The 144179-nt window shown below is 45.1% G+C and overlaps 1 protein-coding gene across 1 annotated transcript; it reads right to left on the bottom strand.

The window, feature by feature from the left end:
* Positions 1–19136: 19136 nt before the first annotated feature.
* Positions 19137–121099, bottom strand: trpm2 (transient receptor potential cation channel, subfamily M, member 2). The gene is made up of 33 exons (XM_031806118.1): positions 120838–121099; positions 105599–105767; positions 105206–105386; positions 85846–86012; positions 84280–84460; positions 83908–83969; positions 83162–83362; positions 82938–83040; positions 81099–81220; positions 62078–62449; positions 57740–57907; positions 57206–57338; positions 47739–47884; positions 47049–47161; positions 46419–46523; positions 46094–46175; positions 45759–45908; positions 45512–45630; positions 44782–44914; positions 40449–40620; positions 37029–37209; positions 36242–36423; positions 35028–35160; positions 29782–29869; positions 29601–29688; positions 29324–29475; positions 28652–28713; positions 28188–28217; positions 28011–28097; positions 27222–27300; positions 26920–27021; positions 25591–25707; positions 19137–20973 (listed from the first exon to the last, which is right to left on the bottom strand). The coding sequence occupies exons 1-33, from the start codon at positions 121002–121004 to the stop codon at positions 20848–20850; spliced, it is 4473 nt and encodes a 1490-aa protein (XP_031661978.1). The 5' UTR covers positions 121005–121099; the 3' UTR covers positions 19137–20847.
* Between the last annotated feature and the right edge of the window lie 23080 nt (positions 121100–144179).

Raw genomic sequence — 144179 nt, forward strand, 5'->3', positions numbered from 1 at the left:
CAGAACTGGGACACCACAGGACATTCCCAAAACATGTGACCATAACTGGGACACCACAGGACATTCCTAAAATATGTGACCATAACTGGGACACCAAAGGACATTCCCAAAACATGTGACCAGAACTGGGACACCACAGGACATTCCCAAAACATGACCGGAACTGGGACCCCACAGGACATTCCCACAATATGACCATAACTGGGACACCACAGGACATTCCCAAAATGTGACCAGAACTGGGACACCACAGGACATTCCCAAAACATGTTACCAGAACTGGGACCCCACAGGACATTCCCAAAACATGTGGCCAGAACTGGGACACCACAGGACATTCCCAAAACATGTTACCGGAACTGGGACACCTCAGGACATTCCTAAAATATGTGACCAGAACTGGGACACCACAGGACATTCCTAAAATATGTGACCATAACTGGGACACCAAAGGATATTCCCAAACCATGTGACCATAACTGGGACACCAAAGGATATTCCCAAACCATGTGACCATAACTGGGACACCAAAGGATATTCCCAAAACATGTGACCAGAACTGGGACTGCACATGACATTCCTAAAATATGTGATCAGAACTGGGACACCACAGGACATTCCCAAAACATGTGACCAGAACTGGGACACCACTTGACATTCCTAAAATATGTGATCAGAACTTGGAAACCACAGGACATTCCCAAAACATGTGGCCAGAACTGGGACACCACAGGACATTCCCAAAACATGTGACCAGAACTGGGACCCCACAGGACATTCCAAAAACATGTGACCAGAACTGGGACACCACAGGACATTCCAAAAACATGTGGCCAGAACTGGGACACCAAAGGACATTCCCAAAACATGTGACCAGAACTGGGACACCACAGGACATTCCCAAAACATGTGACCATAACTGGGACACCACAGGACATTCCTAAAATATGTGACCATAACTGGGACACCAAAGGACATTCCCAAAACATGTGACCAGAACTGGGACACCACAGGACATTCCCAAAACATGACCGGAACTGGGACCCCACAGGACATTCCCACAATATGACCATAACTGGGACACCACAGGACATTCCCAAAATGTGACCAGAACTGGGACACCACAGGACATTCCCAAAACATGTTACCAGAACTGGGACCCCACAGGACATTCCCAAAACATGTGGCCAGAACTGGGACACCACAGGACATTCCCAAAACATGTTACCGGAACTGGGACACCTCAGGACATTCCTAAAATATGTGACCAGAACTGGGACACCACAGGACATTCCTAAAATATGTGACCATAACTGGGACACCAAAGGATATTCCCAAACCATGTGACCATAACTGGGACACCAAAGGATATTCCCAAACCATGTGACCATAACTGGGACACCAAAGGATATTCCCAAAACATGTGACCAGAACTGGGACTGCACATGACATTCCTAAAATATGTGATCAGAACTGGGACACCACAGGACATTCCCAAAACATGTGACCAGAACTGGGACACCACTTGACATTCCTAAAATATGTGATCAGAACTTGGAAACCACAGGACATTCCCAAAACATGTGGCCAGAACTGGGACACCACAGGACATTCCCAAAACATGTGACCAGAACTGGGACCCCACAGGACATTCCAAAAACATGTGACCAGAACTGGGACACCACAGGACATTCCTAAAATATGTGACCATAACTGGGACACCAAAGGATATTCCCAAACCATGTGACCATAACTGGGACACCACAGGACATTCCCAAAACATGACCAGAACTGGGAACATTCGGGACATTCCCAAACCATGTGACCATAACTGGGACACCACAGGCATTCCCAAAACATGACCAGAACTGGGACCCAACAGGACATTCCCAAAACATGACCTGAACTGGGACACCACAGGACATTCCCAAAACATGTTACCAGAACTGGGACCCCACAGGACATTCCCAAAACATGTTACCAGAACTGGGACACCTCAGGACATTACCAAAACATGTGACCAGACTGGGACATCACAGGACATTCCCAACACATGTGACCAGAACACAACAGGACATGCCCAAAACATGTGACCAGAACTGGGACACCACATGACATTCCTAAAATATGTGATCAGAACTTGGAAACCACAGGACATTCCCAAAACATGTGGCCAGAACTGGGACACCACAGGACATTCCCAAAACATGTTACCAGAACTGGGACACCTCAGGACATTCCCAAAACATGTGACCAGAACTGGGACCCCACAGGACATTCCAAAAACATGTGACCAGAACTGGGATACCGCAGGACATTCCCAAAACATGTGACCAGAACTGCGACACCACAGGACATTCCCAAAACATGTGACCAGAACTGGGACACCACAGGACATTCCCTAAACATGTGACCAGAACTGTGACACCACAGGACATTCACAAACCATGTGACCAGAACTGGGACACCACAGGACATTCCTAAAACATGTGACCAGAACTGGGACACCACAGGACATTCCCAAAACATGTGACCATAACTGGGACCCCACAGGACATTCCCAAAACGTGTGACCAGAACTGGGACACCACAGGCATTCCCAAAACATGACCAGAACTGGGAACATACGGGACATTCCCAAACCATGTGACCATAACTGGGACACCACAGGCATTCCCAAAACATGACCAGAACTGGGACCCAACAGGACATTCCCAAAACATGACCTGAACTGGGACACCACAGGACATTCCCAAAACATGTTACCAGAACTGGGACCCCACAGGACATTCCCAAAACATGTTACCAGAACTGGGTCACCTCAGGACATTACCAAAACATGTGACCAGACTGGGACATCACAGGACATTCCCAACACATGTGACCAGAACACAACAGGACATGCCCAAAACATGTGACCAGAACTGGGACACCACATGACATTCCTAAAATATGTGATCAGAACTTGGAAACCACAGGACATTCCCAAAACATGTGGCCAGAACTGGGACACCACAGGACATTCCCAAAACATGTTACCAGAACTGGGACACCTCAGGACATTCCCAAAACATGTGACCAGAACTGGGACCCCACAGGACATTCCCAAAACATGTGACCAGAACACCTCAGGACATTCCCAAAACATGTCACCAGAACTGGGACACCACAGGACATTCCCAAAACATGTGACCAGAACTGGGACACCAGAGGACATTCCCAAAACACGCCCATTAGTGTTCCAACTGCATATCACATATTGGAGTAGGAATCAGCTTTAGCTTAAAACATCTAAATGGAGTTGCATAACTTCTATGTATCAGCTTATAATGTATAAGCCACAGGACATATAATGTATAAGCTGACCTGCTGGGTTTCTAGATGAAACAAATACATTTTCCTAGATGGTATCCCGGTTCAGCTCGTGCCCCAATCCCTGCATATCACGGTTCCATATTAGAGACATTTAACAGACAGCAGCCAATCATAAGCGGCAGAGACCATTTTAGAAGTTAATGAAGGGTCTATCCATGTAAGCATTATTTGGGATGTTAACGGGGCATCCCATGGTACACCACAAGCTTTTAACAAAGATCTTAACTGTAGGTAAAGGAACCAGGAAGTGAATAAATTTGTTTGAGATCCTAGAAAGGTATTAGCCCCTTATCATTATACAGTTGAAGTCGGAAGTTTACATGCACTAAGGTTGGAGTCATTAAAACTACTTTTTCAACAACTCCACAAATTTTGGCAAGTCGGTTAGGACATCTACTTTGTGCATGACACAAGTCATTTTTTCAACAGTTGTTTACAGACAGAGTATTTCACTTATAATTCACTGCATCACAATTCCAGTGGGTCAGAGGTTTACATACACTAAGTTGACTGTGCCTTTAAACAGCTTGGAAAATTCCAGAAAATGATGTCATGGCTTTAGAAGCTTCTGATAGGCTAATTGACATAATTTGAGTCAATTGGAGGTGTACCTGTGGATGTACTTCAAGGCCTACCTTCTAACTCAGTGACTCTTTGCTTGACATCATGAGAAAATCAAAATAAATCAGCCAAAAATGTAGACTTCCACAAGCTGGTTCTACCTTGGGAGCAATTTCCAAACGCCTGAAGGTACCATGTTCAAATCAAATCAAATGTATTTATATAGCCCTTCATACATCAGCTGATATCTCAAAGTGCTGTACAGAAACCCAGCCTAAAACCCCAAACAGCAAGCAATGCAGGTGTAGAAGCACGGTGGCTAGGAAAAACTCCCTAGAAAGGCCAATACCTAGGAAGAAACCTAGAGAGGAACCAGGCTATGTGGGGTGGCCAGTCCTCTTCTGGCTGTGCCGGGTGGAGATTATAACAGAACATGGCCAAGATGTTCAAATGTTCATAAATGACCAGCATGGTCGAATAATAATAAGGCAGAACAGTTGAAACTGGAGCAGCAGCACAGTCAGGTGTAAGTTGAAACTGGAGCAGCAGCATGGCCAGGTGGACTGGGGACAGCAAGGAGTCATCATGTCAGGTAGTCCTGGGGCATGGTCCTAGGGCTCAGGTCAGTTGAAACTGGAACAGCAGCATGGCCAGGTGGACTGGGGACAGCAAGGAGTCATCATGTCAGGTAGTCCTGGGGCATGGTCCTAGGGCTCAGGTCCTCCGAGAGAGAGAAAGAAAGAGAGAAGGAGAGAATTAGAGAACGCACACTTAGATTCACACAGGACACCGAATAGGACAGGAGAAGTACTCCAGATATAACAAACTGACCCCAGCCCCCCGACACATAAACTACTGCAGCATAAATACTGGAGGCTGAGACAGGAGGGGTCAGGAGACACTGTGGCCCCATCCGAGGACACCCCCGGACAGGGCCAAACAGGAAGGATATAACCCCACCCACTTTGCCGAAGCACAGCCCCCACACCACTAGAGGGATATCTTCAACCACCAACTTACCATCCTGAGACAAGGCTGAGTATAGCCCACAAAGATCTCCGCCACGGCACAACCCAAGGGGGGGGGGGCGCCAACCCAGACAGGATGACCACAACAGTGAATCAACCCACTCAGGTGACGCACCCCCTCCAGGGACGGCATGAGAGAGCCCCAGCAAGCCAGTGACTCAGCCCCTGTAATAGGGTTAGAGGCAGAGAATCCCAGTGGAAAGAGGGGAACCGGCCAGGCAGAGACAGCAAGGGCGGTTCGTTGCTCCAGAGCCTTTCCGTTCACCTTCCCACTCCTGGACCAGACTACACTCAATCATATGACCCACTGAAGAGATGAGTCTTCAGTAAAGACTTAAAGGTTGAGACCGAGTTTGCGTCTCTGACATGGGTAGGCAGACCGTTCCATAAAAATGGAGCTCTATAGGAGAAAGCCCTGCCTCCAGCTGTTTGCTAAGAAATTCTAGGGACAATTAGGAGGCCTGCGTCTTGTGACCGTAGCGTACGTGTAGGTATGTACGGCAGGACCAAATCAGAGAGATAGGTAGGAGCAAGCCCATGTAATGCTTTGTAGGTTAGCAGTAAAACCTTGAAATCAGCCCTTGCTTTGACAGGAAGCCAGTGTAGAGAGGCTAGCACTGGAGTAATATGATCAAACTTTTTGGTTCTAGTCAGGATTCTAGCAGCCGTATTTAGCACTAACTGAAGTTTATTTAGTGCTTTATCCGGGTAGCCGGAAAATAGAGCATTGCAGTAGTCTAACCTAGAAGTGACAAAAGCATGGATTAATTTTTCTGCATCATTTTTGGACAGAAAGTTTCTGATTTTTGCAATGTTACGTAGATGGAAAAAAGCTGTCCTCGAAATGGTCTTGATATGTTCTTCAAAAGAGAGATCAGGGTCCAGAGTAACGCCGAGGTCCTTCACAGTTTTATTTGAGACGACTGTACAACCATTAAGATTAATTGTCAGATTCAACAGAAGATCTCTTTGTTTCTTGGGACCTAGAACAAGCATCTCTGTTTTGTCCGAGTTTAATAGTAGAAAGTTTGCAGCCATCCACTTCCTTATGTCTGAAACACATGCTTCTAGCGAGGGCAATTTTGGGGCTTCACCATGTTTCATTGAAATGTACAGCTATGTGTCATCCGCATAGCAGTGAAAGTTTACATTATGTTTTCGAATAACATCCCCAAGAGGTGAAAACAATAGTGGTCCTAAAACGGAACCTTGAGGAACACCGAAATTTACAGTTGATTTGTCAGAGGACAAACCATTCACAGAGACAAACTGATATCTTTCCGGCTGCGCAACAGTCTTCTCAAAAATGTTTGAGAGGAATGGAAGATTCGATATAGGCCGATAGTTTTTTATATTTTCTGGGTCAAGGTTTGGCTTTTTCAAGAGAGGCTTTATTACTGCCACTTTTAGTGAGTTTGGATAGAGAGCCGTTTATTATGTTCAACATAGGAGGGCCAAGCACAGGAAGCAGCTCTTTCAGTAGTTTAGTTGGAATAGGGTCCAGTATGCAGCTTGAAGGTTTAGAGGCCATGATTATTTTCATCATTGTGTCAAGAGATATAGTACTAAAACACTTGAGCGTCTCTCTTGATCCTAGGTCCTGGCAGAGTTGTGCAGACTCAGGACAACTGAGGTTTGGAGGAATACGCAGGTTTAAAGAGGAGTCCGTAATTTGCTTTCTAATAATCATAATCTTTTCCTCAAAGAAGTTCATGAATTTATCACTGCTAAAGTGAAAGTCATCCTCTCTTGGGGAATGCTGCTTTTTAGTTAGCTTTGCGACAGTATTAAAAAGGAATTTCGGATTGTTCTTATTTTCCTCAATTAAGTTAGAAAAATAGGATGATCGAGCAGCAGTAAGGGCTCTACGGTACTGCACGGTACCGTCCTTCCAAGCTAGTCGGAAGACTTCCAGTTTGATGTGGCGCCATTTCCGTTCCAATTTTCTGGAAGCTTGCTTCAGAGCTCGGGTATTTTCTGTGTTTTTTATTTTATTTTATTTTATTTCACCTTTATTTAACCAGGTAGGCTAGTTGAGAACAAGTTCTCATTTGCAACTGCGACCTGGCCAAGATAAAGCATAGCAGTGTGAGCATACAACAAAGAGTTACACATGGAGTAAACAATTAACAAGTCAATAACACAGTAGAAAACGAAGGGGGGGTCTATATACAATGTGTGCAAAAGGCATGAGGAGGTAGGCAAATAATTACAATTTTGCAGATTAACACTGGAGTGATAAAAGATCAGATGGTCATGTACAGGTAGAGATATTGGTGTGCAGAAGAGCAGAAAAGTAAATAAATAGAAACAGTACGGGGATGAGGTAGGTGAAAAGGGTGGGCTATTTACCAATAGACTATGTACAGCTGCAGCGATCGGTTAGCTGCTCAGATAGCTGATGTTTGAAGTTGGTGAGGGAGATAAAAGTCTCCAACTTCAGCGATTTTTGCAATTCGTTCCAGTCACAGGCAGCAGAGTACTGGAACGAAAGGCGGCCAAATGAGGTGTTGGCTTTAGGGATGATCAGTGAGATACACCTGCTGGAGCGCGTGCTACGGATGGGTGTTGCCATCGTGACCAGTGAGCTGAGATAAGGCGGAGCTTTACCTAGCATAGACTTGTAGATTCTATGTACCAGGGAGCTAGTTTCTTATGAGACATTTTTTTAGTTTTTAGGGGTGCAACTGCATCTAGGGTATTGCGCAAGGTTAAATTGAGATCCTCAGTTAGGTGGTTAACTGATTTTTGTCCTCTGGCGTCCTTGGGTAGGCAGAGGGAGTCTGGAAGGGCATCAAGGAATCTTTGTGTTGTCTGTGAATTTATAACACGACTTTTGATGTTCCTTGGTTGGGGTCTAAGCAGATTATTTGTTGCAATTGCAAACGTAATAAAATGGTGGTCCGATAGTCCAGGATTATGAGGAATTAACATTAAGATCCACCACATTTATTCCATGGGACAAAACTAGGTCCAGCGTATGACTGTGACAGTGAGTGGGTCCAGAGACATGTTGGACAAAACCCACTGAGTCGATGATGGCTCCGAAAGCCTTTTGGAGTGGGTCTGTGGACTTTTCCATGTGAATATTAAAGTCACCAAAGATTAGAATATTATCTGCTATGACTACAAGGTCCGATAGGAATTCAGGGAACTCAGTGAGAAACGCTGTATATGGCCCAGGAGGCCTGTAAACAGTAGCTATAAAAAGTGATTGAGTAGGCTGCATAGATTTCATGACTAGAAGCTCAAAAGACGAAAATGTCATTTTTTTTGGGTAAATTGAAATTTGCTATCGTAAATGTTAGCAACACCTCCGCCTTTGCGGGATGCACGGGGGATATGGTCACTAGTGTAGCCAGGAGGTGAGGCCTCATTTAAAACAGTAAATTCATCAGGCTTAAGCCATGTTTCAGTCAGGCCAATTACATCAAGATTATGATCAGTGATTAGTTCATTGACTATAATTGCCTTTGAAGTAAGGGATCTAACATTAAGTAGCCCTATTTTGAGATGTGAGGTATCATGATCTCTTTCAGTAATAACAGGAATGGAGGAGGTCTTTATCTGTTCATCTGTACAAACAATAGTACACAAGTATAAACACCATGGGACCACGCAGCCGTCAAACCGCTCAGGAAGAAGACAGGTTCTGTCTCCTAGAGATGAACGTACTTTGGTGCGAAAGTGCAAATCAATCCCAGAACAACAAGAAAGGACCTTGTGAATATGCTGGAGGAAACAGGTACAAAAGTATCTATATCCACAGTAAAACAAGTTCTATATCGACATAACCTGAAAGGCCACTCAGCAAGGAAGAAGCCACTGCTCCAAAACCGCCATAAAAAAGCCAGACTATGGTTTGCAACTGCACAAGGGGACAAAGATCGTACTTTTTGGAGCAATGTCCTCTGGTCTGATGAAACAAAAATAGAACTGTTTGGCCAAAGTGACCATCGTTATGTTTGGAAGAAAAATGGGGAGGCTTGCAAGCCGAAGAACACCATCCCAACCGTGAAGCACGGGCAAGGCAGCATCATATTGTGGGGGTGCTTTGCTGCAGGAGGGACTGGTGCACTTCACAAAATAGATGGCATCATGAGGTAGGAAAATTATTTGGATATATTGAAGCAACATCTCAAGACATCAGTCAGGAAGTTAAAGCTTGGTCGCAAATGGGTCTTCCAAATGGACAATGACGCCAAGCATATACTTCCAAAGTTGTGGCAAAATGGCTTAAGGACAACAAAGTCAAGGTATTGGAGTGGCCATCACAAAGCCCTGACCTCAATCCTATAGAAAATGTGTGGACAGAACTGAAAAAGCGTCTGCTGGCAAGGAGGCCTACAAACCTGACTCAGTTACACCAGCTCTGTCAGGAGGAATGGGCCAAAATTCATCCAACTTATTGTGGGACGCTTGTGGAAGGCTACCTGAAACATTTGACCCAAGTTAAACAATTTAAAGTTAATGCTACCAAATACTAATTGAGTGCATGTAAACTTCTGACCCACTGGGAATGTGATGAAAGAAATAAAAGCTGAAATAAATCATTCTCTCTACTATTATTCTGACATTTCACATTCTTAAAATAAAGTGGTGATCCTAACTGACCTAAAACAGGGTATTTCTCCTGGGATTAAATGTCAGGAATTGTGAAAAACTGAGTTTAAATGTATTTGGCTAAGGTGTATGTAAACTTCCGACTTCAACTGTACAGTACATATCTCGCACACCCTCCACACCCTTATCCGCCCACAGTGGGTACACAAAAGGATTCTTGTTTATCAGCACCGGTTATCCGCATCCAGAATGAACTCAGCTTGTGTGCTGTGCTATCTTTATTTGGCATGTGAAAACCAGTTTGACTGGTAATGGCTCGCTTGACGAGTGTGCATGTAGCTTCACAGACAGTGATGAACGCCACCTGATTTCCTTGGCTTTCACCATTTCCCATGTGCTATCATCTATACTGAACAAAAATATAAACGCAACATGTAAAGTGTTGTTCCCATGTTCCATGAGCTGAAATAAAATATCCCAGAAATGTTCCAAATGCACAAATAGCCTATTTCTCTCAAATTTGTTTAAAATCCCTGTTAGTGAGCATTTCTCCTTTGCCAATATAATCCATCTACCTGACAGGTGTGGCATATCAAGAAGCTGATTAAACAGCATGATCATTATACAGGTGTACTTTGTGCCGGGGACAATAAAAGGCCATTCTAAAATGTGCAGTTTTGTCACACAACACAATGCCACAGATGTCTCAAGTTTTAAGGGACCGTGAAATTGGCATGCTGACTGCAGGAATGTCCACCAGAGCTGTTGCCAGAGAAGTTAATGTTAATTTCTCTACCATAAGTCGCCTCCAACTTTGATTTAGAGAATTTGGCAGTATGCCCAACCGGCCTCACAACCGTAGACCATGTGTAACCACGCCACTCCAAGACCGCCACATCCGGCTTCTTCACCTGCGGGATCGTCTGAAGGGAGAGGGGGTGCTGAAGACTATTACTGTCTGTAATATAGCCCTTTCGTGGGGGAAAACTCATTCTGATTGGCTGGGCGCCGGTTTATGCTCTCCTAGGCCCACCCATGGCTGAACCCCAGCCAAGTCTGCAAATTCATAGATTAGGGCCTAATTCATTTATTTTCCTTGTGTACAGTAACTCAGTCAAATCTTTAAAATTGTTACGTGTTATGTTTATACATTTGTTCAGTGTACTATTTTGCCCCAAAATCAATGAACATTAATAATTTGACCCCTCCCACTGAGAATGTGATCCTGAGTTACAGTTCTCATTTACCACAAATGCATAGTCTCGGCTTTGTTCCTCTGAATCAAACATATGTCACAGTCTGTTTCGAGTAACCTTTAGTCTTTATCTCTCCTAGGCCCCCCCATGGCTGAACCTTTAGTCTTTATCTCTCCTAGGCCCCCCCATGGCTGAATCTTCAGTCTTTATCTCTCCTAGGCCCACCCATGGCTGAACCTTTAGTCTTTATCTCTCCTAGGCCCACCCATGGCTGAACCTTTAGTCTTTATCTCTCCTAGGCCCCCCCATGGCTGAACCTTCAGTCTTTATCTCTCCTAGGCCCACCCATGGCTGAACCTTTAGTCTTTATCTCTCCTAGGCCCACCCATGGCTGAACCTTTAGTCTTTATCTCTCCTAGGCCCACCCATGGCTGAACCTTTAGTCTTTAGCTCTCCTAGGCCCCCCCATGGCTGAACCTTTAGTCTTTATCTCTCCTCGGCCCACCCATGGCTGAACCTTTAGTCTTTATCTCTCCTTGGCCCACCCATGTCTGAACCTTTCGTCTTTATCTCTCCTAGGCCCACCCATGGCTGAACCTTTAGTCTTTAGCTCTCCTAGGCCCCCCCATGGCTGAACCTTTAGTCTTGTAGAGTTTTGCAAAATGGTCCCATTACATTCCTTGCAGGTCTTCCCATGTGCTGGACAAGCAGGGTCTTTTTGCAAAATGGTCTGCATGTCCACAACAATAGCACACCTCTTATTTGTCCTTCTCCATTCTGTCTCTTCCCCTTTTTGTAATGTTTCCCCTCTTTTTTGAAAACAGGAGGTCTCATTATCCTCAGTATCTGTACTCACTGCATGGTGGCCATTTGCACTTCAGTTCTTTCACATTGTGCGGCAAAGCTAGAGGGATATATATCACCCTGCATACCACTGCTGGCTTGCTTCTGAAGCTAAGCAGGGTTGGTCCTGGTCAGTCCTTGGATGGGAGACCAGATGCTGCTGGAAGTGGTGTTGGAGGGCCAGTAGGAGGCACTCTTTCCACTGGTCTAAAAAAGTATCCTAATGCCCCAGGGCAGCGATTGGGGGTGTTAAACAGGTGTCCTGACTCTCTGAGGTCATTAAAGATCCCATGGCACTTATTGTAAGAGTAGGGGTGTTAACCTTGGTGTCCTGGCTAAATTCCCAATCTGACCCTCAAACCATCATGGTCACCTAATAATCCCCAGTTTACATTTGGCTCATTCATCCCCCTCCTCTCCCCTGTAACTACACCCCAGGTTGTTACCTGGTAAAATAACGGATAAAATAAAAAATCTCTAGTATGGCATCTCTAATCTGATTGTCCTTATCTCCAGTATGGCATCTCTAATCTGATTGTTTTTATCTCCAGTATGGCATCTCTAATCTGATTGTTTTTATCTCCAGTATGGCATCTCTAATCTGATTGTCCTCATCTCCAGTATGGCATCTCTAATCTGATTGCCCTTATCTCCAGTATGGCATCTCTAATCTGATTGTTTTTATCTCCAGTATGGCATCTCTAATCTGATTGTCCTCATCTCCAGTATGGCATCTCTAATCTGACTGCCATTTTAACTTGTGCTAAATTAGGATATTATATTGAATTGAATCAACCAGACTCGGAGGTAAACTTCAAGTTGTGCTAAGTTAGGATATTATATTGAATTGAATCAAATCAAAATCAAATCAAATGTATTTATATAGCCCTTCGTACATCAGCTGATATCTCAAAGTGCTGTACAGAAACCCAGCCTAAAACCCCAAACAGCAAGCAATGCAGGTGTAGATGGAATCATCCAGACTCGGAGGTAAATGTCAACTTGTCTTTATTCCATCACTGTCCGTGTAATAAGCTCCACATTCCTTTACAGGCGTTGTGACGTTATACGTCAGTACATCACATCAATCCACGACATCCCCCTTTCCTTGGATATAAACTTTAACATCAACCAGACATACACAACTACACTCATTCTTTACCTGTATAGCAACCTTTGTATTACCAATAAACAACTGAAATCTGTTCAATGCCGTGGAATTGTCGTGGGCACCGTAGAACAGGTGTGGCCAAACTAGGGCCTGTAGGCAGTGGTAGTTCTAGCTTGAAAGGCTCCCTGGGCGAAACCCCCTTTAGTGTTGAGCAGGTGATTTGTCCCAAAAATTATGCTTTTAGTGAATTTTTTTATATTTAGCATCAGTCTATTTCTAGTTACCCATTCTAAAACTGACTGAAGCTCTATGTTAAGGCTGTTGGTTATTTTACTGTCGTAGTCGAGGTGAATACTGTTGAGTCATCTTGAATGAGATCCAGCATGTATTTTTACTTAACCTTTATTTAACTAGGCAAGTTAGTTAAAGAACAAATTCTTATTTACAATGATGGCCTACCCCCCCGTCCAAACCCTCCCCTAACCAGGACAACGCTGGGCCAATTGTGAGCCGCCCTATTGGACTCCCAGCCGGTTGTGACACAGCCTGGGTACCAACCACGGTCTGTAGACCGCTGCGCCACTCGGGAGGTCGTATACTTGTGCCATTTGATGAATGGAAATGGGCGTGTTACAAAACAACCCCAAAAATGCCTGATCAGCGATTGCCATTGATTGGCCTACATTAATTTATGCGTCTTGCTGACAAATTGACCTTTTTGTAGCCTGAAAAGTGGGACATCTGAAATGGAGCTGAAACTGTCCCGTTACAAACGTGATGGTCAACCTAACACACAGTCAACCTACTAGACTAGACTACAATGTGTTTTATAACATGTGGTCAACCTAACACACAGTCAACCTACTAGACTAGACTACAATGTGTTTTATAACATGTGGTCAACCTAACACACAGTCAACCTACTAGACTAGACTACAATGTGTTTTATAACATGAACTTCCTACAGGTCTACCGGTAGCCAGTGATGTAGAGGTAAAGAAAAGGAACAATCCCTTTACTTTCAATCTACTTTCAATTAATTTTTCTGAAAAAATTGGGCCAACTGCATTTAGTTGAGTTGACCCTCCACTATGCCTACACTCAGGGTTGGCTAGGTTACTTTATACATGTAATCAGTTACTAGTTACCAGTCCAAAATGTTAATCAGTAACGTAACCTTTGGATTACCCCAACTCAGTAACGCAATCTGATTACATTCAGTTACTTTTAGATTACTTTCCCCATAAGCGGCGTTAGAAGAAGACATGTATGTTACCAATTGAACGACATATATTGCAGGATAAATTAATGTTAAGGATTACATAGCTGGCCATATATGGATGTTAAATGGTACTTTATGGTTTGGTTATGTCGGCGTCTTCTAACCCATCGCTTTCTACTACATATAATAACATGATTAAATTATATCTTTACATTAAAAACCAAAGTCTATCAGAATTCCACTCATTCCAATAAATGTTATACTCCTTGATCTTCAAGAATAGGACTTGGAAATATGGAAGTATAGATTAGCCAAATTGTTTGACCTGAGCATGACCCCAAAACTAAGGACGTATTAGCCAGCCCTACTGTTGTTTATGATTTTATTGTCATGGAGGACTGATTGGGCTCATGGAATGGCATGCTTTACCAAGAGTGTGCAAAGCTGTCATCAAGGCAAAGGATGGCTACTTTGAAGAATCCCCAAAATATTTTAATGTATAAAATAGTCCAAATTAAGAAAAACCCTTGAATGAGTAGGTGTGTCCAAACTTTTGACTGGTACTGTTTATATCATTTAAGTCGAAAAATTGATGTATAAACTACAGCCTATAGAATAACAGCTGCATAGTGTGGATCCCAGCCTATGGAATAAAAGTGGGAGTTTTATTGCTCAATCTAATTCATGCTGATAAAAATAAAAACCCATAGGCCTAAAGGACACTCAAACTCACACACTTTTGATATACTTAAAGGGGCAAGAATATCAAAAGTGTATGAGTGGGATCCACACTATGCAGCTGTTATTCCATAGGCTGGGATCCACACTATGCAGCTGTTATTCTATAGGCTGGGATCCACACTATGCAGCTGTTATTCCATAGGCTGGGATCCTCACTATGCAGCTGTTATTCTGTAGGCTGGAATCCACACTATACAGCTGTTATTCTATAGGCTGGGATCCACACTATGCAGCTGTTATTCCATAGACTGGGATCTGCAGCTGTTATTCTGTAGGCTGGGATCCACACTATGCAGCTGTTATTCTATAGGCTGGGATCCACACTATGCAGCTGTTATTCTATAGGCTGGAATCCACACTATACAGCTGTTATTCTATAGGCAAGGATCCACACTATGCAGCTGTTATTCCATAGGCTGGGATCCACACTATGCAGCTGTTATTCCATAGGCTGGGATCCACACTATACAGCTGTTATTCTATAGGCTGGAATCCACACTATGCAGCTGTTATTCTATAGGCTGGAATCCACACTATACAGCTGTTATTCTATAGGCTGGGATCCACACTATGCAGCTGTTATTCTATAGGCTGGGATCCACACTGTCATTCTATAGGCTGGGATCCACACTGTTATTCTATAGGCTGCAGAATAACAGCTGCATAGTGTGGATCCCAGCCTATAGAATAACAGCTGCATAGTGTGGATCCCAGCCTATAGAATAACAGCTGCAGATCCCAGTCTATGGAATAACAGTGGTTTAGTGTGGATCCCAGCTGCATAGTGTGGATCCCAGCCTATGGATCCCAGCCTATAGAATAACAGCTGCATAGTGTGGATCCCAGCCTATAGAATAACAGCTGCAGATCCCAGTCTATGGAATAACAGTGGTTTAGTATGGATCCCAGCCTATTATTATTGGATTCAAATTCACATTTAGATTTGTGTTCAGCCATCCACAACAACCACAATCCGTAAGGCACATATAGCTATATGAGAGAGCAGCAGTGTGATTCACATCAATGCGCTATGTAGATATCAATAATAAGTGATATCCATATCACCGTAGACTACACCACTACTGGTTGGATAATCTTTGGATGCCGACTGCAGTCGCACCATTGAAAGAAATAGATTGGACTGTAACCTACAAAAGCCAATTCCTGCTCTTTTCCCACGAGCCATCAAGCACATTTGGTGTGTCACCATAGTGGTCAGTGTCACTCAGGTGGAACAAACTTGAACATGGCACCTTTTCTCAATCCTGATTTGAATGTCATTGAGAAAACAGAAATGTCAAAGATTTTTCTCGCAAACATCCTATCTGAATTTAAAAGTAATCCTCAAAGTAGTCACCTAGTTTTTCAAAAGTATTGGTCATCTGATTACAATATTTTAGCTGGTAACGTAACTGATTACAGTTACCGTTTTATGTAATCCCTTATATGTAATCTATTACTCCCCAACCCTGCCTACACCACTGCTGGTAGTCTACCCTCCACTAGGACTACAGTACTGCTGGTAGTCTACCCTCCACTAGGACTACAGTACTGCTGGTAGTCTACCCTCCACTAGGACTACAGTACTGCTGGTAGTCTACCCTCCACTAGGACTACAGTACTGCTGGTAGTCTACCCTCCACTAGGACTACAGTACTGCTGGTAGTCTACCCTCCACTACAGTACTGCTGGTAGTCTACCCTCCACTACAGTACTGCTGGTAGTCTACCCTCCACTAGGACTACAGTACTGCTGGTAGTCTACCCTCCACTAGGACTACAGTACTGCTGGTAGTCTACCCTCCACTACAGCACTGCTGGTAGTCTACCCTCCACTAGGACTAGGGTACTGCTGGTAGTCTACCCTCCACTAGGACTACAGTACTGCTGGTAGTCTAGCCTCCACTAGGACTACAGTACTGCTGGTAGTCTACCCTCCACTAGGACTACACCACTGCTGGTAGTCTACCCTCCACTAGGACTACAGTACCGCTGGTGGTCTACCCTCCACTAGGACTACAGTACTGCTGGTAGTCTACCCTCCACTAGGACTACAGTACTGCTGGTGGTCTACCCTCCACTAGGACTACAGTACTGCTGGTAGTCTAGCCTCCACTAGGACTACAGTACTGCTGGTAGTCTACCCTCCACTAGGACTACACCACTGCTGGTAGTCTACCCTCCACTAGGACTACAGTACTGCTGGTAGTCTACCCTCCACTACAGTACTGCTGGTAGTCTACCCTCCACTAGGACTACAGTACTGCTGGTAGTCTACCCTCCACTAGGACTACAGTACTGCTGGTAGTCTACCCTCCAATAGGACTACAGTACTGCTGGTAGTCTACCCTCCATTAGGACTACAGTACTACTGGTAGTCTACCCTCCACTACAGTGCTGCTGGTGGTCTACCCTCCACTAGGACTACAGTACTGCTGGTAGTCTACCCTCCACTAGGACTACAGTACTGCTGGTAGTCTACCCTCCACTAGGACTACAGTACTGCTGGTAGTCTACCCTCCACTACAGTACTGCTGGTAGTCTACCCTCCACTACAGCACTGCTGGTAGTCTACCCTCCACTAGGACTACAGTCCTGCTGGTAGTCTACCCTTCACTAGGACTACAGTACTGCTGGTAGTCTACCCTCCACTAGGACTACAATACTGCTGGTAGTCTACCCTCCACTAGGACTACAGTACTGCTGGTAGTCTACCCTCCACTAGGACTACACCACTGCTGGTAGTCTACCCTCCACTAGGACTACAGTACTGCTGGTGGTCTACCCTTCACTAGGACTACAGTACTGCTGGTAGTCTACCCTCCACTAGGACTACAGTACTGCTGGTAGTCTACCCTCCACTAGGACTACAGTACTGCTGGTAGTCTACCCTCCACTACAGTACTGCTGGTAGTCTACCCTGCACTAGGACTACAGTACTGCTGGTAGTCTACCCTCCACTACAGTACTGCTGGTAGTCTACCCTCCATTTCAACTACAGTACTGCTGGTAGTCTACCCTTCACTAGGACAACAGTACTGCTGGTAGTCTCCACTTCACTAGGACTACAGTACTGCTGGTAGTCTACCCTCCACTAGGACTACCCTTCTGTAGACTAGCTGTCTAGTGATATTGGTGTCTAGTGAAATCGGTGTCTAGTGATATTGGTGTCTAGTGATATTGGTGTCTAGCTGTCTAGTTATATTGCTGTCTAGCTGTAGGCTAGTGATATTGGTGTCTAGCTGTGGGCTAGTTGTCTAGTGATATTGGTGTCTAGCTGTGGGTAGTTGTCTAGTGATATTGGTTTCTAACTGTAGGCTAGTTGTCTAGTGATGTTGATGTTTAGCTGTATGCTAGTTGTCTAGTGATATTGGTGTCTCGCTGTTGGCTAGTTGCCAGGTGATTTTGGTGTCTAGCTGTAGGCTGGTTGTCTAGTGATCTTGGTTTCTAGTGATATTGGTGTCTAGCTGTAGACTAGTTGTCTAGTGATATTGGTGTCTCGCTGTTGGCTAGTTGCCAGGTGATTTTGGTGTCTAGCTGTAGGCTGGTTGTCTAGTGATCTTGGTTTCTAGTGATATTGGTGTCTAGCTGTAGACTAGTTGTCTTGTGATGTTGGTGTCTAGCTGTCGACTAGTTGTCTAGTGATATCGGTATCTAGCTGTGGGCTAGTTGACTAGTGATATTGGTGTCTAGCTGTGGGCTAGTTGTCTTGTGATATTGGTGTCTAGTTGTCTAGCGATTTTGGTGTCTAGTGATATTGGTGTCTAGCTGCAGGCGAGTTGTCTAGTGATACTGGTGTCTAGTTGTCTAGTGATATTGGTGTCTAGCTGTCTGCTAGTTGTGTAGTGATGTTGGTGTCTATCTGTATGCTAGTTGTCTAGTGATATTGGTGTCTAGCTGTAGGCTAGTTGTCTCGTGATATTGGTGTCTCGTGATGTTGGTGTCTATCTTTAGGCTAGTTGTCTAGTGATATTGGTGTCTAGTGATATTGGTGTCAAGCTGCCGGCTAGTTGTCTAGTGATATTGGTGTCAAGCTGTAGGCTAGTTGTCTAGTGATATTGGTGTCTAGCTGTCGGCTAGATGTCTAGTGATATTGTTGTCTAGCTGTGGGCTAGTTCTCTAGTGATATTGGTGTCTAGTTGTGGGCTAGTTGTCTAGTGATATTGGTGTCTAGCTGTAGGCTAGTTGGCTAGTGATATTGGCATCTAGCTGTAGGCTAGTTGGCTAGTGATTTTGGTTTCTAGCTGCAGGCTAGTTGTCTAGCGATTTTGGTTTCTATCTGCAGGCTGGTTGTCTAGTGATATTGGTGTCTAGTTGTCTAGTGATTTTGGTGTCTAGCTGTAGGCTAGTCGTCTAGTGATATTGGTGTCTAGCTGTTGGCTTGTTGTCTAGAGATATTGGTGTCTAGCTGTGGGCTAGTTGTCTAGAGATATTGGTGTCTAGCTGTTGGCTTGTTGTATAGTGATATTGGTGTCTAGCTGTGGGCTAGTTGCCTAGAGATATTGGTGTCTAGCTGTTGACTTGTTGTCTAGAGATATTGGTGTCTAGCTGTAGGCTAGTTGTCTAGAGATATTGGTGTCTAGCTGCAGACTAGTTGTATAGTGATATTGGTGTCAAGCTTAAATTATTCAATACTACTGAGTGGATAGTGCTGCCACAGAAATAGGGGGTGTTTGTGTCATTTGGAAGCTTTTATTTTCATATTTACCACTACATTTGAAAGAAATAGGAGAATATTGAATTAGCATTATTTAGAGACTCCCCCAAGTTTGACATTTGCTGAATTTAGGGGAGCTAACATCTCTGAGCCCCCCATAATTCCCACCTTGACTATGTGCATATGTTTTCATTATGGGCTAACTGGTCTAATCCAGTTTGCTTGCTTATATCTGATACGTCAGTACATTGTGGTGGATGAATCAGAATTAGTTGGGTAACATAAATAAGATGCTTTATTTACATAATATGCTTATGAGAGATACTTGTCATTAGAATGTTTCCCTTTGGACAATAGGGTTGGCAGTTGCACTTCTCAGCTAGGGCTCAGTCACTTGGGGCCCAGAGAGGGGAGAGATCAGGCTTGTCTTCATATGTGAATGTATCTGTTAAACCATCTGGTGCTATGCAGAATATCAGAAGGGGAGGAGGACAGAATGGAACATTGTCTTCTTCTTCTTCTTAAATCATGTGAAGGGATGGCGTGATTAATGGGGAACCAATCAATTGTCTCCACAATGTCTGTGCGCCAGTCGCTCCCTCCTTTTCCCATTGGGGGGAGGAGTATGGCAGTGTCTGGAACCATTGTATGTCCCCTCTGATGTTGCCCTTATCTTGACCTAGTATATGACCTAGAGGCTCACTCCCCTCAGTGAGCTTGTCCAGGAGTGGGGGATTCTTGAGATGGGAGTATCTAGAGTTGACAATTGATATATGCCACAGGATGAGTTGGTGTTTTTGTACTATGAAGTAGCAGGAACGAGATTAGAACCTCGTCTTAGAGAACAAACTGAACAATAATTTATAGCTAATGCTATCTGGCTATGGGATACTCCTTTCTAAAGTAAAAAGCCCTTTGTGAAGAGTGGTTTGTCATGTAAATTGAGAGGGGTGGATCTTTCCTATAAAAGATCTCAGTTGCCATTATGTTGACACTCTCAACTTTTCATTAGAGAATCGTTGAAAGTCAAATGCTATTGCAAAAGCTTAATAAGTATTATTAAAGGTGAAATTGAAGTATAACTCTGACTGGTGTGTGGTTTGTAACTCTCCTCATTTGGTAATACAGGAAATTAATCTACCGCAACATTCTGTCCTCTTTTAATCTGAACTTCCATTAAACAGTATACACTACATTACGGTATATGTACTATTAAGGCCTATCAAATATATACACATATTATCTCACAGTGAAGGAAGACATATTTACAAACAGTTCGCTACATCCGCAGTAACATCTGCTAAACACGTGTATGTGACCAATAAAATGTGATTTATATATAGTCCTCCTACATGTCTCATACATTATTATAACTCAACACTACTCTAAACAGTGCAGTGTATCTCAACAGTACCCTAAACAGTACATTGTGGATCCTCTTTCTATCTGAAAGGTCCTCTGGTGCAGCTAGAAGGTCCTCTGGTGCAGCTAGAAGGTCCTCTGGTGCAGCTAGAAGGTCCTCTGATACAGCTGGAAGGTCCTCTTGTGAAGTTAGAAGGTCCTCTGGTGCAGCTCGGCCACCCGTCTCAGAGCATCTCTCTGGTAAGAACACATCCTGGTCCTGCAGCTCACCTCCGTCCACCGGACCAGCTCCACACAGCCCACGGTATTCTCAGCCTGGAGGGGAGAAAACATATAGTATTCATACTACACTTTATAGCACTAACCCACTGGACCGGCTCCACAAACCCCAGACTACTATCTTTAACCCACTGGACCAGCACCACAGCCCAGACCACTAACTCTAACCCACTGGACCGGCTCCACAAACCCCAGACTACTAACTCTAACCCACTGGACCGGCTCCACAAACCCCAGACTACTAACTCTAACCCACTGGACCGGCTCCACAAACCCCAGACTACTAACTCTAACCCACTGGACCAGCACCACAGCCCAGACCACTAACTCTAACCCACTGGACCGGCTCCACAAACCCCAGACTACTAACTCTAACCCACTGGACCGGCTCCACAAACCCCAGACTACTAACTCTAACCCACTGGACCGGCTCCACAAACCCCAGACTACTAACTCTAACCCACTGGACCAGCACCACAGCCCAGACCACTAACTCTAACCCACTGGACCGGCTCCACAAAACCCAGACTACTAACTCTAACCCACTGGACCAGCACCACAGCCCAGACCACTAACTCTAACCCACTGGACCGGCTCCACAAACCCCAGACTACTAACTCTAACCCACTGGACCAGCACCACAGCCCAGACCACTAACTCTAACCCACTGGACCGGCTCCACAAACCCCAGACTACTAACTCTAACCCACTGGACCGGCTCCACAAACCCCAGACTACTAACTCCAACCCACTGGACCGGCTCCACAAACCCCAGACTACTAACTCTAACCCACTGGACCAGCACCACAGCCCAGACCACTAACTCTAACCCACTGGACCGGCTCCACAAACCCCAGACTACTAACTCTAACCCACTGGACCGGCTCCACAAACCCCAGACTACTAACTCTAACCCACTGGACCGGCTCCACAAACCCCAGACTACTAACTCTAACCCACTGGACCGGCTCCACAAACCCCAGACTACTAACTCTAACCCACTGGACCAGCACCACAGCCCAGACCACTAACTCTAACCCACTGGAACAGCACCACACAGCCCAGACTACTAACTCTAACCCACTGGACCGGCTCCACAAACCCCAGACTACTAACTCTAACCCACTGGACCAGCACCACAGCCCAGACCACTAACTCTAACCCACTGGACCAGCACCACAGCCCAGACCACTAACTCTAACCCACTGGACCAGCACCACAGCCCAGACTACTAACTCTAACCCACTGGACCAGCACCACACAGCCCAGACTACTAACTCTAAATCACTGAACCAGCTCCACAGCCCAGATTACTAACTCTAACCCACTGGATCAGCACCACACAGCCCAGACTACTAACTCTAACCCACTGGACCAGCACCACAGCCCAGACCACTAACTCTAACCCACTGGACCAGCACCACACAGCCCAGACTACTAACTCTAACCCACTGGACCAGCACCACAGCCCAGACCACTAACTCTAACCCACTGGACCGGCTCCACAAACCCCAGACTACTAACTCTAACCCACTGGACCGGCTCCACAAACCCCAGACTACTAACTCTAACCCACTGGACCGGCTCCACAAACCCCAGACTACTAACTCCAACCCACTGGACCGGCTCCACAAACCCCAGACTACTAACTCTAACCCACTGGACCAGCACCACAGCCCAGACCACTAACTCTAACCCACTGGACCGGCTCCACAAACCCCAGACTACTAACTCTAACCCACTGGACCGGCTCCACAAACCCCAGACTACTAACTCTAACCCACTGGACCGGCTCCACAAACCCCAGACTACTAACTCTAACCCACTGGACCGGCTCCACAAACCCCAGACTACTAACTCTAACCCACTGGACCAGCACCACAGCCCAGACCACTAACTCTAACCCACTGGACCGGCTCCACAAACACCAGACTACTAACTCTAACCCACTGGACCAGCACCACAGCCCAGACCACTAACTCTAACCCACTGGACCAGCACCACACAGCCCAGACTACTAACTCTAACCCACTGGACCGGCTCCACAAACCCCAGACTACTAACTCTAACCCACTGGACCAGCACCACAGCCCAGACCACTAACTCTAACCCACTGGACCAGCACCACAGCCCAGACCACTAACTCTAACCCACTGGACCAGCACCACAGCCCAGACTACTAACTCTAACCCACTGGACCAGCACCACACAGCCCAGACTACTAACTCTAAATCACTGAACCAGCTCCACAGCCCAGATTACTAACTCTAACCCACTGGATCAGCACCACACAGCCCAGACTACTAACTCTAACCCACTGGACCAGCACCACAGCCCAGACCACTAACTCTAACCCACTGGACCGGCTCCACAAACCCCAGACTACTAACTCTAACCCACTGGACCGGCTCCACAAACCCCAGACTACTAACTCTAACCCACTGGACCGGCTCCACAAACCCCAGACTACTAACTCCAACCCACTGGACCGGCTCCACAAACCCCAGACTACTAACTCTAACCCACTGGACCAGCACCACAGCCCAGACCACTAACTCTAACCCACTGGACCGGCTCCACAAACCCCAGACTACTAACTCTAACCCACTGGACCGGCTCCACAAACCCCAGACTACTAACTCTAACCCACTGGACCGGCTCCACAAACCCCAGACTACTAACTCTAACCCACTGGACCGGCTCCACAAACCCCAGACTACTAACTCTAACCCACTGGACCAGCACCACAGCCCAGACCACTAACTCTAACCCACTGGACCGGCTCCACAAACACCAGACTACTAACTCTAACCCACTGGACCAGCACCACAGCCCAGACCACTAACTCTAACCCACTGGACCAGCACCACACAGCCCAGACTACTAACTCTAACCCACTGGACCGGCTCCACAAACCCCAGACTACTAACTCTAACCCACTGGACCAGCACCACAGCCCAGACTACTAACTCTAACCCACTGGACCAGCACCACAGCCCAGACCACTAACTCTAACCCACTGGACCAGCACCACACAGCCCAGACTACTAACACTAACCCACTGGACCAGCACCACAGCCCAGACTACTAACTCTAACCCACTGGACCAGCACCACAGCCCAGAACACTAACTCTAACCCACTGGACCAGCACCACAGCCCAGACCACTAACTCTAACCCACTGGACCAGCACCACACAGCCCAGACTACTAACTCTAACCCACTGGACCAGCACTACACAGCCCAGACTACTAACTCTAACCCACTGGACCGGCTCCACAAACCCCAGACTACTAACTCTAACCCACTGGACCAGCACCACAGCCCAGACTACTAACTCTAACCCACTGGACCAGCACCACAGCCCAGACTACTAACTCTAACCCACTGGACCGGCTCCACAAACCCCAGACTACTAACTCTAACCCACTGGACCAGCACCACAGCCCAGACCACTAACTCTAACCCACTGGACCAGCACCACACAGCCCAGACTACTAACTCTAACCCACTGGACCAGCACCACAGCCCAGACTACTAACTCTAACCCACTGGACCAGCACCACAGCCCAGACCACTAACTCTAACCCACTGGACCAGCACCACACAGCCCAGACTACTAACCCTAAATCACTGAACCAGCTCCACAGCCCAGATTACTAACTCTAACCCACTGGATCAGCACCACACAGCCCAGACTACTAACTCTAAACCACTGGACCAGCACCACAGCCCAGACTACTAACTCTAACCCACTGGACCAGCACCACAGCCCAGACTACTAACTCTAACCCACTGGACCAGCACTACACAGCCCAGACTGCTAACTCTAACCAACTGGTCCAGCACCACAGCCCAAACTACTAACTCTAACCCACTACACAAGCACCGCAGCCCAGACTACTAACTCTAACCCACTGGACCAACACCACACAGCCCAGACTACTAACTCTAACCCACTGGACCAGCACCACAGCCCAGACTACTAACTCTAACCCACTGGAACAGCACCACAGCCCAGACTACTAACTCTAAACCACTGGACCAGCACCACAGCCCAGACTACTAACTCTAACCCACTGGACCAGCACCACACAGCCCAGACTACTAACTCTAAACCACTGGACCAGCACCACAGCCCAAACTACTAACTCTAACCCACTGCACCAGCACCACAGCCCAGACTACTAACTCTAACCCACTGGACCAGCACCACAGCCCAGACTACTAACTCTAAACCACTGGACCAGCTCAACAGCACTGACCACTAACTCTAACCCACTGGACCAGCACCACACAGCCCAGACTACTAACTCTAACCCACTGGACCAGCACCACAGCCCAGACTACTAACTCTAACCCACTGGACCAGCACCACAGCCCAGACTACTAACTCTAAACCACTGGACCAGCACCACACAGCCCAGACTACTAACTCTAAACCACTGGACAAGCACCACAGCCCAGACTACTAACTCTAAATCACTGGACCTGTTCTGTCAGGATAGGATATAGCATGTTATAGGGGAAGTGGTGCCGTGTGTGTATTCTGTAAGGATAGGATATAGCATGTTATTGGGAAAGTGTTGTGGAGTATGGTGTTCTGGAAGGATAGGATATATAGGGGAAGTGGTGCTGTGTGTGTGTTCTCACCATGCGGTTGATATCAGCCATCAGTAGACTTCTCCTGTCTAGATGGATGTTCAGGACTGTAGTTTCTACCCAGGCATCGTCTGTGTTCCTGACGTCGTCTACGTAGCCCTCATGGACCTGCAGGACACATGTACAGCAACTGACCTCAGCTATCACCAGTATCCCTGCACTGGTATTGACCAGTATATAGTGTTTTCGCTGTTTTCTGACTTAGGCCAGGATTCAAACAGATCGCTGGTTATAGTCATTACAGCTTTTAAAGGCATTATTCCCACGTTAGCGGAGACTGCATTCACGGTGAATGCTGTATTAGTCAGCTCATTCTGAAATGACCTTTTCATTTCTAAGGCGGAATCTGTAACGCTTCAGCAATACAGATTGAATAGAGCCCTTAGTGTTAGATTGATTGAATAGAGCCCTTAGTGTTAGTGCTGTAATAGATTGACTGAATAGAGCCCTCAGTGTTAGTGCTGTAATAGGTTGACTGAATAGAGCCCTTAGTGTTAGTGCTGTAATAGATTGATTGAATAGAGCCCTTAGTGCTGTAATAGATCGATTGAATAGAGCCCTTAGTGTTAGTGCTGTAATAGATTGATTGAATAGAGCCCTTAGTGTTAGTGTTGTAATAGATTGACTGAATAGAGCCCTCAGTGTTAGTGCTGTAATAGATCGATTGAATAGAGCCCTTAGTGTTAGTGCTGTAATAGATTGACTGAATAGAGCCCTCAGTGTTAGTGCTGTAATAGATTGATTGAATAGAGCCCTTAGTGCTGTAATAGATTGACTGAATAGAGCCCTTAGTGTTAGTGCTGTAATAGATTGACTGAATAGAGCCCTTAGTGCTGTAATAGATTGACTGAATAGAGCCCTTAGTGTTAGTGCTGTAATAGATTGATTGAATAGAGCCCTCAGTGTTAGTGCTGTAATAGATTGACTGAATAGAGCCCTCAGTGTTAGTGCTGTAATAGATTGATTGAATAGAGCCCTCAGTGTTAGTGCTGTAATAGATTGACTGAATAGAGCCCTCAGTGTTAGTGCTGTAATAGATTGATTGAATAGAGCCCTCAGTGTTAGTGCTGTAATAGATTGACTGAATAGAGCCCTTAGTGTTAGTGCATTCCACCGTGCTGTGTCCACCTGCTGTATCCTGTGCACGTGACAAATACACTTGGACTTGTTTGATTTGACTAGCACAGCTACTAACTAGAACAGTAACATGACAGACTGTCATTGTAAAGTAATATATTTATTACATTAACAGTTTGGTGCTACTACCACTGACAGTAGCTATAGGGCTTTTATTAAGCTTGAAGAGCAGGTCAGGTGTACCTTGGTTACCTCTACCACCTTAGTTTTTATCCTGTCATAGATCTTCTGTCCCATAATCCTCAGTAATCTGTCTGGCAGGGGCTCGTCTGATTGGACAGGACCCTTGAAGGAAACAGAAGAGTTTGTCAGTAGGAATCAACACTCTCGGATTTAATAAGTTCATGTCATAGAACCTCGATCTCCAAGCTTCCTCAAATGGAGCGTAAAGATGATTATTTCATTATTTGTCGACTATGTAAAAGGATATTTATCAAAGCACACAAGAGTCCACATACTGTACATTCTGTCCATTCTGTACTCACCCCAGGTAGTGTCCAGAGCCCATCCTCCTGGTCCCAGACCGCCAGGAACTCCAGAGCAGATCTCTCACTGTCTCTCCACCTGTAGATCAACAACAACAGGTTATTATAATATTATAAACTATTAAAGCAGATCTCTCAGTAGATCAACAACAACAGAGTACACTGAAACAACACACTATCCATTATGGTTTATTCTCCTCAGAGAGTTTTATCCTCTAGCTAACTAAACTACGACTGTTTCCCAAATGGCACCCTATTCCCTATACAGTGCACAACTATTGACCAGGGCCCAAAGGGATCTAGTTAAATGTAGTGCACTACTATTGACCAGGACCCATACGGATCTAGTTAAATGTAGTGCACTACTATTGACCAGGGCCCATAGGGCTCTAGTTAAATGTAGTGCACTACTATTGACCAGGGCCCATAGGGCTCTAGTTAAATGTAGTGCACTACTATTGACCAGGGCCCATAGGGCTCTAGTTAAATGTAGTGCACTACTATTGACCAGGGCCCAAAGGGATCTAGTTAAAAGTAGTGCACTACTATTGACCAGGACCCATACGGCTCTAGTTAAATGTAGTGCACTACTATTGACCAGGGCCCATAGGGCTCTAGTTAAATGTAGTGCACTACTATTGACCAGGGCCCATAGGGCTCTAGTTAAATGTAGTGCACTACTATTGACCAGGGCCCATAGGGCTCTAGTTAAATGTAGTGCACCATATAGGGAAAAGGGTGCCATTTGGAATGCATGAGAAGCTGTTATCTATCTGTGGAGCCTCGTACCTTGTGAGGACAGGGTCCAGGATCAGGTTTGGACCCAGACAGGTCAGTGCTCCTCTTCCTTTCATACCTGTCCTGCCTCCTGGGTTTCTACACACGTTAGAGATGACTGATATTAGGCAACAAAACACATTGATTAAAAGATGGCTATAAGCTGTTTCTACTGTTATGTTTTCATACCTGTAACGCTTTAAGGAATCAGGTTCTGATCTGAGGGCGGAAAGCAGAGTGGGATACAACAGACACAAGTAATGTAATGTGGTCCCAGAGGAAGAATTACACTGTGGATTCCTCATCTATCTGCTCCTGACCCAAACAACTCACCCATCTGTCTGATCCTGGCCCAACCAACTCACCCATCTGTCTGATCCTGACCCAAACAACTCACCCATCTGTCTGATCTTGACCCAAACAACTCACCCATCTGTCCGATCCTGGCACAAACAACTCACCCATCTGTCTGATCCTGGCACAAACAACTCACCCATCTGTCTGATCCTGGCCCAAACAACTCACCCATCTGTCTGATCCTGGCCCAAACAACACACCAATCTGTCTGATCCTGGCCCAAACAACTCACCCATCTGTCTGATCCTGGCCCAAACAACTCACCCATCTGTCTGATCTTGACCCAAACAACTCACCCATCTGTCTGATCCTGGCTGTCTCCATTCAGAACAGGAGGATTGTAAAGGATGAAGTCAACCTGGAACAGAGGGGATGTATTTACTGAAACCATTGTAAACACATAACAATATCATTAGAATGAGATGTTCAACTGCAGTAACTCAGCTGTGTCTGAAATAGCTAATATTCCTGTACAGTGCCATATGTGCTCTGGTCAAAAGAAGTGAACTATAGGAACAGGGTGCGATTTCAAACACAGCCTTAGTAACTCTACTGTGAGGTAACATAATAAGTATGAGGTAATATTAGTCAGGCACCTCCCAGGGTACCTTCTCCTCTAGGAGTTGTAATATTAGTCAGGCACCTCCCAGGGTACCTTCTCCTCTAGGAGTTATAATATTAGTCAGGCACCTCCCAGGGTACCTTCTCCTCTAGGAGTTATAATATTAGTCAGGCACCTCCCAGGGTACCTTCTCCTCTAGGAGTTATAATATTAGTCAGGCACCTCCCAGGGCACCTTCTCCTCTAGGAGTTGTAATATTAGTCAGGCACCTCCCAGGGTACCTTCTCCTCTAGGAGTTATAATATTAGTCAGGCACCTCCCAGGGCACCTTCTCCTATTAGGTCATTTAAGTCAGGCACCTCCCAGGGCACCTTCTGCTCTAGGAGCTATAATATTAGTCAGGCACCTCCCAGGGCACCTTCTCCTCAAGAACAGGGAAGCGAGGGATGGTACTGTCAGGGTAGTCCAGACGCCGGGCGTTGACATGGTAAAACGTCTTCTCCTGTCTATGGGGTTCATTGGGTTCACTTTCAGACCTCTTCAGCTTACCAGGTGAGGCTAGAGAGATTACACATAGGACAACATGTAAATAAAGCTATCTATCTACAGTATTTACTGTATCTACGGAAACAGAGTCCAGTGAGAGGGGGAATAATGTTCTACTCCAGAAATCAGGAACTCACCCAGCTGTGGAGCCTCCTCTTTAGAGTGTAGACCCTGAGCTTTGAGGGTGTCCATGATCCACTGGAGAGCTATGGCTGACTGGGAGACCTGGAGAAGTGATAACAATAATCCTGAATGTGTTTAAAACGTTATAAACACAGTAAGTCAGAGTGATGGGTAAAGTGATGTGGGGGTCAATACCTGCTCCTCCAGTCTGGTCAATCTCTTCACTAAAGCAACCGACCCTGTGGCCTCCTCCCTCTGTAGCAGCTCTGTTATGGTGCAAACTCTGGGGAGGAAGACACTGAATCACACAGATCCTAACCCTGGGGACGAAGACACTGAATCACACAGATCCTAACCCTGGGGAGGAAGACACTGAATCACACAGATCCTAACCCTGGGGAGGAAGACACTGAATCACACAGATCCTAACCCTGGGGACGAAGACACTGAATCACACAGATCCTAACCTGAGGGGTGATAATGAATCACACAGATCCTAACCCTGGGGACGAAGACACTGAATCACACAGATCCTAACCCTGGGGACGAAGACACTGAATCACACAGATCCTAACCCCGGGGACGAAGACACTGAATCACACAGATCCTAACCCTGGGGACGAAGACACTGAATCACACAGATCCTAACCCCGGGGACGAAGACACTGTATCACACAGATCCTAACCCCGGGGACGAAGACACTGAATCACACAGATCCTAACCCTGGGGACGAAGACACTGTATCACACAGATCCTAACCTGAGGGGTGATAATGAATCACACAGATCCTAACCCTGGGGACGAAGACACTGATTCACACATATCCTAACCTGAGGGGTGATAATGAATCACACAGATCCTAACCCTGGGGACGAAGACACTGTATCACACAGATCCTAACCTGAGGGGTGATAATGAATCACACAGATCCTAACCCTGGGGACGAAGACACTGAATCACACAGATCCTAACCCTGGGGACGAAGACACTGAATCACACAGATCCTAACCCTGGGGACGAAGACACTGAATCACACAGATCCTAACCCTGAGGGGTGACAATGAATCACACAGATCCTAACCCTGGGGACGAAGACACTGAATCACACAGATCCTGACCCTGAGGGGTGACAATGAATCACACAGATCCTAACCCCAGGGACGAAGACACTGTATCACACAGATCCTAACCCCGAGGGGTGATAATGAATCACACAGATCCTAACCCTGGGGACGAAGACACTGCTTCACACAGATCCTAACCCTGGGGACGAAGACACTGAATCACACAGATCCTAACCCCATGGACGAAGACACTGATTCACACAGATCCTAACCCTGACGGGTGACAATGAATCACACAGATCCTAACCCTGGGGACAAAGACACTGAATCACACAGATCCTAACCCTGGGGACGAAGACACTGAGTCACACAGATCCTAACCCTGAGGGGTGACAATGAATCACGCAGATCCTAACCCCGGGGACGAAGACACTGAATCACACAGATCCTAACCCTGGGGGTGACAATGAATCACACAGATCCTAACCCTGGGGACGAAGACACTGAATCACACAGATCCTAACCCTGAGGGGTGACAATGAATCACACAGATCCTAACCCCAGGGACGAAGACACTGTATCACACAGATCCTAACCCCGAGGGGTGATAATGAATCACACAGATCCTAACCCTGGGGACGAAGACACTGATTCACACAGATCCTAACCCTGGGGACGAAGACACTGAATCACACAGATCCTAACCCCATGGACGAAGACACTGATTCACACAGATCCTAACCCTGACGGGTGACAATGAATCACACAGATCCTAACCCTGGGGACAAAGACACTGAATCACACAGATCCTAACCCTGGGGACGAAGACACTGAATCGCACAGATCCTAACCCTGAGGGGTGACAATGAATCACGCAGATCCTAACCCCGGGGACGAAGACACTGAATCACACAGATCCTAACCTTGAGGACGTAGACACTGAATCACACAGATCCTAACCCTGGGGACGAAGACACTGAATCACACAGATCCTAACCCTGAGGGGTGACAATTAATCACACAGATCCTAACCCCGGGGACGAAGACACTGTATCAAACAGATCCTAACCCCGAGGGGTGATAATGAATCACACAGATCCTAACCCTGGGGACGAAGACACTGATTCACACAGATCCTAACCCTGGGGACGAAGACAATGAATCACACAGATCATAACCCTGGGGACGAAGACACTGAATCACACAGATCCTAACCCTGAGGGGTGACAATGAATCACACAGATCCTAACCCCGGGGACGAAGACACTGTATCACACAGATCCTAACCCTGGGGACGAAGACGCTGAATCACACAGATCCTAACCCTGGGGACGAAGACACTGAATCACACAGATCCTAACCCTGGGGACGAAGACACTGAATCACACAGAACCTAACCCTGGGGACGAAGACACTGAATCACACAGATCCTAACCCTGAGGGGTAACAACGAATCGCACAGATCCTAACCCCGGGGACGAAGACACTGAATCACACAGATCCTAACCCTGAGGGGACACAGATTTTTTAAATTGATTTATTTCACCTTTATTTAACCAGGTTGGCCAGTTGAGAACAAGTTCTCATTTACAACTGTGACCTGGCCAAGATAAAGCAAAGCAGTGTGACAAAAACAACAACATAGAGTTACACATGGAATAAACAATAAACAAGTCAATGACACAGTAGAAAGAAAGAAAGTCTATATACAGTGTGTGCAAAAGGCATGAGGAGGTAGGCAATAAATAGGCCATAGGAGTGAATAATTACAATTTAGCAGATTAACACTGGAGTGATAAATGATCAGATGAACATGTGCAGGTAGAGATACTGGTGTGCAAAAGAGCAGAAAAATAAATCAAATTAAAACAGTATGGGGATGAGGTAGATTGGGTGGGCTATATACCGATGGACTATGTACAGCTGCAGCGATCGGTTAGCTGCTTAGATAGCTGATGTTTAAAGTTGGTGAGGGAAATAAAAGTCTCTAACATTATTGATTTTTGCAATTCGTTCCAGTCACTGGCAGCAGAGAACTGGAAGGAAAGGCGGCCAAATGAGGTGTTGGTTTTGGGGATGATCAGTGAGATATACCTGCTGGAACGTGTGCTACGGGTGGGTGTTGCCATCGTGACCAGTGAACTGAGATAAGGCGGAGCTTTACCTAGCATCGACTTATAGATGACCTGGAACCAGTGGGTCTGGCGACGAATATGAAAGCGAGGGCCAGCCGACTAGAGCATACAGGTCGCAGTGGTGGGTGGTATAAGGGGCTTTGGTAACAAAACGGATGGCATTGTGATAGACTGGATCCAGTTTGCTGAGTGGAGTATTGGAAGCTATTTTGTAGATGACATCGCCAAAGTTGAGGATCGGTAAGATAGTCAGTTTTACTAGGGTAAGTTTGGCGGCGTGAGTGAAGGAGGCTTTGTTACGAAATAGAAAGACGATTCTAGATTTGATTTTGGATTGGAGATGTTTAATATGAGTCCGGAAGGAGATTTTACAGTCTAACCAGATATCTAGGTATTTATAGTTGTCCACATATTCTAAGTCAGAACCGTCCAGTGTAGTGATGCTAGTCCGGCGTGCGGGTGCGGGCAGCGAACGGTTGAAAAGGATGCATTTGGTTTTACTAGCGTTTAAGAGCAGTTGGAGGCCACGGAAGGAGTCTTGTAATGGCATTGAGGCTCGTTTGGAGGTTTGTTAGCACAGTGTCCAAGGAAGGGCCAGAAGTATATAGAATGGTGTCGTCTGCGTAGAGGTGGATCAGGGAATCGCCTGCAGCAAGAGCGACATCATTGATATATACAATGAAAATAGACGGCCCGAGAATTGAACCCTGTGGTACCCCCATAGAGACTGCCAGAGGTCCGGACAACATGCCCTACGATTTGACACACCGTACTCTCTCTGCAAAGTATTTGGTGAACCAGGCGAGGCAGTCATTAGAAAAACCAAGGCTATTGAGTCTGCTGATAAGAATACGATGATTGACAGACTGCATCTGTCAACCACGCAGGCCAGGGACTGCGGTTGAAAATTTGCCGGCTGGCTAAAACCGGCACTTTTACTGAAACGTTGATTAATGTGCACAGTCCCTGTAAAAATAAAATAAACTCATAAACTCATAAACAGAGTCGAAAGCCTTGGCCAGGTCGATGACGACGGCTACACAGTACTGTCTTTTATCGATGGCGGTTATATCGTTTAGTACCTTGAGCGTGGCTGAGGTGCACCCGTGACCGGCTCGGAAACCGGATTGCACAGCAGAGAAGGTACGGTGGGATTCGAAATGGTCAGTGATCTGTTTATTAACTTGGCTTTCAAAGACCTTAGAAGGATAGATATAGGTCTGTAAAAGTTTGGGTCTAGAGTGTCTCCCCCTTTGAAGAGGGGGATGACTGCGGAAGCTTTCCAATCTTTAGGGATCTCGGACGATACGAAAGAGAGGTTGAACAGTTGAACAGAATAACACAGACCCTAACCCTGGGGGGGCCACTGAATCACACACACCCTAACCCTGGGGGAGACACTGAATCACACAGATTCTAACCATGGGGGGGACACTGAATCCCACAGATCCTAACGCTGGGGGGGAAACTAAATCACATAGATCCTAACCTTGGGGGGTGGGGGACACACAGAATCACACAGACCCTAACCCTGGGGGAGACACTGAATCACACAGATCCTAACCCTGGGGGGGACACTGAATCCCACAGATCCTAACCCTGCGTGGGACACTGAATCACACAGACCCTAACCCTGGGGGAGACACTGAATCACACAGATTCTAACCATGGGGGGGACACTGAATCCCACAGATCCTAACGCTGGGGGGGAAACTAAATCACATAGATCCTAACCCTGGGGGGTGGGGGGGAACACAGAATCACACAGACCCTAACCCTGGGGGAGACACTAAATCACATAGATCCTAACCCTGGGGGAGACACTGAATCACACAGATCCTAACCCTGGGGGGACACTGAATCACACAGATCCTAACCCTGGGGGGACACTGAATCACACAGATCCTAACCCTGGGGGGGACACTGAATCACACAGATCCTAACCCTGCGTGGGACACTGAATCACACAGATCCTAACCCTGGGGGGACACTGAATCACACAGATCCTAACCCAGGGGGGTGGGGGGACGACGACACTGAATCACATAGATCCTAACCCTGGGGGGTGGGGGGGGACACAGAATCACTGGAGAAGTACTCATTTTCAACCCTACGTGTCAGGCTGTTTGCGCATTCAACATGCCAGACAAGACCAGTTGGGCTGCAGTTGGAACAGAGTAGTACCCAGGTTGGTCATGTATTGCAGAAAAGACACTTCATAAAAACAGAGTAATAAGTTACTTGTCAGCTGTGTCTGTGGTACGTTGCTCCATGCTCTGGCTCTGCTGCTGTCTGCAGGAGAGAAGGTAGTTATCCTTCATAAAGGATTCCCACGATAATAACTCTTCCTCCTCCAACTCAGGCAGCCTCTCCTCTGGAAAAGAGAGGAGGAGAGTGGAGAGGAGAGAAGAAAGGAAAGGAAGAGAGTGGAGAGGAGGAGAGTGGAGAAGGTTAGAGGAGAGGAAGAGTGTGGCGAGGAGGAGAGTGGAGAAGACAGGAGAAGAGTGGAGATGAGGAGAGAGGAGAGTCAAGAGGAGAGGAGAGAAGGTGTGTGGAGAGGAGAGTCGCGAGGAGAGTGGAGAGGAGTGAGGAGAGGAGGAGAGTGGAGAGGATAGGAGGAGAGTGGAGAGAAGTAGAAAAGAGAGGAGAGGAGGAGAGTGGAGAAGATAGTGGAGAGGAGTGAGAAGAGGAGGAGAGTGGATAGGAGAGGAAAGGAGAATGGTGGAGAGGATAGGAGGAGAGTGGAGAGGAGAGGAGGTGTGTGGAGAGGAGAGAAGAGAGGAGGAGAGTGATGATGAGAGTGGAGAGTGGAGAGGAGTGAGGAGAGGAGGAGAGTGGTGATGAGAGAGGAGAGTGGGAAGAACAGAGGAGAGGAGGAGAGAAGGAGAGTGGAGAGGAGAGAGTGGAGAGGAGAGGAGAAGAGAGGAGAGATGAGAGGAGGAGAGAAGGAGAGGAGAGAGTGGAGAGGAGGAGAGTGGAGAGGAGGAGAGTGGAGAGGAGAGTAGAGGGGAGATGAGAGTGGAGGAGAGGAGGAGATGAGAGAGGAGAGGAGGAGAGTGGAGAGGGGGAGACAAGGAGAGGAGAGTGGAAAGAACAGTGGAGAGGAGGAGAGACGAGAGGAGATGAGTATAGTGGAGAGGAGGTGAGTGAATAGGAGAGTGGAGAGGAGAGGGTGGAGAAGAGAGTGGAGAGGAGAGGAGGTGTGTGGAGAGGAGAGGAGAGAGGAGGAGAGGGATAATGAGAGGAGGAGAGGAGAGTGAAGAGGAGAGAGCAGGAGAGTGGAGAGGAGAGACACCATATGAAATAGAATAGACTGTATAATATATTTAGGACAGAAGAAAGAGCTAACCAGGTTAACAGTTTGAAGGCAGGTTTCCTGGACACAGACAAAGCCTTGTGTTGAAAGTGACTTTTAGTCCAGGACTAGGCTTCATTTGATATATTTCAGGACTCACTGAAGGCTCTGTAACTATTGGGGGGTCTCTGCAGCACTATGCGTCTGATGAAGAGGAAGATGTGGGAGAGGAGGATGAGTGGAGGGGGGGCAGCGGGTCGGCTGTGGTACTCCTTGATCAGTTCATACCGCTGGAATTTCCAGATGGTGTCTGTGTTATCCTGAACCTCCTGGAAAGTATAGCTGGAGGGTGGAGAGGAAGGGGAAGAGGAAGAAGGGAAGAAGAGTGAAACACGGACAATATGATAGAAAGATGATACTGTAGAAAGTGCAGAGATTGATGAATGAAAGGATGGATGGATGGAGGAAGGGATGCAGGGATGGATGGGATGGATGGAGGAATGGAGGAATGGATGGATGGAGAAAAGGATGGGTGGGTGGCTGGGTGGATGGATGGGAGAATGGGTGGATGGAGGAATGGATACATGGATGGATGGCTGGATGGATTGATGGCTGGATGGATGGATGGCTGGCTGGCTGGCTGGATGGATACATGGATGGATGGATGGCTGGCTGGATGGATACATGGATGGATGGATGGATGGATGGATGGATGGATGGATGGATGGATGGATGGATGGATGGATGGATGGATGGATGGATGGATGGATGGATGGATGGATGGATGGATTGATGGATGGATGGATGGATACATGGATGGATACATGGATGGATACATGGATGGATGGATGGATGGCTGGCTGGCTGGCTGGGTGGGTGGATGAGTAGCTGGATGGATGGATTGATTGATCGTTTGATTGATTGATTGATTGATGATTGAAACCTACTTGAAGATTGCTATGAGCAGGTTGAGCAGCAGTATGTTGGCAAACAGCAGGTAGACACACAGTAGGATTATAGTCAGCCACTCAGGGAAGGCAGGCATCTTGTCCTCGTTAAGAATAGGACATTTAGGCTTTTGAGACTCTGTACCATTTACACTGCAGGCCTTGATGTCAAACAGGGCATCTGAAGCAGATAGAGGACATGGATCAATTACATCAATCAACATCCAGTCTGTTTCGTCTCTCCTCAAATCAAATCAACTTTTATTTGTCACCAGAAAGTTACAGGCGTACAAATATCATACCCCGAAGGCATGCTAAACTCTCACCATTACAATAACAGGGGAAGTTAGCATTTTATATCATACCCTCAAGACACGCTAACCTCTCATCATTACAATAAGAGGGGAGGTTAGCATTTATATCATAACCCCAAGACATGCTAACCTCTCACCATTACAATAACAGGGGAGGTTAGCATTTAATATCATACCCCCAAGACATGCTAACCTCTCACCATTACAATAACAGGGGAGGTTAGCATTTTATATCATACCCCCAAGACATGCTAAACTCTCACCATTTCTGCCCATATCAGATACGTCTATGTCCTAGGAAATGTTCTTGTTACTTGAGTAGCCTGGTCCACATTAGCCTATATTAGCTCAACCGTCCCACGGGGGGAACACCTATCCCGTAAAGGATAATCATGGTAGCATCCACATTAACGTAGAAGTGTTATTTACCATTGATTTCTATTGGGCACAAAATAATCTGAGACCAAAACAAACAGCAAGTTAGTAGAGTCTAAACATTTTGAGATGGAGATCATTTTAACATTTATTTTATCTTTATTTAACCAAGCAAGTCAGTTAAGAACAAATTCTTATTTTCAATGACAGCCTAGGAACAGTGGGTTAACTGCCTGTTCAGGGGCAGAACGACAGATTTGTACCTTGTCAGCTCGGGGATATGAACTTGCAACTGTCCGGTTACTAGTCCAACGCTCTAACCAGTAGGCTACCCTGCCGCCCCATCATACAGCCCTAAGAAAAAAACAGGGGCTTTCACACAAGGCACAGTGTTATATTCCATGAAGCGAGCATAAAAGGCACTTGGCTCGTTTGGGAGTTCTGCATCGCTGGGCAACTCACAGCTGGGTTTCCCTTCGTAATCCAATATCATCTACAAGCGTCGGAGCCGGTGTAATTGGATTCCACCTTCCTCCTGTATTATCCTTCCGCATGTTTGATGTCTCAGCTTTCTTGCATGCGTCCATGTCCATGTTTCCGTCCTTGTAAGCGGTAGCCTTTGGTCCAGTGTGATATTGCCTGTAATCTATGGTTTTTGGTATGGATGCGTTGTTATAGTCACTATGGGGACAACATCATCTATGCACTTATTGATGAAGCCTTTGACTGATGTTGTAAACACCTCAATGCTATCAGACCAATCCCAGAACATATTCCAGTCTGTACTAGCAAAACAGTCTTGTAGACTCGCGTCTGCTTCATCGGATTGAGCTGATTCCTCCTGTTTGAGCTTGGTAAACAGGAAGCAGGAGAATGGAATCATGGTCAGATTTGCCGAAGGGAGGAGGGAAGGCCTTGTATGCAATTCTGTGGGTAGAATAAAAGTGGTCTAGTGTTGCAGGAGACGTTAGTAAAAATGAGGTAGAATGGTTTTAAGTCTCCGCCCACCAGAAATGCTGCCTCTGGGTGAGAGGTTTCTTGTTTGTTTATGGCCCCACACAGTTTTTTGAAGCCAAAGTGGTGTTGGCTTGTGGAGAGATGTAGACAGCCGTGATGATTACGGATGAGAACATTCTTGGTAGATAAAAGAGTCTACTGGCAAAAGCTTCTGGATTTCTTTCACACTGGAAGCAGGGCACCAGATGTTGTTTATGAAGAGACACACCCCTCCCCCTTTGGACTTGCCCGAGGCCTCCTTTGTCCAATCGCGCCGCTGCATGGAGAAACCACTGAGTTCTATGTCCATAGAGTCATCCAGTCACGCCACGCCTGCCAACTTCTTATGGAATTGTCATGTTTGGCAATGGAGTTGTCAAGAGCACAAACATCTGGACCAGGCTACTCAAACAGGAGCACACACACCTGGACCAGGCTACTCAAACAGGAGCACACACACACCTGGACCAGGCTACTCAAACAGGAGCAGAAACACACCTGGACCAGGCTACTCAAACAGGAGCACACACACATCTGGACCAGGCTACTCAAGCAGGAGCAGAAATACACCTGGACCAGGCTACTCAAACAGGAGCACACACACACCTGGACCAGGCTACTCAAACAGGAGCACACACACACCTGGACCAGGCTACTCAAACAGGAGCACAAACACCTGGACCAGGCTACTCAAGCAGGAGCAGACACACACCTGGACCAGGCTACTCAAACAGGAGCACACACACACCTGGACCAGGCTACTCAAGCAGGAGCAGAAATACACCTGGACCAGGCTACTCAAACAGGAGCACAAATACACCTGGACCAGGCTACTCAAACAGGAGCACAAATAGAAAGACGTAAAAAATAGAAAGACATAAAAAATAGAAAGACATAGCTGCATAGACAATAGGACGGTTCCTATTCATCTGCACATAATTTGATCATGCATCTACATTTGCATTGCTTGCTGTTTGGTTTTAGGCTGGGGGTGTCCTCGGATGGGGCCACAGTGTCTCCTGACCCCTCCTGTCTCAGCCTCCAGTATTTATGCTGCAGTAGTTTATGTGTCGGGGGGCTGGGGTCAGTTTGTTATATCTGGAGTACTTCTCCTGTCCTATTCGGTGTCCTGTGTGAATCTAAGTGTGCGTTCTCTAATTCTCTCCTTCTCTCTTTCTTTCTGTCTCTCGGAGGACCTGAGCCCTAGGACCATGCCCCAGGACTACCTGACATGATGACTCCTTGCTGTCCCCAGTCCACCTGGCCATGCTGCTGTTCCAGTTTCAACTGACCTGAGCCCTAGGACCATGCCCCAGGACTACCTGACATGATGACTCCTTGCTGTCCCCAGTCCACCTGGCCATGCTGCTGCTCCAGTTTCAACTTCTACCTGACTGTGCTGCTGCTCCAGTTTCAACTGTTCTGCCTTATTATTATTCGACCATGCTGGTCATTTATGAACATTTGAACATCTTGGCCATGTTCTGTTATAATCTCCACCCGGCACAGCCAGAAGAGGACTGGCCACCCCACATAGCCTGGTTCCTCTCTAGGTTTCTTCCTAGGTATTGGCCTTTCTAGGGAGTTTTTCCTAGCCACCGTGCTTCTACACCTGCATTGCTTGCTGTTTGGGGTTTTAGGCTGGGTTTCTGTACAGCACTTTGAGATATCAGCTGATGTACTAAGGGCTATATAAATATATTTGATTGATTAATTGATTGATCAGTTGATTTACTGTCGATGTTAGAGGGCATATTCCCGAAGATGATAAGGTATGGTTCGTAGATGACGCCCCGGACGATCCAGTCCAGTCTGTCCTCGTTGTGGATGAGGATGCCCTGCTTAGCAACGCCGTATGCTACCACCCAGATACTCAGCAGGAACATGAAGAAGAACATGTCCAACATCTGGAGGAGAGGAGAGAGATAACAAGTAGTTTAATACTACATGATGGTCCATAGCAAATGAGCCATAAATGTTGTTTTTAAGGGACGCATTCAGTATGTTTTTACATACTGGAATGTTCAATTGAACGCAAACGTACATGAGAAGCTTTTGTGTTTAGTGATTCTGCCAGTGGAGATAACCAGGAATGTTCAATTGATAAGTGTGTGAATTTGACCAGTTTCCTTTCCTGCTAAGCATTCAAAATGTAATGAGAACTTTTGGTGTCAGTGAAAATTTATGTCGTAAAAAGTACATTATTTTCTTTAGGAATGTAGTTAAGTAAAAGTTGTAAAAAATATAAATAGTAAAGTAAAGTACAGATATCCCAAAATACGACTTAAGTAGTATTTTAAAGTACTTTTACACCACTGGACATATATATCTCAAAGGTTTATCCATGTTTATCTGTCCAGGCTGAAATCAAGAACTTTGAACATTTCTTCCGCAAAAACAATCAAGCGCTATGTTGAAACTAGCTCTCATGAGGACCGCTACAGGAAAGGAAGACCCAGAGTTACCTCTGCTGCAGAGGATAAATTCATTAGAGTTACCAGCCTCAGAAATAGAAGCCCAAATAAATGCTTCACAGTGTTCAAGAAACAGACACATCTCAACATCAGCTGTTGAGGAGTGAGTGAATCAGGCCGTCATGGTCACATTGATGCAAAGAAACCACAACTAAAGGACATCAATAAGAAGAAGAGTCTTGCTTGGGCCAAGAAACCTGAGCAATGGACATTAGACAGGTGGAAATCTGCCCTTTGGTCTGATGAGTCCAAATGTGAGATTTTTGGTTCCAAGCGCTGTGTCTTTGTAAGACGCAGAATAGGTGAATGGATGATCTCCGCATGTGTGGTTCCCACAGTGAAGCATGGAGGAGGAGATGTGATGGTGTGGGGGTGCTTTGCTGGAGACACTGTCTGTGATTTATTTAGAATTCAAGGCATACTTAACCAGCATGGCTACCACAGCATTCTGCAGCGATGCGCCATCCCACCTGGTTTGCGCTTAGTGGGACTATCATTTGTTTTTCAACAGGACAATGACCCAACACACCTCCAGGCTGTGTAAGGGATATTTTACCAAGAAGGAGAGTGATGTAAGTGGCCTCCCCAATCACCTGACCTCAACCCAATTGAAATGGTTTGGGATGAGTTGGACCGCAGAGTGAAGGGAAAGCAGCCAATAAGTGCTCAGCACATGTCGGAAATCCTTCAAGACTGTTGGAAATTCATTCCAGGTGAAGCTGGTTGAGAGAATGCGAAGAGTGTGCAAAGATGTCATCAGGGCAAAGGGAAGAATCTCAAATATAAAATATATTTGATTTGTGTGGGGTGTCCTCGGATGGGGCCACAGTGTCTCCTGACCCCTCCTGTCTCAGCCTCCAGTATTTATGCTGCAGTAGTTTATGTGTCGGGGGGCTGGGGTCAGTTTGTTATATCTGGAGTACTTCTCCTGTCCTATTCGGTGTCCTGTGTGAATCTAAGTGTGCGTTCTCTAATTCTCTCCTTCTCTCTTTCTTTCTCTCTCTCGGAGGACCTGAGCCCTAGGACCATGCCCCAGGACTACCTGACATGATGACTCCTTGCTGTCCCCAGTCCACCTGGCCATGCTGCTGCTCCAGTTTCAACTTCCACCTGACTGTGCTGCTGCTCTAGTTTCAACTGTTCTGCCTTATTATTATTCTACCATGCTGGTCATTTATGAACATTTGAACATCTTGGCCATGTTCTGTTATAATCTCCACCCGGCACAGCCAGAAGAGGACTGGCCACCCCAAGAGGACTGGTTCCTCTCTAGGTTTCTTCCTAGGTATTGGCCTTTCTAGGGAGTTTTTCCTAGCCACCGTGCTTCTACACCTGCATTGCTTGCTGTTTGGGGTTTTAGGCTGGGTTTCTGTACAGCACTTTGAGATATCAGCTGATGTACGAAGGGCTATATAAATAAATTTGATTTGATTTGATCTGATTTGATTTGATTTGTTTAACACTCTTTTGGGAACTAGTTAAACAAGCAAAATCTGATTATTATGTTAATACAGTATCTGAATGTACAGGGAACCCAGCTAAATTCTGGAAGGCTGTTAAATCACAGAAGTGTTGTGTCTCCTCTTCTCTCCCATAATAAATTAATTTAGATTCTGGCCCAATTACTGACAAAATGTATATCATTAATGCATTTAATCATCATTTTATCTCTACAGGCGTTATATTTGAATGTATTTCAAAGCTCTTGAAAAGAGTAGTTTGGATGTAGATGGTGAAAATTCACTGATAAAGAAGTCCTGGATGCTTTGTTAACATTAGACATGGGCTGATCATTTGGAGCATCCCTTATTACTGGATCAGTAGCCAACATGTTTTATTTAACATTGTTATCAGGAAGGCATTTGACACTGTTGATCATTATCAAGAGTAGGCCTGGGATATACAGCCTATTTATGGTTTCAGAATTACCTTAGTGACAGAACTCAGGCCATCTTGATAGATGGGGTTTAATCTGAATTATCTTTGCGATAGAACTCAGGCCATCTTGATAGATGGGGTTCAATCGGAATTATTTTAGCAACAGAACTCAGGCCATCTTGATAGATGGGGTTCAATCGGAATTATCTTCGCGATAGAACTCAGGCCATCTTGATAGATGGGGTTCAATCGGAATTATCTTCGCGACAGAACTCAGGCCATCTTGATAGATGGGGTTAAATCTGAATTTCTTGAGATTCAAAAGGTGTTCCTCAGGGTTCGATAATGGGTCCATTATTGTTCACATTGTATATTAATGACAGGAAACACTGTTAAAACTTGTAACATTCATCTCTATGCAGATCACAGAGTTATGTATTCCTGTGCCACCTCGGTGCAGCAGGCCATTTGTGAACTTCAGCATGACTTTGATTCAATTCAGAAATCACTTACAGATCTTAAATTAGTGTTAAATATAAGTAAAACCAAGCTCATGCTGTTCTCTAGGTCACGGAATGTTGACCCTGAGGACCTGCATATCTGTTCTATAAATGGAGCCCACATTGAGCTTGTTTCTCAATATAAGTACCTGGGTGTCTGGATTGATGACAAGTTGTCCTTTGTAATGCATATAAAACACCTGACTAAGAAGCTATGATAGTTTTTTTATATCGAAATAAATCATGCCTTATACCCTGACTACACCGCTTGCACGAGAGTTGCAAAATAAATTTAGAAATCTATGTTACTCAATTATTGCACCCACACTGCTCACACGCGTCAACGAGTGTCTGCGTTGCCAAAGGATAAAATAGAAGTCCTTTCTATTTCTGACGCAGATCGCGCTGCAAGTCCTGCCTCTCCCATCTCCTCATTGGTTTATAGAAGCACGTACCCACGTGTCATCTCCTCATTGGTTATACCCACGTGGGTGATTGAAAGACGAACTGTGTTGCCGGTCGTCGTAGTAATACTATGAAAGTTTAGATGCCGATCACCATGTAAGTACAAAGATGAAAAAGCCTGGAAGGAGGAGAGATGACTATAAAGAATTCGGTTGACCATTTTATGTGTGGATTAATTGCCGGAGTAGAGGACCTTGTGTATTTCAGGCAAAATAACAACAACAAATTAGCTTGCAACAGCAAGCTAGCTAAATAGGACAAATTAGCTAGCAAGTGCAAGCTAGCTAGCTAAATTGCCATAAATGTTTAATGCTTTTAGACCTGTCCCCAAATTTAATGTAATTGGTTCAGATATTTTAACCTGCGTGTCGTGGTCGTGTTTGGTGTAGGGGGACAAAATAATTGTATGCACGATGGCGCACGCGTGCAGCCGGTTTGGTTCCGTGTTAGTATGAAATATAGGAGAAAGATTGTTCAAACCGCGCAGCCGGTTTGGGTTCCGTGTTAGTATTAAATATAGGAGAAAGATTGTTCAAACCATGCTTCTCCCTGTATTGGATTTTGGATTGTTTACATTCTGCACAACCTAAAACCCTTGGTTGCAATCTACCATTCAGTATTATATTTTATAACAGGGGTATATTTTAGGACTCATCATTTTAGTCTGTATAAAATGTAGGATGTAAACTCTCTGTCTGTAAGAAGAGAACACAATAACATGAAGTTAATGTGTATCAATCCATCCTCTCACCATTCTCCTGACGATGATGATCTTGGGGCCCAGAGTTTTACTGATGATGAATATGGCCATGAGACGAAGACAGAAGATGATGAAGTCGATACACAGGATGACCTTCCCTGCATAGAACAACCTGGTGGTCAGTCTGCAAGTGAAATATACAGTAGATCAGTAGTATGAGATCATCTCTTGATAGACATTAACGCTGGAATCATTAATGGTGAAACTGCCACTGCCATTTGCTGTATTACATTGCTACTGCACATGGAGCTGTTTCCCCACAGCGGAGTCCATCTTTAACGCTAGCTAGCGTTTCCTACAGTTTCCTACATCAGCTGATGTACGAAGGGCTATATAAATAAATTTGATTTGATTTGATACAGCGGAGTCTATCTTTAACGCTAGCTAGCGTTCCCTACAGCGGAGTCCATCTTTAACGCTAGCTACAGTTTCCTACAATGGAGTCCAACTTTAACGCTAGCCAGCGTTCCCTACAGCGGAGTCCATCTTTAATGCTAGCTACCATTCCCTACAGTGGAGTCTAACTAGCGTTCCCCACAGCGGAGTTCTCCTTTAACGCTAGCTAGCGTTTCCTACAGTGGAGTCCATATGTAACGCGAGCCAGTGTTCCCTACAGCGGGGTCCATCTTAAATGTTAGCTACCATTCCCTACAGTGGAGTTCATCTTTAACGCTAGCGAGCGTTAGAGGAAGAAGAACATGAGGAAGAGGAGACAGCTCACCTGAATGCCAGGCCGATGATGAAGAGCAGTATGGACAGAAAGTCTAGAATGTTCCACATGTCATTAATGTACATATCAGCCTTCTTACGGAACCCAAACCCATCTGGGTCATGGAACAGCTGAGGGCACAAACAACACATAGTTAATACTGTAGACACATCCATCTTCTAACGTCATACTCGTTTGGCCAATTTATTTAGACTAGGATGTGTGTGTGTGTGTGCGTGCACAGGACAATGTGTCTCACCTGTCGGACCTCCTCACAGACCAATGAGATGAGCCAGACATAGAGAAGCCCCTCCCTCCAGGAGGGCGTGGTCTGGAAGTCGATCATCAGCACCACAGAAAACAGCAGCAGGAAGCTGAAGTAGGACAAGATGTTCCAGTAGAACTTCACCTGTATGGGGAGAGGTCAACAGAGGTCAGGGGCCAGGTAAGGTTTAACAACAACAGTAGAACTTCACCTGTATGGGGAGAAGTCAACAGAGGTCAGGGGTCAGGTAAGGGTTAACAGCAACAGTTGAACTTCACCTGGAGAGAGATGAACAGAGGTTAGTGGTGAGGGGTTGGGTAAGGGTTTACCTGAGGAGAGGTGAAGAGGCTGACCAGCCGGGTGGAGACTGTCAACGGCTTCAGACCCAGAGGGTTCCTGGCAGGGAGGTCACTGAGGGGGTAGACGGCAAAGGTGAGAGGTCAGGAGGGAGAGGTCAGGGGTGAGGTGTCAGGTAAGTGTTTATAGCTGCAGAATGTAACTCAATATGCAACAGAAATGTCAATGTCACCCTTTGTCCTTCTAGTGCACTACTTTAATAGGGAATAGGGGGCCATCTTGTTAAGACCCCCAGTCTACTTTTATAGGGAAGAGGGGGCCATCTGGGACAGACTCTCAGTGTATAATCAGACTCACTGTACAGGATACTTCCTCCTGGTGCAGGCCTGGCTTCCTGTTAATGACTCCATGGTGAGCAGCTCAGCACTCCTCTCTGCCTCTCTCTGGATGGACTCATCACGCCTGGGGGATTAGAGAGGATTTTACTCATCCAGACCCAGAACATGTTCAGCGTTTAGTCATTTATACATCCAGTTAGATTCACTTCCCTGAGTGAGCAAGATGGCAGTTCAGTCTTCTACCATTGGTGTTGCTGCAGCCATGTGGTGTGCCTGAGGTTTTACGACATTCTCTCTCCTCACCCAGACTCTGTCCTCCTATCTCTGGTAAACCACTACATTGTTACAGAGCTGTGGCCAGCAGTACCTACCTGAATCCCAGGAAGCCAGTGTAGATGAGCAGGAAGAACAGCACAGAGTAGCACCCTCCACAGAGGGGTTAGTGGACAGAGGTTAGTTACCTGAATCCCAGGAAGCCAGTGTAGATGAGCAGGAAGAACAGCACAGAGTAGCACCCTTCACAGAAGGGTTAGGGGACAGGGTTAGGGGTTAGGGGCCTGGGTTAGGGGACAGGGTTAGGGGCCACGGTTAGGGGCCAGTGATAGAGGTTAGGGCTTAGGGGCAAGGTTAGGGATCAGAGATTAGTTACCTGAATCCCAGGAAGCCAGTGTAAATGAGAGGGAAGAACAGCATACATAGCAGCACCCTCCACAGAGGATTGTCAGCCGCCAGCTCCCCACACCAGATCTGGGTCAGGAGAGCCTGGGGGAAACAGAACAGAAGACTCAGGATCAGATCTGGGTCAGGAGTTCCTGGGGGAGACAGAACAGATGACTCGGGACCAGTTCTGGATCAGGAGAGCCTGATTATGGATCAGTTCTGGATCAGGAGAGCCTGAGGTTTTGGGGGAGGCAGAACAGACGACTCAGGACCAGTTCTGGATCAGGAGAGCCTGGGGGAGACAGAACAGATGACTCAGAACCAGTTCTGGATCAGGAGAGCCTGGGGGAGACAGCATAGACAACTCGGGACGAGTTCTGGATCAGGAGAGCCTGGGGGAGACAGAACAGACGACTCAGGACCAGTTCTGGATCAGGAGAGCCTGGAGGAGACAGAACAGACGACTCAGGACCAATCACAGAAACAGTGCTACACAACACACATAAGGGAACACCTGCTTTAGAAACCGTTTAATCCACTACTACTCCACTAGATCTCACAAGACCAAAGGAAGTGTAAGGAAAATATTTGCGAGAAGTGTGATTAATTAAATACAATTCAAAAGGCTAGTGATAATATAACTGGAGTTACCTGAACCCCACAATGACCTTTGACCTACCTGAACCCCAGAGTGAGCAACAAAGCTCTTGTCATCAGCCTCCAGAGCCAGCCTCAGACAAGTGGTTTGACCCCAGGATGAAGAGATCCGGATTAGCAGCCTCTGGGCACGCTCCTCATCACAGCAGTGGCACTCATTGAACACACCTGAGACAACACACACGCACACAGGACATACACTGAACACACCTGACAGACAGGACAAGACCACTCACGGAACACACCTAAGAGAGACAGGACTTGGTCACTCAGTCTCACCACAAGATAACAGGATTGACAGATGGGAGAATAATTTGTAAAATAACTAAGTCTGCTCATTAATTTCCAGTGCTTGACTTGGACTGAAATAGATGTCAGTACTCATTTTTGGTGTCGGTACAATTTATATTTAGGTGCAGGGCCCAGTTGCATAAAACCCTTCAGAGTTTACCTTAAGGAATTACCTTAATAACTACATGAGTGGAACAATTCAAATCAAAATCAAATCAAATCAAATGTATTTGTCACATACACTTGGTTAGCAGATGTTAATGCGAGTGTAGCGAAATGCTTGTGCTTCTAGTTCCGACAATGCAGTAATAACGAACAAGTAATCTAACAATTCAAAAAAAAACTACTGTCTTATACACAGTGTAAGGGGATAAAGCATATGTACATAAGGATATATGAATGAGTGATGGTACAGAGCAGCATAGGCAAGATACAGTAGATGATATCGAGTACAGTATATACATATGAGATGAGTATGTAAACCAAGTGGCATAGTTAAAGTGGCTAGTGATACATGTATTACATAAGGATGCAGTCGATGATATAGAGTACAGTATCTACGTATGCATATGAGATGAATAATGTAGGGTAAGTAACATTATATAAGGTAGCATTGTTTAAAGTGGCTAGTGATATATTTACATCATTTCCCATCAATTCCCATGATTAAAGTGGCTGGAGTAGAGTCAGTGTCATTGTCAGTGTGTTGGCAGTAGCCATTCAATGTTAGTGGTGGCTGTTTAACAGTCTGATGGCCTTGAGATAGAAGCTGTTTTTCAGTCTCTCGGTCCCAGCTTTGATGCACCTGTACTGACCTCGCCTTCTGGATGACAGCGGGGTGAACAGGCAGTGGCTCGGGTGGTTGATGTCCTTGATGATCTTTATGGCCTTCCTGTAGCATCGGGTGGTGTAGGTGTCCTGGAGGGCAGGTAGTTTACCCCCGGTGATGCGTTGTGCAGACCTCACTACCCTCTGGAGAGCCTTACGGTTGAGGGCGGTGCAGTTGCCATACCAGGCGGTGATACAGCCCGCCAGGATGCTCTCGATTGTGCATCTGTAGAAGTTTGTGAGTGCTTTTGGTGACAAGCCGAATTTCTTCAGCCTCCTGAGGTTGAAGAGGCGCTGCTGCGCCTTCCTCACGATGCTGTCTGTGTGAGTGGACCAATTCAGTTTGTCTGTGATGTGTATGCCGAGGAACTTAAAACTTGCTACCCTCTCCACTACTGTTCCATCGATGTGGATGGGGGGGTGTTCCCTCTGCTGTTTCCTGAAGTCCACAATCATCTCCTTAGTTTTGTTGACGTTGAGTGTGAGGTTATTTTCCTGACACCACACTCCGAGGGCCCTCACCTCCTCCCTGTAGGCCGTCTCGTCGTTGTTGGTAATCAAGCCTACCACTGTTGTGTCGTCCGCAAACTTGATGATTGAGTTGGAGGCGTGCGTGGCCACGCAGTCGTGGGTGAACAGGGAGTACAGGAGAGGGCTCAGAACGCACCCTTGTGGGGCCCCAGTGTTGAGGATCAGCGGGGAGGAGATGTTGTTGCCTACCCTCACCACCTGGGGGCGGCCCGTCAGGAAGTCCAGTACCCAGTTGCACAGGGCGGGGTCGAGACCCAGGGTCTCGAGCTTGATGACGAGCTTGGAGGGTACTATGGTGTTGAATGCCGAGCTGTAGTCGATGAACAGCATTCTCACATAGGTATTCCTCTTGTCCAGATGGGTTAGGGCAGTGTGCAGTGTGGTTGAGATTGCATCGTCTGTGGACCTATTTGGGCGGTAAGCAAATTGGAGTGGGTCAAGGGTGTCGGGTAGGGTGGAGGTGATATGGTCCTTGACTAGTCTCTCAAAGCACTTCATGATGACGGATGTGAGTGCTACGGGGCGGTAGTCGTTTAGCTCAGTTACCTTAGCTTTCTTGGGAACAGGAACAATGGTGGCCCTCTTGAAGCATGTGGGAACAGCAGACTGGTATAGGGATTGGTTGAATATGTCCGTAAACACACCGGCCAGCTGGTCTGCGCATGCTCTGAGGGCGCGGCTGGGGATGCCGTCTGGGCCTGCAGCCTTGCGAGGGTTAACACGTTTAAATGTCTTACTCACTTCGGCTGCAGTGAAGGAGAGACCGCATGTTTTCGTTGCAGGCCGTGTCAGTGGCACTGTATTGTCCTCAAAGTGGGCAAAAAAGTTGTTTAGTCTGCCTGGGAGCAAGACATCCTGGTCCGTGACTGGGCTGGGTTTCTTCCTGTAGTCCGTGATTGACTGTAGACCCTGCCACATGCCTCTTGTGTCTGAGCCGTTGAATTGAGATTCTACTTTGTCTCTGTACTGGCGCATAGCTTGTTTGATAGCCTTGCGGAGGGAATAGCTGCACTGTTTGTATTCAGTCATGTTACCAGACACCTTGCCCTGATTAAAAGCAGTGGTTCGCGCCTTCAGTTCCACACGAATGCTGCCATCAATCCACGGTTTCTGGTTGGGGAATGTTTTAATCGTTGCTATGGGAACGACATCTTCAACGCACGTTCTAATGAACTCGCACACCGAATCAGCGTATTCGTCAATGTTGTTGGCTGACGCAATATGAAACATCTCCCAGTCCGCGTGATGGAAGCAGTCTTGGAGTGTGGAGTCAGCTTGGTTGGACCAGCGTTGGACAGACCTCAGCGTGGGAGCTTCTTGTTTTAGTTTCTGTCTGTAGGCAGGGATCAACAAAATGGAGTCGTGGTCAGCTTTTCCGAAAGGGGGGCGGGGCAGGGCCTTATATGCGTCGCGGAAGTTAGAGTAACAATGATCCAGGGTCTTTCCACCCCTGGTTGCGCAATCGATATGCTGATAAAATTTAGGGAGTCTTGTTTTCAGATTAGCCTTGTTAAAATCCCCAGCTACAATGAATGCAGCCTCCGGATAAATCGTTTCCAGTTTGCAGAGAGTTAAATAAAGTTCGTTCAGAGCCATCGATGTGTCTGCTTGGGGGGGGATATATACGGCTGTGATTATAATCGAAGAGAATTCTCTTGGTAGATAATGCGGTCTACATTTGATTGTGAGGAATTCTAAATCAGGTGAACAGAAGGATTTGAGTTCCTGTATGTTTCTTTCATCACACCATGTCACGTTGGCCATAAGGCATACGCCCCCGCCCCTCTTCTTACCAGAAAGATGTTCGTTTCTGTCGGCACGATGCGTGGAGAAACCCGCTGGCTGCACCGCTTCGGATTGCGTCTCTCCAGTTAGCCATGTTTCTGTGAAGCAGAGAACGTTACAGTCTCTGATGTCCCTCTGGAATGCTACCCTTGCTCGGATTTCATCAACCTTGTTGTCAAGAGACTGGACATTGGCAAGAAGAATGCTAGGGAGTGGTGCACGATGTGCCCGTCTCCGGAGTCTGACCAGAAGACCGCTTCGTTTCCCTCTTTTTCTGAGTCGTTTTTTTGGGTCGCTGCATGGGAACCATCCCGTGGCACTGGTTGTAAGGCAGAACACAGGATCCGCATCGCGAAAAACATATTCTTGGTCGTACTGATGGTGAGTTGACGCTGATCTTATATTCAGTAGTTCTTCTCGACTGTATGTAATGAAACCTAAGATGACCTGGGGTACTAGTGTAAGAAATAACACGTAAAAAAAACAAAAAACTGCATGGTTTCCTAGGAACGCGAAGCGAGGCGGCCATCTCTGTCGGCGCCGGAAGTATTATAAGTATTATGTATTATGTATGTATTATGTATGTATTATGGATTGTTGTAATGCTAATGGTGACATGGGTAAAGAATTTATGTACCAAAGACATTGACACTTTTCTCAGCATGTCCAGGTGAATGAAGAGGGCGAACTCTGATCCTGAGAGTGAAACTGACCTATATCCAAATTGCAATTCTTGATGATAATGATAATACTCAGGAACTGTAGCAAGTTTATGCTAATGGAACATAGAGTCCATGGGCATTGCCTTATAAATAGTGAGATCATGATGCTTGTCCTGGGTCATGTTCATTAGGCACTAAACGGAATAAATCTTATTAAACCTGGAGTCACTACCTGGATTTATCCAACAAGATATGCTAATATTAGTTTAGACAGATGGTGCTATAGGGATGGAAATGGCTGTGTCCACCATGCTAATCAATGGGAGTATGCTCAGTTTCAACATGATTTGTTTCGTACTGATGAAAAATGTACTCTGACTTAGAGTGCTGAGAATTTCTTAACAATATTTTAATGTCTTATTAAAGCTTGTAATTTTCTTTTAAGTTGAGAGAAGTCTCAAAATGGGGGATTGTGATAGAAAAATTACAACATTGTTTAAAACTGTTTATGCATAGAATAGGTATGATGAGTACTCTCTCATCTGTGTCTACGGGACTGAGTTGGGCCTCTGGGGTTTGAACTGACAGTTTACTTGGTGATAAAGCCTAAAGACTGCCTTCCATAGAAAACATGTGGTGGGTCTAACTGAGATAGAGAGAGCGTGGAGGAGTAGAACAAAACTCTCATTGTTCCTAATCATCCTGGCCGGGTTGGGGGTTAAAACAACACTAGGTGCAGATAACCAAGAGATGAACCCAAAGTGACTTGTGATGCCCCCTGATCTGCATGGGAGGGGTGGAACCAGCCATGACCAAACATTTTTAATGCTATATAAGAACCAGGATTCCTCTGGGAGGTTAAGCTATGTTCCAATCCCAATACCACAACACACACTACAGACGGTCGACCAGCTTCATTATTAGCAGGTTTCAGGTAAGACCCAAGTGCAGACTGTTTTGAAGTGCAGACTGTTTTGAAGTAACAATGTTTATTGCAACAACAGAGGAAGGCAAACGACAGGTCAAGGCAGGGCTTTCTCCTATAGAGCTCCATTTTTATGGAATGGTCTGCCTACCCATGTGAGAGAAGCAGACTCGGTCTCAACCTTTAAGTCTTTATTGAAGATTCATCTCTTCAGTAGGTCCTATGATTGAGTGTAGTCTGGCCCAGGAGTGTGAAGGTGAACGGAAAGGTACTGGAGCAAAGAAAACACCCTTGCTGTCTCTGCCTGGCCGGTTCCCCTCTCTCCACTGGGATTCTCTGCCTCTAACCCTATTACAGGGGCTGAGTCACTGGCTTACTGGTGCTCTTCTATGCCGTGCCGAGGAGGGGTGCATCACTTGAGTGGGTTGAGTCACTGACGTGGTCTTTCTGTCTTGGATGTGCCGTGGTTATATCCAGCCTGTTTGGCCTTGTACGGGCGTATCATCGAATGGGGCCACAGTGTCTTCTGAACCCTCTTGTCTTAGCCTCTTGTATTTATGCTGCAGTAGTTTATGTTTCGGGGGGCTAGGGTCAGTCTGTTATATCTGGAGTATTTATTCTGTCTTATTCGGTATCCTGTGTGAATTTAAGTATGCTCTCTCTAATTCTCTTTCTCTCTATCGGAGGAACTGAGCCCTAGGATCATGCCTCAGGACTACCTGGCATGATGACTCCTTGTCCACCTGGCCGTGCTGCTGCTCCAGTTTCAACTGTTCTGCCTGCGGCTATGGAACCCTGACCTGTTCACTGTGATTACTATTATTTGACCATGCAGGTCATTTATGAACATTTGAACATCTTGACCATGTTCTGTTATAATCTCCACCCGGCACAGCCAGAAGAGAACTGGCCACCCCTCATTGCCTGGTTCCTCTCTAGGTTTCATCCTAGGTTTTGGCCTTTCTAGGGAGTTTTTCCTAGCCACCGTGCTTCTACACCTGCATTGCTTGCTGTTTTAGGTTTTAGGCTGGGTTTCTGTACAGCACTTTGAATAATCGCTGATGTAAGAAGGGCTATATAACTAAATACATTTGAATTTGAATTGGATCGTCTCGCTGTGGTTCCCCGACGGGGGTGGTCTGGTGGTTGACTAAGCCTATAGAGCCCCTGTCCAGTGCTCTAAAGACCCATGGGAATGGAGAGGGGTTGAGTGTGGATTCCCAGCTCGGACGCCAGGGTAACGTCCATGAGACTCGCGTCGGCCCCTGAGTCAATGAGTATCTGGAGAGACTTGGACTGGTCGTCCCACCACAGGTTGGCACGGAGAGGGCAGCGAGCAAGGGGGATGATTTTTTTTTTAAGACCCACCAGAGTACTCACTCCAACGAAAGAGCTGGGTCTCTTGAAGGGACAGGTAGACACATAATGACCAACAGTAGCGCAATACAGACAACTCTGGGTCTCAAGTCTGCTTATGTGTTCGGCTGAAGACAGCCTAGCCCTGTCGAGCTGCATCGGCTCGGGAAGAGGGAAATCGGCAGTCTCCGGAGTCTCTTGGAGGGACTCGGGTAAGGTCGGATCATCTTGGGGACGTAGACCACAAGGACTTCATCAGATGCCAGGTGGGATCCGTGATTGAGGGATTGGAACCGCAATCTGATCTCTTCTCCTACGTTCCCGTAGCCGGCCATCGATCTGGATGGTTAAAGCGATGAGTGAGTTGAGATCTGTCGGTAGTTCTCGGGCTGCCAGCTCATCCTTTACCTCATCCGATAATCAAAACAACGCTTCTGGGTCGAACAGGTTCCATGTTCCTCCTCTGCTACCGTGCGGAACTCCACCGCATAGTCTGCCTGAGGGAGTCCTGCCGAAGCTGGAGTAACTTCCGGGCAGCCTCTCTCCCGGACACTGGAGTCTCAAACTTAACTCACCTCCGCCACGAATACCTCCAGACAGAGGCAGACGGCGGATTGTTGCTCCCACACCACCAGGCGAGTGCCCTCCCGGACATCAGCGTAATAATGTACACTATCTTCGAGCAGTCCAAGGGGAATGAAGAAGGCTGCAGCTTGAAACCAAGTGGGCACTGGGAGAGAAAGGCCCAGCAGGTTTTGGAATCTCCATCGTAGTGCTCCGGGGGAAGTAAGAGGCGGCAGGGTAGCCTAGTGGTTAGAGCATTGGACTAGTAACCGAAATGTTGCAAGTTCAAATCCTCGAGCTGACAAGGTACAAAATCTGTCGTTATGCCCCTGAACAGGCAGTTAACCCACTGTTCCTAGGCCGTCATTGAAAATAAGAATTTGTTCTTAACTGACTTGCCTAGTAAAAAAAAAAAAAAGAGGGTCCCGGGAAACCGGGATGACGGCGTTGCTACCAGCCGGGTTACTGAGAGGCTGGGAGGCTGCCTGGTAGGCAACCCATGGAATTGGTTCCGCAATGTTTCCGATGTAAGGTCATGACGTTCGGCCTGAACCCTTCCATTAACAGCGAAGCAACTCCTTGTGTCTATTATTGATGGCTCCTTAGGAAGAGATGGCAATGCGGAGCTGGTCCAAGTCTGCTGTGTCAGTCATGGCCAGTTCGTACTATCAGGTTTCAGGTGAGACCCAAGTGCAGACTGTGTTGAAGTAACAATGTTTATTGCAACAACAAGGGCATGCAAACGACAGGTCAAGACAGGCAGGGGTCGATAATCCAGAGTCCGGCAAAGGTACAGGACGGCAGGGTCAGGAGCAGAGTGGTCAGGCAGGCGGGCTCAGAGTCAGGACAGGCAAGGGTCAAAACCAGGAGGACAAGAAAAAGAGAGACTCGGGGAAAACAGGAGCTGAGAAAACACTGGTTGACTTGAACAAGCAAGACGAATTGGCACAGACAGACAGAAAACACATAAATACCCAGAGGATAAGTGGGGAAGATGGGCGACACCTGGAGGGGGTGGAGACAAGCACAAGGACAGGTGAAACAGATCACCGTAAGTAGCTACAGGAGGGTAGTGTGTACATCACTGGGGCTTCCTGCCATCCAGGACCTCTATACCAGGCGGTGTCAAAATTGTCAAAGACTCCAGCCACCCAAGTCATAGACTGTTCATTATGCTATCGCACGGAAAGCAATACCGGAACGCCAAGACCAAAAGGCTCCTTAATTAATAACAGCTTCTACCCCCAAGCCATAAGACTGCTGAACAGTTATGGAATGGCTACTTGCATTGGCCCCCTTATTTTGTTCAGATTTATTCTTTGCACTGACTACTTGTTATTGTTATTTTATTGTGTTACTATTTTTCCTTTAGTTTATTTTGCAAATGTTTCTTATTTAAAAAAACTGCATTGTTGGTTAAGGGCTCATACAGTTAATTCAGAAACTATTCAGACCCCTTGACTTTTTCCACATTTTGTTACATTACAGCCTTATTCTAAAATTGATTCAATCAAAAATTATCCTAAAAATCTACTCACAATACTCCATAATGACAAAGCGAAAACAGGTTTTTCAAAATGTTGCACATTTTTAAAACATTAAATATTATTTACATAAGTATTTAGACCCTTTGCTATGAGACTCAAAATTGAGCTCAGGTGCATCCTCTTTCCATTGATCATCTGTGAGATGTTTCTACAACTTGATTGGAGTCCACTTGTGGTAATTCAATTGATTGGACATGATTTAGAAAGGCACACACCTGTCTATGTAAGGTCCCACAGTTGACAGTGCATGTCAGAGCAAAAACCAAGCCATGAGGTCGAAGAAATTGTCCGTAGAACTTAGAGACAGGATTGTGTCGAGGCACAGATCTGGGGAAGGGTACCAAAAAAAAACATGCAGCATTGAAGGACCCAAGAACACAGTTGCCTCCATCATTCTTAAATGGATGAAGTTCCAAACCACCAAGACTCTTCCTAGAGCTGGTCACTCGGCCAAACTGAGCAATCAGGGGAGAATGGCCTTAGTCAGGGGGGTGACCAAGAACCTGTTGGTCACTCTGTCAGAGCTCCAGAGTTCATCTGTGGAGATGGGAGAACATTCCAGAAGAAAAACCATCTCTGCAGCACTCCGACAATCAGGCATTCATGGTAGAGGGGCCAAACGGAAGCCACTCCTCAGTAGAAGGCACATGACAGACCATGAGAAACAAGATTCTCTGATCTGATGAAACCAAGATTGAATTCTTTGGCTTGAATGCCACATCCGGAGGAAACCAGGCACCATCCCTACGGTGAAGCGAAGCATGATGGTGGCAGCATCATGCTGTGGGGATTTTTTCAGCATCAGGGACTGGGAGACTAGCAGGATCAAGGGAAAGATGAACGTAGCGAAGTACAGAGATATCCATGATGAAAACTTGCTCCAGAGCGCTCAGGACCTCAGACTGGGGCAAATGTTAATATGGACAGTATGTCTTAGTGTGTCGGCTACTGTAGCGATGGTTAATAAGGACAGTATATATTATTGTGTCGGCTACTGTACCGATGGCGTGTGTCTCATAGTGTTTGGCCAGTTCTCTCATCTCCTCCGCCTCATCCTCCTCTTCCGCTCCTTCCTCAGCCAGCTTCTTCAGGATCTTACTAGCGGCCAGAGCTGCTGACGTACAGTCCCGGGACTGCAGAAAACGAACAAACATGTTAAGAGTAATAATATTTTTTCTCTAATCATATATTCTTATTTAGTCTGTTTCCAGCATTTTGCTTTAACTGCAGAATAAATACTTTGGGACAACTGGATAACTGGATAACTAGATAACTAGATAACTGGATAACTAGATAACTGGATAACTAGATAACTGGATAACTGGACAACTAGATAACTGGATAACTAGATAACTGGATAACTGGACAACTAGATAACTGGATAACTAGATAACTGGATAACTAGATAACTAGATAACTGAATAACTAGATAACTAGATAACTGGATAACTAGATAACTATATAACTGGATAACTACACTAGACAGTCAGTTCCATATTTAGAATGCCCTGCACTGGTTCCTAACCTACTCTACCTGCTCCCAGGCGATCTCAGCCAGCTCTTTCTGGTTCTGCAGGATGGCCCAGAGGAAAAGGTCTCCGCCTGGGTCTCTGAAAGTCTCCTCTCCCCTTTCTGAATCTCTGCCTGGTCCTCTGTCTGGGTCTGGCGAGGCCTGGAGCTCCAGCTGCTCTTTAGGTGGCAGCTAGCACAGAACAGATAGGTGGGTCAGTAGACTGCACAGAACAGATAGGTGGGTCAGTAGACAGCACAGAACAGTTAGGTGGGTCAGTAGACAGCTAGCACAGAACAGATAGGTGGGTCAGTAGACAACTAGCACAGAACAGATAGGTGGGTCAGTAGACAGCACAGAACAGATAGGTGGGTCAGTAGACAGCACAGCACAGATAGATGGGTCAGTAGACAACTAGCACAGAACAGATAGGTGGGTCAGTAAGCAGCACAGAACATATAGGTGGGTCAGTAAGCAGCACAGAACAGATAGGCGGGTCAGTAGACAGCACAGAACAGATAGGTTGGTCAGTAGACAGCAGAGAACAGATAGGTGGGTCAGTAGACAGCACAGCACAGATAGGTGGGTCAGTAGATAGCACAGCACAGATAGGTGGGTCAGTAGACAGCACAGAACAGATAGGTGGGTCAGTAGACAGCACAGAACAGATAGGTTGGTCAGTAGACAGCACAGCACAGATAGGTTGGTCAGTAGACAGCACAGCACAGAACAGATAGGTTGGCCAGTAGACAACTAGCACAGAACAGATAGGTGGGTCAGTAGACAGCACAGAACAGATAGGTGGGTCAGTAGACAGCACAGAACAAATAGGTGGGTCAGTAGACAGCACAGCACAGATAGGTGGGTCAGTAGACAGCTAGCACAGAACAGATAGGTGGGTTAGTTAGTTAGTTAGTTAGTTAGTTAGTTAGTTAGTTAGTTAGTTAGTTAGGTTAGTTAGTTAGGTTGGTTAGTTAGGTTAGTTAGTTGGGTTAGTTAGGTTAGTTAGATAGGTTAGTTAGTTAACATACTCTGTTTCACGGAATCATGGCTCTCTCCAGATATACTGTCCCCGTCCATATATCCAGCTAGGTTCTATATACATCGCGCGGACAGGAAGAAAGAACTCTCCGGGAAAAAGATAAGTGGAGATGTATGTTTTATGATTAACTACTCATGGTGTGGTTGTGGTAATGTACAGGAACTCAAGTCCTTTAGTTCACCTGACCTGGAATACCTCACCATCAAATGCTGATCGCAACACCTTCCAAAAGAATTCTCTTCAGTCAACGTCACAGCCGTGTATATTCCTCCTCTAGCCGATACCACGACATCTCTCAAGGAACTACACTGGGCTTTGTGCAAACTGGAAACCGTATATCCCGAGGACGTATTTATTGTAGCTGGGGACTTTAACAAAGGAGATCTGAGTAAATGCTACAGAAGTTTTATCAAAACATCGCCTGCGCTACTGGTGGCTCAAAAACTCTCAACCATACCTACTCATGCAAAACACCAGTCTCAATGTCAACAGTGAAGAGGCGACTCCAGGATGCAGGCCTTCTAGGCAGAGTTCATCAATTAGCCTTTTAAAATGATAACCTTGGAGTAGCTAACACAACGTGGAGTGATTGTTGCTGTTAATGGGCCTCTAGATATTCCATAAAAAATCTGCCGTTTCCAGCTACAATAGTCATTTACAACATTAACAATGTCTACACTGTATTTCTGATCAATTTGATGTTATTTTAATGGACAAAAAAAAATGTTTTTCTTTCAAAAACGAGGACATTTGTAAGTGACCCCAAACTTTTGAAAAGTAGTGTGTGTATGTACATAAAAATATATCACTCCTGTCTCCGACAGGGTCTCTATTTTTTAATTCCATTCTTTTACTTTTCAGATTATTTTACTGAACTGTTGGAGCTAGGAACACAAGCTTTACGCTACACCCGCAATAACATCTGTTAAATATGTGCATGTGACCAATAACATCTGTTAAATATGTGTATGCACCAATAACATCTGTTAAATATGTGTATGGACCAATCATATCTGTTAAATATGTGTATGGACCAATAACATCTGTTAAATATGTGTATGTGACCAATAACATCTGTTAAATATGTGTATGGACCAATCATATCTGTTAAATATGTGTATGGACCAATAACATCTGTTAAATATGGACCAATAACATCTGTTAAATATGGACCAATAACATCTGTTAAATATGGACCAATAACATCTGTTAAATATGTGTATGGACCAATCATATCTGTTAAATATGTGTATGGACCAATCACATCTGTTAAATATGTGTATGGACCAATAACATCTGTTAAATATGTGTATGGACCAATAACATCTGTTAAATATGTGTATGTGACCAATAACATCTGCTATATATGTGTATGGACCAATAACATCTGTTAAATATGTGTATGGACAGATAACATCTGTTAAATATTTGTATGTGACCAATAACATCTGCTATATATGTGTATGGACCAATAACATCTGTTAAATATGTGTATGGACCAATCACATCTGTTATATATGTGTATGTGGTCAATACAATTTAATTTGATTTTGATTTGATTTGATTAGGTGGACAGATATAGAAACCAGACACATATAGTCTCTATAAAGTATATCTAGCCGGCAGCTACAGAAATCGGAGACATGTGACTCACCAGCTGGATTCGGTCTTTGAAATTGTGTTTTTTTACATTGGATAAAAGTAGAGACTCAGAGCTACAAAATGGTATACCACACACTGCGTTTGATGAACAATGGGAAAGTAATTCTGCTTTGAAAGTTGATCAACTTGTAAACACACTTTTGAGAAAATGGCCTTTGAATGTTTTGATACCTAGTGAAGAGCTCTTCTTTGTCTATACCCATTCAGCATTGTTCACACCCCCTTAAGCTTTAGCCCCACCCATCTTGTTTCGCTCTCGAAGGGCACACTCGACGCTCTGGCCGATGATTTGTTTACCTCTGGATAACAGGAAAACAGCCTAACCAGCTCTGCTGGCAACAATTTCATTACTCTTTTTTGCCGACGTTTACTGACACCGGCCATATTCAACGGGTGTTGTACACTTTAGCTTAAGACGTGTAGCTACCTAGCTAGGTAAACAATGAACCTAGCTAGGCAAACAACGTGTAAGATCACACACGTCACGTAACGATAGCTAATGAGCCAGCCAGTTAACGTTAGCTAGTTAAACAACAATTAACATAGTGCCAAATCATGTCGTTACTATCTTACATGAATCTGCTGAGAACTAAACAACCAGGTTCAATGTTAGCTAGCTAACATTAGGCTCTAACTAGCAAAGCAACCGGTTCTGGGATACGAATAATAACATCATCCACAACGTTAGCTAGGGAGCCAGCCAGCTAACATCAGCTAGATGGCTAACAGCACACTTTAGCTTGAAATGAAACATTGTCAAAATGATAAACGTGTAATATCTGAAAATGTAACTAGCTAACGCTAGACTATCTTACCTTTATACATCATCGCGCATGATGGATGCGTCTCCCTGTCATGGATGCCATGCCATGGTTGCCCTTAGTTTGAAGATGTAATCCAGAGACAGGTGTTTCCTCCATGTCTTTAGCTATCATAATCTAATTCCACTGATTTAAAAACTTTCCTCCAGAAAGTGGAGAGCAACACTTATACAGCTCCACTACACAATATTTTTTTTTAAAGCCACGTTTGACAGGATTACCAATACAGACTGACTAGCTCAAATAGACAGAAGCCCTCTGTATGGCAGATCAATCCGAACTTCTCTCGGCATGTCCAGCATACTCATAATCTCAGCCAATCATGGCTAGTGAGAACGTTGTTGTCTTTTTCTGTGGCTTAACCAACAAGGCTCGTAATTTAACAATTTTATTCGTATTTACAGATGGCATACAACTTTGATATTAAGGCATTTCCAGAAGGCATTTCTGCCAAAAAACGCATTTTGATCAAATATAAATTTAAAAAACATTCAAATGGCTCTCTTGTGAAGTCATTACTTGCGACATACGCCTAGTTTTCTGAAACGGGTCACATATAGTCTCTATAAGGTATATCTAGCAAGCTGCTACAGAAACCAGACATATAGTCTCTATAAGGTATATCTAGCTAGCTGCTACAGAAACCATAGACATATAGTCTCTATAAGGTATATCTAGCTAGCTGCTACAGAAACCATAGACATATAGTCTCTATAAGGTATATCTAGCTGGCAGCTACACGAGACATCTAAACAACTGGCCACGATATTATGACCCACACCAGATCCACTGCTTCTGTCACCATGGCGATGCTGTCTGACACAGTTTGATACTCACTGTGACAGCGACATCCTCCTTGGGCTCCTTTGGGTACCTGGTGGAATGCAGGCCAGGCAGGGGGTAGAGGGGCTGGGTGAAACTGCCCAGTAGGTGGCGTATCTCATCCGAGACGTGACTGAGAGAGATGGTCCTCCCTGCAGCACCCCGAGGACTCAGGGTCTGACTACGTCGGCTCTTCTCGGTCTGGATGCGTTTGGCTAGGCGGCGTAGGAAGAAGCAGGAAGTGGGCAGCTGGGTGTAGAGGTCACACAGAGTGGTCTGGTCCCCCAGGAACTCTCTCAGACACACTCCGTTCTCCAGGAGCAGCTGGACAAATTGCGGCTTGTGGCCCAGCAGGGCTGAGAACATGGCCTGATGCAGGTCACTGGACTGGACAGGAGAAGAGTGATTTCTTCAACATGATAATAATACTGTAATCTTGGAATTACCTTTTAAAATATTACATTTTGTCTATTACCATTGACTCTGTACCGGTACCCCCTGTATTTCACCTCCACATTTACTCTGTACAGGTACCCCCTGTATATAGCCTCCACATTGACTCTGTACCGGTATCCCCTGTATATAGCCTCCACATTTACTCTGTACCGGTACCCCCTGTATTTCACCTCCACATTTACTCTGTACAGGTACCCCCTGTATTTCACCTCCACATTTACTCTGTACCGGTACCCCCTGTATTTCACCTCCACATTTACTCTGTACCGGTAGCCCCTGTATTTCACCTCCACATTTACTCTGTACCGGTACCCCCTGTATTTCACCTCCACATTTACGCTGTACCGGTACCCCCTGTATTTCACCTCCACATTTACTCTGTACCGGTAGCCCTGTATTTCACCTCCACATTGACTCTGTACCGGTACCCCCTGTATATAGCCTCCACATTGACTCTGTACCGGTACCCCCTGTATATAGCCTCCACATTGACTCTGTACCGGTAGCCCCTGTATATAGCCTCCATATTGACTCTGTACCGGTAGCCCCTGTATATAGCCTCCACAGTGACTCTGTACTGGTACCCCCTGTATTTCACCTCCACATTGACTCTGTACCGGTACCCCCTGTATATAGCCTCCACATTGACTCTGTACTGGTACACCCTGTATATAGCCTCCACATTGACTCTGTACCGGTACCCCCTGTATATAGCCTCCACGTTGACTCTGTACCGGTACCCCCTGTATTTCACCTCCACATTTACTCTGTACCGGTACCCCCTGTATTTCACCTCCACATTGACTCTGTACCGGTACCCCCTGTATATAGCCTCCACATGGACTCTGTACCGGTACCCCCTGTATATAGCCTCCACATTGATTCTGTACTGGTACACCCTGTATATAGCCTCGACATTGACTCTGTACTGGTACCCCCTGTATATGGCCTCCACATTGATTCTGTACTGGTACACCCTGTATATAGCCTCCATATTGACTCTGTACCGGTACCCCTGTATATAGCCTCCACATTGACTCTGTACCGGTACCCCCTGTATATAGCCTCCACATTGACTCTGTACCGGTACCCCCTGTATATAGCCTCCACATTTACTCTGTACCGGTACCCCCTGTATATAGCCTCCATATTGACTCTGTACCGGTACCCCCTGTATATAGCCTCCACATTTACTCTGTACCGGTACCCCCTGTATTTCACCTCCACATTTACTCTGTCCCGGTACCCCCTGTATTTCACCTCCACATTTACTCTGTACCGGTACCCCCTGTATTTCACCTCCACATTTACTCTGTACCGGTAGCCCCTGTATTTCACCTCCACATTTACTCTGTACCGGTACCCCCTGTATTTCACCTCCACATTTACGCTGTACCGGTACCCCCTGTATTTCACCTCCACATTTACTCTGTACCGGTAGCCCTGTATTTCACCTCCACATTGACTCTGTACCGGTACCCCCTGTATATAGCCTCCACATTGACTCTGTACCGGTACCCCCTGTATATAGCCTCCACATTGACTCTGTACCGGTAGCCCCTGTATATAGCCTCCATATTGACTCTGTACCGGTAGCCCCTGTATATAGCCTCCACAGTGACTCTGTACTGGTACCCCCTGTATTTCACCTCCACATTGACTCTGTACCGGTACCCCCTGTATATAGCCTCCACATTGACTCTGTACTGGTACACCCTGTATATAGCCTCCACATTGACTCTGTACCGGTACCCCCTGTATATAGCCTCCACGTTGACTCTGTACCGATACCCCCTGTATTTCACCTCCACATTTACTCTGTACCGGTACCCCCTGTATATAGCCTCCACATTGACTCTGTACCGGTACCCCCTGTATTTCACCTCCACATTGACTCTGTACCGGTACCCCCTGTATATAGCCTCCACATGGACTCTGTACCGGTACCCCCTGTATATAGCCTCCACATTGATTCTGTACTGGTACACCCTGTATATAGCCTCCACATTGACTCTGTACTGGTACCCCCTGTATATAGCCTCCACATTGATTCTGTACTGGTACACCCTGTATATAGCCTCCATATTGACTCTGTACCGGTACCCCCTGTATATAGCCTCCACATTGACTCTGTACCGGTACCCCCTGTATATAGCCTCCACATTGACTCTGCACCTGTACCCCCTGTATATAGCCTCCACATTGACTCTGTACTGGTACCCCCTGTATATAGCCTCCACATTGACTCTGTACCGGTAACCCCTGTATATAGCCTCCACGTTGACTCTGTACCAGTACCCCCTGTATATAGCCTCCACATTGACTCTGTACCGGTACCCCCTGTATATAGCCTCCACATTTACTCTGTACCGGTACCCCCTGTATTTCACCTCCACATTTACTCTGTACCGGTACCACCTGTATTTCACCTCCAAATTTAATCTGTACCGGTACCCCCTGTATTTCACCTCCACATTTACTCTGTACCGGTAGCCCCTGTATTTCACCTCCACATTTACTCTGTACCGGTACCCCCTGTATTTCACCTCCACATTTACGCTGTACCGGTACCCCCTGTATTTCACCTCCACATTTACTCTGTACCGGTAGCCCTGTATTTCACCTCCACATTGACTCTGTACCGGTACCCCCTGTATATAGCCTCCACATTGACTCTGTACCGGTACCCCCTGTATATAGCCTCCACATTGACTCTGTACCGGTAGCCCCTGTATATAGCCTACATATGACTCTGTACCGGTAGCCCCTGTATTATAAGCCCTCCACAGTGACTTCTGTAATGGTACCCCCTGTATTCACCCTCCCACATTGACTCTGTAAACCGGTACCGCCCCTGTATATAGCCTCCCAAAAGTGACTCTGTACTGGTACCCGCCTGTATTTCACCTCCACATTTACTCTGTACCGCGTACCCCTGTAATATAGCCTCCACATTGACTCTGTACCGGTACCACCCTGTATTTCACCTCCACATTGACCTGTACCGGTACCTCCCTGTAGATAGTAGCCCCCCTCACATTGATTCTGTACTGGTAGTAAAAAAACCCTGTATATAGCCTCCACATTGGACTCTGTAACCCGGTACCCCCTGTATTTCAACCTCCACATTGACTACTGTACCGGTACCACCCCTGTATATAGCCTCCACATTCACTCTGTACTGGTACCACTCTGTATATTAGCCTCCACATTGATTCTGTACTGGTACACCCTGTAATTATAGCCTCCATATTGGACTCTGTACCGGTACCCACTGTATATAGCCTCCACATTGACTTCTGTACCGGTACCGCCCTGTATAATAGCCTCCACATTGGCACTCTGCACCGGTACCCCTGTATATAAAGCCTCCACATTGAACTCTGTACTGGTACCCCCTGTATATAGCCTCCACATTGACACTGTATAGCCTCCACGTTGACTCTGTACCGGTACCCCCTGTATGTCACCTCCACATTTACTCTGTACCGGTACCCCTGTATATAGCCTCCACATTGACTCTGTACCGGTACCCCTGTATTTCACCTCCACATTGACTCTGTACCGGTTACCCCTGTATATAGCCTCCACATTGACTCTGTACGGTACACCCTGTATATAGCCTCCACACTGACTCTGTACCAGTACCCCTGTATATAGCCTCCACATTGACTCTGTACCGGCACCCCCTGTATATAGCCTCCACATTGACTCTGTACCGGCACCCCTGTATATAGCCTCCACATTGACTCTGTACCGGTAGCCCTGTATATAGCCTCCACATTGACTCTGTACCGGTAGCCCTGTATATAGCCTCCACAGTGACTCTGTACTGGTACCCCCTGTATTCACCTCCACATTGACTCTGTACCGGTACCCCTGTATATAGCATCCACATTTACTCTGTACCGGTACCCCCTGTATTTCACCTCCACATTACTCTGTACGGTAGCCCCTGTATTTCACCTCCACATTTACTCTGTACCGGTACCCCCTGTATTTCACCTCCACATTTACGCTCTGTACCGGTACCCCTGTATTTCACCTCCACATTTACTCTGTACCGTTAGCCTGTATTTCACCTCCACATTGACTCTGTACCGGTACCCCCTGTATATAGCCTCCACATTGACTCTGTACCGGTACCCCTGTATATAGCCTCCACATTGACTCTGTACCGGTAGCCCTGTATATAGCCTCCATATTGACTCTGTACCGTTAGCCCTGTATATAGCCTCCACAGTGACTCTGTACTGGTACCCCTGTATTTCACCTCCACATTGACTCTGTACCGGTACCCCCTGTATATAGCCTCCACATTGACTCTGTACTGGTACACTGTATATAGCCTCCACATTGACTCTGTACCGGTAACCCCTGTATATAGCCTCCACGTTGACTCTGTACCGGTACCCCCTGTATGTCACCTCCACATTACTCTGTACCGGTACCCCCTGTATATAGCCTCCACATTGACTCTGTACGGTACCCCTGTATTTCCTCCACATTGACTCTGTACGGTACCCCTGTATATAGCCTCCACATGGACTCTGTACCGGTACCCCCTGTATATAGCCTCCACATTGATTCTGTACTGGTACACCTGTATATAGCCTCCACATTGACTCTGTACTGGTACCCCCTGTTATAGCCTCCACATTGACTCTGTACGGTACCCCTGTATATAGCCTCCACATTACTCTGTACGGTACCCCTGTATATAGCCTCCACATTACTCTGTACCGGTACCCCTGTATTTCCTCCACATTTACTCTGTACCGGTACCCCCTGTATTTCACTCCACATTACTCTGTACCGGTACCCTGTATTTCACCTCCACATTGACTCTGTACCGGTACCCCCTGTATATAGCCTCCACATTGACTCTGTACCGGTACCCCCTGTATTTAGCCTCCACATTGACTCTGTACGGTACCCCTGTATTTACCTCCACATTGACTCTGTACCGGTACCCCTGTATATAGCCTCCACATTGACTCTGTACCGGTACCCCCTGTATATAGCCTCCACATTGACTCTGTACCGGTAGCCCCTGTATATAGCCTCCATATTGACTCTGTACCGGTAGCCCCTGTATATAGCCTCCACAGTGACTCTGTACTGGTACCCCCTGTATTTCACCTCCACATGGACTCTGTACTGGTACCCCTGTATATAGCCTCCACATTGACTCTGTACTGGTACCCCTGTATATAGCCTCCACATGACTCTGTACGGTACCCCCTGTATTTCACCTCCACATTGACTCTGTACCGGTACCCCCTGTATATAGCCTCCACATTACTCTGTACCGGTACCCATGTATTTCACTCCACATTGACTCTGTACCGGTACCCCCTGTATTTCACCTCCACATTTACTCTGTACCGGTACCCCCTGTATTTCACCTCCACATTGACTCTGTACGGTACCCCCTGTATTTCACCTCCACATTTACGCTGTAGTCCGGTACCCTGTATTTACCTCCACATTGACTCTGTACCGGTACCCCCTGTATATAGCCTCCACATTGACTCTGTACCGGTACCCCTGTATATAGCCTCCACATTGACTCTGTACCGGTAGCCCCTGTATATAGCCTCCATATTGACTCTGTACCGGTAGCCCCTGTATATAGCCTCCACAGTGACTCTGTACTGGTACCCCCTGTATTCACCTCCACATTGACTCTGTACCGGTACCCCCTGTATATAGCCTCCACATTGACTCTGTACTGGTACACCCTGTATATAGCCTCCACATTGACTCTGTACCGGTACCCCTGTATATAGCCTCCACATTGACTCTGTACCGGTACCCCTGTATGTCACCTCCACATTTACTCTGTACCGGTACCCCTGTATATAGCCTCCACATTGACTCTGTACCGGTACCCCCTGTATTTCACCTCCACATTGACTCTGTACCGGTACCCCCTGTTATATAGCCTCCACATGACTCTGTACTGGTACACCCTGTATATAGCCTCCACATTGACTCTGTACCGGTACCCCCTGTATATAGCCTCCACACTGACTCTGTACCAGTACCCCCTGTATATAGCCTCCACATTGACTCTGTACCGGCACCCCTGTATATAGCCTCCACATTGACTCTGTACCGGTAGCCCCTGTATATAGCCTCCATGTTGACTCTGTACCGGTAGCCCCTGTATATAGCCTCCACAGTGACTCTGTACTGGTACCCCCTGTATTTCACCTCCACATTGACTCTGTACCGGTACCCCCGGTATATAGCCTCCACATTGACTCTGTACTGGTACACCCTGTATATAGCCTCCACATTGACTCTGTACCGGTACCCCCTGTATATAGCCTCCACAGTGACTCTGTACTGGTACCCCCTGTATTTCACCTCCACATTGACTCTGTACCGGTACCCCCTGTATATAGCCTCCACATTGACTCTGTACTGGTACACCCTGTATATAGCCTCCACATTGACTCTGTACCGGTACCCCCTGTATATAGCCTCCACGTTGACTCTGTACCGGTACCCCCTGTATGTCACCTCCACATTTACTCTGTACCGGTACCCCCTGTATATAGCCTCCACATTGACTCTGTACCGGTACCCCCTTGTATTTCACCTCCACATTGACTCTGTACCGGTACCCCCCTGTATATAGCCTCCACATTGACTCTGTACTGGTACACCCTGTATATAGCCTCCACACTGACTCTGTACCAGTACCCCCTGTATATAGCCTCCACATTGACTCTGTACCGGCACCCCCTGTATATAGCCTCCACATTGACTCTGTACCGGCACCCCCTGTATATAGCCTCCACATTGACTCTGTACCGGTAGCCCCTGTATATAGCCTCCATATTGACTCTGTACCGGTTAGCCCTTGTATATAGCCTCCACAGTGACTCTGTACTGGTACCCCCTGTATTTCACCTCCACATTGACTCTGTACCGGTACCCCCTGTATATAGCCTCCACATTTACTCTGTACCGGTACCCCCTGTATTTCACCTCCACATTTACTCTGTACCGGTAGCCCTGTATTTCACCTCCACATTTACTCTGTACCGGTACCCCCTGTATTTCACCTCCACATTTACGCTGTACCGGTACCCCCTGTATTTCACCTCCACATTTACTCTGTACCGGTAGCCCTGTATTTCACCTCCACCTTGACTCTGTACCGGTACCCCCTGTATATAGCCTCCACATTGACTCTGTACCGGTAACCCCTGTATATAGCCTCCACATTGACTCTGTACCGGTAGCCCCTGTATATAGCCTCCATATGACTCTGTACCGTTAGCCCCTGTATATAGCCTCCACAGTGACTCTGTACTGGTACCCCCTGTATTTCACCTCCACATTGACCTCTGTACCGGTACCCCCTGTATATAGCCTCCACATTGACTCTGTACTGGTACACCCTGTATATAGCCTCCACATTGACTCTGTACCGGTACCCCCTGTATATAGCCTCCACGTGACTCTGTACCGGTACCCCCCTGTATGTCACCTCCACATTTACTCTGTACCGGTACCCCCTGTATATAGGCCTCCACATTGACTCTGTACCGGTACCCCCTGTATTTCACCTCCACATTGACTCTGTACCGGTACCCCCTGTATATAGCCTCCACATGGACTCTGTACCGGTTACCCCTGTATATAGCCTCCACATTGATTCTGTACTGGTACACCCTGTATATAGCCTCCACATTGACTCTGTACTGGTACCCCCTGTATTTCACCTCCACATTGGACTCTGTACCGGTACCCCCTGTATATAGCCTCCACATTACTCTGTACCGGTACCCCATGTATTTCACCTCCACATTTCCTCTGTACCGGTACCCCCTGTATTTCACCTCCACATTTACTCTGTACCGGTACCCCCCTGTATTTCACCTCCACATTTACTCTGTACCGGTTAGCCCCTGTATTCCACCTCCACATTTACTCTGTACCGGTACCCCCTGGTATTTCACCCCACATTTACGCTGTACCGGTACCCCCTGTATTTCACCTCCACATTTACTCTGTACCGGTTAGCCCTGTATTTCACCTCCACATTGACTCTGTACCGGTACCCCCCTGTATATAGCTCCACATTGACCTCTGTACCGGTACCCCCCTGTATATAGCCTCCACATTGACTCTGTACCGGTAGCCCCTGTATATAGCCTCCATATTGACTCTGTACCGGTAGCCCCTGTATATAGGCCTCCACAGTGACTCTGTACTGGTACCCCCTGTATTTACCTCCACATGGACTCTGTACCGGTACCCCCTGTATATAGCCTCCACATTGATTCTGTACTGGTACACCCTGTATATAGCCTCCCACATTGACTCTGTACTGGTAACCCCCTGTATTTCACCTCCACATTGACCTCTGTACCGGTACCCCCGGTATATAGCCTCCACATTTAGCTCTGTACCGGTACCCCATGTATTTCACACTCCACATTTACTCTGTACCGGTACCCCCTGTATTTCACCTCCACATTTACTCTGTACCGGTACCCCTGTATTTCACCTCCACATTTACTCTGTACCGGTACCCCTGTATTTCACCTCCACATTTACTCTGTACCGGTACCCCCTGTATTTCACCTCCACATTACTCTGTACCGGTACCCCCTGTATTTCACCTCCACATTTACTCTGTGTACGGTAGCCCTGTATTTCTCCACATTGACTCTGTACCGGTACCCCTGTATATAGCCTCCACATTGACTCTGTACCGGTACCCCCTGTATATAGCCTCCACATTGACTCTGTACCGGTAGCCCCTGTATATAGCCTCCATATTGACTCTGTACCGGTAGCCCCTGTATATAGCCTCCACATGGACTCTGTACCGGTACCCCTGTATATAGCCTCCACATTGATTCTGTACTGGGTACCCCTGTATATAGCCTCCACATTGACTCTGTACTGGTACCCCCTGTATTTCCTCCACATTGACTCTGTACCGGTACCCCTGTATATAGCCTCCACATTTACTCTGTACCGGTACCCCATGTATTTCACCTCCACATTTACTCTGTACCGGTACCCCCTGTATTTCACCTCACATTTTACTCTGTACCGGTACCCCCTGTATTTCACCTCCACATTTACTCTGTACCGGTTAGCCCCTGTATTTCACCTCCACATTTACTCTGTACCGGTACCCCCTGTATTTCACCTCCACATTTACGCTGTACCGGTACCCCCCTGTATTTCACCTCCACATTTACTCTGTACCGGTAGCCCTGTATTTCACCTCCACATTGACTCTGTACCGGTACCCCCTGTATATAGCCTCCACATTGACTCTGTACCGGTACCCCCTGTATATAGCCTCCACATTGACTCTGTACCGGTAGCCCCTGTATATAGCCTCCATATTGACTCTGTACCGGTAGCCCCTGTATATAGCCTCCACAGTGACTCTGTACTGGTACCCCCTGTATTTCACCTCCACATGGACTCTGTACCGGTACCCCCTGTATATAGCCTCCACATTGATTCTGTACTGGTACACCCCTGTATATAGCCTCCACATTGACTCTGTACTGGTACCCCTGTATTTCACCTCCACATGACTCTGTACCGGTACCCCCTGTATATAGCCTCCACATTTACTCTGTACCGGTACCCCATGTATTTCACCTCCACATTTACTCTGTACCGGTACCCCCTGTATTTCACCTCCACATTTACTCTGTACCGGTACCCCCTGTATTTCACCTCCACATTACTCTGTACCGGTAGCCCCTGTATTTCACCTCCACATTTACTCTGTACCGGTACCCCTGTATTTCACCTCCACATTTACGCTTGTACCGGTACCCCCTGTATTTCACCTCCACATTTACTCTGTACCGGTAGCCCTGTATTTCACCTCCACATTGACTCTGTACCGGTACCCCCTGTATATAGCCTCCACATTGACTCTGTACCGGTACCCCCTGTATATAGCCTCCACATTGACTCTGTACCGGTAGCCCCTGTATATAGCCTCCATATTGACTCTGTACCGGTAGCCCCTGTATATAGCCTCCACAGTGACTCTGTACTGGTACCCCCTGTATTTCACCTCCACATTGACTCTGTACCGGTACCCCCTGTATATAGCCTCCACATTGACTCTGTACTGGTACACCCTGTATATAGCCTCCACATTGACTCTGTACCGGTACCCCCTGTACATAGCCTCCACGTTGACTCTGTACCGGTACCCCCTGTATGTCACCTCCACATTTACTCAGTACCGGTACCCCCTGTATATAGCCTCCACATTGACTCTGTACCGGTACCCCCTGTATTTCACCTCCACATTGACTCTGTACCGGTACCCCCTGTATATAGCCTCCACATGGACTCTGTACCGGTACCCCCTGTATATAGCCTCCACATTGATTCTGTACTGGTACACCCTGTATATAGCCTCCACATTGACTCTGTACTGGTACCCCCTGTATATAGCCTCCACATTGATTCTGTACTGGTACACCCTGTATATAGCCTCCATATTGACTCTGTACCGGTACCCCCTGTATATAGCCTCCACATTGACTCTGTACCGGTACCCCCTGTATATAGCCTCCACATTGACTCTGTACCGGTACCCCCTGTATATAGCCTCCACATTTACTCTGTACCGGTACCCCCTGTATTTCACCTCCACATTTACTCTGTACCGGTACCCCCTGTATTTCACCTCCACATTTCCGCTTGTACCGGTACCCCCTGTATTTCACCTCCACATTTACTCTGTACCGGTAGCCCTGTATTTCACCTCCACATTGACTCTGTACCGGTACCCCCTGTATATAGCCTCCACATTGACTCTGTACCGGTACCCCCTGTATATAGCCTCCACATTGACTCTGTACCGGTAGCCCCTGTATATAGCCTCCATATTGACTCTGTACCGGTTAGCCCCTGTATATAGCCTCCACAGTGACTCTGTACTGGTACCCCCTGTATTTCACCTCCAATTGACTCTGTACCGGTACCCCCTGTATATAGCCTCCACATTGACTCTGTACTGGTACACCCTGTATATAGCCTCCACATTGACTCTGTACCGGTACCCCCTGTATATAGCCTCCACGTTGACTCTGTACCGGTACCCCCTGTATTTCACCTCCACATTTACTCTGTACCGGTACCCCCTGTATATAGCCTCCACATTGACTCTGTACCGGTACCCCCTGTATTTCACCTCCACATTGACTCTGTACCGGTACCCCCTGTATATAGCCTCCACATGGACTCTGTACCGGTACCCCCTGTATATAGCCTCCACATTGATTCTGTACCGGTACCCCTGTATATAGCCTCCACACTGACTCTGTACCGGTACCCCCTGTATATAGCCTCCACACTGACTCTGTACCGGTACCCCCTGTATATAGCCTCCACATTGACTCTGTACCGGTACCCCCTGTATATAGCCTCCACATTGACTCTGTACCGGTACCCCCTGTATATAGTCTCCACATTGACTCTGTACCGGTACCCCCTGTATATAGCCTCCACATTGACTCTGTACCAGTACCCCCTGTATATAGCCTCCACATTGACTCTGTACCAGTACCCCCTGTATATAGCCTCCACATTGACTCTGTACCGGTACCCCCTGTATATAGCCTCCACATTGACTCTGTACGGTAGCCCCTGTATATAGCCTCCATATTGACTCTGTACCGGTAGCCCCTGTATATAGCCTCCACAGTGACTCTGTACCGGTACCCCCTGTATGTCACCTCCACATTTACTCAGTACCGGTACCCCCTGTATATAGCCTCCACATTGACTCTGTACCGGTACCCCCTGTATTTCACCTCCACATTGACTCTGTACCGGTACCCCCTGTATATAGCCTCCACATGGACTCTGTACCGGTACCCCCTGTATATAGCCTCCACATTGATTCTGTACTGGTACACCCTGTATATAGCCTCCACATTGACTCTGTACTGGTACCCCCTGTATATAGCCTCCACATTGATTCTGTACTGGTACACCCTGTATATAGCCTCCATATTGACTCTGTACCGGTACCCCCTGTATATAGCCTCCACATTGACTCTGTACCGGTACCCCCTGTATATAGCCTCCACATTGACTCTGTACCGGTACCCCCTGTATATAGCCTCCACATTTACTCTGTACCGGTACCCCCTGTATTTCACCTCCACATTTACTCTGTACCGGTAGCCCCTGTATTTCACCTCCACATTTACTCTGTACCGGTACCCCCTGTATTTCACCTCCACATTTCCGCTGTACCGGTACCCCCTGTATTTCACCTCCACATTTACTCTGTACCGGTAGCCCTGTATTTCACCTCCACATTGACTCTGTACCGGTACCCCCTGTATATAGCCTCCACATTGACTCTGTACCGGTACCCCCTGTATATAGCCTCCACATTGACTCTGTACCGGTAGCCCCTGTATATAGCCTCCATATTGACTCTGTACCGGTAGCCCCTGTATATAGCCTCCACAGTGACTCTGTACTGGTACCCCCTGTATTTCACCTCCACATTGACTCTGTACCGGTACCCCCTGTATATAGCCTCCACATTGACTCTGTACTGGTACACCCTGTATATAGCCTCCACATTGACTCTGTACCGGTACCCCCTGTATATAGCCTCCACGTTGACTCTGTACCGGTACCCCCTGTATTTCACCTCCACATTTACTCTGTACCGGTACCCCCTGTATATAGCCTCCACATTGACTCTGTACCGGTACCCCCTGTATTTCACCTCCACATTGACTCTGTACCGGTACACCCTGTATATAGCCTCCACATGGACTCTGTACCGGTACCCCCTGTATATAGCCTCCACATTGATTCTGTACCGGTACCCCTGTATATAGCCTCCACACTGACTCTGTACCGGTACCCCCTGTATATAGCCTCCACACTGACTCTGTACCGGTACCCCCTGTATATAGCCTCCACATTGACTCTGTACCGGTACCCCCTGTATATAGCCTCCACATTGACTCTGTACCGGTACCCCCTGTATATAGTCTCCACATTGACTCTGTACCGGTACCCCCTGTATATAGCCTCCACATTGACTCTGTACCAGTACCCCCTGTATATAGCCTCCACATTGACTCTGTACCAGTACCCCCTGTATATAGCCTCCACATTGACTCTGTACCGGTACCCCCTGTATATAGCCTCCACATTGACTCTGTACCGTAACACCCTGTATATAGCCTCCACATTGACTCTGTACCGGTACCCCCTGTATATAGCCTCCACATTGACTCTGTACCGGTACCCCCTGTATATAGCCTCCACATTGACTCTGTACCGTAACACCCTGTATATAGCCTCCACATTGACTCTGTAACGGTACCCCCTGTATAGCCCACTATTGTTATTTACTGCTGCTCTTTAATTATTTGTTAATCTTATCTCTTACATTTTTTGGTATTTTCTTAAAACGGTACTGTTGGTTAGGGGCTTGTAAGTAAACATTTCACCTGTTGTATTCGGTGCATGTGACAAATAAAATTGGATGTGATTTTCCATTCAATTGGCGACTGATTTCCATGTGAATATTGTAAAATCCGCATAAAGAATATGTGCTGTGTTTCCATCAAACGGAGTTGTTGCTGATAAAAGTCTTTGCGTGATGACATAGTGCACACAAAACGGGTTTTTTTCTCTGAAGTTTTTAATGTACCGGATATAAATCTAAAGGTGTTTCCATCGCATTTTAAAACCTACCAATAGTTTTGTCACAAAAACTGTTGAATTGAACAGCAAATGTGCCTACTCTGGTTTTAGTTCTTACGCTCTAGCCAACAGCTGGCAGATACAGCTGGTAGACTGTGCTGGTAGACAATGCAGGTAGACTGTGCTGGTAGACTATGCAGGTAGACTGTGCTGGTAGACTATGCAGGTAGACTATGCTGGTAGACTATGCAGGTAGACTGTGCTGGTAGACTATGCAGGTAGACAATGCAGGTAGACTGTGCAGGTAGACTTTTCTGGTAGACTATGCAGGTAGACAATGCAGGTAGACTGTGCTGGTAGACTATGCAGGTAGACTGTGCTAATAGACTATGCAGGTGGACTGTGCAGGTAGACTGTGCTGGTAGACTATGCAGGTAGACTATGCAGGTAGACTATGCTGGTAGACTGTGCTGGTAGACTGTGCTGGTAGACTATGCAGGTAGGCTGTGCTGGTAGACTATACAGGTAGACTGTGCTGGTAGACTGTGCTGGTAGACTATGCAGGTAGGCTGTGCTGGTAGGCTGTGCAGGTAGACTATGCAGGTAGGCTGTGCTGCTAGGCTGTGCTGGTAGAGTATGCAGGGAGACTATGCAGGTAGGCTGTGCAGGTAGCCTGTGCTGGTAGCCCATGCAGGTAGGCTGTGCAGGTAGACTATGCAGGTCGACACTGCAGGTAGGCTGTGCTGGTAGGCTGTGCAGGTAGACCGTGCTGGTAGACTGTGCTGGTAGCCTATGCAGGTAGGCTGTGCTGGTAGGCTGTGCAGGTGGACAATGCAGGTAGGCTGTGCTGCTAGGCTGTGTTGGTAGAGTATGCAGGGAGACTATGCAGGTAGGCTGTGCAGGTAGCCTGTGCTGGTAGACCATGCAGGTAGGCTGTGCAGGTAGGCTATGCAGGTCGACACTGCAGGTAGGCTGTGCTGGTAGAATGTGCAGGTAGACTATGCAGGTAGACTGTGCAGGTAGGCTGTGCTGGTAGACTGTGCTGGTAGACTATGCATGTAGACTGTGCAGGTAGACTGTGCTGGTAGACTGTGCTGGTAGACTATGCAGGTAGACTGTGCTGGTAGACTGTGCTGGTAGACTGTGTTGGTAGACTGTGCTGGTAGACTATGCAGGTAGGCTGTGCTGGTAGACTATGCAGGTAGACTGTGCTGGTAGACTGTGCTGGTAGACTATGCAGGTAGGCTGTGCTGGTAGACTATGCAGGTAGACTGTGCTGGTAGACTGTGCTGGTAGACTATGCAGGTAGGCTGTGCTGGTAGGCTGTGCAGGTAGACTATGCAGGTAGGCTGTGCTGCTAGGCTGTGCTGGTAGAGTATGCAGGGAGACTATGCAGGTAGGCTGTGCAGGTAGCCTGTGCTGGTAGACCATGCAGGTAGGCTGTGCAGGTCGACTATGCAGGTCGACACTGCAGGTAGGCTGTGCTGGTAGGCTGTGCAGGTAGACTATGCAGGTAGACTGTGCAGGTAGGCTGCGCTGCTAGGCTGTGCTGGTAGACTATGCAGGTAGGCTGTGCAGGTAGACCATGCAGGTAGACTATGCAGGTAGGCTGTGCAGGTAGACCATGCAGGTAGACTGTGCTGGTAGACTATGCAGGTAGGCTGTGCTGGTAGACTATACAGGTAGACTGTGCTGGTAGACTGTGCTGGTAGACTATGCAGGTAGGCTGTGCTGGTAGGCTGTGCAGGTAGACTATGCAGGTAGGCTGTGCTGCTAGGCTGTGCTGGTAGAGTATGCAGGGAGACTATGCAGGTAGGCTGTGCAGGTAGCCTGTGCTGGTAGCCCATGCAGGTAGGCTGTGCAGGTAGACTATGCAGGTCGACACTGCAGGTAGGCTGTGCTGGTAGGCTGTGCAGGTAGACCGTGCTGGTAGACTGTGCTGGTAGCCTATGCAGGTAGGCTGTGCTGGTAGGCTGTGCAGGTGGACAATGCAGGTAGGCTGTGCTGCTAGGCTGTGTTGGTAGAGTATGCAGGGAGACTATGCAGGTAGGCTGTGCAGGTAGCCTGTGCTGGTAGACCATGCAGGTAGGCTGTGCAGGTAGGCTATGCAGGTCGACACTGCAGGTAGGCTGTGCTGGTAGAATGTGCAGGTAGACTATGCAGGTAGACTGTGCAGGTAGGCTGTGCTGGTAGACTGTGCTGGTAGACTATGCATGTAGACTGTGCAGGTAGACTGTGCTGGTAGACTGTGCTGGTAGACTATGCAGGTAGACTGTGCTGGTAGACTGTGCTGGTAGACTGTGTTGGTAGACTGTGCTGGTAGACTATGCAGGTAGGCTGTGCTGGTAGACTATGCAGGTAGACTGTGCTGGTAGACTGTGCTGGTAGACTATGCAGGTAGGCTGTGCTGGTAGACTATGCAGGTAGACTGTGCTGGTAGACTGCGCTGGTAGACTATGCAGGTAGGCTGTGCTGGTAGGCTGTGCAGGTAGACTATGCAGGTAGGCTGTGCTGCTAGGCTGTGCTGGTAGAGTATGCAGGGAGACTATGCAGGTAGGCTGTGCAGGTAGCCTGTGCTGGTAGACCATGCAGGTAGGCTGTGCAGGTCGACTATGCAGGTCGACACTGCAGGTAGGCTGTGCTGGTAGGCTGTGCAGGTAGACTATGCAGGTAGACTGTGCAGGTAGGCTGCGCTGCTAGGCTGTGCTGGTAGACTATGCAGGTAGGCTGTGCAGGTAGACCATGCAGGTAGACTATGCAGGTAGGCTGTGCAGGTAGACCATGCAGGTAGGCTGTGCAGGTAGACCATGCAGGTAGGCTGTGCTGCTAGGCTGTGCTGCTAGGCTGTGCTGGTAGGCTGTGCAGGTAGACTATGCAGGTAGACTGTGCAGGTAGGCTGTGCTGCTAGGCTGTGCTGGTAGACTATGCAGGTAGGCTGTGCAGGTAGACCATGCAGGTAGGCTGTGCAGGTAGGCTGTGCTGCTAGGCTGTGCTGGTAGACTATGCAGGTAGGCTGTGCAGGTAGACCATGCAGGTAGGCTGTGCAGGCAGGCTATGCAGGTAGGCTGTGCAGGTAGGCTGTGCAGGTAGGCTGTGCAGGTAGGCTGTGCAGGTAGACCATGCAGGTAGGCTGTGCAGGTAGCCTGTGCAGGTAGGCTGTGCAGGTAGGCTGTGCAGGTAGACTATGCAGGTATGCTGTGCAGGTAGACCATGCAGGTAGGCTGTGCAGGTAGACCATGCAGGTAGGCTGTGCAGGTAGGCTGTGCAGGTAGACCATGCAGGTAGGCTGTGCAGGTAGACCATGCAGGTAGGCTGTGCAGGTAGACCATGCAGGTAGGCTGTGCAGGTAGACCATTCAGGTAGGCTGTGCAGGTAGACTATGCAGGTAGGCTGTGCAGGTAGACCATGCAGGTAGGCTGTGCAGGTAGACCATGCAGGTAGGCTGTGCAGGTAGGCTGTGCAGGTAGACCATGCAGGTAGGCTGTGCAGGTAGACCATGCAGGTAGGCTGTGCAGGTAGACCATGCAGGTAGGCCGTGCAGGTAGACCATGCAGGTAGGCTGTGCAGGTAGGCTGTGCTGGTAGACTATGCAGGTAGGCTGTGCAGGTAGACCATGCAGGTAGGCTGTGCAGGTAGACCATGCAGGTAGGCTGTGCAGGTAGGCTGTGCAGGTAGACCATGCAGGTAGGCTGTGCAGGTAGGCTGTGCAGGTAGACCATGCAGGTAGGCTGTGCAGGTAGGCTGTGCAGGTAGGCTGTGCAGGTAGACCATGCAGGTAGGCTGTGCAGGTAGCCTGTGCTGGTAGACTGTGCAGGTAGGCTGTGCAGGTAGGCTGTGCAGGTAGACCATGCAGGTGGCCTGTGCAGGTAGGCTGTGCAGGTAGGCTGTGCAGGTAGACCGTGCAGGTAGGCTGTGCAGGTAGACCATGCAGGTAGACCATGCAGGTAGGCTGTGCAGGTAGGCTGTGCAGGTAGACTGTGCAGGTAGGCTGTGCAGGTAGACCATGCAGGTAGACCATGCAGGTAGGCTGTGCAGGTAGGCTGTGCAGGTAGGCTGTGCAGGTAGACCATGCAGGTAGGCCATGCAGGTAGACCATGCAGGTAGACCATGCAGGTAGACTGTGCAGGTAGGCTGTGCAGGTAGACCATGCAGGTAGACCATGCAGGTAGACTGTGCAGGTAGGCTGTGCAGGTAGACCATGCAGGTAGGCTGTGCAGGTAGGCTGTGCAGGTAGGCTAGTATACATGACAACATTATTATTGATAAGAATATTGGTATTTGTCAAACGGCAAGCGTCAATCGTCACCAGAAAAAGACCCTTGATATTGATTAGAAAGGACTGGATCATTAAGCCCATCACTGTGCACTATCACCACCCTGTGAAGTTCATCAAGCCCATCACTGTGCACTATCACCACCCTGTGAAGTTCATCAGTTATTTCATCTGTAGCCTAATAAACTGCATGGTTTCCCCAAACAAGTCGTAGTGGGAGGACCACACATTATATTATGATATATATAATATATATATTATTATTATTATATCAACATTTGTACATAAAGGATTTCCATTTCTCACATTATTAATTTTACTGACACAAAACGATCCCAACATGTCAAATGAACATATTTATGCAATTGTACCAAAACGTCCTGTTTCCATCACAGCTGTCGTGATTTTGTTTTTATACAGTATGACTTCACTCGCAGAAAAACTGTATCTAATGTTTTTTTTTAAATTTTGATCAAATTATACCCCACTTTCGTGGTATCCAATTCTATAGTTATGACCTTCTCTCATTGCAGTAACTCCCGAAAGGGCTTGGAAGAGCATCAGTGCTTCTTTTACACACGGCTCTGATTGAAAGTTAGCCGAACCTACCTTCCACTGGCTATCCTCAGTGAAGATGTCAGTCTTAGCGATGTCCACTCTGTTCCAGGCTACGGCTAGCTCCAGTTGTCTCTCCCAGCGCTCCATCCCAACAGACTCACTGCTCCTGTTGGCTGGGAGGGGAAGAGGAGAAGAGAGAGAGAGATAAACCTGGATTAGAACTAGGGCTGTGGTGTTTCCCGGAAGTCTAGACCTTATAACCAAGGCAACCAGGTGCTGATCAGGTTTTGTGTGCAGTTCAAAACTGATATGGAAACCATTCTTCCAATGTGGAATTTAGAAAGTGACTTACTCTGCATAATTTAGCCGTAATGCGAATGCTTAGAGCTTAATATGAGACAGTCTGGTAATATGTGACACCGTGATGCATCAGAATGTCCAGATAAGGCACTCAGATTCTTCTAGATGGCGACGAATGAGACTATTTACAGAACGTCTCAGTCTGAGAGACATCCTAAACTCAATCATCTACTTCAGGAAGTGTCAAGAAGAGTCTAAGGTTTCAACATTAACACACTGTCTGGAAACCAAGCGGACAAAGTGCTGCTCATGTACTCATGTAGCATTAGTAATGTTACTCTGTGACTCAGCAAAAGAACCTGTTATTCTGAAGTACTCAGCATTAGTAATGTTACTCTGTGACTCAGCAAAATAACCTGTTATTCTGAGGTACTCAGCATTAGTAATGTTACTCTGTGACTCAGCAAAAGAACCTGTTATTCTGAGGTACTCAGCATTAGTAATGTTACTCTGTGACTCAGCAAAAGAACCTGTTATTCTGAAGTACTCAGCATTAGTAATGTTACTCTGTGACTCAGCAGAAGAACCTGTTATTCTGAAGTACTCAGCATTAGTAATGTTTCTCTGTGACTCAGCAGAAGAACCTGTTATTCTGAAGTACTCAGCATTAGTAATGTTACTCTGTGACTCAGCAGAATAACATGTTATTCTGAAGTACTCAGCATTAGTAATGTTTCTCTGTGACTCAGCAGAAGAACCTGTTATTCTGAGGTACTCAGCATTAGTAATGTTTCTCTGTGACTCAGCAAAAGAACCTGTTATTCTGAAGTACTCAGCATTAGTAATGTTACTCTGTGACTCAGCAAAAGAACCTGATATTCTGAGGTACTCAGCATTAGTAATGTTACTCTGTGACTCAGCAAAAGAACCTGTTATTCTGAGGTACTCAGCATTGGTAATGTTACTCTGTGACTCAGCAAAATAACCTGTTATTCTGAAGTACTCAGCATTAGTAATGTTACTCTGTGACTCAGCAGAAGAACCTGTTATTCTGAAGTACTCAGCATTAGTAATGTTTCTCTGTGACTCAGCAGAAGAACCTGTTATCCTGAGGTACTCAGCATTAGTAATGTTACTCTGTGACTCAGCAGAAGAACCTGTTATTCTGAAGTACTCAGCATTAGTAATGTTTCTCTGTGACTCAGCAGAAGAACCTGTTATTCTGAAGTACTCAGCATTAATGTTACTCTGTGACTCAGCAAAAGAACCTGTTATTCTGAAGTACTCAGCATTAGTAATGTTTCGCTGTGACTCAGCAGAAGAACCTGTTATTCTGAGGTACTCAGCATTAGTTAATGTTTCTCTGTGACTCAGCAAAAGAACCTGTTATTCTGAAGTACTCAGCATTAGTAATGTTACTCTGTGACTCAGCAAAATAACCTTTTATTCTGAGGTACTCAGCATTAGTAATGTTACTCTGTGACTCAGCAAAATAACCTGTTATTCTGAAGTACTCAGCATTAGTAATGTTTCTCTGTGACTCAGCAGAAGAACCTGTTATTCTGAGAAGCCACAAGGCCTGGTTGTTACCTTTGAGCAGCGCCTGGAGAATGGCCACATCAACATCACCGTGGTTGTCTTCACTCATACGGAACACTGTCAGTAGCTGAGGCATCCTGATGATGTCCTGAATCTGGAATAAAGGAATGAAACTCAGCTACAGTATCAAGTATTCACTTTAAGAAAGAGCTCCATGTATTTACTAACCGTGTGAAACCAGAATGACCGGCTGGTTTAACAAGGCTATGTGTTACCTTCTTGGTCCATTCTATGATCTTGAGCTCTGTGAAGGAGTCATACTCCGGACCGAAGAACCGTTTCATTAGCTGGTGGATGACAGTCAGGGTAACCTTGGCAACGGGGAGACCAGCCACATGGGCGACGACGTCCGCAAGTCTCCCTGACCCTTCCAGGATGACACAGGGGGTCCTGTTCAGCATGGCACCGTAGATGGTCTGAGGTGGGGTGATGCGTGAGAAGAGAGGTCAGGGGTCTAAGGTCACAGTGCACGAGACCATCCAGTCAGAAGAATACGCTGAAGAAACTAAAGGAATGATTCAACTACTGACCTGGTCCCCCATTCAGCACCACACACATGATACTCACACTGAGAGTGCCTAGTCCCCCATTCAGCATCATAGACTGATGATACTCACACTGAGAGTGCCTAGTCCCCCATTCAGCATCACACACATGATACTCACACTGAGAGTGCCTAGTCCCCCATTCAGCATCACAGACTGATGATACACACACTGAGAGTGCCTAGTCCCCCATTCAGCACCACACACATGATACTCACACTGAGAGTGCCTAGTCCCCCATTCAGCACCACAGACTGATGATACACACACTGAGAGTGCCTAGTCCCCCATTCAGCACCACACACATGATACTCACTCTGAGAGTGCCTAGTCCCCCATTCAGCATCACAGACTGATGATACTCACACTGAGAGTGCCTAGTCCCCCATTCAGCACCACAGACTGATGATACTCACACTGAGAGTGCCTGGTCCCCCATTCAGCACCACACACACTACTGGGATCCTCACTCCACTCTCTGGAGGAGACAGACAGACAGAGGTACTCGGCTTAACTCTGTTTCTTGAACTGTATTGTTGGTTAAGGGCTTGTAAGTAAAGCATTTCATGGTATTCGGCGCATGTGGAAATTTTGATTTGATTTGATTTGATAGACAGAGTCACACAAACACAGACACAGACGGGGGACTGACAGCAGACAGCACTGTGAATTACTGACAAACGGTTGCTGTGATTCTCATGTTTCTTTAACAAGGACACAAGCGCAGAAAGATTAGAGAGAGAAAGAGAGAGAGATATCGATCACAATCAGAGCCCCTCTAGTCCTACCTCTGTTTCCCAGAGGCTGCTGGGAGATTAGTCTCTCTAGTCGGGAGCGTAGTTCTATCTCGACTCCGTAGCATCCGTGTGTTCCATCATCCACCAGCAGGAAGTGGGAGTGGTTGTTGTCCAGACAGGAGAGGTGACCCTGAGACTGCATGTCCAGAGAGTAGTGGGCTGGGAACCGGCCCTGCAGAGTACATTAGAGGTTTGGGGTTAGGGAGGGTTAAGGGTAGAACAGCCCCTGGAGAGTACAGTAGAGGTTTGGGGTTTGGGTTAGGGAGGGTTAATGGTAGAACAGCCCCTGGAGAGTACAGTAGAGGTTTGGGTTAGGGAGTGTTAAGGGTAGAACAGCCCCTGGAGAGTACAGTAGAGGTTTGGGGTTAGGGAGGGTTAAGGGTAGAACAGCCCCTGGAGAGTACAGTAGAGGTTTGGGTTAGGGAGGGTTAAGGGTAGAACAGCCCCTGGAGAGTACAGTAGAGGTTTGGGTTAGGGAGGGTTAAGGGTAGAACAGCCCCTGGAGAGTACAGTAGAGGTTTGGGGTTAGGGTAAGGGAGGGTTAAGGGTAGAACAGCCCCTGGAGAGTACAGTAGAGGGTTTGGGGTTTGGGAAGGTTAAGGGTAGACCAGCCCCTGGAGAGTACAGTAGAGGTTGGGGTTAAGGTTAGGGAGGGTTAAGGGTAGAACAGCCCCTGGAGAGTACAGCAGAGGTATGGGGTTAGGGTTAGGGAGGGTTAAGGGTAGAACAGCCCTTGGAGAGTACAGTACAGTTTGTCTGTGTGGCTCTAACCATCGAAGGGTTAGGACCTAAAGGAAGGGTAGAGAGTGATTTGGGAGCATCTCTACAACTCTCTCGCTCTCTCGTCAACTCATATCTCAGCTGTTTAACTCAATTCAATTTCAATTCAATTTAAGGGCTTTATTGGCATGGGAAACATATGTTAACATTACCAAAGAAAGTGAAGTAGATAATAGAACAAAGGAAATAAACAATAAAAAATGAACAGTAAACATTACATTCACAAAAGTGACAAAATAATAAAGACATTACAAATGTCATATTATGAACAAATAGTTAAAGTACAAAAGGAAAAATAAATAAGCATAAATATGGGTGGATTTGAAATGGTGTTTGTTCTTCACTGGTTGCCCTTTTCTTGTGGCAACAGGTCACAAATATTGCTGCTGTGATTGCACACTGTGGTATTTCCCACTAGACATGATTGGCTGAGATTATGAGTGTGCAGGACATGCTGAGAGAAGAGTTCGGATTGGTCTGCCATACAGAAGGCTTCTGTCTATTTGAGCTCGTCAGTCTGTGATGGTAATCTTGTCGATCCCGGCCTTCTTTAAATGTGTAGTGGAGCTGCGTAAGAGAGTATGATAGCTAAAGACATGGATGAAACACCTGTCTCTGGATTACATCTTCAAACTAAGGGCAACCATGGCATGGCATCCATGACAGGGAGAAGGCAACCATCATAAAAAGAGCTCTCTCTCACTCTCTCTCCAGTTCATAATTATCTCAGGGCCACATCCTTGTCTTATACAAAATAACTCTTTCTCCAGTCCTTACCTCATGGTGTACCAGGGGTCTCCTGTTGTGTATGGCTCCCCAGGTCGCCACTCCAATGGCCACGATTTGCCCCTCCATAGAGCCACTACTGAGGACGTATTCCCTCACCGCCTGGCCTACATGCTTCATCACACCTGCATGGGTGCCACCTGTAATGATCCAGGCACCTATAACGAACACAGGTTAACAAGTTACAGATTAACTATGCTCCTGCACAGACGACAGACCACAGGCCATGACAACAGGCCATGACAACAGACAACAGGCATGACAACAGATCACAGGCCACGACAACAGGCCACAGATCATGACAACAGACCACAGACCATGACAACAGACAACAGACCACGACAACATACCACAGACGATGACAACAGACAACATGCAATGAAAACAGACCACAGACCATGACAACAGACCACCGACCATGAAAACAGACCACAGGCCACGACAACAAAGCGTGGGCCATGTCAACATAACATAGACCACAACATCAGACCACAATGCTATGTCAACAGATCACAGGCCATGCCAACAGACCACAGGCCACAAGCCATGACAACAGACCACAGGCCATGACAACAGACCACAGATCATAGGCCATGACAACAGACCACAGGCCATGACAACTGACCACAGACCACAGGCCATGACAACAGACCACAGGCCATGAAAACAAACCAAAGACCACAGGCCATGACAACAGACCACAGGCTACAAGCCATGACAACAGACCAAAGGCCGTGACAACAAACCAAAGACCACAGGCCACAGGCCATGACAACAGACCACATGCCATGACAACAGACCAAATACTACAGGCCACAGGCCACAGGCCATGACAACAGACCACAGACCATGACAACGGACCGTGACAACAATCCACAGACCATGACAACAGCCCATGACAACAGACCACAGGCCACAGGAAATGACAACTGACTACAGACCATGACAACAGACAATAGGCCATGACAACAGACCACAGGCCACAGGCCATGACAACAAACCACAGGCCATTGACAACAGGCCATGACAATAGACCACAAGGCCATGTCAAAGGACCATAGGCAATGCCAACAGACCACAGGCCACAAGCCATGATAAAAGACCACAGGCTGTGACAACAGACCTCAGGCCACAAGCCATGACAACAGACCACAGACCATAACAACAGACCACAGGCCATGACAGCGGACAATGACAACATTCCACAGACCATGACAACAGGCCATGACAACAGACCACAGGCCACAGGAAATGACAACTGACCACAAGCCATGAAAACAGACCACAGACCATGACAACAGACAATAGGCCATGACAACAGACTACAGACCATGACAACAGACCACACGCCATGCCAATAGACGACAGACCACAGGACATGACAACAGACCACATACCATGACAACAGACCACAGAACATGGCAACAGGCCATAACAACAGATCACAGGCCACAACAACAGACGACAGGCCATGACAATAGACAAGAGACCATGACAACAGACCACAGGCCATGACAATAGACCAACAGACCATCACAACAGACCACAGGCCATGACAACAGACAACAAACCAAAGACAATGACAACAGTCCACAGGACATTACAATAGACCACAAACAAGAGGCCATGACAACAGATCACAGGCCATGGCAACATACCAAATACCACATGCCACAGGCCATGAGAAAAGACTACAGACCATGACAACAGACCACAGGCCATGACAACAGACCTCAGGTCATGACAACCGACCACAGAACACAGGTGATGCCAACAGACCACTGGCCATGACAGCAGACAATGACAATAGACAAGAGACCATGACAACAGACCACAGGCCATGACAGCAGACCACAGGCCATGACAACAGACCACAGACCATGACAACAGACAATAGGCTATGACAACAGACCACATACATAGTAGTTTATGTGTCGGGGGGCTGGGGTCAGTTTGTTATATCTGGAGTACTTCTCCTGTCCTATTCGGTGTCCTGTGTGAATCTAAGTGTGCGTTCTCTAATTCTCTCCTTCTCTCTTTCTTTCTCTCTCTCGGAGAACCTGAGCCCTAGGACCATGCCCCAGGACTACCTGACATGATGACTCCTTGCTGTCCCCAGTCCACCTGGCCATGCTGCTGTTCCAGTTTCAACTGACCTGAGCCCTAGGACCATGCCCCAGGACTACCTGACATGATGACTCCTTGCTGTCCCCAGTCCACCTGGCCATGCTGCTGCTCCAGTTTCAACTTCCACCTGACTGTGCTGCTGCTCCAGTTTCAACTGTTCTGCCTTATTATTATTCGACCATGCTGGTCATTTATGAACATTTGAACATCTTGGCCATGTTCTGTTATAATCTCCACCCGGCACAGCCAGAAGAGGACTGGCCACCCCACATAGCCTGGTTCCTCTCTAGGTTTCTTCCTAGGTATTGGCCTTTGTAGGGAGTTTTTCCTAGCCACCGTGCTTCTACACCTGCATTGCTTGCTGTTTGGGGTTTTAGGCTGGGTTTCTGTACAGCACTTTGAGAAATCAGCTGATGTACGAAGGGCTATATAAATAAATTTGATTTGATTTGATTTGATTTGATACCATGACAACAGACCACAGGCCACAGGCCATGTCAACGAACCACAGACCATGACAACAGATTACATGCCATGACAACAGACAAAATACCACATGCCACCGGCCATGACAAAAGACCACAGACCATGACAACAGACCACAGAAAATGGCAACAGGCAATAACAACAGACGACAGGCCAAAACAACAGACCACATGCCATGACATTAGACAAGAGAACATGACAACAGACCACAGGCCATGACAATAGACCACAGACCAAAGACAATGACAGCTGAGCACAGGCCATGACAACAGACCACAGACCACAGGCCATGACAACAGACCACAGGACCACAGGACATTACAATAGACCACAAACAAGAGGCCATGACAACAGACCACAGGCCATGACAACAGACAATAGGCCATAACAACAGATAACAGACCATGACAAAAGACAAGAGGCCATGAAAACAGACCACATGCCACAGGCAATGTAAACAATCCACAGACCATGACAACAGGACAAAGGCCACAGGCCATGACAACAAACCACAGACCATGACAACAGACCACCGGCCACGACAATAGACCGCAGGCTACAGGCCATGACAACAGACCACAAGCCATAACAACAGACAACAGGCCATGACAACAAACCACAGGTCACAGGCCATGACAACAGACCACAGGCCATTAAAACAAACCACAGACCATGACAACAGCACACAGGCCATGACAACAGACCACATACCATGACAACAGACAATAGGCCATGACAACAGACCACATACCATGACAACAGACCACAGGCAACAGGCCATTTCAACAAACCACAGACCATGACAACAGATAACAGACCATGACAACAGACAAGAGGCCATGAAAACAGACCACATGCCACAGGCAATGAAAACAAACCACAGACCATGACAACAGGATAAAGGCCACAGGCCATGACAACAAACCACAGACCATGACAATAGACCACAGGCCACGACAATAGACCGCAGGCTACAGGCCATGACAACAGACCGCAGGCCATGACAACAGACCTCAGGTCATGACAACAGACCACTGGCCATGACAATAGACAACAGACCTCAGGCCATGACAACAGACCACAAGCCATAACAACAGACAACAGGCGATGACAACAAACCACAGGTCACAGGCCATGACAACAGACAATTGGCAATGACAACAGCACACAGGCCATGACAACAGACCACAGACCATGGCAACAGACAATAGGCCATGACAACAGACCACATACCATGACAACAGACCACAGGCAACAGGCCATGTCAACAAAACACAGACCATGACAGCAGATTACATGCCATGACAACAGACAACATACCACATGCCACCGGCCATGACAAAAGACTACAGACCATGACAACAGACCGCAGGCCATGACAACAGACCTCAGGTCATGACAACAGACCACTGGCCATGACAATAGACAACAGACCTCAGGCCATGACAACAGACCACAGGCCACGACAACAGACCACATGCCGTGACAACAGACCACATGCCATGACAACAGACCACATGCCACAGGCCGTGACAACAGACCACAGGCCATGACAACAGACCACAGGCCATGGCAACATACCAAATACCACATGCCACAGGCCATGACAACAGAACACATACCATGACAGCAGACCACAGGCCATGACAATAGACCACAGACCATCACAACAGACAATAGGCCATGAAAACAGACCACATACCACAGGCCATGACAACATACCTCAGGTCATGACAATAGACAACAGACCACAGGCCATAACACCAGACCACAGGCCACGACAACAGACCAGATGTCGTGACAACAGACCACAGGCCATGACAACAGACCACATGCCACAGGCCGTGACAACAGACCACAGGCCATGACAACAGACCACAGACCATGACGACAGACCACACGCCATGCCAATAGACCACAGACCACAGGCCATGACAACAAACCACAGACCATGACAACAGACCACAGGCCATGACAACAGACCACATGCCACAGGCCGTGACAACAGACCACAGGCCATGACAACAGACCACAGACCATGACGACAGACCACACGCCATGCCAATAGACCACAGACCACAGGCCATGACAACAGACCACATACCACATGCCACAGGACATGACAACAGACCACAGGCCATGACAACAGACCACAGTCCATGACGACAGACCAAACGCCATGCCAATAGACCACAGACCACAGGCCATGACAACAGACCACAGAACATGGCAACAGGCCATGACAAGAGAACACAGGTCACAGGCCATAACAATAGACCACAGGCCCCGACAACAGACCCCAGGCCATGACAACAGACCACAGACCATGACGACAGACCACACGCTATGCCAATAGACCACAGACCACAGGCCATGACAACAGACCACAGTCCATGACGGCACACCATAGGCCATGACAGCAGACCACAGACCACAGGACATGACAACAGACCACAGGACATGACAGTAGACCAGAGACCATGACAACAGACAACATACCAAAGACAATGACAACAGAGCACAGGCCATGACCACAGACCACAGGCCATGACAACAGACCACAGACCATGATGACAAACCACACGCCATGCCAATAGACCACAGACCACAGGCCATGACAACAGACCACATACCACACGCCACAGGACATGACAACAGACCACAGGCCATGACAACAGACCACAGTCCATGACGACAGACCAAACGCCATGCCAATAGACCACAGACCACAGGCCATGACAACAGACCACAGTCCATGACGACAGACCAAACGCCATGACAAGAGAACACAGGTCACAGGCCATAACAACAGACCACAGGCCCCGACAACAGACCACAGGCCATGACAGCAGACCATAGGCCATGACAACAGACCACAGACCACAGGACATGACAACAGACCACAGGACATGACAACAGACCAGAGACCATGACAACAGACAACATACCAAAGACAATGACAACAGAGCACAGGCCATGACCATAGACCACAAACAAGAGGCCATGACAAAAGACCACAGGCCATGACAACAGACCACAGGCCATGACAACAGATCACAGACCATGACAACAGACAAGAGGCCATGAAAACAGACCACATGTCACAGGCAATTAAAACAAACCACAGACCATGACCACAGGACACAGGCCACAGGCCATGACAACAAACCACAGACCATGACCACAGGACACAGACCACAGGCCACAACAATAGACCGCCGATTACAGGCCATGACAACAGACTACAAGCCATTACAACAGACAACAGGACATGACAACAAACCAAAGACCATGACAACAAACCACAGACCATGACAACACACCACAGACCATGAAAACAAACCACATACCATGAAAACAAACCACATACCATAACAACAGACCACAGGTCATGACAACAAACCACAGACCATGACAACAGAACACAGGCCATCACAACAAACCACAGACCATGAAAACAAACCACATACCATGACAACAGACCACAGACCATGACAACAGAACACAGGCCACATGCCATGACAACAAACCACAGACCATGACAACAGAACACTGGCCATGACAACAAACCACAGACCATGACAATAGACAAGAGGCCATGACAACAGATCACAGACCATGACAACAGACACGAGGCCATGAAAACAGACTACATGCCACAGGCAATGAAAACAAACCACAGACCATGACAACAGGCCACAGACCACATGACGTGACAACAGACCACATGCCATGACAACAGACCACATGCCACAGGCCGTGACAACAGACCACAGGCCATGACAACAAACCACAGACCATGACAAGAGAACACAGGCCAACACAACACACCACAGACCATGAAAACAAACCACATACCATGACAACAGAACACAGGCCATGACAACACACCACAGACCATGACAACAGGTCACATGCCACAGGCCATGACAACAAACCACAGACCATGATAACAGACAAGAGGCCATGACAACAGATCACAGACCATGACAACAGACAAGAGGCAATGAAAACAGACCACATGCCACAGGCCATGACAACAGATCACAGACCATGAAAACCGACACGAGGCCATGAAAACAGACCACATGCCACAGGCAATGAAAACAGACCACAGGCCATGACAACAGACCACAGGCCATGGCAACATACCAAATTCCACATGCCACAGGCCATGACAACAGACCACAGACCATGACAACAGACCACATGCCATGACAACAAACCACATGCCACAGACCATGACAACAGACCACAGGCCATGGCAACATATCAAATTCCACATGCCACAGGCCATGACAACAGACCACAGACCACAGGCCATGACAACAAACCACAGACCATGATAACAGACAAGAGGCCATGACAACAGATCACAGACCATGACAACAGACAAGAGGCAATGAAAACAGACCACATGCCACAGGCCATGTCAACAGATCACAGACCATGAAAACAGACACGAGGCCATGAAAACAGACCACATGCCACAGGCAATGAAAACAAACCACAGACCATGACAACAGGCCACAGACCACATGCCGTGACAACAGACCACATGCCACAGGCCGTGACAACAGACCACAGGCCATGACAACAGACCACAGGCCATGTCAACATACCAAATTCCACATGCCACAGGCCATGACAACAGACCACAGACCATGACAACAGACCACATGCCATGACAACAGACCACATGCCACAGACCATGACAACAGACCACAGGCCATGGCAACATACCAAATTCCACATGCCACAGGCCATGACAACAGACCACAGACCACAGGTCATGGCAACAAACCAAAGACCATGACAAGAGAACACAGGCCAACACAACACACCACAGACCATGAAAACAAACCACATACCATGACAACAGAACACAGGCCATGACAACACACCACAGACCATGACAACAGGTCACATGCCACAGGCCATGACAACAAACCACAGACCATGATAACAGACAAGAGGCCATGACAACAGATCACAGACCATGACAACAGACAAGAGGCAATGAAAACAGACCACATGCCACAGGCCATGACAACAGATCACAGACCATGAAAACCGACACGAGGCCATGAAAACAGACCACATGCCACAGGCAATGAAAACAGACCACAGGCCATGACAACAGACCACAGGCCATGGCAACATACCAAATTCCACATGCCACAGGCCATGACAACAGACCACAGACCATGACAACAGACCACATGCCATGACAACAAACCACATGCCACAGACCATGACAACAGACCACAGGCCATGGCAACATATCAAATTCCACATGCCACAGGCCATGACAACAGACCACAGACCACAGGCCATGACAACAAACCACAGACCATGATAACAGACAAGAGGCCATGACAACAGATCACAGACCATGACAACAGACAAGAGGCAATGAAAACAGACCACATGCCACAGGCCATGTCAACAGATCACAGACCATGAAAACAGACACGAGGCCATGAAAACAGACCACATGCCACAGGCAATGAAAACAAACCACAGACCATGACAACAGGCCACAGACCACATGCCGTGACAACAGACCACATGCCATGACAACAGACCACATGCCACAGGCCGTGACAACAGACCACAGGCCATGACAACAGACCACAGGCCATGTCAACATACCAAATTCCACATGCCACAGGCCATGACAACAGACCACAGACCATGACAACAGACCACATGCCATGACAACAGACCACATGCCACAGACCATGACAACAGACCACAGGCCATGGCAACATACCAAATTCCACATGCCACAGGCCATGACAACAGACCACAGACCACAGGTCATGGCAACAAACCAAAGACCACAGGCCATGACAACAGAACACAGGCCACAGGCCATGACAACAAACAAAGATCATGACAACAGAACACAGGCCATGGCAACACACCGCAGACCATGAAAACAAACCACATACCATGACAACAGAACACAGGCCATGGCAACAGACCACAAGCCATAACAACAGACAACAGACCTCAGGCCATGACAGCAGACCACAGACCATGCCAACAGAACACAGACCATGACAACATAACACATACCATGACAACAGAACACAGACCATGACAACAGAACACAGGCAACAGACCATGACAACAAACCACAGGCCATGACAACAGAACACCGACCATGACAACAGAACACAGACCATGCCAACAGAACACTGACCATGACAACAGAACACAGACCATGACAACAGAACCCAGACCATTACAACAGAACACAGACCATGACAACAGAACACAGGCAACAGACCATGACAACAAACCACAGGCCATGACAATAGAACACAGACCATGACAACAGAACACAGGCAACAGGCCATGACAACAAACCACAGGCCACAGGCCATGACAACAGGCTAAAGACAATGACAACAGACCACAGGACATGACAACAAACCATAGACCACAGGCCATGAAAATAGACCACAGGCCATGAAAACAGACCACAGGACATAAAAACAGACCACAGGCCATGAAAACAGACCACAGGCCATGAAAACAGACCACAGGACATGAAAACAGACCACAGGCCATGAAAACAGACCAAAGACAATGACAACAGACCACAGGCCATGAAAACAGACCACAGGCCATGACAACAAACCAAAGACCACAGGTTGTGACAAAAGACCAGACAAGTGGCCATGAAAACAGACCACAGACCATGACAAACAGACAAAGTACCACATGCCACAGGCCATGACAACTGACAACAGACCACAGGACAGGTCAACAGACCACAAGCCATGACAACAGACAAAGTACCACATGCCACAGGAAATGACAACCTACCATAGACCATGACAACAGACCACAAGCCATGACAACAGACCAAAGATAATGACAACAGACCACAGGACATGACAACAGACCATAGACCACAGGCCATGAAAACAGACCAAAGACAATGACAACAGACCACAGGCCATGACAACAGACCACAGACCATGACAACAGACAACAGTCCATGACAACAGACCACAGATCACAGGCCATGACAACAGACCACATACCACAGTCCATGACAACAGACCACAGACCATGACAACAGACCACAGGCCATGACAACAGACCACATACCATGACAACAGACCACAGGCCACGACAATAGACCACAGGCTACAGGACATGACAACAGACCACAAGCCATAACAACAGACCACAAGCCATAACAACAGACCACAGGCCATGACAACAGACCACAGGCCACAGGCCATGACAACAAACCAAAGACCATGACAACCGACCACAGGCCATAACAACAGACCACAGGCCATGACAACAGACCACAGGCCACAGGCCATGACAACAAACCAAAGACCATGACAACAGACCACAGGCCATGACAACAGACCACAGGCCATGACAACAGATCACAGACCATGACAACAGACAAGAGGCCATGAAAACAGACCACATGTCACAGGCAATTAAAACAAACCACAGACCATGACCACAGGACACAGGCCACAGGCCATGACAACAAACCACAGACCATGACAACAGACCACAGGCCACAACAATAGACCGCCGATTACAGGCCATGACAACAGACTACAAGCCATTACAACAGACAACAGGACATGACAACAAACCAAAGACCATGACAACAAACCACAGACCATGACAACACACCACAGACCATGAAAACAAACCACATACCATGAAAACAAACCACATACCATAACAACAGACCACAGGTCATGACAACAAACCACAGACCATGACAACAGAACACAGGCCATCACAACAAACCACAGACCATGAAAACAAACCACATACCATGACAACAGACTACAGACCATGACAACAGAACACAGGCCACATGCCATGACAACAAACCACAGACCATGACAACAGAACACTGGCCATGACAACAAACCACAGACCATGACAATAGACCACAGGCCATGACAACAAACCAGAGACCATGACAACAGAACACAGGCCAACACAACACACCACAGACCATGAAAACAAACCACATACCATGACAACAGAACACAGGCCATGACAACACACCACAGACCATGACAACAGGTCACAGGCCACAGGCCATGACAACAAACCACAGACCATGATAACAGACAAGAGGCCATGACAACAGATCACAGACCATGACAACAGACACGAGGCCATGAAAACAGACTACATGCCACAGGCAATGAAAACAAACCACAGACCATGACAACAGGCCACAGACCACATGCCGTGACAACAGACCACATGCCATGACAACAGACCACATGCCACAGGCCGTGACAACAGACCACAGGCCATGACAACAAACCACAGACCATGACAACAGAACACAGGCCATGACAACACACCACAGACCATGACAACAGGTCACATGCCACAGGCCATGACAACAAACCACAGACCATGATAACAGACAAGAGGCCATGACAACAGATCACAGACCATGACAACAGACAAGAGGCAATGAAAACAGACCACATGCCACAGGCCATGACAACAGATCACAGACCATGAAAACCGACACGAGGCCATGAAAACAGACCACATGCCACAGGCAATGACAATAGACCACAGGCCATGACAACAGGCCACAGACCACATGCCGTGACAACAGACCACATGCCATGACAACAGACCACATGCCACAGGCCGTGACAACAGACCACAGGCCATGACAACAGACCACATGCCATGGCAACATACCAAATTCCACATGCCACAGGCCATGACAACAGACCACAGACCATGACAACAGACCACATGCCATGACAACAAACCACATGCCACAGACCATGACAACAGACCACAGGCCATGGCAACATACCAAATTCCACATGCCACAGGCCATGACAACAGACCACAGACCACAGGCCATGACAACAAACCACAGACCATGATAACAGACAAGAGGCCATGACAACAGATCACAGACCATGACAACAGACAAGAGGCAATGAAAACAGACCACATGCCACAGGCCATGTCAACAGATCACAGACCATGAAAACAGACACGAGGCCATGAAAACAGACCACATGCCACAGGCAATGAAAACAAACCACAGACCATGACAACAGGCCACAGACCACATGCCGTGACAACAGACCACATGCCATGACAACAGACCACAGGCCATGTCAACATACCAAATTCCACATGCCACAGGCCATGACAACAGACCACAGACCATGACAACAGACCACATGCCATGACAACAGACCACATGCCACAGACCATGACAACAGACCACAGGCCATGGCAACATACCAAATTCCACATGCCACAGGCCATGACAACAGACCACAGACCACAGGTCATGACAACAAACCAAAGACCACAGGCCATGACAACAGAACACAGGCCACAGGCCATGACAACAAACAAAGATCATGACAACAGAACACAGGCCATGGCAACACACCGCAGACCATGAAAACAAACCACATACCATGACAACAGAACACAGGCCATGACAACAGACCACAAGCCATAACAACAGACAACAGACCTCAGGCCATGACAGCAGACCACAGACCATGACAACAGAACACAGACCATGACAACATAACACATACCATGACAACAGAACACAGACCATGACAACAGAACACAGGCAACAGACCATGACAACAAACCACAGGCCATGACAACAGAACACCGACCATGACAACAGAACACAGACCATGCCAACAGAACACTGACCATGACAACAGAACACAGACCATGACAACAGAACCCATACCATTACAACAGAACACAGACCATGACAACAGAACACAGGCAACAGACCATGACAACAAACCACAGGCCATGACAATAGAACACAGACCATGACAACAGAACACAGGCAACAGGCCATGACAACAAACCACAGGCCATGACAACAAACCACATGCCACAGGCCATGACAACAGGCTAAAGACAATGACAACAGACCACAGGACATGACAACAAACCATAGACCACAGGCCATGAAAATAGACCACAGGCCATGAAAACAGACCACAGGACATAAAAACAGACCACAGGCCATGAAAACAGACCACAGGCCATGAAAACAGACCACAGGACATGAAAACAGACCACAGGCCATGAAAACAGACCAAAGACAATGACAACAGACCACAGGCCATGAAAACAGACCACAGGCCATGACAACAAACCAAAGACCACAGGTTGTGACAAAAGACCAGACAAGTGGCCATGAAAACAGACCACAGACCATGACAAACAGACAAAGTACCACATGCCACAGGCCATGACAACTGACAACAGACCACAGGACAGGTCAACAGACCACAAGCCATGACAACAGACAAAGTACCACATGCCACAGGAAATGACAACCTACCATAGACCATGACAACAGACCACAAGCCATGACAACAGACCAAAGATAATGACAACAGACCACAGGACATGACAACAGACCATAGACCACAGGCCATGAAAACAGACCAAAGACAATGACAACAGACCACAGGCCATGACAACAGACCACAGACCATGACAACAGACAACAGTCCATGACAACAGACCACAGATCACAGGCCATGACAACAGACCACATACCACAGTCCATGACAACAGACCACAGACCATGACAACAGACCACACACCACAGGCCATGACAACAGACCACATACCATGACAACAGACCACAGGCCACGACAATAGACCACAGGCTACAGGACATGACAACAGACCACAAGCCATAACAACAGACCACAAGCCATAACAACAGACCACAGGCCATGACAACAGACCACAGGCCACAGGCCATGACAACAAACCAAAGACCATGACAACCGACCACAGGCCATAACAACAGACCACAGGCCATGACAACAGACCACAGGCCACAGGCCATGACAACAAACCAAAGACCATGACAACAGACCACAGGCCATGACAACAGACCACAGGCCATGACAACAGAACACAGGCCATGACAACAGAACACAGGCCACGGCCATAACAACAGACCACATGCCATGAGAACAGACCACAGACAATGACATATGGTCGGTTGTCATGGCCTGTGGTCTGTGGTCATGACCTGTGATCTGTTATCATGACCTATGGTATGTGTCACGGCCCCTCTGCAGTGCAGGGTCATTAGTGATTGGAGCCACCTGGGCTCAGGGTATTTAAACTGCTTCACTAATCTCTCTCTCTGCTCCTCCAGGTATGATCCTGTTTTGTTTGTTCCTTTGTAGTTTTCACTCAGTCATTCACACAGACAGATTCATGCATCCCTGCACTTTACATACACCTTACATTATGATACTTTACATACACCTTACATTATGATACTTTACATACACCCTACATTATGATACTTTACATACACCTTACATTATGATACTTTACATACACCTTACATTATGATACTTTACATACACCCTACATTATGATACTTTACATACACCTTACATTATGATACTTTACATACACCCTACATTATGATACTTTACATACACCTTACATTATGATACTTTACATACACCCTACATTATGATACTTTACATACACCCTACATTATGATACTTTACATACACCTTACATTATGATACTTTACATACACCCTACATTATGATACTTTACATACACCCTACATTATGATACTTTACATACACCCTACATTATGATACTTTACATACACCCTACATTATGATACTTTACATACACCTTACATTATGATACTTTACATACACCCTACATTATGATACTTTACATACACCCTACATTATGATACTTTACATACACCTTACATTATGATACTTTACATACACCCTACATTATGATACTTTACATACACCCTACATTATGATACTTTACATACACCCTACATTATGATACTTTACATACACCCTACATTATGATACTTTACATACACCCTACATTATGATACTTTACATACACCCTACATTATGATACTTTACATACACCCTACATTATGATACTTTACATACACCTTACATTATGATACTTTACATACACCTTACATTATGATACTTTACATACACCCTACATTATGATACTTTACATACACCCTACATTATGATACTTTACATACACCCTACATTATGATACTTTACATACACCCTACATTATGATACTTTACATACACCTTACATTATGATACTTTACATACACCCTACATTATGATACTTTACATACACCCTACATTATGATACTTTACATACACCTTACATTATGATACTTTACATACACCCTACATTATGATACTTTACATACACCCTACATTATGATACTTTACATACACCCTACATTATGATACTTTACATACACCCTACATTATGATACTTTACATACACCCTACATTATGATACTTTACATACACCCTACATTATGATACTTTACATACACCCTACATTATGATACTTTACATACACCTTACATTATGATACTTTACATACACCTTACATTATGATACTTCCACACCTCATTCCTTTTTCTTTGTTTAAAGTCAATAGTTTTGGTTTATAATAAATAACCTTTTTGATTGGCCGATACCTGTTGTTCGTGTCCCCTCATTTTTGTCACAGGTTATGAGCCGGCCTGTGACACATGTGATCTGTTAGTAAGCACCTTACCCTGTTCATAGCAGATCATCTGGACCCATTAAAGTTAACCTATAAGGCACAGAGGGGGACTGGGGATGCTACCCTGACCTTGGTGAACATGGTGGCTAGTCACCTTCAACATGCTAAATCATATCATCACATTTTATTTATTGATTTTAGTTCAGCTTTCAATACAATGCAAATCCACACACTGCTGAAACGACTACTAGACCTGAACGTCAACGGAGGCCTGGCAGGTAGGATCAAGGACTTTATAATTGACAGCCCACAGAGGGTGTGTCCTCTCTCTGATGAACTGACCTGAACACAGGGGCCTCCCAGGGACGTGTCCTCTCTCTGATGAACTGACCCTGAACACAGGGACGTGTCCTCTCTCTGATGAACTGACCCTGAAAACAGGGGGCCCCCGGGGGTGTGTCCGTTCACTGTTGTTCTCTATCTACACTAATGAGATTAATATCCGAGGAAACAATGTGAGCCTTTTTAAGTACGTGGATGACATGGCTCTGGTAGGACTCTTTACTAAAGATGCTACGTCAGATGGGGACAGCGGTTTTAAAAGAGGCCATAACAACAGACCATAACAACAGACCATAACAACAGACCATAACAACAGACCATAACAACAGACCATAACAACAGACCATAACAACAGACCATAACAACAGACCATAACAACAGACCATAACAACAGACCATAACAACAGACCATAACAACAGACCATAACAACAGACAGACAGGTACTGACAAAAAAATAAAGCAGCTTCTGCAACAGCTTCTGTCTACGTGTGCCCAGAGCAGGGCTAGGGACATTCTACACACAACAGTACAGCTTCTGTCTACGTGTGCCCAGAGCAGGGCTAGGGACATTCTACACACAACAGTACAGCTTCTGTCTACGTGTGCCCAGAGCAGGGCTAGGGACATTCTACACACAACAGTACAGCTTCTGTCTACGTGTGCCCAGAGCAGGGCTAGGGACATTCTACACACAACAGTACAGCTTCTGTCTACGTGTGCCCAGAGCAGGGCTCGAACCAGGGACATTCTACACACAACAGTACAGCTTCTGTCTACGTGTGCCCAGAGCAGGGCTCGAACCAGGGACATTCTACACACAACAGTACAGCTTCTGTCTACGTGTGCCCAGAGCAGGGCTCGAACCAGGGACATTCTACACACAACAGTACAGCTTCTGTCTACGTGTGCCCAGAGCAGGGCTCGAACCAGGGACATTCTACACACAACAGTACAGCTTCTGTCTACGTGTGCCCAGAGCAGGGCTCGAACCAGGGACATTCTACACACAACAGTACAGCTTCTGTCTACGTGTGCCCAGAGCAGGGCTCGAACCAGGGACATTCTACACACAACAGTACAGCTTCTGTCTACGTGTGCCCAGAGCAGGGCTCGAACCAGGGACATTCTACACACAACAGTACAGCTTCTGTCTACGTGTGCCCAGAGCAGGGCTCGAACCAGGGACATTCTACACACAACAGTACAGCTTCTGTCTACGTGTGCCCAGAGCAGGGCTCGAACCAGGGACATTCTACACACAACAGTACAGCTTCTGTCTACGTGTGCCCAGAGCAGGGCTCGAACCAGGGACATTCTACACACAACAGTACAGCTTCTGTCTACGTGTGCCCAGAGCAGGGCTCGAACCAGGGACATTCTACACACAACAGTACAGCTTCTGTCTACGTGTGCCCAGAGCAGGGCTCGAACCAGGGACATTCTACACACAACAGTACAGCTTCTGTCTACGTGTGCCCAGAGCAGGGCTCGAACCAGGGACATTCTACACACAACAGTACAGCTTCTGTCTACGTGTGCCCAGAGCAGGGCTCGAACCAGGGACATTCTACACACAACAGTACAGCTTCTGTCTACGTGTGCCCAGAGCAGGGCTCGAACCAGGGACATTCTACACACAACAGTACAGCTTCTGTCTACGTGTGCCCAGAGCAGGGCTCGAACCAGGGACATTCTACACACAACAGTACAGCTTCTGTCTACGTGTGCCCAGAGCAGGGCTCGAACCAGGGACATTCTACACACAACAGTACAGCTTCTGTCTACGTGTGCCCAGAGCAGGGCTCGAACCAGGGACATTCTACACACAACAGTACAGCTTCTGTCTACGTGTGCCCAGAGCAGGGCTCGAACCAGGGACATTCTACACACAACAGTACAGCTTCTGTCTACGTGTGCCCAGAGCAGGGCTCGAACCAGGGACATTCTACACACAACAGTACAGCTTCTGTCTACGTGTGCCCAGAGCAGGGCTCGAACCAGGGACATTCTACACACAACAGTACAGCTTCTGTCTACGTGTGCCCAGAGCAGGGCTCGAACCAGGGACATTCTACACACAACAGTACAGCTTCTGTCTACGTGTGCCCAGAGCAGGGCTCGAACCAGGGACATTCTACACACAACAGTACAGCTTCTGTCTACGTGTGCCCAGAGCAGGGCTCGAACCAGGGACATTCTACACACAACAGTACAGCTTCTGTCTACGTGTGCCCAGAGCAGGGCTCGAACCAGGGACATTCTACACACAACAGTACAGCTTCTGTCTACGTGTGCCCAGAGCAGGGCTCGAACCAGGGACATTCTACACACAACAGTACAGCTTCTGTCTACGTGTGCCCAGAGCAGGGCTCGAACCAGGGACATTCTACACACAACAGTACAGCTTCTGTCTACGTGTGCCCAGAGCAGGGCTCGAACCAGGGACATTCTACACACAACAGTACAGCTTCTGTCTACGTGTGCCCAGAGCAGGGCTCGAACCAGGGACATTCTACACACAACAGTACAGCTTCTGTCTACGTGTGCCCAGAGCAGGGCTCGAACCAGGGACATTCTACACACAACAGTACAGCTTCTGTCTACGTGTGCCCAGAGCAGGGCTCGAACCAGGGACATTCTACACACAACAGTACAGCTTCTGTCTACGTGTGCCCAGAGCAGGGCTCGAACCAGGGACATTCTACACACAACAGTACAGCTTCTGTCTACGTGTGCCCAGAGCAGGGCTCGAACCAGGGACATTCTACACACAACAGTACAGCTTCTGTCTACGTGTGCCCAGAGCAGGGCTCGAACCAGGGACATTCTACACACAACAGTACAGCTTCTGTCTACGTGTGCCCAGAGCAGGGCTCGAACCAGGGACATTCTACACACAACAGTACAGCTTCTGTCTACGTGTGCCCAGAGCAGGGCTCGAACCAGGGACATTCTACACACAACAGTACAGCTTCTGTCTACGTGTGCCCAGAGCAGGGCTCGAACCAGGGACATTCTACACACAACAGTACAGCTTCTGTCTACGTGTGCCCAGAGCAGGGCTCGAACCAGGGACATTCTACACACAACAGTACAGCTTCTGTCTACGTGTGCCCAGAGCAGGGCTCGAACCAGGGACATTCTACACACAACAGTACAGCTTCTGTCTACGTGTGCCCAGAGCAGGGCTCGAACCAGGGACATTCTACACACAACAGTACAGCTTCTGTCTACGTGTGCCCAGAGCAGGGCTCGAACCAGGGACATTCTACACACAACAGTACAGCTTCTGTCTACGTGTGCCCAGAGGAGGGCTCGAACCAGGGACATTCTACACACAACAGTACAGCTTCTGTCTACGTGTGCCCAGAGCAGGGCTCGAACCAGGGACATTCTACACACAACAGTACAGCTTCTGTCTACGTGTGCCCAGAGCAGGGCTCGAACCAGGGACATTCTACACACAACAGTACAGCTTCTGTCTACGTGTGCCCAGAGCAGGGCTCGAACCAGGGACATTCTACACACAACAGCACTCGCCACCCAAAACCAACAGAAGACAGAACCAAAAGTCTGCTACCGGGAAGATAATACGTTCAGGCTTACTGCACCTATAAGGCCAAGAGATCAACATGTAAGTGATACTTGCAAGAGCAGTGTGAAGTTTTTGATTTTCTTTGAGGCCTAAACTAAATACAATTCTGATCAAATATTGCAGGACCTATCTTGTACCTGTAGTTTAGAGTCAGGCAGTCAGGCGAGTTTGTTGTTACCTGTAGTCAGGTCAGTACTGTACCTGTAGTCTGTGCCACTTTAATGAGGCCCCTGCGGAACAGTGCTGTGAGGTGAGGTTTCATGTAGAAGTTCTTGGCCCCTCCGGTGACAGAGATGAGCAGGTTGGGAGGAGGGAGCTTCCACTGTTCTGTCAGCAGCTGGTATAGCAGGTCTGGAGAAGTGTCTGAGGAGACACGCACGTACTGGAGAACAGACAGAAGGGCACAGACAGCAGACAGACAACAGACAGACCGACAGAGAGACAGACAGACACAGAACGGCACAGACAGCAGACAGACATATAGACAGCAGACAGCAGACAGACATACAGACACAGGCAGCAGACAGACAGACAAAATAACACAATGAATAAATGAATAAATCTTAGGATTGACAGAAATTCAGATATTTATACCCTGCCAATCTTCTGTCCAAGGCCACCGAACCAGATGTCTCCATAAGCGTCAGTAGGGACCTCGTGTACGTGTCTGTGTCTGTCCCATGTCTCTCCCAGGTAGTTCTCAGGTTTGATAGAGTCATCAACATGGTGGATCCTCTGGTAACCACACTTACAGATCCCCTTACTGTGGCAGGCAAACAGTACAAAAAAAATAATTTAACAACAAGTCATTAGATAAACTGTCATTAAAAAACAGGTCATTATAGAAAATTTCATTAGAGAACCAGTCATTATAGAACCAGTCATTAGAGAACATTTCCTTAGATAACCAGTCATTATAGCTAGCCAATACAGAAACCGTCACTAACGAACCAATAATTAGAGAACCACTAATTTGAGAACCACTAATTTGAGAACCAGTCATTTGAAAACCAGTCAATATAGAACCAGTCATTATAGAACCAGTCAACGTAGAAACTGTCATCATAGAACCAGTCATTAAAGTGGCGGCAGTGTTACCTTGTTCTCCATGGACTTTATTGTCCCAAAACCTTTTGGAGTTAGAGCTACTGGATGCAAATTTCTGTTTGAAAAAGCTAGCCTTTGCTTTACAATACTGGTTCCTGACGCTGAACAGTTACATATTGCGGGGACTATTCGATGCTAGTGCAGACCACCACAGGATGTTTTTGTGCTGGTCAAGGGCAGTCAGGTCTGGTGTGAACCAAGGGCTATATCTGTTCTTAGTTCTACATTTCTTGAAAGGTGCATACTTATTTACTTTTAAAGAACGATTAGGCATCCTCAACTGACGGGATGAGGTCAATATCCTTCCAGGATACCCAGGCCAGGTCGATTAGAAAGGCCTGCTCGCAGAAGTGTTTTAGGGAGCGTTTGACAGTGATGATGGGTGGTCGTTTGACCATGGACCCATACGGGATACAGGCAATGAGGCAGTGATCGCTGAGATCCTGATTGAATACAGCAGAGGTGTATTTGGAGGGCAAGTTGGTCAGGATAATATCTATGAGGGTGCCCATGTTTACAGATTTAGGGTTGTACCTGGTGGGTTCCTTGATGATTTGTGTGAGATTCAGGGCATCTAGCTTAGATTGTAGGACTTCCGGGGTGTTAAGCATATCCCAGTTTAGGTCACCTAACAGAACAAACTCTGAAGATAGATGAGGGGCAATCCATTCACATATGGTGACCAGGGCACAGCTGGGACCTGAGGGGGGTCTATAACAGGCGGCAACTGTGCAAGCTATCTCTGCAGTATATTGCAACTCCTGCCCCTTTGGCAGTTCTATCTTGATGAAAATGTTGTAGTTGGGTATGGAAATCTCAGGATTTTTGGTGGCCTTCCTAAGCCAGGATTCAGACACGGCAAGTACATCAGGGTTGGCAGAGTGTGCTAAAGCAGTGAGTAAAACAAACTTAGGGAGGAGGCTTCTGATGTTGACATGTATGAAAACAAGGCTTTTTCCATTACAGAAGTCAACAAATGAGAGCACCTGGGGACACACAGGGCCTGGATTTACCTCCACATCACCCGAGGAACAGAGGAGGAGTAGGATGAGGGTACGGCTAAAGGCTATCAAAACTGGTCATCTCATGTGTTGGGGACAGAGAATAAAAGGAGCCGATTTCTGGCCGTGGTAGAATAGATTCAGGGCATAATGTGCAGACAGGGGTATGGTGGGGTGCGGGTATAGTGGAGGTAAGCCCAGGCACTGAGTGATGACGAGAGAGGTTGCATCTCTGGACGTGCTGGTTATACTGAGTGAGGTCACCACATGTGTGGGGTGGGACAAAGGAGGAATCTGAAGCATGTAGTCTGGGACTAGGGGCTCCACTGTGAACTAAAACAATGATAACTATCCTAAACAACAGTATACAAGGCATATTGACATTTGAGAGAGACATAAAGCGAGGCATAAAGCAATCACAGGTGTTCATTGGGAGAGCTAGCTAAGACAACAACGGGTAAGACAACATCAGCTAAATCAGCTAAGACAACAACAGGTAAAATGGCAGTGAATGGGCAGAGAGGGTCGGTTAACTACACACAGGGCCTGAGTTCGCGGCTGGGGCCGACAGATAAACAAGGAATAAACAGAAAGGAGTACCGTGATTAATGAACAGTCGAGTAGGCATCAGCTATGTTGCCAAGTGATCATAGGGTCCAGTGAACAGCAATAGATGGAGCAGGGAAGCCGCAGCGTAGTCGTTACTACGCTAGCATGCGGGAGACACAGCGTTTAAAGTTAGCAGGCCGGGGTAATTAGAAGCGTCTGCTCCGACGTCTGGCAACGGCCGGTTGAGGGCACAATGGATGGACTTACGTCTGCGGACCAGTCGTGGTGGTGTTGACAGAGGGGCCGGACCAGATGACGAAAGAGGTATTGTAGTTGTAGTAATTTAGTTTACTAGATGCGCCTGGCTCACGGCTAACTGGTGCTAGCTTCGGGGCAGGAGCATTAGCCACTATAGCCACTCGGTAGCAGCTAGCTAGCAGCGATGAGCTGCTGCAAAGGTCCAGAGCTTACGGCAAGTATCCGGTGGAGTAGCCATGTTCGGGAGGCATCGGCTGGGTAGCCGGGTGATCACAGAGTTGGCTGGGAGGTGGGCCTGGCTCAGGGCTAGCTTAGGGGCTGGGTCACTCGGTGGCAGCTAATTAGCTGTGATGATCAGGAGTAATGGTCCGGGGTTTACGGCAGGAATCCGGCGTTATAGTGGAGATAAACAGTCCGAGGCTGTTAGGTATTATCCAGGCAAAAAAAATGGTTGGTGCCTTTGCAGAAGGTAAAGGCCGCTAGCAGTGGCTAACAATGACTAAATAGCTAGTAGCTAATTAGCTGGTTAGCTTCTGATGGAGGTTCTGGCTATAAGGTCTAAAAGAAATAGCAGATCCATGTCTCATTGAGTGAGGCGGAAGGTATATTTAATTTAAAATAGTGAGAGATTGAAAATAAATTGAAATATATACAAAAAACACGAAAAAATACAAAAAGTAGAAGAGAGGACGACAAACCACGTCTGCACTGCTACGCCATCTTGGAAATAATATAATTAATCGATACTTAAAGGTCGATTCGTTGAAGAAATTGAAAGTCTCTTCTCCCTTACTTGATTAGAATTTCCACGACAATACACACACGTACACATAGATTTTGTGTTGTAGATATGTGATAGTGGAGTATGGGCCTGAGGGCACACACTTAGTGTGTTGTGAATTCTGTAAATAATATATTGCAATGATTTTAAAATTGTATAACTGCCTTAATTTTGCCGGACCCCAGGAAGAGTAGCTGCTGCCTTGGCAGGAACTAATGGGGATCCATAATAAACTCCAGGAAGAGTATCTACTGCCTTGGCAGGAACTAATGGGGATCCATAATAAACCCCAGGAAGAGTAGCTGCTGCCTTGGCAGGAACTAATGGCGATCCTTAATAAATACAAATACAACCCTCCAGGATCAACTGATGGACCAACAATCTCATTCAAACTCAAGGAGCTCCTCATTTTGGAGGAACATGGGAGCCAGAGATCAAATCTGTGAAGACGGCCTTACGAGTCTTCCCAAGGGACCAAACTGTCACTGAAACTGTCTTGCAGACTGTCCTGATAAAGGTGGAAGGGATACTGAACTCCAAACCCTTGGGATATCTCTCTTTAGACATCGCTGACCCAGATCCAGTCAGATCGAATCTGCTCTGGATGAAACGCCTCAATTCCTCAAGCCATGTATGCTGATACTAACCTCGTAGGTAGACGCCAGTGGCGGCATAGCCAGATCTTGGCTGACCATTTCTGGGCCCGATTCATTCGGGATTACCTACCAAGCCTACAGCACAGAGGGAAATGGCAGAGAGAAATGGCCAGCCGAGACACTGACTCAAGCTTCCTGGCCGGTGGGCCATATTACCAAGACCATGCTTGGGACAGACAGCCGTGCTAAATCAGTGAAGATCCAGGTAAAGAAACTGGCCAGTTGCCTAACTAATTCCTCTCCCTGAGATGACAGAGGAGATGGAGCGATGAGCTTTTTGAGGAGTGTGGAATTCAACACATTCCGGGTTGGCTATAGAATGGTCCATGGAGTTAGTGGAATCACCCTTTAATTCATGAAAAATGGCCCATGGTGTAAGTGGAATCACCCTTTAATTCATGTAGAATGGCTCATGGAGTTAGTGGAATCACCCTTTAATTCATGAAAAATGGCCCATGGTGTAAGTGGAATCACCCTTTAATTCATGTAGAATGGCCCATGGAGTTAGTGGAATCACCCTTTAATTCATGTAGAATGGCCCATGGAGTTAGTGGAATCACCCTTTAATTCATGTAGAATGGCCCATGGAGTTAGTGGAATCACCCTTTAATTCATGGCCACTTGCGCAGCTGGGCCCGAGCACTTTAATTAGGTCAGGTGGAAATGTCTAAATGACCTAAATGACCTAAATGACAGACTGAAAAGAAGGAAGAATGTACACAGGAAAACTATTCCAAAACAAGTTAGAATCCTCTAACCCAGTGTACAGTATAATCCTCTAACCAAGTGTACAGTACAGTATAATCCTCTAACCCAGTGTACAGTATAATCCTCTAAACCAGTGTACAGCATAATCCTCTAATCCAGTGTACAGTATAATCCTCTAACCCAGTGTACAGTACAGTATAATCCTCTAACCCAGTGTACAGTATAATCCTCTAACCCAGTGTACAGTATAATCCTCTAACCCAGTGTACAGTACAGTATAATCCTCTAACCCAGTGTACAGTATAATCCTCTAACCCAGTGTACAGTACAGTATAATCCTCTGACCCAGTGTACAGTACAGTATAATCCTCTAACCCAGTGTACAGTATTATCCTCTAACCCAGCTAACAGTATAATCCTCTAACCCAGTGTACAGTATAATACTCTGACCCAGTGTACAGTATAATCCTCCGACCCAGTGTACAGTATAATCCTCCGACCCAGTGTACAGTATAATCCTCCAACCCAGTGTACAGTATAATCCTCCGACCCAGTGTACAGTATAATCCTCTAACCCAGTGTACAGTATAATCCTCTAACCCAGTGTACAGTATAATCCTCTAACCCAGTGTACAGTACAATCCTCTAACCCAGTGTACAGTATAATCCTCTAACACAGTGTACAGTACAGTATAATCCTCTAACCCAGTGTACAGTATAATCCTCTAACCCAGTGTACAGTATAATCCTCTAACACAGTGTACAGTACAGTATAATCATCTAACCCAGTGTACAGTATAATCCTCTGACCCAGTGTACAGTATAATCATCCGACCCAGTGTACAGTATAATCCTCCGACCCAGTGTACAGTATAATCCTCCAACCCAGTGTACAGTATAATCATCTGACCCAGTGTACAGTATTATCCTCCGACCCAGTGTACAGTATAATCCTCCGACCCAGTGTACAGTACAGTATAATCCTCTAACCCAGTGTACAGTATAATCCTCTAACCCAGTGTACAGTATAATCCTCTAACCCAGTGTACAGTACAGTATAATCCTCTGACCCAGTGTACAGTACAGTATAATCCTCTGACCCAGTGTACAGTACAGTATAATCCTCCGACCCAGTGTACAGTATAATAATCTAACCCAGTGTAAAGTACAGTATAATCCTCTGACCCAGCGTACAGTACAGTATAATCCTCCGACCCAGTGTACAGTATAATCATCTAACCCAGTGTACAGTATAATCATCTAACCCAGTGTACAGTACACTATAATCACCCAGTGTACAGTATAATCCTCTAACCCAGTGTACAGTATAATCCTCTAACCCAGTGTACAGTATAATCCTCTAACCCAGTGTACAGTACAGTATAATCCTCTAACCCAGTGTACAGTACAGTATAATCCTCCGACCCAGTGTACTGTATAATCCTCTAACCCAGTGTACAGTATAATCCTCTAACCCAGTGTACAGTACAGTATAATCCTCTGACCCAGTGTACAGTACAGTATAATCCTCCGACCCAGTGTACAGTATAATCCTCTGACCCAGTGTACAGTATAATCATCTAACCCAGTGTGCAGTACAGTATAATCCTCTGACCCAGTGTACAGTACAGTATAATCCTCTGACCCAGTGTACAGTACAGTATAATCCTCCGACCCAGTGTACAGTACAGTATAATCCTCCGACCCAGTGTACAGTATAATCATCTAACCCAGTGTACAGTATAATCATCTAACCCAGTGTACAGTATAATCCACTAACCCAGTGTACAGTATAATCCTCTGACCCAGTGTACAGTACAGTATAATCCTCTAACCCAGTGTACAGTACAGTATAATCCTCTGACCCAGTGTACAGTATAATCCTCTAACCCAGTGTACAGTACAGTATAATCCTCTAACCCAGTGTACAGTACAGTATAATCCTCTAACCCAGTGTACAGTATAATCCTCTGACCCAGTGTACAGTATAATCCTCTGACCCAGTGTACAGTACAGTATAATCCTCCGACCCAGTGTACAGTATAATAATCTAACCCAGTGTAAAGTACAGTATAATCCTCTGACCCAGCGTACAGTACAGTATAATCCTCCGACCCAGTGTACAGTATAATCATCTAACCCAGTGTACAGTATAATCATCTAACCCAGTGTACAGTACACTATAATCACCCAGTGTACAGTATAATCCTCTAACCCAGTGTACAGTATAATCCTCTAACCCAGTGTACAGTATAATCCTCTAACCCAGTGTACAGTACAGTATAATCCTCTAACCCAGTGTACAGTACAGTATAATCCTCCGACCCAGTGTACTGTATAATCCTCTAACCCAGTGTACAGTATAATCCTCTAACCCAGTGTACAGTACAGTATAATCCTCTGACCCAGTGTACAGTACAGTATAATCCTCCGACCCAGTGTACAGTATAATCCTCTGACCCAGTGTACAGTATAATCATCTAACCCAGTGTACAGTACAGTATAATCCTCTGACCCAGTGTACAGTACAGTATAATCCTCTGACCCAGTGTACAGTACAGTATAATCCTCCGACCCAGTGTACAGTACAGTATAATCCTCCGACCCAGTGTACAGTATAATCATCTAACCCAGTGTACAGTATAATCATCTAACCCAGTGTACAGTATAATCCACTAACCCAGTGTACAGTATAATCCTCTGACCCAGTGTACAGTACAGTATAATCCTCTAACCCAGTGTACAGTACAGTATAATCCTCTGACCCAGTGTACAGTATAATCCTCTAACCCAGTGTACAGTACAGTATAATCCTCTAACCCAGTGTACAGTACAGTATAATCCTCTAACCCAGTGTACAGTATAATCCTCTGACCCAGTGTACAGTATAATCCTCTGACCCAGTGTACAGTACAGTACAATCCTCTAACCCAGTGTACAGTATAATCCTCTGACCCAGTGCACAGTATTATCCTCTAACCCAGTGTACAGTACAGTATTATCTTCTAACCCAGTGTACAGTATAATCCTCTAACCCAGTGTACAGTATAATCTCTAACCCAGTGTACAGTATAATCCTCTAACCCAGTGTACAGTATAATCCTCTGACCCAGTGTACAGTACAATATAATCCTCTAACCCAGTGTACAGTATAATCCTCTAACCCAGTGTACAGTACAGTACAATCCTCTAACCCAGTGTACAGTATAATCCTCCGACCCAGTGTACAGTATAATCCTCTAACCCAGTGTACAGTACAATCCTCTAACCCAGTGTACAGTACAGTATTATCCTCTAATCCAGTGTACAGTATAATCCTCTAACCCAGTGTACAGTATAATCCTCTAACCCAGTGTACAGTATAATCCTCTAACCCAGTGTACAGTACAGTATTATCCTCTAATCCAGTGTACAGTATAATCCTCTAACCCAGTGTACAGTATAATCCTCTAACCCAGTGTACAGTATAATCCTCTAACCCAGTGTACAGTATAATCCTCTAACCCAGTGTACAGTATAATCCTTTAACCCAGTGTAGAGTATAATCCTCTAACCCAGTGTACAGTACAGTATAATCCTCTAACCCAGTGTACAGTATAATCCTCTAACCCAGTGTACAGTACAGTATTATCCTCTAACCTAGTGTACAGTATTATCCTCTAACCCAGTGTACAGTATAATCCTCTAACCCAGTGTACAGTATAATCCTCTAATCCAGTGTACAGTATAATCCTCTAACCCAGTGTACAGTATAATCCTCCGACCCAGTGTACAGTACAGTTTAATCCTCTAAACCAGTGTACAGTATAATCCTCTAACCCAGTGTACAGTACAGTATTATCCTCTAACCCAGTGTACAGTATGATCCTCTAACCCAGTGTACAGTATAATCCTCTAACCCAGTGTACAGTATAATCCTCTAACCCAGTGTACAGTACAGTATTATCATCTAACCCAGTGTACAGTATAATCCTCTAACCCAGTGTACAGTATAATCCTCCAACCCAGTGTACAGTATGATCCTCTAACCCAGTGTACAGTACAGTATAATCCTTTAACCCAGTGTACAGTATAATCATCTAACCCAGTGTACAGTACAGTATTATCCTCTAATCCAGTGTACAGTATAATCCTCTAACCCAGTGTACAGTATAATCCTCTAACCCAGTGTACAGTATAATCCTCTAACCCAGTGTACAGTACAGTATTATCCTCTAATCCAGTGTACAGTATAATCCTCTAACCCAGTGTATGGTATAATCCTCTAACCCAGTGTACAGTATAATCCTCTAACCCAGTGTACAGTATAATCCTCTAACCCAGTGTACAGTATAATCCTTTAACCCAGTGTAGAGTATAATCCTCTAACCCAGTGTACAGTACAGTATAATCCTCTAACCCAGTGTACAGTATAATCCTCTAACCCAGTGTACAGTACAGTATTATCCTCTAACCTAGTGTACAGTATTATCCTCTAACCCAGTATACAGTATAATCCTCTAACCCAGTGTACAGTATAATCCTCTAATCCAGTGTACAGTATAATCCTCTAACCCAGTGTACAGTATAATCCTCCGACCCAGTGTACAGTACAGTTTAATCCTCTAACCCAGTGTACAGTATAATCCTCTAACCCAGTGTACAGTACAGTATTATCCTCTAACCCAGTGTACAGTATGATCCTCTAACCCAGTGTACAGTATAATCCTCTAACCCAGTGTACAGTATAATCCTCTAACCCAGTGTACAGTACAGTATTATCATCTAACCCAATGTACAGTATAATCCTCTAACCCAGTGTACAGTATAATCCTCCAACCCAGTGTACAGTATGATCCTCTAATCCAGTGTACAGTACAGTATAATTCTCTAACCCAGTGTACAGTATAATCATCTAACCCAGTGTACAGTACAGTATTATCCTCTAACCTAGTGGACAGTATGATCCTCCAACCCAGTGTACAGTACAGTATAATCCTCTAACCCAGTGTACAGTATTATCCTCTAACCCAGTGTACAGTATAATCCTCTAACCCAGTGTACAGTATAATCCTCTAACCCAGTGTACAGTATAATCCTCCAATCCAGTGTACAGTACAGCATAATCCTCTAACCCAGTGTACAGTATAATCCTCTAACCCAGTGTACAGTATTATCCTCTAACCCAGTGTACAATATCATCCTCCAACCCAGTGTACAGTACAGCATAATCCTCTAACCCAGTGTACAGTATGATCCTCCAACCCAGTGTACAGTATAATCCTCTAACCCAGTGTACAGTATTATCCTCTAACCCAGTGTACAGTATAATCCTCTAACCTAGTGTACAGTATAATCCTCTAACCCAGTGTACATTATAATCCTCTAACCCAGTGTACAGTACAGTATAATCCTCTAACCCAGTGTACAGTATAATCCTCTAACCCAGTGTACAGTACAGTATAATCCTCTAACCCAGTGTACAGTATAATCCTCTAACCCAGTGTACAGTATAGTATAGTCCTCTAACCCAGTGTACAGTATAATCCTCTAACCCAGTGTACAGTATAATCCTCTAACCCAGTGTACAGTATAATCCTCTAACCCAGTGTACAGTATAATCCTCTAACCCAGTGTACAGTATAATCCTCTAACCCAGTGTACAGTATACTCCTCTAACCCAGTGTACAGTATACTCCTCTAACCCAGTGTACAGTATAATCCTCTAACCCAGTGTACAGTATAATCCTCTAACCCAGTGTACAGTATAATCCTCTAACCCAGTGTACAGTATAATCCTCTAACCCAGTGTACAGTATAATCCTCTAACCCAGTGTACAGTATAATCCTCTAACCCAGTGTACAGTATAATCCTCTAACCCAGTGTAGAGTATAATCCTCTAACCCAGTGTACAGTATACTCCTCTAACCCAGTGTACAGTATAATCCTCTAACCCAGTGTACAGTATAATCCTCTAACCCAGTGTACAGTATAATCCTCTAACCCAGTGTACAGTATAATCCTCTAACCCAGTGTAGAGTATAATCCTCTAACCCAGTGTAGAGTATAATCCTCTAACCCAGTGTACAGTATAATCCTCTAACCCAGTGTACAGTATAATACTCTAACCCAGTGTACAGTATAATCCTCTAACCCAGTGTACAGTATAATACTCTAACCCAGTGTACAGTATAATCCTCTAACCCAGTGTACAGTATACTCCTCTAACCCAGTGTACAGTATAATCCTCTAACCCAGTGTACAGTATACTCCTCTAACCCAGTGTACAGTATAATCCTCTAACCCAGTGTACAGTATAATCCTCTAACCCAGTGTACAGTATAATCCTCTAACCCAGTGTACAGTATAATCCTCTAACCCAGTGTACAGTATAATCCTCTAACCCAGTGTACAATATCATCCTCCAACCCAGTGTACAGTACAGCATAATCCTCTAACCCAGTGTACAGTATAATCCTCTAACCCAGTGTACAGTATACTCCTCTAACCCAGTGTACAGTATAATCCTCTAACCCAGTGTACAGTATACTCCTCTAACCCAGTGTACAGTATAATCCTCTAACCCAGTGTACAGTATAATCCTCTAACCCAGTGTACAGTATAATCCTCTAACCCAGTGTACAGTATAATCCTCTAACCCAGTGTACAGTATAATCCTCTAACCCAGTGTACAGTATACTCCTCTAACCCAGTGTACAGTATAATCCTCTAACCCAGTGTACAATATCATCCTCCAACCCAGTGTACAGTACAGCATAATCCTCTAACCCAGTGTACAGTATAATCCTCTAACCCAGTGTACAGTATACTCCTCTAACCCAGTGTACAGTATAATCCTCTAACCCAGTGTACAGTATACTCCTCTAACCCAGTGTACAGTATAATCCTCTAACCCAGTGTACAGTATAATCCTCTAACCCAGTGTACAGTATAATCCTCTAACCCAGTGTAACAGTATACTCCTCTAACCCAGTGTACAGTATATCCTCTAACCCAGTGTACAGTATACTCCTCTAACCAGTGTACAGTATAATCCTCTAACCCAGTGTACAGTATAATCCTCTAACCCAGTGTACAGTATAATCCTCTAACCCAGTGTACAGTATACTCCTCTAACCCAGTGTACAGTATAATCCTCTAACCCAGTGTACAGTATAATCCTCTAACCCAGTGTACAGTATAATCCTCTAACCCAGTGTACAGTACAGTATAATCCTCTAACCCAGTGTACAGTATAGTATAATCCTCTAACCCAGTGTACAGTATAATCCTCTAACCCAGTGTACAGTACAGTATAATCCTCTAACCCAGTGTACAGTATAATCCTCTAACCCAGTGTACAGTATAGTATAATCCTCTAACCCAGTGTACAGTACAGTATAATCCTCTAACCCAGTGTACAGTATAATCCTCTAACCCAGTGTACAGTATAATCCTCTAACCCAGTGTACAGTATAATCCTCTAACCCAGTGTACAGTATAATCCTCTAACCCAGTGTACAGTATACTCCTCTAACCCAGTGTACAGTATAATCCTCTAACCCAGTGTACAGTATAATCCTCTAACCCAGTGTACAGTATAATCCTCTAACCCAGTGTACAGTATAATCCTTTAACCCAGTGTACAGTATAATCCTCTAACCCAGTGTACAGTATAATCCTCTAACCCAGTGTACAGTATAATCCTCTAACCCAGTGTACAGTATAATCCTCTAACCAAGTGTACAGTATAATCCTCTAACCCAGTGTACAGTATAATCCTCTAACCCAGTGTACAATATCATCCTCCAACCCAGTGTACAGTACAGCATAATCCTCTAACCCAGTGTACAGTATAATCCTCTAACCCAGTGTACAGTATACTCCTCTAACCCAGTGTACAGTATAATCCTCTAACCCAGTGTACAGTATACTCCTCTAACCCAGTGTACAGTATAATCCTCTAACCCAGTGTACAGTATAATCCTCTAACCCAGTGTACAGTATAATCCTCTAACCCAGTGTACAGTATAATCCTCTAAACCCAGTGTACAGTATAATCCTCTAACCCAGTGTACAGTATAATCCTCTAACCCAGTGTACAGTATACTCCTCTAACCCAGTGTACAGTATAATCCTCTAACCCAGTGTACAGTATACTCCTCTAACCCAGTGTACAGTATAATCCTCTAACCCAGTGTACAGTATAATCCTCTAACCCAGTGTACAGTATAATCCTCTAACCCAGTGTACAGTATAATCCTCTAACCCAGTGTACAGTATAATCCTCTAACCCAGTGTACAGTATAATCCTCTAACCCTGTGTACAGTACAGTATAATCCTCTAACCCAGTGTACAGTATAGTATAATCCTCTAACCCAGTGTACAGTATAATCCTCTAACCCAGTGTACAGTACAGTATAATCCTCTAACCCAGTGTACAGTATAATCCTCTAACCCAGTGTACAGTATAGTATAATCCTCTAACCCAGTGTACAGTACAGTATAATCCTCTAACCCAGTGTACAGTATAATCCTCTAACCCAGTGTACAGTATAATCCTCTAACCCAGTGTACAGTATAATCCTCTAACCCAGTGTACAGTATAATCCTCTAACCCAGTGTACAGTATACTCCTCTAACCCAGTGTACAGTATAATCCTCTAACCCAGTGTACAGTATAATCCTCTAACCCAGTGTACAGTATAATCCTCTAACCCAGTGTACAGTATAATCCTTTAACCCAGTGTACAGTATAATCCTCTAACCCAGTGTACAGTATAATCCTCTAACCCAGTGTACAGTATAATCCTCTAACCCAGTGTACAGTATAATCCTCTAACCCAGTGTACAGTATAATCCTCTAACCCAGTGTACAGTACAGTATAATCCTCTAACCCAGTGTACAGTATAATCCTCTAACCCAGTGTACAGTATAATCCTCTAACCCAGTGTACAGTATAATCCTCTAACCCAGTGTACAGTATACTCCTCTAACCCAGTGTACAGTATACTCCTCTAACCCAGTGTACAGTATAATCCTCTAACCCAGTGTACAGTATAATCCTCTAACCCAGTGTACAGTATACTCCTCTAACCCAGTGTACAGTATAATCCTCTAACCCAGTGTACAGTATAATCCTCTAACCCTAACCCACGATACGATATGATTCTCACGATTCTACTGTGCCTTCAGAAAGTATTCACATCCATTGACTTTTTCCAAAAAGTATTTGTTTTGTTACAAAATGGGATAAACATGTATTTACTTCTATATTTTTGTTAACAATTTACAAAAAAGACTAATGTCAAAGTGGAAGAACATTTTTAACATTTGTAAAACATTTATTAAAAATAAACACTAATAAACACTAATAAACACTAAGTATTCAACCTATTCAATATATGTTCCAATCACAGTGATTGGCAGTGATTTATAGCTGTGTCTTTCTGGGTAAGTTTTTATTTTCTAAATTCTTCAAGCTCTGTGAAATTGTTTGTTGATCATTGCTAAGCAACCATTTTCAGGTCTTGCCATAGATTTTTAGGCAGATTTAAGCCAAGAGTGGTATTCAGTAATGTGTTGAATTGAATTTACCCCAAACATAACACTTTGAATTCAGGACAAAAAGTTAATCGCTTGCCACATTGTTTGCAGTTTTACTTTAGTGACATTATTCTGTACAGGCGTCTTTCTTTTCACTTCACTGTCATTTAGGTTGTGGAGTAACTACCATGTTGTTGATCCATCCTCAGTTTTCTCCTATCACAGAAATCATTATGGTGAAATCCCTGAGTGGTTTCCTTCCTCTCTGGCAACTGAACTAGGAAGGACGCCTGTATCTTTGTAGTGACTGGGTGTATTGATACACCATCCAAAGAGTAATTAATAACTGCACCGTGCTCAAAAGGATGTTCAATGTCTGCTTTTATTTTACCCATCTACCAATAGGTGCCATTCTTTGTGAGGCATTGGAAAACTTCTCTTGTCTTTGTGGTTGAATCTGTGTTTGAAATTCCCTGCTTGACTGAGGGACCTTACAGATAATTGTATGTGTGGGATATAGAGATGAGGTAGTCATTTAAAAAATAATGCTAAACACTATTATTACACACAGAGTGAGTCCATGCAATTATGTGACTTGTTAAACAAATGTATATTCCTTAATTAATTTTGGCTTGCTGTAACAAAGGACTTGAACTGATTGACTCAAGACATTTAAACTTTACATTTTTTATTAATTTGTAAATATTTCTAAAAACATAATTCCACTTCGACATTTTGCTGTATTGTGTGTAGGCCAGTGACAAAACATCTAAATGTAATCCATTTAAATACAGGCCTTAACAACTGAATGTGGATAAGGTCAAAGGGTGTGAATACCTTCTGATGGCCCCTGTACATACAACCCCTGTATATGTATTGTGACTCGATACTGTTATTTTATCGCAATTTGGAGTTCCAAACATATTGCTCACCACATGTCTGCTGCAGAGGGACAAGCGAGCCATGAGCACATTAGTTTTCATCAGTCATTGGAAATAACATTGTAAAAAAAATGCCTCCCGTTTTAAAAATAAGATGGAGAACAAGCTATGAAGGAAAAACACTGGAGTTTTGGTGCAGCTACAGACAGCCAGTTCAAAACGAAGATTATTCTCAAACAATACGATATTGTCAGAAATAATATCCTGATACGTAACTGTATAGATTTTTCCCCTATCATTATCACCCAGTGCATAGTACAGTACAGTATTTTCCTCTAACCCATTGTACCGTAGCCTACTTTACCTGTCACTGTTGACGTAGAAGCAACACTCCTTCTTCCTGATGTTGTCTTTGATCCAGGCGGCAAGGGAGCGCTGGGTGGATGTAGAGAGAGAGAGCTTCGAGGTTTTAGCTGCGCTGACGGCCAGAGTCTGAGCCAAGCTGGGCTCCAGCAGCAGAGACTCCCCCATCCTGAGAGAGAGGACAGCGATGCAGGGAAACAGCTCACTGTCGGCTGGGGCTGGGAGAGAGGAGAGAGCTTCTGCAGTCCGCTACTGTGCCTCCAGCCTAGCTCTCAGCACTGCATCAGTGATGTCACTACAGCTAGACTATAGTGGTGGTGATGCTGCGTAAAGCTGGAATCACACCAAGCAGCTACAGTAAAGTACAGGATAATAATGAAATCACACCAAGCAGCTACAGTACTGTACAGGATAATAATGAAATCACACCAAGCAGCTACAGTACTGTACAGGATAATAATGAAATCACACCAAGCAGCTACAGTACTGTACAGGATAATAATGAAATCACACCAAGCAGCTACAGTACTGTACAGGATAATGCTATAATCACACCAAGCAGCTACAGTACTGTACAGGATAATGCTATAATCACACCAAGCAGCTACAGTACTGTACAGGATAATAATGAAATCACACCAAGCAGCTACAGTACTGTACAGGATAATGCTATAATCACACCAAGCAGCTACAGTAATGTATAGGATAATAATGAAATCACACCAAGCAGCTACAGTACTGTACAGGATAATGCTGGATTTCACACCAAGCAGCTACAGTACTGTACAGGATAATGCTATAATCACACCAAGCAGCTACAGTACTGTACAGGATAATGCTATAATCACACCAAGCAGCTACAGTACTGTACAGGATAATAATGAAATCACACCAAGCAGCTACAGTACTGTACAGGATAATGCTATAATCACACCAAGCAGCTACAGTAATGTATAGGATAATAATGAAATCACACCAAGCAGCTACAGTACTGTACAGGATAATGCTGGATTTCACACCAAGCAGCTACAGTACTGTACAGGATAATGCTATAATCACACCAAGCAGCTACAGTACTGTACAGGATAATGCTATAATCACACCAAGCAGCTACAGTACTGTACAGGATAATGCTGGATTTCACACCAAGCAGCTACAGTACTGTACAGGATAATGCTATAATCACACCAAGCAGCTACAGTACTGTACAGGATAATGCTATAATCACACCAAGCAGCTACAGTACTGTACAGGATCATGCTGAAATCACACCAAGCAGCTACAGTACTGTACAGGATAATGCTATAATCACACCAAGCAGCTACAGTACTGTACAGGATAATGCTATAATCACACCAAGCAGCTACAGTACTGTACAGGATAATGCTATAATCACACCAAGCAGCTACAGTAATGTACAGGATAATGCTATAATCACACCAAGCAGCTACAGTACTGTACAGGATCATGCTGAAATCACACCAAGCAGCTACAGTACTGTACAGGATAATGCTATAATCACACCAAGCAGCTACAGTACTGTACAGGATAATGCTATAATCACACCAAGCAGCTACAGTAATGTACAGGATAATGCTATAATCACACCAAGCAGCTACAGTACTGTACAGGATAATGCTATAAACACACCAAGCAGCTACAGTACTGTACAGGATCATGCTGAAATCACACCAAGCAGCTACAGTACTGTACAGGATAATGCTATAATCACACCAAGCAGCTACAGTACTGTACAGGATAATGCTATAATCACACCAAGCAGCTACAGTACTGTACAGGATAATGCTATAATCACACCAAGCAGCTACAGTACTGTACAGGATAATGCTGGAATTCACACCAAGTAGCCACAGTACTGTACAGGATAATGCTGGATTTCACACCAAGCAGCTACAGTACAATACAGGATAATGCTGGTTTCACACCAAGCAGATACGGTACTATACAGGATCATGCTGAAATCACACCAAGCATCTACAGTACTGTACAGGATAATGCTGGATTGACACCAAGCAGCTACAGTACTATACAGGATCATGCTGGAATCACAACCATTCAGCTATAGTACTATACAGGATAATGTTGTTTCCACACCAAGCAGATACAGTACTGTACATGATAATGCTGGAAATCAAACCAAGCAGCTACAGTACTATACAGGATAATGCTGTTATCACACCAAGCAGCTACAGTACTATACAGGATAATGCTGGATTTCACTCCAAGAGGCTACAGTACTATACAGGATAATGCTGTTATCACACCAAACAGGATCATGCTGGAATCACATCAAGCAGCTATAGTACTGTACAGGATAATGCTGGATTCACACCAAGCAGCTACAGTACTGTACAGGATAATGCTGGATTTCACACCAAGCAGCCACGGTACTATAGAGGATAATGCTGAATACCACACCAAGCAGCTACAGTACTATACAGGATAATGCTGCAATCACACCAAGCAGCTAAAGTACAACATGCTACTATACAGGACAGGAGGCGGTTACAGCAGATCACTATACAGAACAGGAGGCAGCTACAGTATGCTACTATACAGGAGGCAGCTACAGTAGAATAATACAGGACAGGAGGCAGATACAGTATGCTACTATAGAATAGTTGTATTATATTTATTTTAGTACATTTATAGCTAACCCTACCCCTAATCCTACCCCTAACCTCAACCCTAACCCTACCCCTAACCCTAACCCTTACCCCTATCCCTAACCTTATCCCTACCCCTACCCCTAACCCCAACCCTACCCCTAACCCTAACCCTAACCCTAACCCTAACCCTAACCCTACCCCTACCCCTACCCCTAACCCCATCCCTACCCCTACCCTTACCCCTAAATGTACCCCTATCCCTACCCCTACCCTTACCCTTACCCTACCCCTAACACCTAACCCCATCCCTACCCCTACCCTTACCCCTAAATGTACCCCTATCCCTACCCCTACCCTTCCCCCTACCCCTACCCCTACCCCTTACCCCTATCACAAACCCTAACCCTATCCCTAACCCTTACCCCTAACCCTACCCCTAACCCTACCCTTGCCCCTATCCCTAACAGTATCCCTAACCCTACCCCTACCCTTACCCCTAACCCTTACCCCTACCCCTAACCCTAACCCTAACCCTAACCCTATCCCTACCCTTACCACTAACCCTAACCCTTACCCTTAACCCTTACCCTTACCCCTAACCCTACCCTTACCCCTACCCTACCCCTAACCCTAACCCTACCCCTTACCCCTAACCCTAACCCTAACCCTTACCCTTACCCCTAACCCTAACCCTATCCCTACCCCTAACCTTACCCCTAACCCTAACCCTACCCTTACCCCTAACCTTACCCCTAACTCTACCCCTTCCCCCTACCCCTAACCCTAACCCTACCCTTACCCCTACCCCTTACCCTATCCCTACCCTTACCCTTACCCTTACCCCTAACCCTAACCCTAACCCCTACCCCTACCCCTACCCCTACCCCTACCCCTACCCCTAACCCTAACCCTAACCCTACCACTACCCCTTACCCCTACCCTTACCCCTAACCCTAACCCTACCCTTACCCCTACCCTACCCCTTACCCCTTACCCCTAACCCTTACCCCTAACCCTAACCCTACCCCTTACCCCTATCCCTAACCTTACCCCTAACCCTAACCCTATCCTTACCCCTAACCTTAACCCTACCCCTTCCCCCTACCCCTAACCCTACCCTTACCCCCTAACCCCAACCCTACCCTTACCCCTATCGTTAACCCTACCCCTAACCCCTACCCCTACCCCTAACCCTTACCCCCTAACCCCAACCCTACCCTAACCCTAACCTTACCCCTAAGTCTAACCCTACTCCTAACCCTAACCCTAACCCCTACCCCTAATCCTATCCCTACCCTTACCCATATCCCTAATCTACCCCTACCCTTACCCTTACCCCTAACCCTAACCCTACCCTAACCCTAACCCTAACCCTAACCCTACCCCTTACCCCTAACCCTAACCCTACCATACCCCTAACCCTAACCGTTACCCCTACCCCTAACCCTACCCCTTACCCCTACCCCTTACCCATACCCCTACCCCTACCCCTAACCTTACCCCTAACCCCAAAAACAAGGGCTTAGTAAGCCCCAGCTGTGGGCCAATATGGGACTAATTGGACGGGCAAGGAGAATTTGACCATAAACCTCACCTCGTTGCCTCTTTGGCACGTTTGGCTCAATGGGTAGCGCACGTGCCTTACAATCGGCCGGTCACATTTTTTTCACAGGGCCTGCTAACCCAAAAAAGGCCCATAGGCCCATAGGCCAAAAAGCCACTGCCCTGGCCTGGCCTGGGACAAAAGCCACTGCCCTGGCCTGGTACCTCGATATATGCATATAGGGCTTGAGAGGACCTAAAGGTCATCACTCAATATCCAGGAACAGGCCTCTCTCTCCGGGCATGAGAGGACACATACAGGCCTAAAGGTCATCACTCCCTATCCGGGTTACAGGCCTCTCTCTAGGCATGAGAGGACACATACAGGCCTAAAGTTCATCACTCAATATCCAGGAACAGGCCTCTCTCTCATGGGATGAGAGGACACATACAGGCCTAAAGGCCTTAACTCCCTATCTGGGTTTACAGGCCTCTCTCTGGGCATGAGAGGACACATACAGGCCTAAAGGCCTTAACTCCCTATCCGGGAACAGGCCTCTCTCTCCGGGCATGAGAGGACACATAAAGGCCTATAGGACATCACTCATCACCCGGGTAACACCCCTCTATTTCCGGGGATGATTCCAGCAGGGGACACCCCCCACCTCCACAACCTCACACACCAGGTGAACCAGGGCACCCATACTTAAGCACCCTTCCCCGGACTATAAAGCATATAGCCGCGCTGTTACGAACTGCGTGCACCTGGTGACCCAAACCGGATGTCGTGCACCTGGTAACCCTGCCGCTTTCCGCACAGGGCCTGAGGGGGCACTAATGGGTTACCAGGTGCCGGTGGTACTTTTCCGCCGGGCACTCACCTTTTTAGTCCGTTTGCCCACTCTCTCTCTGGGCTTCCTGACTCTGGCCATTTGTATTGAAGGGTGAAGGTGGAGGAAGACGCCTTCCGTCCCGAAAGAAGATTTGGTGCTCGATCCCGATACGAGCTTTAAGATACGCTATTGGAGCTGGAATTAACGCTGCTGTTGGCACCATACTTGGCTTCCAATGGATCCTCGTTAAAGGATTTAAAGTGTACTCATTCCAATTACAGGGCCTCGAAAGAGTCCTGTATTGTTATTTTTCGTTACTACCTCACTGCTTTCCTTGGATGTGGTAGCCATTTATCAGGCTCCCTCTCCGGAATTGAACCCTGATTCCCCGTTTCCCGTGGTAACCATGGTAGGCACAGAAAGTACCATCGAAAGTTGATAGGGCGGACATTCAAATGAGACGTCTCCGCCACAAAGGCCGCGCGATCGGCTCAAAGTTATCTAGAGTTACCAAAGCGGCCGGGGCAACCGAGATTGGCCCGCATTTTGGGTCTGATAAATGCACGCATCCCCGGAGGTCAGCGCTCGTTGGCATGTATTAGCTCTAGAATTGCCACAGTTATCCAAGTAACGTTGGAGCGACCAAAGGAACCAGAACTGATTTAATGAGCCATTCTCAGTTTCACTATACCTGCCGTGTGTACTTAGACTTGCATGGCTTCATATTTTAGACAAGCATATACTACTGGCAGGATCAACCAGGTAGCCACTCACAACATAGAGCTTGTACCTGGTCGCACTAAGCAAAGAACAGCCAGGGACCGGTCCAATCCCGTCAGGGGAGGAGGCCCTGGTGCAATCCACCATGCGCCCAGCGGGAAGCCCTGAACTGCCCATGACCGAGGCCACAGGTGCCGGGGCGCCGCTCGAGAGGTCTCTTGTCTAGCTGGAGGGTACATTCGGAACGCCATCAACCGGGCAAAAACAGAACCACAACCTCGGTCAGACCGCTTGGGTCAGCCGGGTAGGTCCACTTTAAAGACAGGGTTTGAGAATATGTGTCTCTGGCGCTGATGCGTTACGGGATGACCATCACCATATGCTTCGCAGCCTGGGTGTGTCACTCCCCGCACCGGAACACAGTAGATCTACATGGTCTGTCATAATATAATATAGACAGTAGATCTAGCTGGTCTGTCATAATACAATAGAGACAGTAGATCTAGCTGGTCTGTCATAGTACAATAGAGACAGTAGATCTAGCTGGTCAGTTATAATATAATAGAGACAGTAGATTTAGCTGGTCTGTCATAATATAATAGAGACAGTAGATCTAGCTGGTCTGTCAAAATACAATAGAGACAGTAGATCTAGCTGGTCTGTCTAAATATAATAGAGACAGTAGATCTACCTGGTCTGTCAAAATATAATAGAGACAGTAGATCTAGCGTGTCTGTCATAATATAATAGAGACAGTAGATCTAGCTGGTCTGTCATATTATAATAGAGACAGTAGATCTACCTGGTCTGTCATAATATTAGAGACAGTAGATCTAGCTGGTCTGTTATAGTACAAAAGAGACAGTATATCTAGCTGGTCAGTCATAATATAATAGAGACAGTAGATCTAGCTGGTCTGTCAAAATACAAAAAAGACAGTAGATCTAGCTGGTCTGTCATAATATAATAGAGACGTTAGATCTAGCTGGTCTCTCATAATGTAATAGAGACAGTAGATCTAGCTGGTCTTTCATAATATAATAGAGACAGTAGATTTAGCTGGTCTGTCATAGTACAATAGAGACAGTATATCTAGCTGGTCAGTCATAATATAATAGAGACAGTAGATTTAGCTGGTCTGTCAAAATACAAAAGAGACAGTAGATCTAGCTGGTCTGTCATAATGTAATAGAGACGTTAGATCTAGCTGGTCTCTCATAATATAATAGAGACAGTAGATCTAGCTGGTCTGTCATAATATTAGAGACAGTAGATCTAGCTGGTATGTCATAGTACAATAAAGACAGTATATCTAGCTGGTCAGTCATAATATAATAGAGACAGTAGATTTAGCTGGTCTGTCATAATATAATAGAGACAGTAGATATAGCTGGTCTGTCAAAATACAAAAGAGACAGTAGATCTAGCTGGTCTGTCATAATATAATAGAGACGTTAGATCTAGCTGGTCTCTCATAATATAATAGAGACAGTAGATTTAGCTGGTCTGTCATAGTACAATAGAGACAGTATATCTTGCTGGTCAGTCATAATATAATAGAGACAGTAGATCTAGCTGGTCTGTCAAATACAAAAGAGACAGTATATCTAGCTGGTCTGTCATAATATAATAGAGACGTTAGATCTAGCTGGTTTCTCATAATATAATAGAGACAGTAGATCGAGATGTTCTGTCATAATATAATAGAGACAGTAGATTTAGCTGGTCTGTCATAATATAATAGAGACAATAGATCTAGCTGTTCTGTCATATTGTAATCGAGACGGAAGAGCTAGCTGGTCTGTCATATTATAATAGAGACAGTAGATATAGCTGGTCTGTCATAATATATTACAGACAGTAGATCTAGCTGTTCTGTCATATTGTAATAGAGACAGTAGATCGAGATGGTCTGTCATAATATGATACAGACAGTAGATCTAGTTGCTCTGTCATGTTATAATAGAGACAGTAGATCTAGCTGGTCTGTCATAATATAATAGAGACAGTAGATCCAGCTGGTCTGTCAAAATATAATAGAGACATAGAGACAGTAGATCTAGCTGGTCTGTCATAATATAATAGAGACAGTAGATCTAGCTGGTCTGTCATAATATAATAGAGACATAGAGACAGTAGATTTAGCTGGTCTGTCATAATATAATAGAGACAGTAGATCTAGCTGGTCTGTCATAATATTAGAGACAGATCTAGCTGGTCTGTCATAGTACAATAGATACAGTATATCTAGCTGGTCAGTCATAATATAATAGAGACAGTAGATTTAGCTGTTCTGTCATATTGTAATCGAAACAGAAGATCTAGCTGGTCTGTCATATTATAATAGAGACATAGAGACAGTAGATTAGCTGGTCTGTCATATTGTAATAGAGACAGTAGATCTACCTGGTCTGTCATAATATTAGAGACAGTAGATCTAGCTGGTCTGTCATAATATAATAGAGACAGTAGATCTAGCTGGTCTGTCATAATATAATAGAGACAGTAGATCTAGCTGGTCTGTCAAAATATAAAAGAGACAGTAGATCTAGCTGGTCTGTCATAATATAATAGAGACAGTAGATCTAGCTGGTCTGTCATAATATAATAGAGACAGTAGATCTAGCTGGTCTGTCATAATATAATAGAGACAGTAGATCTAGCTGGTCTGTCATAATATAATAGAGACAGTAGATCTAGCTGGTCTGTCATAATATAATAGAGACAGTAGATCTAGCTGGTCTGTCATAATATAATAGAGACAGTAGATCTAGCTGGTCTGTCATAATATAATAGAGACAGTAGATCTAGCTGGTCTGTCATAATATAATAGAGACAGTAGATCTAGCTGGTCTGTCATAATATAATAGAGACAGTAGATCTAGCTGGTCTGTCATAATATAATAGAGACAGTAGATCTAGCTGGTCTGTCATAATATAATAGAGACAGTAGATCTAGCTGGTCTGTCATAATATAATAGAGACAGTAGATCTAGCTGGTCTGTCATAATATAATAGAGACAGTAGATCTAGCTGGTCTGTCATAATATAATAGAGACAGTAGATCTAGCTGGTCTGTCATAATATAATAGAGACAGTAGATCTAGCTGGTCTGTCATAATATAATAGAGACAGTAGATCTAGCTGGTCTGTCATAATAATAGAGACAGTAGATCTAGCTGGTCTGTCATAATATAATAGAGACAGTAGATCTAGCTGGTCTGTCATAATATAATAGAGACAGTAGATCTAGCTGGTCTGTCATAATATAATAGAGACAGTAGATCTAGCTGGTCTGTCATAATATAATAGAGACAGATCTAGCTGGTCTGTCATAATATAATAGAGACAGTAGATCTAGCTGGTCTGTCATAATATAATAGAGACAGTAGATCTAGCTGGTCTGTCATAATATAATAGAGACAGTAGATCTAGCTGGTCTGTCATAATATAATAGAGACAGTAGATCTAGCTGGTCTGTCATAATATAATAGAGACAGTAGATCTAGCTGGTCTGTCATATATATAATAGAGACAGTAGATCTAGCTGGTCTGTCATAATATAATAGAGACAGTAGATCTAGCTGGTCTGTCATAATATAATAGAGACAGTAGATCTAGCTGGTCTGTCATAATATAATAGAGACAGTAGATCTAGCTGGTCTGTCATAATATAATAGAGACAGTAGATCTAGCTGGTCTGTCATAATATAATAGAGACAGTAGATCTAGCTGGTCTGTCATAATATAATAGAGACAGTAGATCTAGCTGGTCTGTCATAATATAATAGAGACAGTAGATCTAGCTGGTCTGTCATAATATAATAGAGACAGTAGATCTAGCTGGTCTGTCATAATATAATAGAGACAGTAGATCTAGCTGGTCTGTCATAATATAATAGAGACAGTAGATCTAGCTGGTCTGTCATAATATAATAGAGACAGTAGATCTAGCTGGTCTGTCATAATATAATAGAGACAGTAGATCTAGCTGGTCTGTCATAATATAATAGAGACAGTAGATCTAGCTGGTCTGTCATAATATAATAGAGACAGTAGATCTAGCTGGTCTGTCATAATATAATAGAGACAGTAGATCTAGCTGGTCTGTCATAATATAATAGAGACAGTAGATCTAGCTGGTCTGTCATAATATAATAGAGACAGTAGATCTAGCTGGTCTGTCATAATATAATAGAGACAGTAGATCTAGCTGGTCTGTCATAATATAATAGAGACAGTAGATCTAGCTGGTCTGTCATAATATAATAGAGACAGTAGATCTAGCTGGTCTGTCATAATATAATAGAGACAGTAGATCTAGCTGGTCTGTCATAATATAATAGAGACAGTAGATCTAGCTGGTCTGTCATAATATAATAGAGACAGTAGATCTAGCTGGTCTGTCATAATATAATAGAGACAGTAGATCTAGCTGGTCTGTCATAATATAATAGAGACAGTAGATCTAGCTGGTCTGTCATAATATAATAGAGACAGTAGATCTAGCTGGTCTGTCATAATATAATAGAGACAGTAGATCTAGCTGGTCTGTCATAATATAATAGAGACAGTAGATCTAGCTGGTCTGTCATAATATAATAGAGACAGTAGATCTAGCTGGTCTGTCATAATATAATAGAGACAGTAGATCTAGCTGGTCTGTCATAATATAATAGAGACAGTAGATCTAGCTGGTCTGTCATAATATAATAGAGACAGTAGATCTAGCTGGTCTGTCATAATATAATAGAGACAGTAGATCTAGCTGGTCTGTCATAATATAATAGAGACAGTAGATCTAGCTGGTCTGTCATAATATAATAGAGACAGTAGATCTAGCTGGTCTGTCATAATATAATAGAGACAGTAGATCTAGCTGGTCTGTCATAATATAATAGAGACAGTAGATCTAGCTGGTCTGTCATAATATAATAGAGACAGTAGATCTAGCTGGTCTGTCATAATATAATAGAGACAGTAGATCTAGCTGGTCTGTCATAATATAATAGAGACAGTAGATCTAGCTGGTCTGTCATAATATAATAGAGACAGTAGATCTAGCTGGTCTGTCATAATATAATAGAGACAGTAGATCTAGCTGGTCTGTCATAATATAATAGAGACAGTAGATCTAGCTGGTCTGTCATAATATAATAGAGACAGTAGATCTAGCTGGTCTGTCATAATATAATAGAGACAGTAGATCTAGCTGGTCTGTCATAATATAATAGAGACAGTAGATCTAGCTGGTCTGTCATAATATAATAGAGACAGTAGATCTAGCTGGTCTGTCATAATATAATAGAGACAGTAGATCTAGCTGGTCTGTCATAATATAATAGAGACAGTAGATCTAGCTGGTCTGTCATAATATAATAGAGACAGTAGATCTAGCTGGTCTGTCATAATATAATAGAGACAGTAGATCTAGCTGGTCTGTCATAATATAATAGAGACAGTAGATCTAGCTGGTCTGTCATAATATAATAGAGACAGTAGATCTAGCTGGTCTGTCATAATATAATAGAGACAGTAGATCTAGCTGGTCTGTCATAATATAATAGAGACAGTAGATCTAGCTGGTCTGTCATAATATAATAGAGACAGTAGATCTAGCTGGTCTGTCATAATATAATAGAGACAGTAGATCTAGCTGGTCTGTCATAATATAATAGAGACAGTAGATCTAGCTGGTCTGTCATAATATAATAGAGACAGTAGATCTAGCTGGTCTGTCATAATATAATAGAGACAGTAGATCTAGCTGGTCTGTCATAATATAATAGAGACAGTAGATCTAGCTGGTCTGTCATAATATAATAGAGACAGTAGATCTAGCTGGTCTGTCATAATATAATAGAGACAGTAGATCTAGCTGGTCTGTCATAATATAATAGAGACAGTAGATCTAGCTGGTCTGTCATAATATAATAGAGACAGTAGATCTAGCTGGTCTGTCATAATATAATAGAGACAGTAGATCTAGCTGGTCTGTCATAATATAATAGAGACAGTAGATCTAGCTGGTCTGTCATAATATAATAGAGACAGTAGATCTAGCTGGTCTGTCATAATATAATAGAGACAGTAGATCTAGCTGGTCTGTCATAATATAATAGAGACAGTAGATCTAGCTGGTCTGTCATAATATAATAGAGACAGTAGATCTAGCTGGTCTGTCATAATATAATAGAGACAGTAGATCTAGCTGGTCTGTCATAATATAATAGAGACAGTAGATCTAGCTGGTCTGTCATAATATAATAGAGACAGTAGATCTAGCTGGTCTGTCATAATATAATAGAGACAGTAGATCTAGCTGGTCTGTCATAATATAATAGAGACAGTAGATCTAGCTGGTCTGTCATAATATAATAGAGACAGTAGATCTAGCTGGTCTGTCATAATATAATAGAGACAGTAGATCTAGCTGGTCTGTCATAATATAATAGAGACAGTAGATCTAGCTGGTCTGTCATAATATAATAGAGACAGTAGATCTAGCTGGTCTGTCATAATATAATAGAGACAGTAGATCTAGCTGGTCTGTCATAATATAATAGAGACAGTAGATCTAGCTGGTCTGTCATAATATAATAGAGACAGTAGATCTAGCTGGTCTGTCATAATATAATAGAGACAGTAGATCTAGCTGGTCTGTCATAATATAATAGAGACAGTAGATCTAGCTGGTCTGTCATAATATAATAGAGACAGTAGATCTAGCTGGTCTGTCATAATATAATAGAGACAGTAGATCTAGCTGGTCTGTCATAATATAATAGAGACAGTAGATCTAGCTGGTCTGTCATAATATAATAGAGACAGTAGATCTAGCTGGTCTGTCATAATATAATAGAGACAGTAGATCTAGCTGGTCTGTCATAATATAATAGAGACAGTAGATCTAGCTGGTCTGTCATAATATAATAGAGACAGTAGATCTAGCTGGTCTGTCATAATATAATAGAGACAGTAGATCTAGCTGGTCTGTCATAATATAATAGAGACAGTAGATCTAGCTGGTCTGTCATAATATAATAGAGACAGTAGATCTAGCTGGTCTGTCATAATATAATAGAGACAGTAGATCTAGCTGGTCTGTCATAATATAATAGAGACAGTAGATCTAGCTGGTCTGTCATAATATAATAGAGACAGTAGATCTAGCTGGTCTGTCATAATATAATAGAGACAGTAGATCTAGCTGGTCTGTCATAATATAATAGAGACAGTAGATCTAGCTGGTCTGTCATAATATAATAGAGACAGTAGATCTAGCTGGTCTGTCATAATATAATAGAGACAGTAGATCTAGCTGGTCTGTCATAATATAATAGAGACAGTAGATCTAGCTGGTCTGTCATAATATAATAGAGACAGTAGATCTAGCTGGTCTGTCATAATATAATAGAGACAGTAGATCTAGCTGGTCTGTCATAATATAATAGAGACAGTAGATCTAGCTGGTCTGTCATAATATAATAGAGACAGTAGATCTAGCTGGTCTGTCATAATATAATAGAGACAGTAGATCTAGCTGGTCTGTCATAATATAATAGAGACAGTAGATCTAGCTGGTCTGTCATAATATAATAGAGACAGTAGATCTAGCTGGTCTGTCATAATATAATAGAGACAGTAGATCTAGCTGGTCTGTCATAATATAATAGAGACAGTAGATCTAGCTGGTCTGTCATAATATAATAGAGACAGTAGATCTAGCTGGTCTGTCATAATATAATAGAGACAGTAGATCTAGCTGGTCTGTCATAATATAATAGAGACAGTAGATCTAGCTGGTCTGTCATAATATAATAGAGACAGTAGATCTAGCTGGTCTGTCATAATATAATAGAGACAGTAGATCTAGCTGGTCTGTCATAATATAATAGAGACAGTAGATCTAGCTGGTCTGTCATAATATAATAGAGACAGTAGATCTAGCTGGTCTGTCATAATATAATAGAGACAGTAGATCTAGCTGGTCTGTCATAATATAATAGAGACAGTAGATCTAGCTGGTCTGTCATAATATAATAGAGACAGTAGATCTAGCTGGTCTGTCATAATATAATAGAGACAGTAGATCTAGCTGGTCTGTCATAATATAATAGAGACAGTAGATCTAGCTGGTCTGTCATAATATAATAGAGACAGTAGATCTAGCTGGTCTGTCATAATATAATAGAGACAGTAGATCTAGCTGGTCTGTCATAATATAATAGAGACAGTAGATCTAGCTGGTCTGTCATAATATAATAGAGACAGTAGATCTAGCTGGTCTGTCATAATATAATAGAGACAGTAGATCTAGCTGGTCTGTCATAATATAATAGAGACAGTAGATCTAGCTGGTCTGTCATAATATAATAGAGACAGTAGATCTAGCTGGTCTGTCATAATATAATAGAGACAGTAGATCTAGCTGGTCTGTCATAATATAATAGAGACAGTAGATCTAGCTGGTCTGTCATAATATAATAGAGACAGTAGATCTAGCTGGTCTGTCATAATATAATAGAGACAGTAGATCTAGCTGGTCTGTCATAATATAATAGAGACAGTAGATCTAGCTGGTCTGTCATAATATAATAGAGACAGTAGATCTAGCTGGTCTGTCATAATATAATAGAGACAGTAGATCTAGCTGGTCTGTCATAATATAATAGAGACAGTAGATCTAGCTGGTCTGTCATAATATAATAGAGACAGTAGATCTAGCTGGTCTGTCATAATATAATAGAGACAGTAGATCTAGCTGGTCTGTCATAATATAATAGAGACAGTAGATCTAGCTGGTCTGTCATAATATAATAGAGACAGTAGATCTAGCTGGTCTGTCATAATATAATAGAGACAGTAGATCTAGCTGGTCTGTCATAATATAATAGAGACAGTAGATCTAGCTGGTCTGTCATAATATAATAGAGACAGTAGATCTAGCTGGTCTGTCATAATATAATAGAGACAGTAGATCTAGCTGGTCTGTCATAATATAATAGAGACAGTAGATCTAGCTGGTCTGTCATAATATAATAGAGACAGTAGATCTAGCTGGTCTGTCATAATATAATAGAGACAGTAGATCTAGCTGGTCTGTCATAATATAATAGAGACAGTAGATCTAGCTGGTCTGTCATAATATAATAGAGACAGTAGATCTAGCTGGTCTGTCATAATATAATAGAGACAGTAGATCTAGCTGGTCTGTCATAATATAATAGAGACAGTAGATCTAGCTGGTCTGTCATAATATAATAGAGACAGTAGATCTAGCTGGTCTGTCATAATATAATAGAGACAGTAGATCTAGCTGGTCTGTCATAATATAATAGAGACAGTAGATCTAGCTGGTCTGTCATAATATAATAGAGACAGTAGATCTAGCTGGTCTGTCATAATATAATAGAGACAGTAGATCTAGCTGGTCTGTCATAATATAATAGAGACAGTAGATCTAGCTGGTCTGTCATAATATAATAGAGACAGTAGATCTAGCTGGTCTGTCATAATATAATAGAGACAGTAGATCTAGCTGGTCTGTCATAATATAATAGAGACAGTAGATCTAGCTGGTCTGTCATAATATAATAGAGACAGTAGATCTAGCTGGTCTGTCATAATATAATAGAGACAGTAGATCTAGCTGGTCTGTCATAATATAATAGAGACAGTAGATCTAGCTGGTCTGTCATAATATAATAGAGACAGTAGATCTAGCTGGTCTGTCATAATATAATAGAGACAGTAGATCTAGCTGGTCTGTCATAATATAATAGAGACAGTAGATCTAGCTGGTCTGTCATAATATAATAGAGACAGTAGATCTAGCTGGTCTGTCATAATATAATAGAGACAGTAGATCTAGCTGGTCTGTCATAATATAATAGAGACAGTAGATCTAGCTGGTCTGTCATAATATAATAGAGACAGTAGATCTAGCTGGTCTGTCATAATATAATAGAGACAGTAGATCTAGCTGGTCTGTCATAATATAATAGAGACAGTAGATCTAGCTGGTCTGTCATAATATAATAGAGACAGTAGATCTAGCTGGTCTGTCATAATATAATAGAGACAGTAGATCTAGCTGGTCTGTCATAATATAATAGAGACAGTAGATCTAGCTGGTCTGTCATAATATAATAGAGACAGTAGATCTAGCTGGTCTGTCATAATATAATAGAGACAGTAGATCTAGCTGGTCTGTCATAATATAATAGAGACAGTAGATCTAGCTGGTCTGTCATAATATAATAGAGACAGTAGATCTAGCTGGTCTGTCATAATATAATAGAGACAGTAGATCTAGCTGGTCTGTCATAATATAATAGAGACAGTAGATCTAGCTGGTCTGTCATAATATAATAGAGACAGTAGATCTAGCTGGTCTGTCATAATATAATAGAGACAGTAGATCTAGCTGGTCTGTCATAATATAATAGAGACAGTAGATCTAGCTGGTCTGTCATAATATAATAGAGACAGTAGATCTAGCTGGTCTGTCATAATATAATAGAGACAGTAGATCTAGCTGGTCTGTCATAATATAATAGAGACAGTAGATCTAGCTGGTCTGTCATAATATAATAGAGACAGTAGATCTAGCTGGTCTGTCATAATATAATAGAGACAGTAGATCTAGCTGGTCTGTCATAATATAATAGAGACAGTAGATCTAGCTGGTCTGTCATAATATAATAGAGACAGTAGATCTAGCTGGTCTGTCATAATATAATAGAGACAGTAGATCTAGCTGGTCTGTCATAATATAATAGAGACAGTAGATCTAGCTGGTCTGTCATAATATAATAGAGACAGTAGATCTAGCTGGTCTGTCATAATATAATAGAGACAGTAGATCTAGCTGGTCTGTCATAATATAATAGAGACAGTAGATCTAGCTGGTCTGTCATAATATAATAGAGACAGTAGATCTAGCTGGTCTGTCATAATATAATAGAGACAGTAGATCTAGCTGGTCTGTCATAATATAATAGAGACAGTAGATCTAGCTGGTCTGTCATAATATAATAGAGACAGTAGATCTAGCTGGTCTGTCATAATATAATAGAGACAGTAGATCTAGCTGGTCTGTCATAATATAATAGAGACAGTAGATCTAGCTGGTCTGTCATAATATAATAGAGACAGTAGATCTAGCTGGTCTGTCATAATATAATAGAGACAGTAGATCTAGCTGGTCTGTCATAATATAATAGAGACAGTAGATCTAGCTGGTCTGTCATAATATAATAGAGACAGTAGATCTAGCTGGTCTGTCATAATATAATAGAGACAGTAGATCTAGCTGGTCTGTCATAATATAATAGAGACAGTAGATCTAGCTGGTCTGTCATAATATAATAGAGACAGTAGATCTAGCTGGTCTGTCATAATATAATAGAGACAGTAGATCTAGCTGGTCTGTCATAATATAATAGAGACAGTAGATCTAGCTGGTCTGTCATAATATAATAGAGACAGTAGATCTAGCTGGTCTGTCATAATATAATAGAGACAGTAGATCTAGCTGGTCTGTCATAATATAATAGAGACAGTAGATCTAGCTGGTCTGTCATAATATAATAGAGACAGTAGATCTAGCTGGTCTGTCATAATATAATAGAGACAGTAGATCTAGCTGGTCTGTCATAATATAATAGAGACAGTAGATCTAGCTGGTCTGTCATAATATAATAGAGACAGTAGATCTAGCTGGTCTGTCATAATATAATAGAGACAGTAGATCTAGCTGGTCTGTCATAATATAATAGAGACAGTAGATCTAGCTGGTCTGTCATAATATAATAGAGACAGTAGATCTAGCTGGTCTGTCATAATATAATAGAGACAGTAGATCTAGCTGGTCTGTCATAATATAATAGAGACAGTAGATCTAGCTGGTCTGTCATAATATAATAGAGACAGTAGATCTAGCTGGTCTGTCATAATATAATAGAGACAGTAGATCTAGCTGGTCTGTCATAATATAATAGAGACAGTAGATCTAGCTGGTCTGTCATAATATAATAGAGACAGTAGATCTAGCTGGTCTGTCATAATATAATAGAGACAGTAGATCTAGCTGGTCTGTCATAATATAATAGAGACAGTAGATCTAGCTGGTCTGTCATAATATAATAGAGACAGTAGATCTAGCTGGTCTGTCATAATATAATAGAGACAGTAGATCTAGCTGGTCTGTCATAATATAATAGAGACAGTAGATCTAGCTGGTCTGTCATAATATAATAGAGACAGTAGATCTAGCTGGTCTGTCATAATATAATAGAGACAGTAGATCTAGCTGGTCTGTCATAATATAATAGAGACAGTAGATCTAGCTGGTCTGTCATAATATAATAGAGACAGTAGATCTAGCTGGTCTGTCATAATATAATAGAGACAGTAGATCTAGCTGGTCTGTCATAATATAATAGAGACAGTAGATCTAGCTGGTCTGTCATAATATAATAGAGACAGTAGATCTAGCTGGTCTGTCATAATATAATAGAGACAGTAGATCTAGCTGGTCTGTCATAATATAATAGAGACAGTAGATCTAGCTGGTCTGTCATAATATAATAGAGACAGTAGATCTAGCTGGTCTGTCATAATATAATAGAGACAGTAGATCTAGCTGGTCTGTCATAATATAATAGAGACAGTAGATCTAGCTGGTCTGTCATAATATAATAGAGACAGTAGATCTAGCTGGTCTGTCATAATATAATAGAGACAGTAGATCTAGCTGGTCTGTCATAATATAATAGAGACAGTAGATCTAGCTGGTCTGTCATAATATAATAGAGACAGTAGATCTAGCTGGTCTGTCATAATATAATAGAGACAGTAGATCTAGCTGGTCTGTCATAATATAATAGAGACAGTAGATCTAGCTGGTCTGTCATAATATAATAGAGACAGTAGATCTAGCTGGTCTGTCATAATATAATAGAGACAGTAGATCTAGCTGGTCTGTCATAATATAATAGAGACAGTAGATCTAGCTGGTCTGTCATAATATAATAGAGACAGTAGATCTAGCTGGTCTGTCATAATATAATAGAGACAGTAGATCTAGCTGGTCTGTCATAATATAATAGAGACAGTAGATCTAGCTGGTCTGTCATAATATAATAGAGACAGTAGATCTAGCTGGTCTGTCATAATATAATAGAGACAGTAGATCTAGCTGGTCTGTCATAATATAATAGAGACAGTAGATCTAGCTGGTCTGTCATAATATAATAGAGACAGTAGATCTAGCTGGTCTGTCATAATATAATAGAGACAGTAGATCTAGCTGGTCTGTCATAATATAATAGAGACAGTAGATCTAGCTGGTCTGTCATAATATAATAGAGACAGTAGATCTAGCTGGTCTGTCATAATATAATAGAGACAGTAGATCTAGCTGGTCTGTCATAATATAATAGAGACAGTAGATCTAGCTGGTCTGTCATAATATAATAGAGACAGTAGATCTAGCTGGTCTGTCATAATATAATAGAGACAGTAGATCTAGCTGGTCTGTCATAATATAATAGAGACAGTAGATCTAGCTGGTCTGTCATAATATAATAGAGACAGTAGATCTAGCTGGTCTGTCATAATATAATAGAGACAGTAGATCTAGCTGGTCTGTCATAATATAATAGAGACAGTAGATCTAGCTGGTCTGTCATAATATAATAGAGACAGTAGATCTAGCTGGTCTGTCATAATATAATAGAGACAGTAGATCTAGCTGGTCTGTCATAATATAATAGAGACAGTAGATCTAGCTGGTCTGTCATAATATAATAGAGACAGTAGATCTAGCTGGTCTGTCATAATATAATAGAGACAGTAGATCTAGCTGGTCTGTCATAATATAATAGAGACAGTAGATCTAGCTGGTCTGTCATAATATAATAGAGACAGTAGATCTAGCTGGTCTGTCATAATATAATAGAGACAGTAGATCTAGCTGGTCTGTCATAATATAATAGAGACAGTAGATCTAGCTGGTCTGTCATAATATAATAGAGACAGTAGATCTAGCTGGTCTGTCATAATATAATAGAGACAGTAGATCTAGCTGGTCTGTCATAATATAATAGAGACAGTAGATCTAGCTGGTCTGTCATAATATAATAGAGACAGTAGATCTAGCTGGTCTGTCATAATATAATAGAGACAGTAGATCTAGCTGGTCTGTCATAATATAATAGAGACAGTAGATCTAGCTGGTCTGTCATAATATAATAGAGACAGTAGATCTAGCTGGTCTGTCATAATATAATAGAGACAGTAGATCTAGCTGGTCTGTCATAATATAATAGAGACAGTAGATCTAGCTGGTCTGTCATAATATAATAGAGACAGTAGATCTAGCTGGTCTGTCATAATATAATAGAGACAGTAGATCTAGCTGGTCTGTCATAATATAATAGAGACAGTAGATCTAGCTGGTCTGTCATAATATAATAGAGACAGTAGATCTAGCTGGTCTGTCATAATATAATAGAGACAGTAGATCTAGCTGGTCTGTCATAATATAATAGAGACAGTAGATCTAGCTGGTCTGTCATAATATAATAGAGACAGTAGATCTAGCTGGTCTGTCATAATATAATAGAGACAGTAGATCTAGCTGGTCTGTCATAATATAATAGAGACAGTAGATCTAGCTGGTCTGTCATAATATAATAGAGACAGTAGATCTAGCTGGTCTGTCATAATATAATAGAGACAGTAGATCTAGCTGGTCTGTCATAATATAATAGAGACAGTAGATCTAGCTGGTCTGTCATAATATAATAGAGACAGTAGATCTAGCTGGTCTGTCATAATATAATAGAGACAGTAGATCTAGCTGGTCTGTCATAATATAATAGAGACAGTAGATCTAGCTGGTCTGTCATAATATAATAGAGACAGTAGATCTAGCTGGTCTGTCATAATATAATAGAGACAGTAGATCTAGCTGGTCTGTCATAATATAATAGAGACAGTAGATCTAGCTGGTCTGTCATAATATAATAGAGACAGTAGATCTAGCTGGTCTGTCATAATATAATAGAGACAGTAGATCTAGCTGGTCTGTCATAATATAATAGAGACAGTAGATCTAGCTGGTCTGTCATAATATAATAGAGACAGTAGATCTAGCTGGTCTGTCATAATATAATAGAGACAGTAGATCTAGCTGGTCTGTCATAATATAATAGAGACAGTAGATCTAGCTGGTCTGTCATAATATAATAGAGACAGTAGATCTAGCTGGTCTGTCATAATATAATAGAGACAGTAGATCTAGCTGGTCTGTCATAATATAATAGAGACAGTAGATCTAGCTGGTCTGTCATAATATAATAGAGACAGTAGATCTAGCTGGTCTGTCATAATATAATAGAGACAGTAGATCTAGCTGGTCTGTCATAATATAATAGAGACAGTAGATCTAGCTGGTCTGTCATAATATAATAGAGACAGTAGATCTAGCTGGTCTGTCATAATATAATAGAGACAGTAGATCTAGCTGGTCTGTCATAATATAATAGAGACAGTAGATCTAGCTGGTCTGTCATAATATAATAGAGACAGTAGATCTAGCTGGTCTGTCATAATATAATAGAGACAGTAGATCTAGCTGGTCTGTCATATATAATAGAGACAGTAGATCTAGCTGGTCTGTCATAATATAATAGAGACAGTAGATCTAGCTGGTCTGTCATATATATAATAGAGACAGTAGATCTAGCTGGTCTGTCATAATATAATAGAGACAGTAGATCTAGCTGGTCTGTCATAATAATAGAGACAGTAGATCTAGCTGGTCTGTCATAATATAATAGAGACAGTAGATCTAGCTGGTCTGTCATAATATAATAGAGACAGTAGATCTAGCTGGTCTGTCATATTATAATAGAGACAGTAGATCTAGCTGGTCTGTCATAATATAATAGAGACAGTAGATCTAGCTGGTCTGTCATATATAATAATAGAGACAGTAGATCTAGCTGGTCTGTCATAATATAATAGAGACAGTAGATCTAGCTGGTCTGTCATAATATAATAGAGACAGTAGATCTAGCTGGTCTGTCATAATATAATAGAGACAGTAGATCTAGCTGGTCTGTCATAATATAATAGAGACAGTAGATCTAGCTGGTCTGTCATAATATAATAGAGACAGTAGATCTAGCTGGTCTGTCATAATATAATAGAGACAGTAGATCTAGCTGGTCTGTCATAATATAATAGAGACAGTAGATCTAGCTGGTCTGTCATAATATAATAGAGACAGTAGATCTAGCTGGTCTGTCATAATATAATAGAGACAGTAGATCTAGCTGGTCTGTCATAATATAATAGAGACAGTAGATCTAGCTGGTCTGTCATAATATAATAGAGACAGTAGATCTAGCTGGTCTGTCATAATATAATAGAGACAGTAGATCTAGCTGGTCTGTCATAATATAATAGAGACAGTAGATCTAGCTGGTCTGTCATAATATAATAGAGACAGTAGATCTAGCTGGTCTGTCATAATATAATAGAGACAGTAGATCTAGCTGGTCTGTCATAATATAATAGAGACAGTAGATCTAGCTGGTCTGTCATAATATAATAGAGACAGTAGATCTAGCTGGTCTGTCATAATATAATAGAGACAGTAGATCTAGCTGGTCTGTCATAATATAATAGAGACAGTAGATCTAGCTGGTCTGTCATAATATAATAGAGACAGTAGATCTAGCTGGTCTGTCATAATATAATAGAGACATAGATACAGTAGATCTAGCTGGTCTGTCATAATATAATAGAGACAGTAGATCTAGCTGGTCTGTCATAATATAATAGAGACATAGAGACAGTAGATTTAGCTGGTCTGTCATAATATAATAGAGACAGTAGATCTAGCTGGTCTGTCATAATATTAGAGACAGATCTAGCTGGTCTGTCATAGTACAATAGATACAGTATATCTAGCTGGTCAGTCATAATATAATAGAGACAGTAGATTTAGCTGTTCTGTCATATTGTACTCGAGACAGAAGATCTAGCTGGTCTGTCATATTATAATAGAGACATAGAGACAGTAGATCTAGCTGGTCTGTCATAATATAATAGAGTCATAGAGACAGTAGATTTAGCTGTTCTGTCATATTGTAATCGAGACAGAAGATCTAGCTGGTCTGTCATAGTACAATAGATACAGTAGATCTAGCTGGTCTGTCATAATATAATAGAGACGTTAGATCTAGCTGGTCTCTTTAATATAATAGAGACAGTAGATCTAGCTGGTCCGTCATATTATAATAGAGACATTAGCTCTAGCTGGTCTGTCATAAAATAATAGAGACAGTAGATCTAGCTGGTCTGTCATATTATAATAGAGACAGTAGATCTACCTGGTCTGTCATAATATTAGAGACAGTAGATCTAGCTGGTCTGTCATAGTACAATAGAGACAGTATATCTAGCTGGTCATAGCAGTCATAAATAATAGAGACAGTAGATTAGCTGATGTATAATATAATAGAGACAGTAGATCTAGCTGGTCTGTCAAAATACAAAAAAGACAGTAGATCTAGCTGGTCTGTCATAATATAATAGAG

Source organism: Oncorhynchus kisutch, linkage group LG26 (genome assembly GCF_002021735.2).
Source record: "Oncorhynchus kisutch isolate 150728-3 linkage group LG26, Okis_V2, whole genome shotgun sequence".
NCBI lineage: Eukaryota > Metazoa > Chordata > Actinopteri > Salmoniformes > Salmonidae > Oncorhynchus > Oncorhynchus kisutch.

What these genes read in the sequence shown, in the direction of transcription:
- trpm2 (XM_031806118.1), bottom strand. Translation starts at nt 121,004, where the DNA reads ATGGGGGAGTCTCTGCTGCTGGAGCCCAGCTTGGCTCAGACTCTGGCC. An exon ending in CTGAGGATAGCCAGTGGAAG is followed by an intron (nt 62,450 to 81,098) that starts GTAGGTTCGGCT and finishes TCTCCTGTCCAG; the next exon opens with TCCAGTGACCTGCATCAGGC. An exon ending in CTGCTCATAGCAATCTTCAA is followed by an intron (nt 36,424 to 37,028) that starts GTAGGTTTCAAT and finishes TCCACCCTCCAG; the next exon opens with CTATACTTTCCAGGAGGTTC.